Raw genomic sequence first — 137,401 nt, 5'->3', positions numbered from 1 at the left:
GGGACGGGGTGGTGGGCTGACCTGGACTGTGCTCTCTGCCTGCCCAAGGCCAGCGCTCCAAGGCTGCTATGATGGCAGTTGTAGCTCACCCCTGGATCCCTGAGGCCTCTCTGGTGAAGCAGTTCTAGAATTTCCTCAGTGATGGAGGTCCCTGATGGGTCCAGTGTGGGAGGCCCAGCATCCTCCAGGTCTTCCGGGGGGCCAGAAGCAGAGACTGGGGGCTGCGACTCAGGTGGGGGATGGAGTTCCCCATCACTGCCAGCATGCTGTGAGGAGGGGAGGGGTGGGAAGCCAGCCAGGAGGGCTCTGTCCCCTCAATTCCCAGCCCCTCCTCTTGCACATAGCGGAAGTCAAGGATCCCCACCCCCACCTTCTTATTCTTTTTTTGGAAAGGGCCTTATATAGCCCAGGCTGACCTTGAATTTCTAATCCTCCTGGCCTTCCTACCACAGGGAGCTTGGCTTCACCACCACCCCATTTTTAAAATGAGGTGTAGAGGATGGAACCCAGGGACTCATTGTACTGGACACTCAACCACTGTGTGTTATGCTCCCAAAACCACCCCCGACTTTTTTGAGAGAGAGGGTCTCACTATGTAGCCTGAGCTGGTCTAAAGTTCAGTATGTAGACCAGGCTGCCCTTGAACTCAGAGATCTGCCTGCTTCTGCCTCCCAGCTGGGATTAGAGGCGTGCGGACAGATGGCTGGCCGTGCTCCTTCAGACTTTTGATCCTCTTGCTTCAGTTTCCAGTGTGGCCTGAACTGCAGCCATCTGCCAGGACACCTGGCCTAATGCCCCGACTCTCTCACATAGTCCAGGCTAGACTAGAACTTGGTGGTAGTCAAGGATGACCTTGAACTCCTGACCCTCCTGCCTCCATCTCCCTTGTGCTGAGATTTCAGGCCTGTGCCATCACATCAAGTTTTATGTGCTGCGCAAAGGCTCAAACCTAGAGCATGCCGGGTAAGCACAGAACCAATTTAGCTATATCCCCGGGCATTTAATACGTGCTTATTCTGACCCAGGATTATGGAATTTAAATTTTCTTCTCCACTTGAGCTAGGAATTCAGGTCCCCAGTCTCTGACCCAGGGCATTTCTCATTTCTTACCTTGACTTGAGGTTTCTCTGAGGATGGAAAAGTGAAGGAGAACAGAAAAGAGTGAGACACAGGAGGAATTATTCTCTGTAACCAACCAGCCGCCCCTTCTCCCTCTCCATGTCCCCACCCTCACCCCCAGGCATCCCTGGAAAGAGACAAGGACAGACGGACAGACATGGACCAGTCACTAACCGTTCTGGGGAAAAATGACGTAAGATTCCTTTGCTGGCTCTGTGGGAAGGACACAGGGTATCAGGAGGCCAGGCCATTGGATCCCTGGGTCCCCCTGAAGTGGTGAATACTCACCAGATTGCCTGCGGCCTCGGCGACTGCCAGAGAGTCCTGGAGATGGAACTGTTGGAGAGATGTGTGAGCCCAGCCCTTCAGCCTTGAGGGAGTGCCTAAGGACTCGAACCCACACTCTGTCTGTTACCTGGGTTTCTTCTTCCAGGGGTGAAACTTCGAGCGTCTCGAGGGCGGGGAGAATCCAGTGGGGATGTGGGGGGCTCTGGGAATGTTTTGCTTTTTGGAGTACCTGTGGGGGAGAGTTGAGGGACTAACCGTCTACTTTCTTGAAAACATGGCCTCTTTCGGCACAGGACCACAGCCCAGACCCCTGGACTCACAGTGCAGACTGTTCTCCAAAAGAACTTGCTTTGCCTGAAAGACAGGAAGACAGATGTTGGAGGGATGGGGTTGGGACAGCAGACTGTGAGCACCAACCGTTCCCGGGAATGAATGCTTGCTTTTAATGCCAGGCTGGTAAGGTAATCCTCACCACTGCCCTACAATGTAGGCGCTAGTCCTCCAGGTGAGGAAATCCAAGGCCAGGGATCTTGTTGCCCAAGATCACTAAGCAAGGGTGTGCTGTATCCCAAAGCCAGGAAGCCTATTCTGCAGGTCTAGCCATCCAAGCAGCAAGGGTGCCCCACCCCCATCACTCGGGTCTGCCATGGAGACTGCCATGGTTCAGGGCCACTTGCTGTGGCAGGTCCATACCTTGGCAGGGATGGAAGCCGGATGGTTCTCAAAGAAAAGGCGCTGGAGACAGTGAATCCAGAGCCGTTTCTCTTCCTGGTTCTTGGCCTGGTGGTAAGGTTGGTGGAGGTCAGGGGTCTGGGTTCTGAGCTGCGGCAAGGCAGGGGTGGGATCACCCACCCCAGCTTCTGCGTACCTGGAACAGGTGTCTGTGCTTGGGGATGGTCAGATCCGACACCTTAAACCCTAAGGGGTCTCGAGGAGTCTCGCTGACACTCAGGTTACAGCACTGAGGGGAAAACAGAGAGGGTGGGTGCCGAGACCCTCCTGGCACTGGACGTCCTTCAAAAAATACGGGGTTCTGACCTCCTAGAAAGCAGCTCCTCATGGGCTGTTCTGCCTGACCCCACCAGGCCAGGCTCGGCTCACTTCCTTACCAGACTCCTCCCTGCCTTCCTGAACATGTACTCGTACTTCCTCATCTTCCTGACACCCGTGAGACACCCTCCATGCCCCTCTAGACTTACTCCCACATTTTCAAAAAGTCAGAGTCTCACTATGTAGCTCAGGCTGATCTCAAAGTCCTAATTTTTTTTTTGGCTTTTCGAGATAGTTTTTTTTATACAGCCCTGGCTGTCCTGGATCTCGCTCTGTAAAGCAGGCTGGCCTCGAACTCACAGATATCTGCCTGCCTCTGCCTCTGAGTGCTGGGAGTAAAGGCGTGCGCCACCACTGCCTGGCTAGCTCCCCCATTTTTTTAACTCAAGGAAAATGCTGGCTGGATAGGATGGCCTACACCTGTAATCATATCACTTGGGAGCCTGAGGCAGGAGAATGAGAGCAAGTGTGAAGTCAGTCTGGCATGCACAGCAAGTTCCAGGCAGCTAGACTATAAAGAGTGGAGAGAAGGCTTAATGGGGGCAGAAGTGCTTGTGTGCCAGCCTCAAGAGCCCAGCTCAATGCCCAGTTCCACAGGTGGCAGGACAGAACTGAACTGTGAGAGCCGTCCTCTTGTTCTCTCTCTCTCTCTCTCTCTCTCTCTCTCTCTCTCTCTCTCACACACACACACACACACACACACACACACACACACACACACACACACACGTGGGCCATTGCCAGCCGCATGGCTCAACCTGCCCTTCTTCGTTCTGGAGGTCGGACTCCCTGCTTTTTTTTTTTTTTTTTTTTGGTTTTTCAAGACAGGGTTTCTCTGTGTAGCTTTGCGCCTTTCCTGGGACTCACTTGGTAGCCCAGGCTGGCCTCGAACTCACAGAGATCCGCCTGGCTCTGCCTCCCGAGTGCTGGGATTAAAGGCGTGCGCCACCACCGCCCGGCCAGGACTCCCTGCTTTTGCTTTCTTTCAAACTAAAAATCCTTTCGCTGTGAATCCCAGCACTGGGGAGGCAGAGGCAGGCACGTTTCTGTGAGTTCAAGGCCAGCCTGGTTCACACAGTGAGTTTGAGGCCACCCACAGCTACTTGGTGATGTGAGACCATGTCTCAAATACAAACAAATTACATGTCTGGGCACTGTGCTATGTGCATGTGAGTTCATGTGCCCCTGGAAACCAGAGGTTTTGGATCCTCTGTAGCTGGAGTTCTGGTGGTTTTGAGTAGCCCAATGTAAATGCTGGGATCAAGTCTGGATCCTTTATAAGAGCTATATCTCCAACCCTTCCATTTTCATTTATTTTACATTTACTGGTGTATGTGCGTATGGTGGGTGTGCTTAGTGCACACACCACCAAGTGCCACACTGGAGGTCCATGGTATCTTTATTCCCTGGGCCATGAGCCATGTAGCTACCTGCCCATGTTCACTGCTGCTTTTTGGGTTGTGTTTTGTTTTGGGACAGGGTCTTGTTCACTCCATAGTCCTAGCTAGCCTCGAGCAGACACAGATCGGCGTGCCTGCACTGGGGTCTGTTTTTGAAACAGGATCTCACTATGTAGCCTACGCTGGCCTCGAGCCCACTTAATAGGTCTGGCTGGCCTCAAACTTGCTGTGACCTTGCTCCAGTCCCCTGAGTGCTCAGTTTCCAGGTGTGAGCCACCACACCCAGCTTCCAGGCTTTACTTTCTGATTCAGAGTGTCATCAAGTTGCCCAGATTGGCCTTGAGCCTTCTCTGCAGCCCAGGCTAGCCCTGAACTTTTGATCTTCCTGTCCCAGCCTTCTCAGTAACTGGAATCACGGGTCTAATGTCACTGGGCCCAGCTAAATACGGTCCTTGGAAGCCAGGCTGTCCTGTCCCCTAGAGCACCCTCTGGGTATTCAGGTGATGCTATATTGAAGGTTTTTCAGTTGTAACTATCCGGCCCAGACCCTACCCCATACTTACAAAGATGTGGCCCTTGTAGGTGTATTCAGGCCCCCGACGTTTGGCCACAAGCAGCATCCGGGAGAACAGGAAGAGCAGGCGCTCACCCCCTCTCAGCCGTGGGCCTCCCCCGCCGCCCCCACGGAAGGTGCCTTCCAGCACCAGCTCTCCAAAGGCACTGAGCTCTGGGCCAGTCCAGCCACCCAGCCGCCGCTGCACTTCCTGCCAGGGACCACACCAGGCACAGAGACAAGCCCGGTTGGTGGCACACACACACAAGGCCAAAACAGAGACGTTAGTGACAGGACGCTGCTGCTGAGCCCTGTCCCCCGGCTGAGTGTGTCGTGTCGTCCCCCCCCCCCCCCCACCGTCTAGCCAGCCCAGCCCACCCCGGGGCCACCTGCAGGCGAGCTGCATGCTCTTGCTTGCGCTTCATGTCATTGATGTACCAGGCCACTGCAGTCATGGACACAATAGCTTCCTCTACCACCTCTCGCCCTCCGGCGTCTGGGCCCTCCACCGCCCAGTGTTTGCCCAGTTCCTGACCGTCATCCAGCAGGGTGCACAGGGTGAGGGAGAAAAAGAGAAGGAAAACTGAGTGACAAGAGACAGAGCAACATGTAAGGAAGGGGCAGGGCAGACCACACTGTCCAGGGAACTAGGGGTGGCGTGGGGCCCAACCGTGCCCCTCCCAATGAGCCAGCCCAGGGGCCACAGCTGACCTGCAGCAGGAGATGGTACTTCAGGATGCGCTGGACAGGCTTCAGTAAGAAGCTCTCCAGAGGCAGGGAGTGACGGAGCTGGGCCTGACGTTCCTGCAGCCACAGAGTGGCTGGCGGGGACAGCGAGAGCTCTCGGAGCAGGGCCAGGGAGCTGGAGGCACAGCACACATCAGTGGGGGCTGGTGCTCCAGCAGGCCGGACTGGGAAGGGTTAGCTGGCGGCCAGGGTGCAGGGGTGATGAGGTCAGGGCAGTTAAGGAGGTCAGGTAAGGTGACTATCAAGGTATGGCAGGGTTGCACCCGGGCTCTGGGAGGGTTAGAAGGTAGAGGGTGGTGGCTGGCACGTCGGCTCATGGGCTTGGCCTGGGGCCAAGCAGGGACTCCCTCTGCCTCACCTTGGGTAGTTCATGCAGTACAATGTGTAGATGTCAAAATCCTCGCTCTGCGGGGACACGGGAGTCAGCGCCGCCTAGCTTTCCATGCCCCCCCCCCCCCCAGGAGACTAAGTTCAGGCCAGCCCACCTGTTCCCCAGCCTTGAGCTGTGCTCGGACCCTGCCTCACACTCACCCTCTGCACAAAGCACTCGGCGATGGCCCCTGCACTGTTGCTGCCTTCCAAGTCCTCCAGGAGCTCACTGTGGGGGAGGGGAGAGTAAAGGACCGCCTGCCTCCTTGTCCCATGACAAGACTCAGGAGTTCCACAGACAGGAAGAAGCCTAGATGGCTGCATGGCAGAGCCTACCCCACTCATTCTGTCTCTGCATGGCTTCATATTCTCCAGCCTGGTAACCCTGTCACAGCTGGCATATCATGACCTAGGGAGTGACCCCACACTGAGAAAAGAGGGTGCTGGGAATTCCCAAATAGATGGTCTTAAATTTAAAAAAGGACTCCGTTACAAGGCAGGCATGATCTGCACACCTGTAATCTCACCCCTCAGGAGGCTGAGGCAGGAAGATCTCAATTTCGAGGCCAGCTCGAACCACACCAGGAGACCCTATTTCAAAAAAAAAAACCAAGACTAGCTGGGTGTGGTGGTGCATGCCTGTGATTCCGGCACTTGGGAGGTAGGGGCAGGGGAAGGAGTTAATGTTGCCCTCAGGTACACAGCAAGTTCCAAGCCAGCCTAGTTACATGAGACCAATAAAACTAACCACAAAAGCTTCTCTTGTGATTCTGAGATGTCACTCTTGGGTCCCAGTGCCCCCCAGCTTCACCAGGGCGAGCCAGGGTTTGGCCAGAGCTGAAGGTGTCCCAGGCCCAGGGAACCTCAGTCTGGGGAAGTTCTAGGCGCCCAGGCCCCACATGATTCTTAGAGCCCAGGCTTGACTCAGGTCTAAGATCCATCTCTTTCCCACTTTGAGTCCTCACTGTCCCCACACCTCACACGCCAACCTACACAGGGCCACTATGAGGCACTCAGGTTAGCTTGTGTCAGGAGTGACACAGCCCCTCCCCGCCACAGCAGCCAGTTCCCCTGGGGTCCCCACCCCTGTCCCTGACCTGCTAAACTCATAGATGTCCTCGATGTTGGCGAACAGCGTGCCCACCTGCTCCGGGCTCAGCCCCAGGGCCCTGCCATCCATCAGAGGACCCAGGTAGTCCTGTGGGGATGACAGGGTTACAGAGGCCCAGGGTCTGGCCTGGGTCCCCAGTGTCTTCAGATGCCTGTCCACCTCACCTCCACAATACTGCGCAGGTCCCGGACATACGCCCGCTCTGTCTCCACGATCTCCTTGGCCACTCGCTCCAGCCTTGAGGGTTTCACCGAACCCTGGATTCCCACAGGCGACAGGTGCAGCCGTATGGGGGGTTCTGGCAGGGGCTCTGGCCTGGACGCTGAGCAGGCTGGTGATGGGTCCCCCTCAGAGCCCACAGTACTCAGAGAGGTGGAGCTGCCGGAACCCCTCGGGGAAGCCATGGCGGGGGCTGGAGGGGCTGCTAAGGTAGGGAGCAAGTGGTCAGGGCTTCCCAGACACATGTTCCTATGACCCCACACTCTCTCTCACTCAGCTGGCAGTTCCCACAGGTCTCTGCTCCACTACCCTAATTTGTCCAGTTCGGTCCTGTACCTATCAGAGTCCTTCCCCTCTGAGCCTTGGGCCTCCATTGCTTTAATTCACCTTCTCCATGAGAACCACAGCTATCATTATGAGTCTGTCCAACTGACCTTGTCACTCCCACAAGCATAGCCCTTTTAGTTCAAGTTCAAACTCCTCAGATCCATAGGGCCCGGTCCAATGCAGTCATGGCGGGTCCCTTCACCCAGTTCCCTTTCCTCGGCACAACTCTTAACTGCCCCCCCACCCCTTCACACTCAACTTTGTCCAATTACTTAAAGGTGCAGCTGTGGGCCTTTGCACACACTGTTCCCTGCATGCAGAAGAACACTTTTTTGTGTCCAACTCCTTTCTCCTGAATTCTCGGCTTATCGTCGGTCTCCTCCGTGGCGACAGGGCTGCGCTGCACCGTCCTGGCCACGGTGCTGGCAGCGCTGCTCAGCACTGGTTCAGCCACAAAGGGATGCTCAGTGTCCTGAAGGAAGGGACAAATGCCCACAGGCTCCACCTGTCTGGACTTCTCACCTGTCGGAGTATCACTCACAGCTGCGCAGTCGCAAGCTTCACCTTGGTGGCCACACCCCAGCCTAAGGCTGGGTTTGGACAGGCTGAGTTCCCGAGCTCCCTCGGGCATGGCTGAGTGGCACAACTCGGACCTGCAAAGACACCCAGTTCTTGGGAAACTGGACTTGAGCGGCTTCACTGCCGCTGCAACTCACAGACAGGGTGCTGAAAGTTGATATAAAACTCAAGGAGGGGCCCCACCGAGGGACTACTAGAAGAGATACAAAGTAACAGAGAGAAAGAGCCGAGAAGACAAGCTAAAGACGGAAAGGTTGAGACAAAGAGCGAAGACAGCAAAAGTGCCCGAGTCTGCAAGTCCCATCTGTCTGGGCGGCCCCCCTCCCCCGGGCTCAGGGATCCTGGGAACTCTCAGGCTCAGGCTGAAGCTGAGGGCGAGGGGCAGGGCTGGGAAAAACCGTGGGCGGGAGAGGCCGCGGGGTCCCAGGGGAGGGCGGAGGCCGGGGGACCGGATGCCAGGGTCCTGCAGACGGCTCCTTACCCCGCCCAGGACTGCGCGCTGGGCGCTGGCCCCGGGCCCTCCACCCAGCTCCAGCCGGTCCCTCGGCACCCCGACCGCGGTCCCCCACCGTCCGAGCGTCCCCAGTGCAGTCCCAGCCCCCGACTCCCGCCGGCGCCTCCGCTACCCCCCGCCGGCACGCCCCCTCATTGTTCCGCCTCGGCGCCGCCCCCCTCCCCCAGCCCCGGGCCCCTCGCCTCCCCTCACCTCCCGGGGAGCTGCGGGCCCCAGGGTCGGGAGTCCGGCGCGTCTGGACCGTAACGCGCGGTCCCCGGGGAGGCACACAGCCCGGACTCAGGGTCGTGAACTTGGGGCTCTCAGACTCCAGAATCCGGGGAGAGTTGGGATCCGGAGTCCGAAGTCTCGGTGTTCTAAGTGGAAGATGCTGCAACCCTCCACTCGAGTCTCAGACGGGTGCGCTGGGGACCCAAATTCCTGAGTCTTCTAGGTAGGGCTGTGTGTGGTCGGGGGGACCCCGCGGGATTCCAGAGTTTCCAGAACCCTAGGGGCAGGGATGAAGTCACCTCCGGGAGGGAGCGCAAGGACTCTCGCAAACTCCTCGGTGTCTTGGAAGTGATGGATGCTGCAACCCTAAGTCGAGGAGCGAGGTCCGGTCCCCAAGTGGCTCCAGGAGGGGGTCTTGGACCCAAGAGTTAGAACCCCGGGGGTGGCGGGGATGCGCGGCCACGGATCCTGCGGTCTTCGAAGCCGGGTGCAGGGACGGGCCTCCAGCTTTGGAGCTGCTGTCCCGCGCCCGCGGCTCCTCCAAGAGGGGGCGCTGGGCATCAGAGGTCCCGGCCGGGCGCGGGAGCCTGGACTTGCGGGTCTCTTAAGACGCGGGACCGAGATCCCGGACGCCCGGGTCCGACACTCTGAACGCCTCGGGCTCCGGGATGGGTGCCCCGGGGCTCTGGGGGCGGCGGCGGCGCCGCATCTGGGGCGGGGAGAATCAGGTCCCAGATGTGGGGCGGGGGGCGGCCGCCCGGGGCTTCCCCTCCCCCTGGCCGCCGCTCGGGCTCACATCCTGTTCCCGCCCGCTGGGGGGAGGGGCCGCCTTCCGGCACGCCCTCCCGCAAAGGGTTAACCCCCCGCCCCCTACTCTGAATATTCGCGAGCGGGCGGGCCCAACGGCAGGTCCCCGCCCACATTCCAGGCGCCGGGAGGACTTTTGCCTTTTACAGCCTGGGCCCGCGAGGCGTGAGAATCCGGAATGGTTTCACACTCCGGTTCTTACTGGCCGATCGGAGGGCTTCGCATTTGCATAGGCGATGCTGGGCGGGGCTGTCCGGCAAAGTCGCGCGACTACGACTGACTGAAGGCCGTAGTGGCGCGAGGGTGCGGCCGGAGCTCCAGTGGCGCAATCGGTTAGCGCGCGGTACTTATATGACAGTGCAGGCGGAGCGATGCCGAGGTTGTGAGTTCGATCCTCACCTGGAGCACTACTTTTTTTTCTTCCCTTTTAACCGGAGGTTGCTTTGTGTTCTCACATCCGTTTTAGAAGTCTTTACATTTTATAAATCAGCCGAACGGTTCGTTTGAAACAGGATCTCACCGTGTAACTCTCGCTGTCCTGGAACTCACTTGGTAGCCCAGGCTGGCCTCGAACTTACAAGAGATCCTCCTGCCTCTGCCTCCCGAGTTGTGGGATTAAAGGCGTGCGCCACCGCTCTCGGAACCTACAGCAGTTTTGAAGAATGAACATTATTTCCTTGTGAGTTTTTTTCAATGGTCGGTTGGAACAGCCTCGAAGGTGCAGTTTCCATTCTGGACGCCAGGGGGCAATATCGCCCCTCATTAGGTGGCCTGGGCGTCGAATGGACTCTAAGTCTCAGATCCTAGCGATGAACGGTTAGAACAGGCTCTGCCTCTTTTTGTATATTTCTCGTTTTCAGGTTTCTGAATCGATTTTTTGTTTGTTTTCCAACACATACTGAACACTCATTAGGTACCATTCTATCTGCCCCTGAGGACTTGACTTTCTGCCAAAGAGATTGCTACAAATCTATGAGTTAAGTACATATTTTGACTTTCACCATGTTGCCCAAACTGGGCTTAAACTCCCGCCTCCATCACCATCTGGGAGTGTAAGTATATCTTTACATTAGGTAGTGATAAATATGGAGCAAGTAGAGTAGGACGGGATGTGGGCTATCAGAGTAGTCAGGGATCCTTTCTTTGTTTTTGTTTTTTGAGACAGGGTTTCTTTGTGTAGCCCAGGCTGTCCTGGAACTTGAATTTAGAGATCCGCCTGCCTCTGCCTCCTGAGTGCTGAGATTAAAGGCGTGTGCCACCACTGCCCGGCTCCTAGCTTTATGTGTATGGGTGTTTTGTCTGCATGTGCTTGGTGCCCAAGGAGACTGGAGGAGGGTGTTGGATCCCCTGAACTTGAGTTACAGATTGTTGTGAGCTGTGTGGTGCAGGGAATCAAACCAGTCAGTATACTTAACTGTTGATCCATCTCTCCGGCCCCAGGGAAGATCTTTGAAGAACACCTGGAGGAGGGGAGATGTTCACCCTAGGGCTGAAGACCGGTGTGTTAGTGGGGCAAGTGAAAAGAGCAAGCAGCGAGGTGTGTGTGTGTGTGCAGGGACTCTGGGTGTTGGTAAGGATTTAGCACTTGACTTTTTGTGATCTGACTCTGGTGTTGGAACAAGCTTCCCTGGTCTCCTTGGGGAAAGGGACTGAGTGCGGGTGTGTGTGTGTGTGTATGTGAGAGAGAGAGCGCGCCAGCGAGCAGGTTCTTCTAGATCTGCGTAGGAGCAAGGTAGATTTTGATGAGGGGCTCTGGGAGCTGGAGTGAGTTACAGATTTGGGGGTGTGTCCAAGACAGCTCTGAGGGTCTAATAAATGGGCTTGTGTCATATTCTTTTTAAAAGTATTCGTTTTTGCCAGGCGGTGGGAGCCCGCGCCTTTAATCCCAACACTCATGAGGCAGAGGCAGGCGGATCTCTGAGTTCGAGGCCAGCCTGGTCTACAGAGTTCCAGGATAGCCAGAGCTACAGAGAAACGCTGTCTCAAAAAAAAAAAAAAAGTTTTTATTTCCTGCGGCTGAGTGCTTTCCCTCGCACATAAGTGCACTGCAAGCATGCGTAGTGCCCAAGGAGGCCAGGAGAGGGCGCTGGATCCTCCGGAGCCGGAGTTGTGGGCTGCGATGTGGGTCCTTTACAGGAGAAGCAAGTTCTCTTAATCTCTGAGCTATCTCTCGGGGTTTAGCGTCATAGTCTTAGACCAGGGCTTTGCAGGCACTAAGCATGCACTCTGCACTTAGCTACATCCTCAGCCCATGATGCGTGTGTATGTGTGTGTGTGTATGTGTGTGTGTGTTTGGAAAGAACAAGAGAATTGGGGGTGTGGGGGGACCATTGCCAAGGGTGGTAGCTGTGTGGTTCTCCCTTCCATCTCTCTCAAATGCCCGGCACTGCTTGCTCTCATTCCCTCCACCTTCCCAATGCAGAGCTCTGGGTTTGTTTCCCTCTCCCAACCTTGTTCCACATACCAGGGCCTGAGACTTCCCACAAGGGAGGCAGTTCCCTGGAAGAGGAGACCAAAGGTCAGTAGAACGGAGTGAAAGGCAGGCAGGGCTGGGGAGAGGAGAAGAGCGAGGTTAAGGTACATTTAGGGGAGGAAGGACAAAGGAAAGGAGAGAGGACCAATAAGAAGCAGAGGGCCTAGCAAGGAGGGATACAGCGTGAGGCCGTCTCAAAAACAAGTCCAACAAAAAGTCTAGGGGCTAAGAGACAGATAGGGAGGAGGAGCTGGGGAGAAGAAGAAAGAAAAGAGGAGTGAGGGGGTGGAGGCTGAGGGGGGAGGAAGCGGAGGAACAGGAGGAGGGGCGGGGCGCGGGCCCTGACGCGGGCAGCTTCCGGGCGCGGCGGGGCTGGCCGCCGCCGCGGTCTCTTGCCTTGTATGGTCGGAGGACGCGGCTGCCCTACCCAAGCGTCCTGCCACCCCAACCGATGTAGCTCCGGAAATGCCCGATCGCGACCGGGCCCAAGGTTCCAGGGTCTGCAGATGCTAGAAGGCCGCGACTCTTCCAGTGTTTGGACCCACGAGTTGTCAGGAACCTGAGATTCCTAGAGTCTCCTCACACCTATTTAAATCCCAACCCGGTAGGGCGCATGGCTATTACCGTAAACATTCATGAGATTGAGGCAGGAGGATTACCAAGAGTTACAGGCCGCTCGGGGTTCAGAGGGAAGACCCAGTGTCCCTTTCTCTCCTGGCAATAATAAATAAATAATTCCATAAAGAGGCGGGTGAGAGGGCTCAGCAAGTAAAGGCACTTGCTGCCAAGCCGGAAGATCTTTTTCTATCCCCGGGACCCGCTTTGTGGAAGAGACCGGATTCCTGCGGGCTTTCTTCTGACCTCCACACTAGTTCGCGAGCGAGCACCCTACGGGTTTTTTTAATTAAAAAAAAAAAAAAAAAAATGAAGCCGGGCATGCGCTTGATCCCCCAGCATTTCAGAGGATGAGGCAGGAGGCTGACGAGAGTTCCACTCCAGCTTGAGCTACAGTTTCAAAAAAAAAAGCAAAAAAAAAGCAAACTAAAAGTAAGTCTTTGCTGGGTGCAGAGTCCCCTAGGACCCGGCTTCGAGGTGACCCCTTGGCCCCGGCCGCCCGGGTTTGCGTTCCGGCACATTCCGTCCTCCGCGCCCCGCCCCGCCCTCTACCCTTGGCCCCGTGGGGACGGAAACATCCCGTCCCTGCCCGAGCTGGGTCAAGAGCCGGAGGGACAGGACTGGAGCGCCCCCAGCGCCTGGAGAACTAGTTCTCCTGGTTCCTGCTGGGTGACCTCATCTCACCACGCCCCCTCAGGTGAACAACCGGGCTGGTAACGTCACTTCCTGCCAGGTAAGCGCCACTAGGCAGCCCAGCTCCCTGGCAAGTCTGGAGGTCAGTTTACCCACCATCCCGTGGCTGTGGACCGAGGAAAAAAAAAAACAAAACCACACACAAATTTCATCTCAGTTCACACTCAAGACTTTATTTAAAAATTCCAAAACAACCACAAAAATAGACCTGTAAGGTAACAATATATTACTTAATATATTATAGTATATTTAATACAGTATCCATTTTAATATTACAAAAAGGAAAAGTAGACGACCCAATAGATATAAATACTATAAAATCTTATTACAATAAATAAAGTCGTCATAAATAAAGGGCCCACTGGTTGGGGCAGAAGGGATTTGGCAATGGCTTTGGCTATTTGCTTTCGGAGGGAAGTTTGAGCACCAGGATTCTCCCTCAGGGGAGGCTTCAACCACCAAACGCTGAACCTCGGGGTCTAGTAAAAACTGGGATAGGGTTGTGGGAGCCAGCTCTTCACAGCACTTAAGATTCCAGGAGACCAGAGGTGGGGAGGGGCTGGTGCATAGCTATACAACCCCAAAACTTGGGGAACGAAGGATTATCTCAAGTTTGAGGACAGCCTGGGCTACATAATGAGCCCCTATCTCAGAAACAACCCAAGAGTACGCGACATCTTAGGTACCCTAGGAACCTATCCACCTAAACACTGAATTTGCAGCTAGGGACCTGCCCCAGCACAGCACCAGGAGTGGGTTAATGCATTTTGGAATGTCAGGGAGAAGGCACTAACTTAAGAGTTCCCTTAGGTCCCCACAGCAATAAGCCCCGCCCTCTTGAGATCTAGCTGATCCATACTGGGTGGGCATTTGTCACTCAGAGACAGAGATGCGATTGAAGATGGGGAGACGCCTTGGGGGTGCAGGGGGCGCGGGAGGCACAAACACTCCGGCCTCAAAGACCGGTGAGTCTGACCCACCCAGGCTGCTACCGCTGCTGGCGTAATCATCAGGATCGGATCCCAGGGAGTGTGCAGATGGGCTCCGAGCCAGGCCACCCAAGGGCCCCCAGATGGTGTTGGTGGTAGACCTTCGGCAGGAGGGGCAACAGGCTGGAATAGGGTCTCTTCGAGTCACAGGGGTCCCGGGGGCAGCAGAGAAGGCAGAGGGAGAAAGTGGAAGGTCCCCAGGTGGTGGTGGGGAGCTGGAGGGCGAAAAGGAACATGAGGACAGGGAAGGGCCAGGAAAGCCTGGTGGAGGTGGTGACGTTCTGCGGCCCGAGGGCAAGCCTGAGAAGCTGATGCTTTGTCGAAGCACGTGGGGCTGGCCTGGAGCAGCCAGGTCCTCGTTGGGATTGTGGATGAAGTGGCATCGAGAACCATAGGGACAGCGGCCCTGGGTGTAGAACTTGTGGCAGAGTTCCGTTTTGTACTTGGGATGGCGATTGGGCTGGCGCAATTCACCCAGGCCGTGGGCAAACTGGCACTTAGCCCCGTAGCGACAGCGCCCGCTCTCCGAGTAGGTCCGACAGAGCTCAGTCTTGTATCGAGAGGAGGTGGTGGGAGTTGCAGTAGGCGAAGTAGGCGAGGGTGACAGCGCAGGCCCCGGGCGGGGAGCCAAGGGTGCGAAACCAGGGGGTGGCGGTACCCAACCACAGCTTCGACCCTCCACCAGGCTGGTGGAGCGGCCAGTCAGGCGAGAAGTGACCCCAGATGGGATGGAGTCAGACGAGTTTATGTTCCAAAGTCCCGACTCGGTTCCTCCGTGGTCGGACGACAGGTCAGGGTTTATTGACAGGAGGCTCTGAGGGAAACAGGGTTCGGTTAGGCCACCAGAAAGGGTAAGGTGACGACGCCCCGCCCCGATTGTGAAGAACTTCACAAGCTTGCCATTCCGGTTTGTGGGTTCTCGGCCTGGGCCCCACCCGGCTCACTCAAACTACAGGGAGAACCTGATCATGGAGATTTGAGTGTTTCAACACCACTGAAGCTAACTCAGAAGGACTTAGGAAACCCAGTATCCCCGACGGAACAAGAGACGGGACCCCCAAACCAGAGCACACCCCTGTTCCCCAATTTTGGGCCTTTAGACCTCCCCGGATATGACCGCCCATGGGCGCTCCAGTTTCACAACTTGGAGGAACCGGCCAAAGCCGACCCAGGCCAGATCTCTCTAGAACTCTGGCCGAGTCAGCTCCCCTCAACCCTGTACCCTCTAGGGCGCCAAACCGCTCCAGAGGCAGCCAAGGGGACCGCGCAGGTGTTGGGGCTGCTGCTGCCCCGCGCGAATGACAGCGGTGCGCCCGCTTTCTGTCCCCAAGGGCCCGCCGGCATCCGGGCCGAGGCCCTTTCTCACCTCCCGCCAGTTAGGGCTGGTCTGGGAAGGGAGGCAGGCGTCCACGGCCTAAGTTTGGGGCGTCAGGGCGTGCCGTCTAGCCAGTACTCACCTCGTAGATGGCAGAGAGATCCATGGTGGCGCGAATGGCCATGGAGTAGAGACCGACAGTCGGGTCGCAGAAGTCTGGCTGTGGCCCGCGGCGAAAGCGCTCGCCTTTTATAGCCCTTTCCGCCTGGGGGCGTGGCCGGGGCGTGGCCAAGGGAGCTTCCCGGACGCGCCCCCGCGGCGTAGCCGGGACCGCGGGGTACTAGGCCCCTTCCGCCCATCTGCTGGTTAGTTTGCTGAATGTGCCTGAACTTGGCTCGAGGGCAACCCCGGCCCCTCTCGGGAGGTAGTAGGGTGTTTGTGTGACTGACTGGTGGTGATGGTAGTGGGGCGTCACAGTAGTTTTCAAAGGTTGAAGACAGCCGGGAAGCGAACTGGGGCAGAAGTGGGGGCAGGGCTCCAGGGACAATTTGACAAGGGCAGAGACCGAGAGGGCGTGTGCGTGTGAGACAGACGGGGGCGGGGAGACACAAACTGGAAGAGACAGAGATGGCCAGAAGCCGAGAGAAAAACAAAGAGACAGAGTGAGAGACATACACATTCGGCCAGCTGTTTTAGGACTGTAGTTCCAGCCACTCAGGGAGGTTAAGGCCGGAGGCTAGTGAAATCCAAGGCCTGGCTGGACTACAGAGTGAGTTCTAGGTCACCCTGGGCAACTTAGTGAGACCCTTGTCTTAAAATAAAAAGGGTTAGCCAGGCGGTGGCGGTGCACGCCTTTAATCCTATCACTTGGGTGGCAGAGACAGGAGGATCTCTGAGCTCGAGGAGGCTAGCCTGGTCTACAGAGCGAGTTCCAGGACAGGCAGGGCTACACAGAGAAACCCTGTCTCAAAAAAACAAACACAAGCCGGGCGGTGGTGGCGCACGCCTTTAATCCCAGCACTCGGGAGGCAGAGCCAGGCGGATCTCTGTGAGTTCGAGGCCAGCCTGAGCTACCAAGTGAGTTCCAGATACACAGAGAAACCCTGTCTCGAAAAACCAAAAAAAAAAAAAAAAAAAAAAAGTAAAAAAGTAACAAAGTAAAAAGGGCCAGGCGGTGGTGGCACACGCCTTTAAAACCAGTTTAATTCCAACACTCCCTATGGCTGAGGCAGGTGGATCTCTTGAGTTCAAGGCCAGCCTGGTCTACAGAGTGAGTGAATTCCAGGCCAGCCAGGGCTACATAGAGAAACCCTGTTTCAAAACAAGCCCCCTCTCCCCGCAAAAAAAAAAAAAAAAAAAAAAAGTCAGTGGCATATGGCTGTGATCATGGTTCTTTGGAGGTGGAGGAAGCAAGATCAGGCGTTCAGTGACAGTCTCAGCTATTGAGCGAGTTCTAGGTCCTATTTCTAAAAAGAGAAACCACTAGGATGGGGGAGGGGTAAGAAGGCAGCTGAGTGCTAGAGTGGTTACTTGGCACTCCTCAGCTTTCAATCCCTACTACAGAAGGGGGGAAAGACATATATAGAGGAGAGAGACGGTAGGGTGCCGGGAAACACACGTAGATGACGAAGTGGGTTACAGAAACATAAGAAGCAAAGGTGAAATAAAAACTAAAACCTCCAGGCACAGAACCTGTAAGACAGAGTCGGTGATCAACGGGAGCCCAACCCCCTAGTCTAGTGAGGCTGGACAGGGCCCCTTTCCCCAGCTGCACTTTAAATTATTAAGCGGTTTCGCTTCCGAAAACTCAAGGTTGGAATAGCTTGAGTCTTTGATTAGGGAGGAAGCTCGTCTCTATTGAAAAACCTTCAACGTTGAATGGGTCTCTTGTAATGTAAGCAGGCCTTAACTAAAGTTTAAATTCTCTCCAGGATAGTTCTCCACCAGATCTGTTCAGGTTTTTGTTTTTTAGCAGGACCTCCTGGCTGGCCTGGAACTTGCGATCCTCCAATCCCCACCACCCAAGTAGTGTTAGGATTACAGGCATGCCCCGCCGCCACACCCAAGTGAAAAAAAAAGTGTTACTTCAAGGATATCTTCAGTGAAAAAGTGTGTTTGTGTATGGGGGTTATCATTGCTTAGGAGTGTAATTACAATGCTGGGAAGTTCTTGCACGGTGCGTTGCGCACTTGTATTGAGGTGGGGAGATTGTGCCAGGCTTCTCACTGGTTTGCCTCACCGGAGCCCGGGGTGCGGGGGGTGGGGTGGGGGGGAATCCCTGGTATATCGCTTTCAGGGGCCAAGGGGCCTTCCCGGGCTGGTCCCGTGAGCTGGGCGAGCCCGCAGGCTGCTGTGGCACGGTTGCGGCCTCCCGCTCGCCTGTGACTCACTGGCTTAGGGCGGGGGAGGGGGGGCTTCCTGGAAGCCGTGACGAGGACGCTCAGCCGGGACGCTCGGGTTCCTCTCTTGTAACCAGGGATCCAGTCTGTTGTAAACAGTCTCGAGGACAACGGGAAAAGAAGGGAAGGAGGGGCCCAAAAAACTTGCCTCCCGCCCAGTTTACAAATGCCTGAGCCAGCCGATTTTAGGACCAAACGCAAAAAAACGGGGGTTGGGGTGGGGCATGCTGGGGTTTTCGGAGGCCAGCTGGGTCTGGATCATGGAGGAGTAATTCCAGTTTCGATTCCCTGGAGACTGGGAGCTTTTGCCATCCCTGACTCAGCCTGGACCCCTCCTCTATCTGCTGAGTCATTGGGACGAAAGCCTGGCCAACTGGGTCTCAGCCACTCTCCAGAGGGTGCTGGGGGGAAGGGGGCAGAGGTGTGACGATCCTCAGAAAATCACGACTTTGAGCTGTAGGACTCACGAAGTCTTTATCCTAGAACACCGGGTCAGGTGCTCAGCTTCTTCCTACCCCCCGCCCCAACACGGGAGCCCTGGCCCCTATCTCCGGCCCCCTCAGCCTGTCCAGGGACCCAGACAGAGATCTTCAGCGGGACCTGGACTTCTTCAGATCCAGGCGTTCAGGCCTCACTTACTCTCCCTTAGACCCCTGGCCCTGCTCCCTCAGACCTAGGTGTCCGGGTCCCACTCCCCCCTCACACTCAGAGATCCAGGCCCCAGTCCCTATTCTCTAGACCTAGGAGTCGGAGGATCCTATCCAGCCCCGGCTTGCGTGCTCCCATCCCAGCAGGAAGTTCACGGCCTGACTCCTCCCTGCTCCCCACGTAGCCAGCGGGGAAAATCCGCGGCCCTGGCAGTGGCCGGGAATCCCCTCTGGAATGACGGTGGGGAAGGGGATGGCCAAGGTCCTGCGGGGCGCTCGGCCACGTCCTGTGCGCGCTGGGGTGGGGGCTGGGGGAGCGAAAGGGGCGGAAACCAGAGAGGCTAAAAATATAGCAAGCACTTCCGGCGGGGGGGGGGGGGGAGGAGGAGAACGCAGAGCTGAGTTTCCAGAAAAACAAGCGGCGACGGGAAACTTGGGGGTGTGAGAGCCGGTGGGCGGGCTAGAGGGCCCGTGTACTCGCGGCACGTGTGTGCCTGTCGTGATTGCCTGCGAGTGTGGTCCAGGCAGGGTGTTGCAGGGGAACAGCCAATATGCCAAAGTGTGCTTGCTGGTGTGTTGTGGGGAGTCCTAGGTATGCAGTTGGGGGCGTAGGTGCGAGGACAATTCTGTGGCCCGTGGTTAAGGTCCCCATAGAGCAGGACCCTGTAATAAATGTGAAGCCACCTGTCTGTACCACAGACTAGATCATGTGTGCTGTAAATGGCCTCTGGAGGATTGTCAACTGTAACTACTGCAGCTGTCTTTGAGGGGCTTCATGGGAACTGTCACTTCTATCCCCCCATCTGTGTGTAACTGAACTGCTGTGGGATCTGGGGTGACTTAGTGTGTCATTCCTCACAGGTGCGTGGGTGATGGGATTGTGCACACAGGACCTTGAAGTAGAGTGTGGCTTTCTGTGGCTCACCCAGCACTGTTGTAGCATGTGTTCGAATGGGATCTGTGGGTCTGTGCCCTTGTTTGTGGCTGTCTTGGATGTTACATGGTAGACCTGAGTCTGGACATAGTTCCTCTGTGGACCAGTCACAAGGCAGTGAAACCAGTGAACTTTGGTGCCTGATGTAGCAGCGGGCACATGACGGGGACGAGTTGCTGGTTGTGTTATGCTCCCGTGTCTGCCTCTGTGGGCAGAACAGACGTGCACACGCCCGCACCTTGATGCTGAGTGTCTGAGCCAATCTTATCTGTCCCCAGCGAATGAGGCTGCTCTGCCACAGAGCTGAGTCAGCTGTGATGGGCAAAGTCTTGATGGGGTGAGAGATAGTGGACTAAGTGGTGGTTACAGGGTTCGGTAGTCACGTGGTTAGATGGCTGCTTTAGTACTTGCTCATGGAGCAGGGTCCATGTGTGTGGGAGGATGGCCAGTGTGCTAATCCCTGCTGGGGGTGGGTCAGCCTGTAGATAGGAGAAATAGGCCTCCTATTTCTGCCTCTCAAGTGCTGAGATTACAAGCATGGGCCACTTTGGCTGGCTCTGTGGTTTTTCATCTCATACACATCCCTCCCTGGCGTGGGGTTTTGCACAGGCCTGTACAACTCCCTCTGTGCCCGTAAGACTGGGAAAAGGCCCTTCATGACCCATCCAAGCTTCCTCCTGTGTTCCCCGAACCTAGCCCAAACCTCTTCACTTCTGAGAGCACATTCCTGCCAGAGGTTGGCCGGTGCTCTGTGGTTCCCGACACTTTTGCTGGGGGTATCCATAAGACCCAATTTCTCTTCCTTCCAGTCTGCTGTCACCTGCTTAGCAAGGGTTTCTTTGACAGACTGGCTTATTTCTGCCCAGGCTGGTCTCAAGCCATCCTCCTGCCTCAGGCTCTCAAATGCTAGTATGAGTGTAGGCCACTAGCCCACTTCTTTTTAAATTAAGTGTGTGTGGAGGTCAGAAGACAACTTGTGTGAGTCAGTTCCCTCCTTCCAACAAGCAAGTTCCAGGGACTGAACTTAGGTCACCTGGCTTGGTAGCAAGTGTGGTTACCCATTGAGCTACCTCAGTGGCCCCCACACCCCTCTCTTCTCTTTAGAGACAGGCTCTCACCATGTAGCTCTGTCTGGACCTAAAACTTGTATTGGTTCTCCTGCATGCTGGAATTACAGGCTTATGTACCATGTTGCATTTTGTTAATCCCTTTGGAATATAGGAATCTTCACTCACATTGCCCAGAGCCCTACAAAAGCTGCCCTGCTTTTTGAATGAATATAGCTTGGTGCCCATCTTCCATGGTGGGGGTCTGGAACGCACACCTGTCAACCGGAGTGTGGTTTTAAGCAGGTGGGCCTTGCGTCTGAGTGCTGGATGCCACACCTACCTGCAGGTGCCATGCTGACATCACCCTGGAGGGCCAGTGGCACCTGTCTCCTTATACCAGACTGCCATATCCTAGCAAATAGATGGCATGAGTCCCTGGTTGGAAACTGATGGGTTTTGCCTTGTATTTTCAATTGTATATAACATCACTATATCCCCGAACCATTTCTAGAAACAAAGAATGGCCAAGGAGATGTGTGTTGGGTGCCCAAGAGATAAGAACCAGGTGATCGATCAGTTGCTGTGTCACTTTGGGAAATAGTTCCAATAACTATCTAGGTATGTTGAGGGCTTGGCTTTTTCTGTTGGTTGAGATGAGGGGAGGTTTTACTGTGTAGCCCAGGATGGCTTTGAACTTGCAATTTTCTTGCCTCCACATCAAGATATCAAGGCATTTTATAAGTGTAGTTAAAGCAAATGGTGGTGCAGCCCTGTAATCCTAGGAGTTGCGAGCCTGAAGCAGGAGGATCGATCCCAAGTTCAAGACTAGCTGGGGCTACATAATGAGACTCTATCTCAAAAAGAAAGTTGAACATGGTGCTCTGCATTGAATCTGTCATCGTCAACCCTTGTGTGGAGAAGAGGGAGGTGAAGACAGGACAATCAGCTGGGAGCTCCTAGGCCAGCTAGCCTGGAGTGTGGTGCAGGAGACACAACAGGATGACAAAGGACTATCCCTGCCTCAGACCAAGAGGAAAGGAGACCTGCTCCACCCAAGGCCTTCTCTTCCTCCACACATGGGTGCATCTTCCATGCATACACACACGCAGAGGATCTAATCACAACGCTTGGGAAGTTGAGGCAGTGGACAGCTGAGTTAGACGGCAGCCTGGACTAGTTTGTGAGGTTGGTCTAGGCTATGGAGTGAGACCCTGTCTCCAGGCTCAAGACCAATGACTTTAGGTAAGGACCTGGGGAATGGAGGGGATGATTTAACCAAACAAACAGGTAGAACTCAGGCTTCCGGGCACTGAAGGCAGGCAGGGAGAGGAATGCCCAGGTGGTGCGTACGCACTTGCACTTGGAGGACTTCCCAGCTTTCCCAGGGTGGGAACCTGAGCTCCTGCAGATCAGTTGGTGACACGGGAACCAGGGCACAGAAGGTATTGGGTGGGACAGTTCCTTGCACTGCTGGGCCTGGGTTGGTAGTTCCATCTACCACTTATCCAGGCTCACAGGCTCTAGCTGAGCTCCTCAGATCTTTGGGAAGTGGGGTGCTTGTGGGGTTCTCCCTCCCTCCGTCCCTGAAGCCCCCTCTCCAGGGCCTGCTTCCCGGAGAAGCTAGGTTCTTCCCCAGAACCCATGATTCATTCCTGCTGGGGCCTTTTCACTTCTGCTTTGGGGCTAAAAATATAGGGACCCAGGAGTCCCTTGGAGCAGGCCTCCCACACATTGCACAATGCTCCCCGCTAGAGCCCTGCTGACGCAGGGTAGAGTCGGGACCCAAAGCTCCTAGGTCGTGTGTGCTGAGGTCAGGACCTACATTCCTGCACTTCTCCTTTTCTGGGCCAGAAAGTCCCTTCCTGTAGCCCCAGGAACCCAGCATTTTGGTTCCCCTTATATTCATATTCCCACTTAGGAGTTGGGGGCAAAAGGCAACAACAGGGGACAGTAGACGGCGGCAGGACTGGAGAAGGCGGATTAGAAAGAATGCCTAGCCGGGCGGTGGTGGTGCACGCCTTTAATCCCAGCACTCAGAAGGCAGAGCCAGACGGATCTCTGTGAGTTCGAGGCCAGCCTGGTCTACAAAGTGAGTTCCAGGAAAGGCGTAAAGCTACAGAGAGACCCTGTCTCGAAAAACAAAAACAAACAAACAAAAAAGAAAAAAAAAGAAACAAAGAAAGAAAAGAATACCTACACGGGGACAGAACGAGGAAGGTCTAAAGGGCCCAGGCAGTGCCGCACCCAGGGCCAGGTGGGAGATGGAGGTAAGGGAGGAGGTAGAGTCTCTGGAACAGGTCATCCCAGCTCAGCTGGGAGGGCCACCCTAGGTCAGGGAGCAGAGGTGAGTCCTGGCCCATGCTGGCTGCAGGTCTCTGCTGCCCCCTGCTGGTTTCAGCTACATTGCTCTGGCATGACAAAGAAACCAGGAGCCACCTGTTTTGCCTCAGGCCATTCTTCATTCTCTCTGTCCCCGCCCTCACCAAGACCTCAGAGGCTGCCCCCAGGGCCAGCTGAGGCTGCAGTAGTCTTGCCTGTGACCTTGTTGGCACAGTCCAGCAGGGCAGTGTGAATGTCTTTGGCACAGGTAATCTGGGCTTTGATGACGGCCAGGTACTGAGGATAGGGCAAGCTGTCCGGCTGCACCGCATCTGGCTTGGTGGCCGTGGGTACCAGCGTTGGAGAGTGCTTGGCGCTGTCACAGCTCTGTGACAGGCACTCGTGGGCCAGGCGCTGTGAGAAGGCAGAGGAGAGAACAGAACAGCATCACTTCAGGCACCTGAAGCCACCCCCACCGCTCAATCCGGGGCTAACCTGGTGGGCTCTGCGTCTCCAAGGCCAGTGTCTGGTTCTGCCAGCCTCTTGCTGGCTCATCTAGGCCTTGGGGCTACTTCTCCCTGGGACTCAGTTATTAAGTGTTTGTGGTGTTGGTTGAGTCACAGACTTGCTCCGTAGACAAGGCTGGCCTCAAGCTTTTACCCTGCTCCTTTACCCTCCTGCGAGCTGGGCTCACGAGTGTACACAACCAGACTGCTGAGACAGACGGATCTGTTGGAAAGTCAACTGCTGCCAAGCCTGACAAGAACTGGGTTCTATTTCCCCAGGGCTCACACAGCAGGAGGAAGACATCCTCTGACCTCTGAATGTGCACACAATCAAATGTAATCATTTAAAAAAATCACCCAGTGTAACACCATGTTAGTTCCTTAAACAGCAACCTCTCTAGTCTGGTGTGAAACAGGATAGGTGCTACACTGCTTTCAAGTACTAACGGATGAACATTAGCTGCTGTTGGTGCTCCTGCCCTAAACCCCAGGCTGGGCTCCACCCCCTCGATGGCCCCTGCACCTGGTCCTCTCCCTTCCCCTGGGGGCAGTACTCTACCGTGGTCCCCTTCCAAGGCTGCCCCTCTCCCCACTGCTCAGATCCCTCCTCTGCACTGATGGGGCCTTCCCCTCTGCTCCCACACTGCCTCTCCTTGTGAGCCCTTGTCAGGGCTGACTCCCTTAGTAGGAGGAGTCCTCCTAATCCAGTGAAAGTAATCCCAGCTTGTAACAGAACTCCATGTAGCTGTTCTGTGTGCCAGACTGCAGTGTCCTTCCCATGGCTACACAGTGCTTGCTGAGGCCAGGAGAAACCCTGATAGGAGCCAGGCATAGGGCGCCATGCCTACACTCCCAGCAACTGGGAGGTGGGTCAGACCAGTTTGTCTGTCTGTCTGTCTGTCTGTCTGTCTGTCTGTCTCCGTCTCTCTCTCTCTGTCTCTCTCTCTCTGTCTCTGTCTCTCTCTCTCTCTCTCTCTCTCACACACACACACACACACACACACACACACACACACACAGCTGGGTGGCAACGGTTGGAATTTGCAGTGGTGCACCTGGGTCATGGTACTCACCCCACCATGTGACCAGTGAGCTCACATCACCATGCTGGGCTTTTGAACCTGGCTTCAGGTGCTCTCTTTAGGGGGTGAACAGCTCCAGAAATCATCTACACACTTCCTAATTCCAGTCCCAGCCCTGGCCCTCCCCCTGGAACCCCTCCCCCAACAGTCCACCAGTCTGATGGCCTGGCAAAACCTCCAAGCTTCCATCTGCCCCACTCCTGCCTCTAAGCTCAACTGTGACTGCCTCCCTGGGCTCCCTCCATGTTTGGTTTTCCAGATAGGCTTTCTCTGTATAGCCCTGGCTGTCCTGGATCTCACTCTGTAGACCAGGCTGGCCTTGATCAGAGATCCTCCTGCCTCACTTTCCAGTGCACTTGGTTATATCCAAAGTCTAGTGAGACCCAGCTTATACACCTCAGCCCAGTCTCCTGACGCCCCCAGGGGCTGACTGGAGTGTGGTGCTGGGGAGTCAATCTACAGCTTTACTTGTGTTACGGAAACGCTACCACTCAGCTAAATCACCAATCTTACTTTTCTTTTTTTTTTGAAAAAGGCTTTACTCTAGCCCAGGCTAGCCTGGACCTCATGGTAGTCCTCCTGCATCAGCTTCTTCTCAACTGTTAAGATTACAGACATGAGCCACCATGCCCAGCTCTTCTTTTTATGTTTTAAAGCAAGATCTCACCTACTCACCCAGACAGGTCTTGAATTCTGACCCTCCTGCTTCAGCCTCTTAAGCAGCTGGGAAAATAGGACTATACTAGCAGGCCTGGTCCCTGAGGGGAATTTTTGTGTGTATATGATTATTGTGTGAGTGTGTGGGTAAGGCTGCATGGCCAAGGGTCAACCTCATATGTTGTTCCTCAAGACCTGCCCCCTCCTTGGTGTTTTTTTTTTTGTTTTTTTTTTTGACAGGATCATTAACTGGGCCCTGGAGCTAGCCAATTAGGCTGGGCTGGCTAGCTAAAAGCCTCAAAGATCCAATTATCTCCACCTCCCGGCACTGGGATTATAGGCATATACTGCCGTGCCCAGCTTTTTATGTGGGTGTTAGGAATCAGACTTAGGTCCTTATTGCTTGCATAGCAAACACTTTCCAACTACAGTACCTCCTCAATGTTGCTCCCCATATCCCCCATGGAGCTGGCCTATGCTCCATGCCTGCTTCTCTGCCTGCCCACTCAAGTCTCCTGGGCTTTGCCCTAAACCAATCAGCCAGTTACAGCCTGAAGCTCCTGCTCACATCACAGGTCCCCATGCCCTCCCTTCAGGCCTTGTCCGTGCTGCCCTCCAGGCAGACTGTCAGGTAGAATTCCAAGTTCCACCAGCAGCCTTCTGAATCACTCTCTCCCTACTCCAGGCTTCCACATGCCCTGAGCTTCCTCATCCTGCATAGACAACCTGACCACTCTGGTCCAGACTCCTGTCGTCACAGCCTCCACCCCTCGGAGCTGCCCCTCTTTGGTCTTATATCTGTCACTCCACTGAACAAGGAGACCTGTGAGGGTAAGAATCAGGACAGACAGAGCCCTCACCCAGCTGAAGCACATGCCTATCCCAGAGGAACTGACCGAGGAGTGAGTGACTGACTGAGGGTTCAAAGCTAGGTGTGCACCTGTCATGTCGGCACACTCAAATGTGAAGGCAGGAGGATCTTTGCAAGTCTGAGGCCTGCCTGGTCTACAGACTAGTGTCAGGATAGCCTGTACTACTGAGTGATACCATCTCAAAACAGCTTTAAAAAATGTTCTTGCCGGGCGGTGGTGGCACACGCCTTTAATCCCAGCACTCGGGAGGCAGAGTCAGGTGGATCTCTGTGAGTTCAAGGCCAGCCTGGTCTACAGAGTGAGTTCCAGGAAAGGCGCAAAGCTACACAGAGAAACCCTGTCTTGAAAAACCAAAAAAAAAAAAGAAAAAAAAATGTTCTTAGTTGGGCGTTGGTGGCTCGAGCCTTTAATCCCAGCACTCGGGAGGCAAAGGCAGCTAGATCTCTGTGAGTTGGAGGCTAGCCGGGTCTACAGAGTGAGTTCCAGAACAGCCAGAGCAGTTACACAGAGAAACCCTGTCTTGGAAAACCAACCAAACAAACAAACAAAATGTTCTTGTGGGGAATTAAGCAGAGCTTGGTTACAAAGTATCTAGAAAGTTCCTTACCAAGCAGAGTTCCAGCTGATCACAGAGAGCGTAAAACTCCTCCAGACACTTGTCAAATCGCTGTATGGGTCCATCACTGCTCTTTCTACGGCCAAGGATAAAAGGCTGTTTAAGGAATGATTTCCAGTCTCTGGGACACCAGCATCAGTCTATAACTAATGAAGTGGCCACCAACAAATCAAGCCCAGGCCCAGGGGGTCCCCGCAAGGCTTGACAAGGAGAGGGCGGGGCGTGGGGGAGGAGTTTCTAACGCTGAGGAAGGGAAAGAGCCTTTACTCACTGTCCGTTGTCAATGTTAGTGTTCTGAATCAGGTTCTGGGCTGCAACCTTCATCAAAGTCTAGTTTTAAAAGAATAATGAGAGAGAAAAGTAAGATGCAAAAGATGAAGTCAAGGAGGATCCACACTTTTTTTTTTTTCAAGACAGGGTTTCTCTGTGTAGCTTTGGAGCCTGTCCTGGATCTCGCTCTGTAGACCAGGCTGGCCTCCAACTCACAGAGATCCGCCTGGCTCTGCCTCCCGAGTGCTGGGATTAAAGGCGTGCGCCACCACACCCGGCCAGATCTACGCTCTTGAGACCCTTGAGCCTTCTTTCAGCTGGCGCCTTCATCCTGATAATACAGACTACAGCTCATTGCCATCCCTATAGAACTCTCTCCCGGTATTTTCCTAGATGCTTACTCTCATTCGGAATTCTCACCAGCAGCTTCCTAGGCATACCCTTTACCCAGTCGGCACAGCCAGGAACGACGCGTAGGCCGGTCTTCTGCAGAGGACTTAACGACCACAACTGTTTCTCCCCCATAAACTCACTCACTCACTCACTCTTCCCCGCTCCTCCTTTGGTTTTCGAGACAGGGTTTCTCTGTGTGACAGCTCTGGCTGTCCTGGAACTCACTCTGTAGTCCAGGCTGGCCTCGAACTCACTGAGATCCTCCTGTCTCCGCCTCCCGAGCGCTGGCTGGGATTAAAGGCGTGCGCCACCACCGCCCGGCTAAAATTCTTCTTTCCCATTCATTCTCATTTTCTCTCTTTCCACCGATTCTCACTCTGTAGCCCTGGCTGGCCTGAAGGTCGAACTCACAGAGATCCGCCTGCCTCTGTTTCCCGAGTGCTGGGATTAGGAGCGTGCACCACTACGGCCGGTCAGACACAGACACACAGACAGACACAGCAAGTCTAACTTCTCTTCCCTGCCTACGACCTCTCCTTCAACACCTCGGCGCACCTCCTCGGAGCCAGCCCGCCAACCCGGCTCGCTCCCCGCAGCGTGCGGTCCATCACCTGGAGACTCTCCTTCAGCTGAGGGATGAGCATCTTATAGCGCTGCACGGGATCGAAGTCCTGCTGCTGCTGCTGTAGGAGCCCGCTCTGGCCAGGTCCCACCAGTTGCGTCGGTTGCGGCTGTTGCTGGGGACCCGGGCCACCGGCAGAGCCGGGACCTGAAACACCCGCTGCGGAGGAAACGGCCGAAGCCTGCTGCTGGGGCGCTGCCATTTTCCTCAGGCCGAACCCAGGATGTGCGTCACAAGCGCGTCGCTCCGCTCTCTCCAGCCTCTCCAGTGTGCTGCCTTCTTTTGCTGGTTAGCTCTGCCTCCCAGCCCGGTTAGCCAATGAAAGGAGAGGATGTGCGTTCGCCTCTCCCGTCCCCAAACCGAGGCCGTGACTGGGTATCGCTCCACCAATCATAAAAGCGGTCCTCCGCTAGCCCCGCCCCCTCACCCCCGCTTGCCAATCGCCGTGAGGGACTGACCGCACTCTATTTCCCCGAAGGCCTTGCGGCCCGAGGCTACCTGTCCGGTCGTCAGCGTCTGGGTGGCTGTTGGAGCGGGAGCCGTGAGGCCGCGTCCGGCGCTGCCCGCGCTTTTCCTGAGTCTCAGCCGAGCCCTGCTCGCGGCCCACCTCATCCCGCCTTTCCCCGCGGAGCCCAGCGCCTACCGGGGCCTGTCCTCAGCTCCGGCGTCTCTCGAAGTCGGCACGCCCCTCAGCGGCGGCCCGCGGCCAGCGAGGACACAGCCCGCGCCGCCGTCGCCTGGTCGCGATGGCGCCCACCATCCAGACCCAGGCCCAGCGAGAAGAAGGCCACAGGTAGGCCCCCCGCCACCTGCTGTTTCCTTCTGTGCTGTGAGCTGCAGGCCGGGGACCAGGCCGAGGGCCGCCGCTTACAACGTCACTGGTTCTCTCTGATCGGCCTGCGGGGCCGTGCAGTGCTCGCCCCTGACGAAGGGACGGCCCTTCCAGGCTGTGGTCACTCCCTGGTCCCCTGCCATTCAGTTCGGGATTCTCAGGAAGGGACCTACCTAACCCTCAGTGCCCTTCAGGGACGCATGTGGGGCTCCGTCCTCCGGGGACCAGCGTCTGCCTTCACTGACCAGAGCACCACTCCTTCGGAAACTGGGGGAAGCGTCTTTCCACACCCCTGTCAAACCCTTGACATCAGTCTCTCTTTCTCAACCCCCGCAGGCCCAATTCCCACCGGACCTTGCCTGAGAGGTGAGCCCTACTACGTTTTCCAGGAGGGTGGGACACGGACGCTGGCAGCGTTGGCGGGGCGGTGGGGGCCTTTTTTGTGCTTTTGGGCGTCTCATCAAGTGACCCAGAAGGACCTCAAACTCGCTGTCTTCGTCCCTGGGCCTTCTGGGTGCCGGGATCGCAGGCCTGTGGCTGTACCCAGCAGCAGAGGCCTAGTTGTTTTGTTGGTGGTGGTGGAGTTTTTTTGGTTTGTTTTAATCTTGTGTGTACACATCTCAGCTGTGTGTGGCAGTCAAAAGACTTGTTATAGTCACTTCTTTCCTTCCACCATATATAGGTCTAGGTCTGAGTGAGTAAACTCAGGTCCTCAGACCCTCAGGCATGCCAGCAGATGCCTTTACCTCCTGACCCATCTTGTCAGCCTGAGGCTATTTGTTTTAAAAGTGGTTATTATTCCTATTTTTAATTTTTTCCTCGAGACAGGGTTTCTTTATCCTGACTATCCTGGAATTCACTTTGTAGATAAGGCTGGCCTGGAGCTCAGAGACCCCCCAGCCTCTGCCTCCCGAATGCTGGGGTTAAAGGCAAGTGCCACCATCACCCAGCAAGTATTTCTTTTGGGACAGTTTCGCTCTGTGTCCCTGACTAGCCTGAAACTCCCTATGTAAACCATCACTAGCCTAAACTTCTTAGCGATCTGCCTGCCTCCTAAGTGCAGGGGTTAAAGGCCTGTGCCACCAACTTCAGCTATTTCTATTATTTTTTAATTAGGTGTATGTGTATGTGCATGTTTTGTGCAACTGCCTGCAGAGGCCACAGGTGTCAGATCTCCCTGGATCTGGAGTTACAGGTGGTTGTTAGCAGCCTGATGTGGGTGGGTGCTGGGAACCAAACTTGGGTCCTCTACAGGATAAGTACTTCCTCTTAACTGCTGAGTCGTCACCTCTGCAGGCTCGTGGTGCCTAATTCTGAGCCACTGTTTCTGTAGGTCTGGAGTGGTCTGCCGAGTCAAATACTGCAATAGCCTTCCTGACATCCCCTTTGACCCTAAGTTCATCACCTACCCCTTCGACCAGAACAGGTAAGATTGAGCTCAAGGATGGAAAAACTACTAAGAAATAGTTCACTGAAGGTAAGGACTGCTTATTTCATTGCATCTTTCTCCCTCGTGCCAGCACATAGGAGGTGCTCAATAAATACTAATAGAGAAAGCAGCATGCAATACCCTTCTGAGAAGCTGCCAATGCTGGGAACACATTCTGAGTTTCCTCTCCATAGAGGCTTAACTTCTAGGAAGGGAGGATGTGGGGGTTGAGGGTGGATCAGGAAATTACAACATGCACGTTTTCCCACCCAGGTTTGTTCAGTACAAAGCAACTTCCTTGGAGAAACAGCACAAACATGACCTCCTGACTGAGCCTGACCTGGGGGTCACCATTGATCTCATCAACCCTGACACCTACCGCATTGATCCCAATGGTGTGTGGGGAGACAGGGAGGGTCTGCTGTAGGTCAACAAAGGCCAGGCCTCGGCAACCCTCACAGTCCTACCCCTCACTCCCTAGTTCTTCTGGATCCAGCTGATGAGAAGCTTTTGGAAGAGGAGATTCAGGCACCCACTAGCTCAAAGAGGTGAGGTAGTGCCACATGGGTACTGGATGGGCTCTACCAAGCATGGGACCCTGAGGTGCCTGGTCTTCTACTCCAGATCCCAGCAGCATGCGAAGGTGGTGCCATGGATGCGGAAGACAGAGTATATCTCCACCGAGTTCAACAGATACGGTATCTCCAATGAGAAGCCTGAGGTCAAGTAAGTGCAAACAGGTAGGAAGGAAAGGGAGCAAGACCTTAGAGATGTCCAAAGGTCCCTAATGACTTTTTCTTCACTCCTAGGATTGGGGTTTCTGTGAAGCAGCAGTTCACAGAGGAAGAAATATACAAAGACAGGGACAGCCAGATCACAGCTATTGAGAAGACTTTTGAAGATGCCCAGAAATCGGTAATTGGGGAAATGGGATAAAAGCAAAAGTGTGGTTTAGGTTCTTCCTCTTTCTTACCCTTTTTGTTCTACCAGATCTCCCAGCATTACAGCAAGCCCCGAGTGACACCAGTGGAGGTCATGCCTGTCTTCCCAGACTTCAAGGTCAGGCTTGGGGTGGGAGGCAGGGGCAACCTCCTATGCCTATCCAGTCCAGACTGACTTTAGTGTCTTCCATTTCCCAGATGTGGATCAACCCATGTGCTCAGGTCATTTTTGACTCAGACCCAGCTCCTAAGGACACGAGTGGGGCAGCTGCACTAGAGATGATGTCTCAGGCCATGATCAGGTCAGCGGTTCTGCTTTCTACCTTAGCCTGCTTGTTGCCTGGCCCCCGTTTGGGTGTTCTTGAGATAGGGTATAGTCTTGTTGCCCGGGCTGACCTCCAACTCCTGGCATTCCTTTTGCCTCAACCTCAGGAATGCTGAATTCACAGGCATGTGTCACCAACCTTTACTCTCTTCTCCCCACAATCAGGGGCATGATGGATGAGGAAGGGAACCAGTTTGTGGCTTATTTCCTGCCTGTGGAAGAGACACTAAAGAAACGAAAACGGGACCAGGAGGAAGAGATGGACTATGCACCAGATGATGTGTAAGTGTAAGGGTTAGGGTTTGGGAATTCAGAAGTACGGCCCCTTTACTCCTCAGAACAAGTGGACTGACCTTGTATCTCCTCCTCAGGTATGACTATAAGATTGCTCGGGAATACAACTGGAATGTGAAGAACAAAGCCAGTAAGGGCTATGAGGAGAACTATTTCTTCATCTTCCGAGAGGGCGATGGGGTTTACTACAATGAGCTGGAGACCAGGTACTCAGTACTGTTTCACTAGTTTGGCTCTGTCCTTACTTTTAGTTTTTCAAGACAGGGTTTCTCTGTATAGCTCTGGCTGTCCTGGAACTCGCTCTGTAGCCCAGGCTGGACTCAAACTCAGAGATCCACCTGCCTCTGCCTCCCAAGTGCTGGGACTAAAGGCGTGCGCCACCGCTATTCTGTTGGCCCTATGTTTCTTGAGGCTACACAAGAACTACTCTGAGGGCATATGTACCTAAGGATTTGCTATATGTGTTTGTGAGAGCAGCAGGAGCCTGCTTATTAATGTGGCTTGACCTTGATCTGGGTCCGATATCATAAACCAGGAAGAGAATCTTCACACAATGCAGGATATAAACAGTCATTTTTCTCACACGTTAGGCAAGTGCCCTGCTATTAAGATACATCCCTAGTCTAACAGTTTATTAGTTTTTCTGTATGTAATGTGTTTGTTCAGGAGGTCAGAGGGTTGCTATCAGTTGTTTTCCTCTGTTGTTACTTTGTGTGCATGCATATGAAAGTCAGGATAACTTGGGGGAGAGTTATTCTCTCCTTCCACCATGGCACTTTACTGAGTCATCTCCCCCAGCCCTTCAGAACAGGTTTTAAACAAAATGCTTGACACAACTTCAGAAGTGTCTCTTCGGAGCTCTTCTCTGAGGGCTGAAAGCTAACTTGTCCTGTTGGCAGTGGCTTGAGTTTCTGTTCAGTACAGAGATGACAGGCTCTGATCCTGTAGTCTGGCTAAAGAAGTGATAACAGGCAGGGTGACAATATTTTAAGTGATTATTACAATCCAGCTTCAGTCTACTCTTGCTATGTTCTTCCTATTTAAAAGCCAGAAACCCAAAATTTGCCATTTCCATGTTTTTGAGAGTTGGGTAAGGGGCCTTAGGATATTGCTCAGCAGTGAAGAACACTGGCTGCTCTTTCGTATCCTAGTTCTCACATAGCAATTAACAACTGCCTGCTAACTCCAGTTGCCAGGAGAATCTGATGCCCTCTTCTGGCTTCTGAGGGCACTGCATACATGGTACACGTACACACATTCAGGCAAAACACCCATTCCCTTAAAAAATATATCTTAAAAGCAAACAACTTAAAAGTTGGGTAAATCAAACCACAGACATTAACTCCCCATAGTTCTAATGCATACTGTATGTATACTCTGTACTCTGTTATGCTCTGGGCCAACCACTGGTAAGGACCCAGGTGTCAAGTGAGAGTGGTCCCAGGAGAGTTTGTAACTGACTCTTCCACCTTCTGCAACTGTCCACTGCAGGGTCCGTCTTAGTAAGCGTCGGGCCAAGGCTGGGGTTCAGTCAGGTACCAATGCCCTGCTTGTGGTCAAACACCGTGACATGAATGAGAAGGAATTAGAAGCCCAGGTAACAAGCTCTGCTGGCCCAGGACACCCACAGGGAGGCTAGTGGTGGGTAAGGACAGGGTCAGAGGTCTGACAGAACACCTTCCATCTTTTTCCCAATTCACTGGTTCTAGGAGGCACGAAAGGCCCAGTTGGAAAACCACGAACCAGAGGAGGAGGAGGAGGAGGAGATGGAGGCTGAAGAGAAAGAAGCTGGGGGCTCAGGTAAGGGACTGGTCCCATCCTGGGAGCGAGCCCTGGGAGGGCGGCCAATGGAGTCTCACCTGTCCCTGCTTCCTCGCAGATGAGGAGCCCGAGAAGGGCAGCAGCAGTGAAAAGGAAGGCAGTGAGGATGAGCGCTCTGGCAGCGAGAGTGACCGAGAGGAGGGTGACAGGGATGAGGCAAGCGACAAGAGTGGCAGCGGCGAGGATGAGAGCAGTGAGGATGAAGCGCGTGCTGCCCGGGACAAAGAAGAAATTTTCGGTAGTGATGCTGATTCAGAAGATGATGCTGACTCTGATGATGAGGACAGAGGGCAGGCCCGTAGGGGCAGTGACAATGAATCGGACAGTGGCAGTGACGGGGGTGGCCAGCGGAGCCGCAGCCGCAGCCGGAGTCGGAGCCGCAGCCGCAGCCGGAGCGCCAGCCCTTTCCCCAGTGGCAGTGAGCACTCAGCTCAGGAGGACGGCAGTGAAGCTGCAGCTTCCGATTCCAGCGAGGCTGACAGTGACAGTGACTGAGCCTCACGGCCTCCCGAGGGGCCAGCACAGACACCCTTAGGGCAGGGAAGCACTTTTCTAGTTGTCTGTTTTGTGAGCCCTTTGTTCATCCCCACCCCGCAGTCTTTGCTGTTAATAAAACGAACTTCTCTTGACTTCACCTCCCAGAGCTTCTGTTCCCCTTCGCCCAGCCCAGCCCTACCCCCAGACGCTCAAGGATCTCCACTTAAAGCACAAAAGCAAGCCCCATGGATTTCCCAGGAGATGCATGGTAACAAAAATCAGAATCTTTTTGTTTTGTTTTTGTTTTTGTTTTTTTTTTTTTCCAAAATAAGCCCAGACCATTAACAATTGAAACTCCAACAAATAAGTCTTCTCCAACAGCGAGAAAATGTACAGTTACTCAAAGCTGATTCTGCCAGTGGGGCTGGGGACAGAAGTGGGTAGGGTAGGGCGAAACCATGGAGAGGGCTGGGGAGTCGGAGGGTCAGGGTCCTGCCTGTCAGAGTGGGGCCGCCTGCGTCCTGCACTCTGCTGTCAGGTGGGGGGCAAGCTCTCACCTCCTTCTGGGGGAGGATATCCCTCACCACCTTCCAGTGCCAAGCAGGGTCAGTCACCCTGATGGGAAGTGGACAAGACAAGACTAGACCAGCTTGTGGAGGTGAGGGTCCCATGAGAGGGAAACCTGCTTATTTCAAACAGGTGGCCTTTCACCCCACTTCCCACAGTTAGTGGGAGGGGCCGGAGAAGCCTGGGAGTTAGAGGGAATGAGCAAAGGCACAGAAACCTGGAGGGCCGGGAAGGGGACTTGCATAGGTTGATGAGTGTGCAAGAGGTACATAAATACACCTGGCACCCCGCCCAGCCCGGCACTGGGAGAGGTGGTGGGGACCAGAGGCAGGTCCCCGTTGCCACTCCACCCCCTGGCTTCTTCTCCCTCCCTGGGCTCAGAGCAGGGGAGGTCTACAGACCAGGAGGCAGGGGCAAGGTCTGGGGGATGGGCAGATAGTGCAGGGAAGGCTGTGGTTTTCAATTTTTTTTTTTTTTTTTTGGTTTTTTGTTTTTTCCCAACATTTTGTATCTTTAATAACATACACAATGGTTACCAGCCATATTCATAACAAAAGTTATTCATAAAATGTATCTAAAAATAACATTTTTTTTCCTTTTCGTGTGAAAAGCTTGAGAATGTCCCAATGAGGGTGTAGGTTGAGGGGGAAAGAGGAGTTTGGAGTAGGGGACCCTGGCTTCCCCACAGCCTGAACCCCCAAATTCCCTCCCTTCACCTGGGCCCCAGCACCAGCCCTCATCAGTAATAGGGAGCAGAGGGTTTGTGTGACTCAGGCTGGGCCGCACCTCTGAGTTATGATATAGTGTTCCACTTATATGAGGTCATGACATAATGGGGGTGGAGGAAGGTTGACAGAAAGAGGGGATAGGCAGGAAAACAGAAACCCAACAATCCCCTTTCCCTGATTCCTACCCACAAGTCTTTTGCCAAAGACCCGGGGAGCAGAGAAGGATTATGTTGGTGGGGGAAGGGGACATTAAGGCAACAGACTTCCTGACCTCACTGCGGGCCTGGGACTGCCCACCTTCAACCTCTGCATCTAGGAGCCAGGGCTGGGATGGGGAAGGGCGAGGGGTCTGGAGGAGGGGGCTCTGCCCTCTCCTCATAAAGTTCAGGCTCCCCCTGCCACTGTCCCGGCTCAGAGAGAGGCCTGGGGATTCTAAAAATGACAGGGAATGATCAGAGAAAAACCGTTAAGAACTATATAAATATGTATCTTAAATAGGCCTAAGAAATTAATTGTAAAGAACCTCTGATAAACAGGGCAAAAAGAGGGGGAGGGAGGTGGTGACTGTCCTGGGGAATGGTAGGAACCAGTGACATACTGGTGAGCAGGCTGTCCACACTCCTCCCCTCACTGTCATGTTTCTGAAGGGCAGGCTGCACAAGGTGGTGGTCAGTGTCTACGGAAGTCTGCTCTCTTGGGGAAGGACAGGTGTCAGCAGTCTAGAGGAGGCAGGGTGGGATGGGACCAGTACAGGATTTGGGAGGGAAGGGGTAGGCAGTCTCGCCAGTCCTTGCCCCTGGCTGCCTTCTCTGACCCCCGGCCTCAGCTGAGATCCCTCCATGGGCCTGGGAGTGAGCAAGGCGTGTGCCAATGTTAAACAAAAGTTAAGAGGATGAGTAGAAAAATATCAGAATGTATAGCTGCGCCAGCCCACCCTCTCGCTGCCGAGAAGAAGCCTGTTGGGGGATGGCCCCCGCCCGCCGCCCAGGGAGCCTATGGGTGCGCTGGGCTGTGGGTCCCGTCAGATGGTGGAGGTTTTGTCTGTCCCATCTGTGGTAAGAAAGGGAGGAAGGGAGGAAGGTCAGGAGCTGGTGGGGGGCCTAAGGAAAGGCACTCACATAGCCTGTCATCCCAGGCAGGCCCTCCCTGGAGACTGGCCTCCCCTTGGGACCCTCAGGATGGCTCCAAGTTGCTGGGTTCATAGCTGGAGATGCTGGGTAGGTGGGAGCTAGGTCAGGGGAAGAGAAAATGCTCACCACCCAAGGCGTGTTCTGTCATGCTCAGACACAGAGACTCCAGGGTGGGATTGATCTCCAGGTCAGGCCCAGGTACCGGGCAGTCTGAGTGGGAGAGAAGACAATGATGGTGGTGAGGAGAGGACCAACCAGAATGGGAAGAGGGAAGGAAGGGAGACAAGGACTGCTGGCATGGGGCTGGGGCCAAGACATAAAGAGCTCAGAAAGCATGCATACAAAGGGGTAGAAGACATGGCTGGGAAGGGACAAACACAGGTCTAGGGGTGTCACAAAGAAGGCAGAGAGACAGCCAAGGTAGGGGTTTGACAATGCAAAAAAAGCCAGACTTTTCAGACAGAGGAGGTGATGTGAAGCCGAGGGAGAGTTCCTGGAGGCCACACACAGGCTTTGACTATTATGGACACGGATTCCAAGTTGCCTTGGGCAGTCTGGGCACCTGCCCCAGACACTGGGCAGCTTCTTGCTGATTGATGGCCTATCCTCTATGCTTGGTTAAAAGCTAAGCTAAAGCCCTTCCTGTGTCCACTTGGACTTGTTCCTCCAGACAGGATGTAAGCCAGGCTGAACAGGTGTCCTGAACAGGACAGGAGCCATGGGGCTTATCCTCAAAGCACTTCTCAAAAGGACCTCCTATTTAGTACCTCCAAGAGAGCTCAGGTCCCACACTGCTAAGCACTTTGCCTCATCTCAGAACACCTGAGCTTTTGAGCTGTGCTCCTAGGGTCTAACTCCTATCTCAAGTCTCATCTTTCACCCCCAGCCATCTAAACCCTGAAGTTGGGTCCTAAGGAGACCCCGTCTCTCTTAAAAACAAGCTCTGAACTTGAACACTCTTTGTAGCCGATTGGTAACTGGTGAGGTGAGAACAGACTTGAGCACTCTTCCCATGAGCATCAAGGGAGGCTGCCTGACAGGCCAACACACTTGTTGGAACAATTCCCACCTTTTGCACCTATGGCACACCCATTCACTCAACACCATTGACACAATATATGCTCACAGTTTGCCAAGCCCTGCCCTAGGATGAACACAGACTCTCTGGCACCAGAGATAGAGGCCTACAGTATTTTATCAATTCAGAAACTCTACTGGCTACAAAAAGTTTCTGACTGCAAGAACTTAGGTCACCTGCAAGCCTAAGACCTGTCCAGAGCAGCCCACTGAAGCCAGCTTCCTGTCACAGACGCCATGCCTAGCCCAAGCACGCAGGAGTAGACCAGCCAGGAGCCACTCTCCCTCAACCAGTCAAGCAGGAACCCAGAGTTAGCATACCTTTGACCTGACACCTGTCACTTAACCCTCCTGACCTCTGACCTCCAGGCTGGTGTGAGCAGAGGAGAAAGAGCCCACCTTCACCACCCTTTACCACAGAACCTCATTATGAGGTAGAGTCACTGGATCCAGCAGTCACCAGCCTCTGACAGAACAGAGGTGGGCTGATAAATTACAATCTCCTCACTGACCTCTCAGACTCAACCCCTTCCGAGTATGAACTGAACCTATAAAGAGAGTGACCGTGGCATAGGAAAGAAAAGACATGTAAGCCGAGGGGAGATAAGGTATTCTGTGAAGGGGAGAGGGCCCCAATAGACTTAACGGACAGAGAAGGAAACCGCCTCCCTGAAGACACAGGGAGATGGGAGGTGGTGCATAGCCTGGAGAGACCTGCTACAAATCCAGATGGGAGAGTGGATGTGAGACCCAGCTGAGGAGACAAAAGTCAACTGAGGAGGATTCAGACCAGTCTGAATGCCAAAGGCAGGGCACCTCACCTGGAGGGAACATGAGAATAGCCTGGGGTGACGAGTGGACTGGGAGCGAGTGTGTGCGCTGCACAGAGCTGCGGCTCTGGCTGGGCATGCTGTTACTGCCTCCAGGGTTGGCAAACCACAGGTTCTGCACAGAACACGGAGAAAGTGTCAGGGTGAGTGGGAGAGACCCAAGCCCTTGTACAGACACACATCCCAGGTACTGCCACCCCAACCCCAGAAGTACTTGGACTTCCATACCAGCCAGCTCACCTGTCGGCCCTGACCCCCAAGACTGGGGCTGGTAAGGGCATGTCGAGGAGAGACACCCCCAATGCCTGAAGGGCTCAGGAGGCCCATCCTGCCAGGTGGGAGGGCCCGAGGAGGCATTGGGAACTGCCGCTGGGTCCGCCGGGCCACACCCATCCCCACAGAGCCAGCTATGGGGAGCGAGTTGGAGCCAAATGCCCAGCTGTCAGAGAGCAGAGGGCAGGGTGTTAGCTCAAGTAGAAGTGTCCATGTCTCTTGTCCCTCTCTCAACTCCAGTGGGTAAGACAAAACACCACTTTGCTCTGAGAAAGGATTCCCCGACCATGTCCTTGCACTCTACACTCCTGTCTCCTCCTGACCCAAGATGGATATGGGAAGCAGAGAGAGGTTTCCTGCTGTAGCCTCAAAGCAGTTCTCCAATGTCACTTCTAAGGGAGACATGTATGGTCTGGTGTGAGAAGGGACCTCAGAGCCTTCTGCATACAGGTAAGGAGACAAAGGTACAGGAGCAGGGTCTACTCCACAGACACGTGCTGGGGCTTGGCCACCTCGGCATCCTGCTCTTTTTCTGTGGTGCTGGGATGGAAGCCAGGGCCTCATGCATAGCAGGCAAGTTCTCTGTACACAATGGCCCAGCCCTTGCACACTTGTATTGTTAACTGTTGGATCAGACTCTAGCTGCCTTTCTTTACTCTCTCTTGCCCACAAGTCAGGGGCACCCTCCCTGTAGCTCTTTCTCTCTGGGACAGAGAGCTGATAACAAAGTATACAATGGGTCCATACGATGGCTCAGCAGGTAAAGGTGCTTGGCACCAAGACCACCGGACCTGAGTTTGAACCCTGGAACCCAGATGGTATAAGGAGAGAACTGACTCCGGGAGTTGTCCTCTGATCCTTACCAGGCATGTGTGCCCACACACACAAACATAAATAAGTACTGAAAAGGAGGACAGTGCTGTGTATGTCCTTGCAAGCCCTCCTCCCTCTAGCAGCTGCAAAGCAAGTCCAAGGTTCTACCTAGTATCTACTTCTATGTCCCATAGCATGTAAGCTAGATCATGTGGCAGAAAGCTGTCCATCTCCCTGAAAATCTGTTGAAGCCAGAACCCACTTTGTTTTCCAGATATGAAGGAAAGCTCCCTCTTCTTCCCTTCAAAGCCCCATTGTGGCTGCATACGGCCATGATGATACACCTCCCCTAATGAAGCCTCTCTGGACTGAAGAACCACTGTCCCTCCTCAGGGCCCCATCTCTTAAGAACATTTTATGAAGGATAATTAAATGTCAGCACCTTTCCACAAATCAGTCTCCTTCCACAAATTCCACCTCCCCATCCCCCATAGTTATAAAAATCTACTTGCCTCTGCCTCCTGAGTGCTGGGATTAAAGTCCTGTGCCATCCTTTTTCTCCCTCTCTCCCTCTCTTGGTTTTTTGAAACAGAGTTTCTCTATGCAGTTCTGGTATCCTTGAACTCAGAGATACAACTGCCTCTGCCTCTCAAGTGCTGGGATTAAAGGCATGCGCCACTACACCTGGCCTTTTTTCTCTTTTAAGTTGTACATTTTGATTTTCTAGAAACTCTGTACTGGATGATTTGAGTAAGTACAGCAGGGGCCCATTCCAAATCACAATCATCCTTTTAGGCACCCTCATGCCAACTCCATGGGCCTAGGAAGGTGCCCACCTACCCCTTCTGCTGCCGGTAGTTCTGCATGTCCAATGCAGCTTTGCGCGGAAATGTCCGGAGGAGTTTCAGCACTTGCTGCTTCCAGGACAGCAGCCGCTTCTTCTGTGTCTCTGTGAAAGCCTAGAATGGGAGAGAAGGGGAATGCTGGACATAGGACCATGCTTACTCGGTTAGCTGGGGGAGATAGGTACGCAGTAGTAACTGAGTGCTGTCATCTCTCCCTGTGAGCATGAAGAGCAAGGGGCAAGGAATCCTGAACCAGCAGGAGTGTTTTGTGAGGGGACTTGGGAAACCTGGACAAGTACTAGCCCCAAGAACAGGTGGGAGATGGCCACTTCCCACATAGTGTGTACAAAAGCTGAGAAGCCATCGAAGGCAACACTGGGGAGGATGGAGGATGGGCTGGAACCTGGGCCCCGGTGCACTGTGGGCTCGAGAGGGGTGGAGCAGTCTCTTTTCTTCTGGGGAGCCCTAGTGAAGGTCTTACCTCGTGAGTCAGGCACTTTTCGATGAGCTGGAGGTAACTGGTGATGTTCTCCTCGTCTGGTCGGGACACCAGCAGCTGGGTGCATACTGAGAAAAATGGGAAAGGGCAGAGCTTAGTCCCAACACAGCCTCTGCCACGCTGCAACCAGCTGGTGGGTGCAGAAGGACAAGAGACTTGGGCTGGTTAAGTCCCAACTCCTGGGCCTTGAAGGCGAGGGCTAGTACCATCATCAGCCCAGAGAGGCCTGCAGGAAGAGGTCTAGTCCCACTCAGTTTCAGCTATTCTGCAGGCTCACCTCTAGGGTCTTTAAAGACACATGGCTCCCCTTTCTCTAACTTGGCCTTGAACCATGGTGCCTGGGTTCACCTAGTATTGTTTCAGGATTCTGGGATAGGCACTGGTTGCTCTCACCTTTGCCCATCACCCGTGTAAACTGGCTGGGGATGTCTCCGTCGGCGACGGGAGCTGGGGCTGGCTCACTGCTATCAGAGGGAGCTGGAGCTGGTGGAGGAGGATAGTTCTCTGCAGCTGGAGGGTCCTTGACCTCAGTGCCCTTGTCTGTTCCAGGGTGGGTGAGGGGAGGCTCAGCACCTGGCAGTAGCGGCTCCCCCCGACCCCCATCCTTGGCAGTAGGGGTGGCCTGAAGGACACTGTAGGCCTTGATAGGGGTGATGATGATCTGCTGTAGCTCCTGCAGAGCGTTCCGCAGATTGCCACCTTCCAGCACATCCTGCAAGGGAGGATGTAGCCAGGTCAGGCACAGACTTCATGGTGGTATAAAAAAAATGACTACACAAGTGTGGTCAGATAAGGCTCAGAGAAGCCCACATGGTATGCAAGGTTCTAGCACAGAGGTCAGATAAGGGAAGCTCTGGCCCATCAGCCAGGTAAACTCTTTCTTCCCTCCAAGGAGAAAGCAGAGATTCAGATAAGATGTGAAGGAAGAGGGAAAACCAGAAGGAGGCAGCAGGGAGAGGAAAGGAGGAAGATAATGGAAGCAGACACAGGATCGACTGGAGGAGAAAGTCAAATAAAAAGATCTCTGTACAACTGCAACTCACCGACAAAAAAACCCCCTACCTATCAGGTCTAATGTTAAAAGACATTCTGGAATCACAAAGCAAACAGGGAAGGAAGAGAGGGCGGGAGGGAACCTCTCAGGCAGAACTAGGAGCTCTTTAATGACAACTTGCTCAAGGTCTCTGGAATCCAGCTGCTCATGCCTGAGGCCACCAGAGGTCAGACTGCAGGAATGAGGTGGTCCAGGCAGCTGCCAACAAGGCTGACCCAAAGCCTTCCACCTGCCTGTACCACTGGGCCTTGGAGATGAGGATACCAGGTCCTCACCTTCTCTAGGGACTTGAGGACACTCTGTCTCTCACGAAGCTTCTGGATGCTCAGGGCTATCTTGTGCCGGGCACCTTTGGTGACGTTCTGTGATGAGGACAGAAGGAGACAGGAAACTGGATATAGGTAAGGTACACAGGGGTGTCCCAACAGAGACCAGGGACAGACAAGGCTTGATAGCAGGAACAGCACCCAGTGGTGCTGGCCCAACACCTCCCCAGTGGTCCCTCGGGTTCACCTGCGACTCAAGGTGCTGCTCTGTTAGGGTCATCATCTCTTCATAGCTCATCTGTGAGAACAAAGCAGCATACTTGTGCAAGCGGAGGCTCTTGAGCCATGAGGGCACGTCTGTGTAAAAGGAGAGAGGTTAGTCAGGAGAAGAACACTGGTGACCGGGAGATGGGGGTGGGAAAGAGATCAGGCATGAGCCACCAGTAGCCTTAGAAACTGCAGTGAGCTGGGAGGGGTTGGGACCAGAAACTGCCTCTACCTTCCTAGTGAGGCCCTTTCAGTCTTCCCCAGCAGGACACCTGACCTACTGAGCTGCTTGGATGGCCTCTATGATTTAATCTCATCCATCAATTATCTTGAGCTCTGGCTGGCTGTGAGGGGAGGGGCTATCTATTGCCTTCAGACCTGTCCCCTCCTCCCTGAGGTGGCAGCTACAGGCAATTTTCTGTCCTTCCAGCCCGGCCCAAGCCCTGGAGAAGGGTTCTGGCATGTCCTCTGGATGCACCTTTCATCCCGCTTCCATCCTCTTGGAAAGTGTTCCGGCTGGAGCCCTGCTCCTCCGTCTGCTCACTGCCAGAGGAGGCCACACTGCTCTGTGGCGAAAGGGGTGCGTGGTCGGGCGTGGTGAAAGCAGCCCGGGCCCCAAGCTCCTCTGGACTCGGCCACTCACCAGGGGCCTGGGGGCTTGTAGGGATGAGTGACATGGAGCGCTTCAGTGGGCTAGGGTGGATTTGGCAGGGGAGACCTGGCCAGAGAAGGAAAATCAAGAGGTCAGGTTGGGGATCTGCGCATAAAAAAGACCATGGCCCGCTCAATCCTGTAATCTACCAAGGGGAAGGGAAGGAAGGAGCCAAGGGGCCCCAAGAGCAACTGTCGATAGATATTGTTCAACCTCCCATGCCAACACCCAACTTCCCAGCATGCTGCCAGATTCCTCTGAACTTGCCCTGCTCCTTTGCTCACACTCTTATCCAAACCCCAGTAGCTGTGGCTGGTATCACTGCCATGTCTAACTGGATTCTTCCCTTCACTCTTGCTACTTACAGCCCCCTTTCCTTACAGCAGCTATGCTGATTGTTTTTTAGGGGTGGCGGCTTCTTAAGAGATTGGTTCTCATTTTGTAGTCAGGCTGACCTCAAACTCAGTGATCTTCCTATGTGCTGGGATTACAGGCATGTGCAAATTTGGCCTGTTTAGATCCTAGTAGCTTCCTTCATGCTGACAACAAAATCCAAATTCTTCCACATACCTGAAAACCCTGGCCCCCCAGTCACCTCTGATCTCTCATCTCCTATAGCCCAGTCCTGGCTCAAGGTCTTTCTAGTCCTCACTTCTCTGGAACCAACCACCCCAGTCCTCTTTTGAGACAGGGCCTCTCAAAGCATCCTTGTGCTTCTTTCTGTCTCTTAAGTGCTGGGATTAGATATATGTGATCACCCTGGTTTCTGAACACCAAATGCTTGCTCCGGAACACTTTAAGGTCACACCAAAGGATTTTGACATTTGCTCTTTTTCTTTCTGTTCCCTTTTCTGTGATACTGAAGAAAGAACGAACCCAGGGCCTCCGGCAAACTAGACAAGTACTCTGCCACTGAACCCCACCACATTCTCAACTCCCCAAACTTAGCAGCTGGCAGTCTCAAGCCTCAGTTAACTGTTACCTCCTGAGTCCTACCCTAAGACTTCCATCTTGTCAATGCCTTCTAGTCCTCCATCCCAATTATTCTCTCGCCTTTAAACACCGATCACAAACCAGATTCTCTTACATAGTTGTCTGCTTATTAACTAATAAACCCCTTTGCTAGAGAGATAGTCCATGAAGCAGAGATCTGTACATGACATCAGCATCCTCAGCAATCACAGGGGGATGGATGGCCCAGGAAATTGCTTCCCTAGTACTTACAAATAAGCCAAGTGCGTTGAGTCCCTTTTTACTTTGGGGGGACGGGAAGCTCAAGAAAGAATATTGCTATAGTGGCCCAGAACCAACTATATAGCTCAGGCTGACCTCAAACTCACAATCCTCCTGCCTCAGTCTCTCACATATTGGGATTATAGGTGTGTACCTTCACGCCTAGCTAATGAACTGCTTCTCTAACATCTCTGTGACTGGACCCTTTGTCTCCATTTTTTCCTGGACTGAATCCAAACCGACCAGCTAAGAGGCCTGGTAACTCAGGGTGAAGTCAGTACCCTCTTCCCCAAGACATTTCACACTCTGTCCACTCCATTTCTGAGGTAAGCAAAAGGTTCCAAGTTGATTCCCTCGACAAGGCAGGAGCCTCTGAACATCCAGACCTTGTCACTGTCTTTTCCCTGTCCTAGCACTGCTTCACCATCCTTTTCTGTCATCTGCTTCTGCCTGCATCTTGCTCAAGCACCTCCTTTTGGCTACGGCAAGTCAAGCACTTGTTGCCCTTGTGCTAAGCCAGCTTCTTGTCCTGGACTGTGGACTTATGAAGGGGAGCAACCTGACCCAATCCTGTTTGTACCCCAGGCTCAGGGGCAGGATACAACACAGGAGCCTTCCAACTGAGTTTCATAAAGAACAAATGAGTGCTAAGAGGGCCTGTGAGCTCAGCACAGGGAATCCAGAAGTTCCCGTGGCAGCCTAGAGAGAAACAGAGAAAGCCAAAAAGCCTGGTTAGGTGAGGACAAGGCCTGGGAAGCTGAACTACTTTGCCCCAGTTCCCACAGGGGACTAAGAAGAGAAAGAGAAAGAGTACAGGATGGGGTTCCTCTAAGTGTCCCAGTGACAGCCCACCCAGGAGGAGGCCATCTTGGTACTACCTTCTGTTACAATATGTAACAATATTGACTCTCCTAGCCAGAAAGTTACCCAAGGGAGAAGTTACTGACTAGCCCACTGTACACAGATAGTGTCAGGCTCCGCTATTGCCCAGAATCCTGTTGGAGTCCTCTACGCAGGGCTCCTTCCAAGTTTCTGGACACTGTGGACTCTGGCTTCTGCCCTATTTGGGGCCTCTTGGAAGAAGATGGCACTCTGGGCCCCAGAGCTGGAAAACCCTCAATACAGGCCTTTGTGCCTGTCTTGGTGCCCCTGGCCACCTCCTTCCTCCCTTCTCAGCCAAGAAGTGGGCTGGTGAGGCTGAGAGGGCAGGAAATTACCCTGACTGGAGTGACCATGCAGTTCCTGAGGAGTCCTGCTTGGCCTGTGTTGGGGTGGAGGCTGGCCACTGCCTGACGATTATAAAAACAGGAATGCCGGCTACAGATCCACAGCCTCGCACTCTCCAAGAAATCCTGGTCTGTCCTTGGCAGTGCACCAAACTCACCCTGCCTGCCCTCCCAGGCCAATCTTTGCTTCCCACTCAAAAATATTTTAATGGTTTCCTGCTTCCTGCAACTGTCTGATGTCCAAAAGTTTCATTTTATCCTTCAAAGCCCCAAACAGTGGCCTGAAGATCTGACTTCAAATCCTAATTCTACTACCTCTGAAATCAGTGCTCTTGGACAGGATTTTGTCTCTTTGTCCATATGAAGTCCTCAATAGGTACAGGTTAGCCTAGCATGCACCAATATGATCACTGGAAGAATCTTTTCTTTTCTTTCTTTCTTTCTTTCTTTTTTTTTTTTTTAACATTTATTTATTTATTATGTATACAGTATGCCTGCATGTGTCCCTGCAGACCAGAAGAGGGCACCAGATCTCATTAGAAGTGGTTGTGAGCCACCATGTGGTTGCTGGGAATTGAACTCAGGACCTCTGGAAGAGCAGTCGGTGCTCTTAACCTCTGAGCCATCTCTCCAGCCCTACTGGAAGAATCTTAAGACCTGATGTACACTGATGCTCTACTGGGTACCACCATGCCTTTCAATCATGGTGTGCCCTCTACATGGAATGGCTCATTCCTTTCTCTTTTGGTCCATACACCTATCCAACAATGTAAAAGCTTGGTCCTTCAAAGTTGCTTGGAGTGCTGGGGCTGTAGCTCAGTGGGACAGCCTTGTCTGTATCGTCAAGATTCTGAGTTCTACCACAAGTGTTTCCAAAAGGAAAAGCAAAAACAAAGAGCCTACTAGGGTTCTGAACCAGGAAGCACACAGGGGGTGGGGTAGTCACTGCATGGGTCATTTTTAGGCAGAGGCTGTGCAGTACAGGTATTCAGACTCTGAGCTCCAGAGCCACACTACCTGGATTTAATTCTGACATTATCTTGGGCAGGGGACTTCTGAGCCTAAGCCAAGTTTTATAGTTTATAGTTATGAAGTCCTCAGAATAGCTCCTAGCAAAGTGCTCAATGTTTCCCGGTCAGAACAATCAATGCTAATATAGCCTCCAAACCTGGTACAGGAAGTGTGGTACTTCAAAGTAAATGGGGTTGCTAGAGTTCCCTGGAAATGCCCTGAGAACTCTATCTTGCCTGGCCTACTTTAACCAGTGCCTGCTGAAAGGGGCTGACCACCTAAGGCTAAATTATGAGCACTGGCCTTTAATTAGGTCATGCCACTCTTCATAACTTAGAGAAGCCACAGTGCCTTACACTGTTCATCTTAGCTAACATTTCAAAAAGGCACCTTAATAACAGCTCCTGTTTTACCCAACCTCTGGGCTTAGCTGGTTAGCAGAACAGCACTGGTCAGAGGCAGTTCTGGCCCAAACTGCTTAAGTCTGAACCTTGGCCAGTTCCACTACTTGTTCTACGTGTGATTTCAACTACATGATTTCCGATCTTTGAATCCTAAGACCTCATTTGTGTAATCATAGGCCTAATAGTGTGTGAGAAGGCTTAACTGAGACTGTATCTGTAATCGTGCTACTGAGAGCACCTGGCACCAATGCTCAACTATAAACAGCTGATACTCTGCAGTGTCAAATTTACACACACACTTCTCATGTTGGAAGACCAAAATCCTGAGTGAGCTAAAGAGACCTCAGGTGATGGTATCCATCCCTGCCAGGGGTCCTCAGAAGCCAGCCAGGAATCAGAAATGTTGATATGGAGGGCTGGAGAGATGTTCAGTGGTTAAAGAATGCTTGTTGCTCTTGCAGAGGACCAGAGTTCAGTTCCCAGAACCCACACGGTGGCTCACAACCATCTGCAACTCTTGCTCTATGGAACCCTCTTCTGGCCTCTTTGGACATGGTATGCACATGGTATACCGACAAGCTAGCAAAACACCCACCCACACATTTAAAAAAATAAAGAAAAAGGAAAGAAAAAAATGCTAAGAGGGTCACAGGGGCTCATGTATAGGCAGCTCAGCACTCTCTCAAGCTGCCACTAGGAATATAGTCTGTGAGGCTCCAGATCTTGAGACTTTTTCAGAAGCTAGAAATCTGATTTTTAAAATTTTATATATTAAAGTTATTTAAAACCAAATCAAATGTGAGTTCCTAAGACACATCTATAGGTCAGGTTCAGCTCTGAAGCCAGTTCACAACCTCTGCACTGCCTCCCTTATAAAGCCAAGGCCACCGAGCAGGAGAAGACAGCCCGTTCTGACTAGTTTCAAGCAGGTACAGCCACCTCGGAAGACAGGCCTCACCTGTGTTTGCACTGCTCCCAAGACTGCTGATGGCCGGCGGTGGCGGCGGCGGCACTGAGCTGGACGGGTGAAAGGGTACATGTCCATTTTCCCGGGGTGGCTTATCCTGCCAGCCTGGTCCTGCCTCTCCAGGGGCCAGCTCTGCAGGTCCCCCCCACTCATCTGAGCCCTGGCGTGAATGGTAGGAGGGCTCTGGCCGGGTGCGGAAACCACTAGCCAGCCGCTCTTCCAGGTGGCTCAGCCAGAGGGCGAGCGCATTGCGGTCCTCCAGCGTGGTGGCTGGGTGGATGAGGGCATAGGAGAGGAGTTGGCGGCTCTCCTCAATGAAGGCATTGCTCTCGATGGAGTAGGCCAGCACCTTCTGCAGCAGTCTCATGTACTCTGACTTGGCCTCTGTGTTGCCTGGCTGCAGCAGGGGCAGGTGGGATAGCAAGAGGGACACCACCTTCTCTTTGGACTCCTGCTGCCACTGGCTGACGATGGCTACAGAGGGAAGAAGAATGAGCATTAGGAACACGAGGAGACACGATCAAAAACGTACAAGCTCATGGTCTCTCCCTCAGTTCCAGTCTCCTCTACTTTTCCCATTTACTACCCTTGCCCTGCCCTCATAGAGCTGCTTCTAGAGCCATTTTTCTACTTCCGTCACTCCTGTCCTGAGTGACCTCCAATCCACTCAGGCATATGGAAGCTCCTTCTGCCACATAAAGGCTTATTCCTTGGCTGCACCTACTTGCCTGCTCACCAGTATTTCCCTTCCTCCTGCCTAAAGGGAAGTGTTAGAATAAAAGTTAAAAGCTTGTTCTCAGCCAGGTAATAGCGCACACCTTTAATCTAGCACTTGGGAGGCAGAGGCAGATGGATCTCTGAGTTCAAGGCCAGCCAGGACTACGTAAAGAAACCGCATCTCAACCCCAACCCCAACCCCCACCTCCTCAAAAAAAAAGGAAAAAAAAAGAAGAAGCTTGTTCTCTGGCATAAGAGAGTCTAGATTCTTCACTGGTTAGATTTTAGGTAAGTCATCTTAAATCTTATTAAACACTGATTTGTTTGCTTTTGGAGGTGGATTCTTGCTATGTAGCCCAGGCTATCCTTGAACCTCCTCCCAAAATACTACTACCTGCAAAACTTGAGAGAAGAGGGCTGGAGAGATGGCTTACTGGTTAAGAGCACTGACTGCTCTTCCAGAGGACCCTGGTTCAATTCCCAGCACCCACATGGCAGCTCACAACTGTCTGTAACTCCAGTTCCTGAGACCCAACACCCATGGCAAAACACCAATGTACGTGAAATAAAATTAATAAATAAATTTAAAATATTAAAAAAATCTTTAAAAAAAACTTGAGAGAAAATTATAGAACCTGATTCAAAGTGTTGGTTTGAGATTCAATAAGCTAATAAGAAAAGTAAAGTGGGAGCTGGTGGGATGGCTCAGTGGGTACAGAAAGGCACTGTTCCCAAGCCTGAGCCTGATGAACTGAGTTTTCCTGGGAGCCACACTGTGGAAGGAATCAGCTCCCTACCAATTGTCTTCTGACCTCCATACTGCCATGGGGTACACACTATATCCCACAAAATCAATCAATAAATAACTACATAAATAAATGTTAAAAAGAATGGAATGTGACCTCGAATCAAAGATGCAATGAATGGTTGCTGCAGTTTTTTTTACCTGGTCTCCCGGCCTCCCACTGATGACCTCTAAACTGTCCTGTCCATACAGGTGGGTTTATCTTCCTAAATCACACTCAAATCACATCAGTTTCTGTTTATATGTTTAGTATGGCAGCCCGCACCCAGATTCAACTCCAAGAACTCACAGCCTAACATCACCTTCATTTCTAGGTCACTCTCCACTTCTCATCAGACATAGACTCAGCACGAGTGGCCTATCCCATCTTCCTTGGGGCTCTCTACACAGTGAAGCTGAGATTCAAGGATTTGCTGCAATAACCTTTTCCCTAGCCAAATCCTACGACCTGTCTTCCTCTCCACCCTTGAACCTATGGACTGAGCATGAAGCCTTAAGTGTGCTAAAGCAGTAGTCTACCACTGAGCTACACCCTCAGCCTTCTTTTTACTTTGCACTTGAAGATAGGGCCTCACTAAGTGGCCCAGGCTAGCCTTGATCATTCTATAACTGAGAGAGGCAATGAAGTGGTGATCTTCCTGCCTCAGTATTCCAATTAGCTGCTATTTATAAGCCTAAATTACAAGGCCCAGATTGGTTAGGTTGTGTGTGCCTGTGTCCGCATGCCATAGTACACTCATGAAGGTCAGAAGACAACTTACAGGAGTCGAGTCTCCCCACATACCACATGGGTCCCAGGAACCCAACTTAAGGTGTCAGGCTCGCCTTTAAGTGCCTTTACCAATTCAGCCATCTGCCGGCCAGTTGGGTCACATCTGCCACCTCCATCTAGCACTGGGTCATATAACTCTTGAATATCCCCTTTTTAGATTTAGTTTCTGAACTTCTAGTTCTTGATAAGAAATATAGCATGAAGAAATACAGCAATATTAAGGACAAAGTCAAAGGTCTTGCATTCCAGCTGTTAGAGCACTATGCTTCCTCTTCTGTAAAAGGAGTATAGAGTTCGAGATCTGGGCTGCTCAGATTTAGGAAATGGTGTCGGTGAAGGATTAACAGTCTGCCTGTAGTAAATGTGCAGGATGTGGCTCAGTGATGGGTGTTTGTCTCCATGCTCCTCTTGTAGTCAGCCACCCCATTATCCCTACCCTGACTTCTCAATTGCTGTTGTTTAGGCCTTACAGTGTAGCCAGAGGCATCTAGGACAGAGGGAAGCCTTGTCTAAACCTTCCCCCACCCCCAGAGTACTGCCAGGACCCCAGGGCTATGGGATGCAGCTTCTCCTCTGGTACTGCCAGGGGACGTGACAGAACAGCCTCAAGGGTTGGGCTCAAAGAAGGACCTTGTTCTACTGCCCAGAAAGGAGAGTAGTTTTGGATCAATGAAGGCTGACCCTGGGGAAATGTGTGTTCATGTGTCTGAGTGGTGGTGGTGGGAAGGGCGGGCCTCCCAGGACTGGGAAGCATCAATGAGCACTGGAATGAGTCCAAGGAATGTGCACAGCCTCGGGCCCCTTGGGGTGAGCCCAGCTGGGGCTGCAGATGAAGGGTGGAGATGAACTTCTAGTTTCCTGCCCAGATCAGAAAACTCTGGCCCAGAGCTAAGGTACAGTAGGGGCCCAATGAATACCTGCACAATTGAACCCAGATGGTCTGTTGTTAGGTAGTAATGTCTATGTGTATAGTGTGCCTGCCCTCTCTGGAATCTCACAAACTCAGTCATTCTGCCTTAAGGCAGAGCATATTCTGCAAATTCAAAAGGAAAAACTTGTCTGGGTAAAGAATCTGAGCCGGGTGGTGGTGGCGCACGCCTTTAATCCTAGCACTTGGGAGGCAGAGGCAGGCGAATCTCTGTGAGTTCGAGGCCAGCCTGGTTTACAGAGTTCCAGGACAGGCTCCAAAGCTACACAGAGAGTATCTAAAAAAACAAAAAACAAAAACAAAACAACAACCACCAAAAAAACCAAAACAAAATAAAAATCTATTTCTGTTTCCATGACTTAGTATATTGAATCGTGGGCAGGTTATTTACATTCTCTAATTTTGCTCATCTGTCTCTGTAACGCTGGCTGTAAAAGCCCTGAGGTCCCAGGGTTGTAGAGAGTCAACAGAAGGATGCAAAACACCTTGCACTAAGCAAGTGCTCAGCACATTAAACCCTTACCTCCACTACTCCTGGGTAGAAATCTTCCTCCAGGCTGTCTTGAGGGTGCTGAGCCAGTGGTTCACTTAGCAGAGAATATCTGGGACACCCCCTTAAGATTCCCCACAGGGGTGGGGAATTTTACAAAATTATTTATCAAAAACAGACACATGTCTGGCCTTAAAGTCATAATTTGTAGTGATGAAATTCTGGAGATGGGTGGACTGGGGTTGGGGGACCAAGCAATGCTGGGGTACAAGCTGCAAATTTGAGGACATGGAGAGGGTAAAGGAGACTGTGTGAGTGCCCTCCTTAGCACAACGGCCGGTCACAGGGCAGGACTGACCAGACAACCTAAGCTAAGTAGGTCATGACCCTGGGTCCTGGCAAATCATAGGAGCCAAATATATCTTTGAGACTATCATAAGAGCAAACCCATTTTTATGTGCTTAGCTATTGCAACAATCATGTTGGCCTCTGGCACTAGTCAGAGGGGCTGGGGTTTGGCTCCAGACATACCCTTCTCTGTCTCACCCCAGCTCACACAGACATCAGGGAGGACCAGGGGTGCACATTTTTGTTTGATGAACTATGTCAAAAGGGCCAGAAAGGGAAGGGTGGGGGCATCAGAGGATGAGCTCTGATGAATCACTCAACATGGCCCCTTCTGACCTCAGTTTCCCCACCCAAATTCAGGGAGCCAGAGAGGGAGAAGCTCAAACCTGCTAGATAGGAGGACTGACTCAGAAAACTGGACATGGGAAGAAGTGCAGGAAATGTAGCCCAGGAAGCCGTAAGATGAGGGAGAAGTGATCTTAGCTGCCTAGGCTCAATCTCCTCCTACCATGGGAATCCATGGGAACACCTATGGTCCAAGGCACACTCGGTGAGAAAGAGGGCCATGATTGCGGTTAGAGCTCCTCCAAACAGCAGAGAAGAACTGGGACAAGTAGGGAACCCTAGCCCTCTCTGTCCTGGTTGGTTTTTGTTAACCTGATACAAACTAGAATGAATGTTTACAGAAAAGTGTCCTGTAGGCAAGCCTGTGAGACATTTTCTTGATTAATTTTCTGTGGGCAGGCCCAGACCACTATAGGCAAGTGGTCCTGAGTGGTACATGAAAGAAGATCAAGCAAGCCATGGACAAAAAGGCAGGAAGCAGTGTTCCTCAGTGGTATCTGCTTCAGTTCCTGTCTTGATGTCCCTTCAGGATGGAAGGGACATCCTTCCCTCCCCAAGCTGTTTTTGATCAATGTTTATCACAGCAATAGAAGGCAAACTAAGACACTCTTCTTCCCTGCTCAGGGACCTGGATTCCTGCTTTTCTTTTCTGGTCTTAGATGTCACCTCAGATTCTACTTCCGTAAAACTCATGTGGCTACCTGTGCTGGAGTCCCCTTCCACAGCGGTAAACCCATTTCCCTACTTCTGGAAATATGTGACTGCTCACTCACCACTTTCCTGGACACACCCAGAAGCAGAAGCAGCAGCACCAGCACCCAGCCTGGTGCTTCACCACTGGGTGAATATTAGCGCCAACCCTGAATATTAGATCTAAGAGAACACTAGGTTCATTATTTTTAGAAAGTCCCTAGGGGACTGGAAATATGAAGTCAAGACTAGGACATACTAAGGTCAATTTTTCTCAGCTCTCTGAATTATCTATGAAGATAGACAGCAAAGATTCAAACTGAGAGGTCACACTGGAGAACTGGAGGAGGAAGCAGAGCCTCTGCCTTACTGCTCAGGCATCCTGATCTGAGGAGAATCCTCCCCCACCCCCCACCCCCCCAAGACAGGGTTTCTCTATGTAACAGTCCTGGCTGTCCTGGAACTGCTCTGTAGACCAGGCTGGCCTTGAACTCAGAGAGATCCGCCTGTCTCTGCCTCCTGAGTGCTGGGATTAAGGGCGTGCGCACCACCGCCTAGCTGCTCTGAGGGGATCTTAAGCAGAGAAACTTCCACTGGAAGTTTCACTGGAACAGATGCCTCTTAATTGAGGACTAGTGGGTCAGCTGAACTCAAGACTTGGCCGGCTGGGTAAGTATGAATCTTTCTGGGGAGGGGACAAAAGGGGCAGATACCATGAGGAGGGCACCCATTATGTTTTGATTATTTTTGTTAGTACTGAGGATAGAACTCACATTTGCTAAGCACTATCTCTACACTCAACTACATCGACTATGCATTAGATACTAAGAGCTATTGCTCTAGAATGTGCTGGACCTCCTCCACAGAGAAAGTAGTATGCTCAGAACGGCTAAGGTCACACCTACTCATAGCCAAGAGGGCAGACCTGGATCTAGAACCCTCATGTGCCTGCCATCCCAAGACAAATAGATGGACTAGAAGGACATGGTTCATCTTAGTCCTTACAAGAACCTGGATCCCAGGCAGGTGGTAGTCGTGCATGCCAGATTCCAGTTCCAAGAGATAGAAATAAGCAGGAGAGTGGGGTGTCTACTAAGGGTGTGACAGAAGATGCCACCGCTTTAGTCTTAAGGCCCTCACATTCATTAGGAAGAAGCATTCAAGGCCCCACAGACTTACCCCACAGACACATGAACACTTCAAGTGATGCTTTGCTATACTCCTGGCAGGCACCCTTCCTGCTCACTATGAGATATGCGAAGGCCTCCCTCTCTTCCCTCACTTTGTTCTCCTTACCGCTCTACCCATCAAGTGCCAGCTTCATAGGAAACGTCTCAACACATGCCAGGGAGGTAAGACCTTGATTTATATAGTCACGCAGTAGTCCTCCAGCCTTGGCTGAGTCCTCCCCAACAAGCCAACGTAACTGTTAAGAAAGGGCCTCAGAGTTGGGGAGTTAGCTCAGTGGTGGAGCGCTTGCCTAGCAAGCGTAAGGCCCTGGGTTCAGTCCTCAGCTCTGGAAAAAAAAAAAAAGAAAGAAAGAAAGGGCCTCTCCAGCTGGGTGTGGTGCACATACCTTTAATCCCAGCACCGGGGAGGCAAAGGCAGATGGGTCTATATGAGTTTGAAGGCAACCTGGTCTATAAAGCGAGTTTCAAGACAGCTACGGCTACACAGAGAAACCCCATCTCCAAAAAAAAAAAAGAAAGAAAGAACAGAAAGAAAGAAAAGAAAGGGCCTCCACTGTTTTGTACAGCATATTGTTCACTGGCAATGTGGTAATGTGGTAAAAGCAAATACTTTAGAAATACATACTTCCAAACTAGGAGCTCCAGAGACACCTAGGGATTCATCTTAGAGCTGCTTAAAAGGTTCTTACTACAGCTTGGAGGAGCAAAACCAAGTGGTAGACAGAGTTAGTAGTCAACTATTCCCAAGTCAAATTTGATCCCTACCCTCTAGCCCTGCAATTCTCAACCTGTGGGTTGTGAATCCTTTGGGGGTCGCCGCATTATCAGATATCCTGCTTATCAGATATTTAATTTACATTGTGATTCATAACAGTAGCAAAATGACAGTTATGAAGTAGCAACAAAATAATTTCATGCTGGGGTGGGTCACCACAATATGAGGAACTGTATTAAAGGGTCACAGCATTAGGAAGTTGAGAAGCACTGCTCTAGCCTACTCTGTATCCCAAGGCTTCACCATCCATCAAACAGACTTTCCCTACAGGTGCTGTGAGGGTCAGACAACAGTGAAGACAAAGTCACTGGAAGTGTGACTGCGCCTGCCTGTAATCCCAGACTACACAGGCAGAGGCAGAGTCACTGCACTGCAAGTCTGAGACAAGCCTGGGCTATAGGCTGAGATCCTGTTTCAAAAAAATAACTATCAGTTGGATGTAGTGGTGGTAGTGATGGTGCACACCTTTAGTCCCAGTACTTCGGAAAGCAGAGGCAGGTGGATCTTTGAGATCGAGGCCAGTCTGGTCTACAAAGAGAGCTGCAGTACACCCAGGGCTGTCACACAGAGAAACCCTGTCTCAAAAACAAACAAACAAAAAACAAACCACCCCGCCAAACCCGTAACACGGCAAAGCTAGGAGAAAAATGTGTGTACTCATATTGTAAAAATCATCTCATAAAACACGAGAATTGGGAAAGGAGACCCTACCTTTAACCTTCTGTATCAATTGGTTTTACTCTGAAAACAACAAAAAAACCTCAAAGTGCTTTAATAAATCAACAGCAACAAAGCAACAAAGTGGGTGACCTGATAAACAGAGAAGGCTGGTGCTCAGGACAAGGTAGTAGGGTGTGATGAAGCTGTGTAAAACACAGGCTTACTCCAAAGGGACACCACCCCATCTCTCCAGTGTGGGTAGATCCCACACAGACCTCCATCCTGGGGTGCCAGAGCAGGGGAGCCTTTTTTCCTGGTAGGGAGGCTGGCAAGGGTGGGAGACGGCTGAGCTCTGAGCCTGCTACAGCTAAGCAGGCTCTGACTGCTCTGTCTGCCTGACTGAGCATTAGGCCAACGTGACTCCAAATCTATATAACTATCCTCTGTTGTGCTATGATGCTCCTGCAGCTTGTACATCCAATTCAGTAAGAAATAAGGGTGTTTCTATGATGATTGGGCCTGGGGAGTTAACAGAGGCCGGGTAGCTCTATGGTTCCCCAAACCCCAATCTTAGAAACCCATGTTGGAGTCCTGTAAAATAGGGATGAGAACAGTACTAATCTCCCAGGGTAGTTCTGAGGAGTGTAACTATGACTAACAATAAAAACAACTGACAGTTACTGAGTAGTTACTGCTTACCAGGCACTGTGGGAAGAACTCCACCTGTATGAACTCACTGGCTCCTCATAAGCACCCTAACATAGGTGGAATTATCATCTTTATTTTAAAGAGGAGGAAGCTGAGGCACAATTACAGCAAATAACAACTATGATTTCAGCCTAGGAAATGTGACTCAAGAGCCACCAAAGGACTTGACACAGGTTAGGGGAACTTGGCTTACAAGGGCTCCACAGGAACTGCTCTTAATCAAGCAGAAGGTAGAAAGAACAGGGTGACTCTGCAAGGGGTCCCTCAGCTCCCTTCCCAGCTAGTTTTTTTGGGTATCCACAACTCTCCCCATTCTCTGACCTCCATCTCGCACCTGTGTCAATGAGATCAGCAGCTCTGCACCCAGCTACATGTCAAGGCCCAGAAGGCCCTTATGTATTAGCCCCTGAGATGGTTCTCTGGACTGACTGTTCTTGAACTCTAGGGACAGGTTCTAAGGATATCTGGCTCACCCAGATATCCCAGTGCCAGCTTCAGTAGACAAAGCACCTCTACTGCGTACTTAGGGAACTGACATGGAGGACTACATCTACATTCCAAACTCTCTTGAAGCTCTCATGGCCGGCAACATATTTACTTTTGGAGGTGAAGACTTGTACAGACAATCTCTTCTACAAGTTCTGAGACCCTCTCCTAGCTCTGGTGTCCTAGAGCTAGGAAAACAAATCATCACTCACCTTCTACCATGCCACTTCATGACTTGCCGGTTCCTTTCAGCAGCTCACACAAGCTACCCAACACCATCCTTTCTCTATATGGGCAGTTTCCAGTTTGTATTGCCCTCCTGGGAATCCCCATTCCACACCTGAGGACAGCCCCAGGAGACCAGACAAGCACAGAACGTCCATTTCTCAGCACCACTGCTGGTTGGTCGCTGTGGCACCTGGCACCTGCTCTTGCTCTCCCCGCTGTGCTCCCATCTCTAGGGGCAGAGACTCACCAGCACTGTTGGCCTCTGACTCCAGCAGGTGGATATCATTGCAGTCCGCCAGCGAGTGCTCCAGACAGAGCTGCAGAAAGCGGGCTTGGGTACGGGTGACCCGCTTCAGAAGCGACAGCAGAGCCACTGTTTGCTCACACTCATTCCAGCCCTTGAACCAGCTAGCGAGGATGCCTACTTGGTCTCGGAACATCATGGTGCCAGGCCTGGGGCCAGGGTTGGGGGACGGCGGTGGCAAGGGCCAGCGCCGTCACATGGTCTCGGCTCTGGGCTCCTGTTACCTCTCCCCTAAGGGCCAGGGCTTGAGGATGTCCCCTGGCGTGGTGGCAACGGGTGGTGGGGGGAGGAGGGAGCCTGCTTACATCAGGGGAGGTCTTGGTCCAGCCACACCTCTCCAGGCTCCTGGAAAAGAAAGCAAAGGGATCAGAGGGAATGCAGGGGCTGAAACTGTCATGGTGAATATGGGCTGAGGGCCCCATTCATGTTTCATGGAGTTTGTTCTGAGTAGTTTCTGGGAGAAAGATGAAGCCAGCAGCAGACACTGAACGAGCTCCTATCCAACTGTAACTCATGGAACAGGCATGACTGGCACCCCAAGACCAGACCCTCAGACAATGAACCAGCTCCTCTCCAACTGTGGACTCAGGAAACAGGTATGACTAGTACTCCAAGACCAGACCCTAGTCTCAGAGACTAAGGGGAAGAACTGCCTCACAACTGGACAGCAAAGAGCCAAAGGAGGGTGACCCAAATCAAAGATCAAGTCAGAAGGGTTTTCAGAAACAGGAAGAGATGCTGTGCATTTGTGAAAAGATCTGAATGAAGAAAGGTTTGGCTCACGGTGACATGACAAAGCAGACATGTGACCTGAAACACATCTGCTGATCTTGCTAGTCTCAGGCTGCCTCCTCTCAGAGCTGAACAGTGACTGCTCACCAGCAGAAAAGAGCTCAAGAGTTCTTCAAACTAAACCCCACAATTCTGGCTCAAAGGTGGAAGGTGGGATGGTGACCCCAGGAGAGATCTCGGGTATGCAGATAGTACATGCTGACAGCAGGTAACTATCTGGTCACAAACCAGCCGGTAGATGTGAGTGAGCTCCAGGGCATGAACATGGACAGACCTGTTTAAAGATCACCACCATGAAGGGATCTCATGCCCTTCAACATAGCTCTTCTACTCTGGAACAGGCTTGGCTCTAAACTCTTTTTTTTTTTTTTTTTTTTTTTTTTTGGTTTTTTGAGACAGGGTTTCTCTGTGTAGCTTTGCGCCTCTCCTGGAACTCACTTGGTAGCCCAGGCTGGCCTCGAACTCACAGAGATCCGCCTGGCTCTGCCTCCCGAGTGCTGGGATTAAAGGCGTGCGCCACCACCGCCCGGCTTGGCTCTAAACTCTTAAGACTCCATCTTTCTACTACAGGCTAGAGCACCGTACCGCCCCCCCCCCGCCCCCCCTTCAGTCAACTTCAGCCCAAGACTCCGAGGTGGGAGTCCTCTTGACTTTCAGCACAGCAGATTGTTATCCAAGAGCCAATAGAGTGCCAACTTGAAGGAAATGGGCAGAATAAAAAGCAAAGACACTTGGTTGGGGCAGTGGTGGCAGAGGCAAGCAGATCCCTGTGAGTTCAAGGCCAGCCTGGTCTTAGAGTGAGTTCCAGGACAGCTAGGACTAGACAGAGAGATTCTGTCTACAACAACACAACAGAGAGAGAGAGAGAGAGAGAGAGAGAGAGAGAGAGAGAACACTCAAACAAGAAAATGTCCAAATTCCTCTTAAGCAAAGACTACACAGAAACTGTTTGAAGTGGGCAAACAGCAGGTCTAGTGTTTTGGCTGGCTCATTTTCAGACACTCCTCTGAGGCCTTTCTCAAGTATTTGGGGCTTAAAGTATCCATTCAACATTTCCCCACCCATCTCTTGCAACCAGTGCCCTCAGTTCCACTCCCCCAGGGCTGCCCAAGACCAAGAATTCTATACACAGACCTAGGGTGTACAGAACCTGCAGGGCCCAGGCTTTAGGGCATGGCCCCCATATTCTGACCTTACACAGCCCTGTTGGGGATAGCTGTATATGGCTGGGTTGCCTTGAAGAATCCCTATTGGATATCAAAGGAGAACAAATTAGTATAGCTGTCAGTTCTTTTTAATGGAAGCAGTGGGGAGAAAGATGAGAGAAAGTGAACTTTGCTCCAAGTTACACAGGTCTCCCACCAATTGTTTTAAAGGCAAAATCACAAGTCACCTCCTGGTTTAAAGTCTCCAATGACTTCCAATTGTACTTAAATAATCTAAATAAGTCCAAATTTACCTTGGCCAAAAGTACCCTGCATGACTCCTATTGTCTCTCCAACCTCATGACATATTAAGTTCCTTCTTGTTCACTGGTCTCCCCTTCCCTCAGAGGCTAGCTCCTGACTTGCTTGGGTCTCAGTACAGTACCACTTCCTCAGAAACAGTCTCCCTGACACTTTTCCACAGTCACTCAATTGTATTAGTGCTCTCATTTCTTTATAACACTATGAAATACTGCCTTATGTTGATTTTTCTTCTCACCAAAATGCAGGCTATGCAGTCAGCCTGAGCCTAAAACAGTATTTTATTCATTTTTTTAAAAAATCACTACATTTTATTTGTGTGTAAATGCCTGTATATGTACGTGCCAAGCGCACATGTGGAGGTCAGAGGACAATTTGTGGGAGTTGGTTCTCCCTTTTGATCATGTGGGTCCCAGGAAATTGAGCTTGGTGGCAAGTGCCTTTACCCACTGAGTCATCTTGCTGGTCCAGAGTGTACTTTAAAAACAAAACCAGACAGTTGTTGTAACATATGCCTTTAATTTCAGCACCAAGGAAGCAGAAACAGGTGGATCTCTAAGTTTGAAGCCAGCCTGTCTATATATCGAGTTCCAGGACATCCAGGACTAACTACATAGTGAGGCTCTGTCTCAAAGCAAAACAAGACAAAACCAAAAACACTGGGGTGGGGTGGGATCAAGACAGAATTTTTAAAAACAAATACAAAAGCCTGCCTTTAGACGGGCGGTTGTGGCGCAGGCCTTTAATCCCAGCACTTACTTGGGAGGCTGAGCCAGGCAGATCTCTGTGAGTTCAAGGCTAGCCTGAGCTACAGAGTGAGTTCCAGGAAAGGCGCAAAGCCACACAGAGAAACCTTGTCTCGAAAAAACCAAACCAAACAAACAAAAGCCTGCCTTGTTATCTTCTGCCTGATTGCTTTTAACTTGTGCATGCACATGTGTACGTGTGTGAACACATAGCAGTTGCTTGCATGCAAGCACTTGTGCACATGTGCACACTGCATACACATGTAGGTACCTGAAGTGGCCACAGGCTTCAGTTCTGAAGCCAGAGGCTGTATGCCACCTCAAGTTCTCTGAAAGTGTAGTATGCACTCTTACCCACTGAGCCATCTCTCCAGCCAAAGATAAAGGGTCTTGTTTATGTGGCCCAGGCAAGTCTGGACTCACAATCTTCCTTGCTTTAGACTCTTGAGTGCTGAGATTACAGGCATGTATCACCGTACCTGGTTAATGGGAATATCTATCAATAAAGTATAACTAATAAACTGAAGCAGATGTTATGCTCTCATAAGATGAGAGGTGCCTGGCTGTAACCCTAGCCTCCAGGAAGCTATGGCAGGAGAATGAAGCTATGCATTCCAGGTCAACTCGAGATACCAAGGGAGATCTTGTAGAGAAAGCTATACAGAACCACGTATAATGCACCACTAGTGTTTCACGTGTAAAAGGTCGAACTCTAGGCTATTGAGAAGGGTTACTTTGGAGGGACAGGGGAATTACTAATACTCTAAATTTTTTGTTGTTGTTTTGTTTTTTTCGAGACAAGGTTTCTCTGTGTAGCTTTGGAGCCTATCCTGGAACTCACTCTGTAGCCCAGGCTGGCCTTAATACTCTAAATTTTATACCATTTCATTAGATACAAATGAATACACACTATTTTTTGACATTTTAAAAAACAATTTTCAGCCTTTAATTCCAGTATTCCGGCGGCAAAGGCAGGTGGATTTCTGAATTCAAGGCCAGCCTGGTCTATACACCAAGTTCCATAACAGCTAGGAGGAGAATACCTATCTTGAAAGAAACCAAAAAAAAAATAAATAAAAATAAATTTCTTTCCCCCAGAATTGAGGCTTCTTTCTACTCACTCACAGCAAGAAAGCACTGTGCTGCCCTGGATGCAGGGTGAGTGAGTGGAAGCTCTGTGCCTAGAAGGAGTACTTGCCCTCCTTGCTCCAACATTGTGTGGCTTCAGGTCCCAAGAAGGCACCAGATGCTTCAACACAAGAAAGACTTTCTATATAATGGATCTGTTCAAGGATGGAGCTAGCCACCATGTGAGGAGGTCATAAGTGCCTGGCTGTTGGAAGTGGTCAAGCAGAGGCTGGGTGGACATCTCTCGGGAGTAGGAGCAAATCATTCCTCCACTGGTTGACAGCTCATGCGATACTAGACCATGTTACTGTTTCGGTGGAACATTTGTGATGGGAGGTTTGATATGCCAAAAGCATTTACAGCAAAAAAAGATGACCAAACTCTCAGGCAAAAACTGCACATTTCTACCCATCAAATTTTTTACTGGGCTGTCATTTTTCCTAAGCAACAAGGCTATATCCCCAATGGCTGCTGACTAAACATCAATCTAGGTTCTTCCAGCAAAGCTTTGGGACAGAATGAGGTCTCAAATGTGATGCTCACCAGGCTAAGCTTTGAACAGAGCTGGCCACTGGGGACTACAGTGAGCTACAAAGTACACAGCCTGTTTAAAGGCAGAATACACTACTCCACTCTAATCAATTGGTACCATGTGGGAATAGACTCATATTATCAGGTCTTCAGTTTTTTTTTTGTTGTTGTTGTTGTTTTTTTTTGTTTTTTTAACAGAACAGCAGGAAATCTGGCTTTCAAAAAAAAAATCCCTATTTTTAAATGTTGGAAACTAATTCACATTAAAACAGCAACTGTGAACTACTACACAGCACAACAAAACCACGAAACCCAGTGGCTGTGGTCCTTGAAACAAACTGGAAATAGACCAGAAGCTGACAAAACACACACCCCAACCCTGTGGCCTCTGTAATTTGTATCTTCAAGCCATCCAGATGTTCAAGGGACAGAACTGGTGGGGAGGACACAGTGATGGAATAGGGCCCTGATGGTCTGCAGTGGGCGCCAGGGCTTCCACAAGTCCACCTACAAGACCAAACTGGAAAATCATCCCTTAGCTAAACCCAAAGACCTGTGTTTTATCCTCAGAACCCACATGATGGAAACAAGTCCAAGTTTTCTTTCTGACCTACACACACACACACACACACACACACACACACACACACACACACACCATAGCACATGTGCTTGCACACACACAAACACACATGCTAAGTAACATATAACCCAAAAAAGTTTTGTTTTAAAATATCTCTGTGAATTAGAGACCAGCCTGATCTATGTAGCAAGATGTAGGTCAGCCAGGGCTACAGAGTCAGATTCTGCCTCAAAAATAAAACAAAATAAAAATAAATAAGTCATCTCTAATGGGGCTGAAGAGATTGCTCAGTGGTTAAGAGTACTTGCTGCTTTTGTAGAGGACTCAGGTTTGGTTCCCATCACCCACACAGTAGCTCACAACCATCTATAACTCCAGTTCCAGGGAATCCAATACCCCCTTTTGGTCTCTGCAAATACTTAAATACTTGTGCATGTGGTACACATGCATACAAGCAGGCAAAACACTCTTACACATGAATCTTTTAAAAAAATTGGAGCCCAGGGCTGGGCGGCGGTGGCACACACACCTTTAATCCCAGTACTCGGGAGGCAGAGCCAGGGGGATCTCTGAATTCGAGGCCAGCCTGGGCTACAGAGTGAGATCCAGGACAGGCACTAAAACTATACAGAGAAACCCTGTCTTGGAAAAAAAAAAATTGGAAAAGAATGACAAGAGGATTGCCATGAATTTATAGCCAACTAGGGCTACACACAAGTTTGAGGCCAGTCAGAGCTACATAGCAAGATTCTATCTCAAAAGAACAACCTACAAGTAGTGATCTTGGGCTAGGGAGATAGCTCAGGGGGTAAGGCACTTGCCATACAAGCTTGAGGATTTGAGTTCAGATTGCTAGAATCCAGGTAAAGTCAGAAGTAATAATCCCTGTCTGTAATCCTAGTGCTCTGAAAGTGGGGTGAGAAGTGGAGACAGGAGAATTCCCAGAAGCTCAAATGCCAGCTATATCCAATGATGAACAAGAGGCAACCCTTTCTAAACAAGGTAGAGAGCAAGGACCAATATTCAAGGTTGTTCTCAGATCTCTTAATTCCTGCCATGGCACACACAAACGCAGAGATAGAAGAAAAAAGACAAAAAGTGATCTATCTTCAGGGCAAAAGGATGCTGAATGTTCGATGCAGACAGTAACTTTCGAGAATAAATGGATGGCCCCCTTTAACTAAGGGCAGAGGGCCCTGGCCCCTCTAACCCAGCTGCTTCCTTGTAGTGAGACAGCACCTGGATAAGGCATCAGCATCAACTCTCCCATGGCACCTCATGGCAGTAGCATCCATCTTACTAGGATGGGTTCATCTGTCAAATAGCCATTCCATCTTCTGGTTCTAACAATGAGTTCCCCTTGAACAATCAACCATCTTTCTTGGCTGTAGAAGTAGACATGGGATAGAGCATGAATAAGTTCTCTTGGAAATTACAATGTAACTACTGAGGAAAGTAGCTCTAGGTTATTAGTTATTACCTCTGCTACCTTGCAGCTGACCCCCTTCTGAATGAAGCCAACATGGACAGAGCATCCTCAAGAGGTGAGGGGAGAAGACCTAGGTCCACAGAGCCTGAAGCCTCCTTACTGAATTAGATTTTTCAGTTCCAGATGCCAATAAATATACTTCTTAAGCCTGTTTAAACTGGATTTTTACCACTTAAAACAGTCTTGGCTACTTAAATACAAAACTGTGTTCAACTGCTGCTCTGGTCTCTCTGTGTTCACATGGCCAAACCTGACTCTCCCTACTTTTGAGGAAAGCCAGGAGAGAGGGCCTACTACATAGCAAGCCTCTAGATACCCAGCAACACTGCTGGCATCTGGCCAGATTTAGAACATGTAACTTTCTTGGGAAGCACCTACCGACCCCAGAGATGAAAACTGGAACCAAACAAACAGCTGAGAGGTTCCAGAGAAATTGTCCCCCAGGCTTCCTCCCTGGCCCCCAAAAGTGAGAAGAGGTCCTCAGGCAGGACAAGCAGTCAATCAGCTCTCTTCATTTAGAAACAGAACTGGGTAGTCAGGTGACCTGGCACAAATCCTAGTTCTCCCACTGATACTTGCTACTATGACTTTTGGCAAGTAATTCAGCTTCTTCCTCAGTGAAGCTGTGAGAAGACTGAGATGAAACAATGTATAGGAAGACAGCTTGCCCAACAACTTCCTCTCCGGCATCACACCCTGTGCCTCAGAGTTCCTATGCTAACAGTTCTTCACGGGTGAGTTCACCTGGATCCCCAGACATCTATTTTTGTTGTTTGTTTGAGACAGGGTCTCTCTATGGAGCTCAAGCTGGCCTTGAACTTGAGCTCCTCTTCCTTCAGCCTCTCAAGTGCTTGGGATCTAATTTAAAAATATATGTAAGGCTTGGGGGGGGGAGGAGAGGGTGCTTGCCCAGCATGTGAAAAGTCTGTGATTTAATCCTATCAACACACACAAACATAACACATAAATGGCACATATATTTATGAGCATGAATAGCCTCCTTTTACAAATGGGAAAAATTAGACAGAAGGGAAGATACTACTTACGACTGTGTAGGATCTGCAGAGCCCAAACACTATGCCTTCAGACCTCTTGCTTTTAATAAAGATGCTGAAGCTTCCCAAAGTCCCCACTGGTGCCCAGAAATTGGGCTTATGGGATATCCTTTAACAGCAGACCTCCAGGTCCCATCTGCCTCCCCATCCATTCCTAGCTCTTCTACAGTTCTTGACCTAGGCCTCTGAGGAACACACATTTTATAAACAAATAGGCTAGTTACCAAACCCAAGTGTGTCAAAAGACAAAAAAATCCAAAGTATCTATCGTAAGAACTACTGTTTTCAGAAACTTCAAAAACATGTACACACAAAAAGCATACCACAGTCTCAGCAAAAAAGAGAGCCTTTTCTGTTAATGAATTGTCCTGGGGAAACAAAGAGAAGTCAAGCAGGGCCACTGGACACTAAGTGCATCACAGGGACTCTGGAAAAACAGAGTAGAAAGGAAGTTGCTATTCCTCTTCCTATCCCCAAATCTCTTGACTCTGCCTCCCACAGAATGTTCCCTATTCCCTTGTCCTCCTGTAAGTAAATCGTCACCTCTGTGGACATCTCAGACTTCTGTCATCTCAGTTTCTTTACTCTCCTGAAGATGCAGTTGTTTTTCCCCAGAACCAAGGTCTTACTATGTAGCTGAGCTGGCTTAGAACTGGAGATCTTCCTGCCTTCTGAGTAGTGAGATGACAGGAATGTGCCCCCACAATTGGTTTTTTTCAGGGAGTGGGGTGGAATGGATATGGTCTTACTATTGGCCCTGGATAGCCTGGGACTGATGTAGGCCAATGCTGCCCCTGAACTCATGATGATGAACTTCCTGCCTCTGCCTCCCAAGCCCTGGAATGTTGGGATTTTAGGCATAAACCATTACACCCACCTGGCTTGTTGTTTTTTTTTTTTTTTTTTTTTTTTGGTTTTTCAAGACAGGGTTTCTCTGTGTAGCTTTGCGCCTTTCCTGGATCTCGCTCTCTAGACCAGGCTGGCCTCGAACTCACAAAGATCCGCCTGCCTCTGCCTCCCGAGTGCTGGGATTAAAGGTGTGCGCCACCACCGGCCGGCTTTGTGATTTATTTTAAAGGAAAAAAAAAACCCAAAAAACCCAAAAAACAAGTTCACTGAGCATACAAGGGCACAGCAGGCATGGCAGCAACAGAACTGTCTGCTTGATTCTATTTTTCTTAAAGATTTATTATTTTCATTTATGTGTGGGTGTTTTTGCCTGCATGTGTGCAATAGCTGAATAGGCCAGAAGAGGGTGTCAGATCCCCTGGAACCAGAATTATAGATGGTTGTGGCCTGTCATGTGGGTGCTAGGAACTGAAACCAGGTCCTCTGGAAGAACAGTCAGTGATCTTTAACTGCTGAGCCATCTCTCTCCAGCCCCTAGATCTTTTTTCTTAGTGGCGGCTGCATACGTCCTTATCTGTGCCAGCAAAATGGCTAAGCAGGTTAAGATGCTTGCTACCAAACCTGACAACCTGAGTTTGATCCCTAAAACACACATGGTAAAAGGGAAGAATTCCCACAAGTTGTCCTCTGACTTCCACATGAGTGCATTATCATTTGTATGCCCAGATATGTTCATAAACACATAAAATAAACGTTCCCAATCCTCTTCATCAGACCTCAGATCAGACCTGTCCCGATTTCCCTCACTTTCCCCAAAAGGAGTCTGATATCTTCACAGGCGGCACTTCTTCAAAGGCTTCAGCTCCTTCCATTCTCACAATGCCTAGACTGTAAGAGGCATGGGGAAGGGAAGGTGGTGGTTGAATCTACACCATAGGATCTGACCAAGAACAGGCTCTCAAGAAACAGCTGTGATACATTTCTCCACTGTGCAACGGTTCTTCCTCTGCATGCAGCAATGCTAGGTTTAGAATGTCTCACTTCCTGGTCTTCCCACAACCGGTGTCACTCATCTTTCCTGCTTATGAGGCTCAATTGTCACCTCTTCAACAAGGCCATTTCTGGCCACTCTGTCTACAGTGACCACCTTTACACTTGTTCATTTCCTTCACAGTACATATCACACTCATACTTTTCAAAATGTTGTTTTGTGTGTGTGTGAACACACGTGCCACAGCATGCAGGTGGAAGTCAGAAGACAACTTGTGGTGTCAGCACTCTCCTGCCACCTTTACATGGGTTCTGGGAATCAAACTCAGGTTGCCAGACTTGCACAGTAAGTGATTTTACCTAACGAGCTACCTCACTGGGGTTCGCATTTCTTTTAATGATGTATTTCCTCTCCCCCATCAGAATGTGAACTTCATGAGTTTCAGGTCTTTGTTTCACCCTTAGCTATATCTCCAATACCCAAAACATCTCCCTCCATGGATTACTTAATGATCACTTGCTGTTAGGGACATTTAAGACTGGCACAGTTCTGGTTTGCTGAGTGGTAGTTATATACACCTTTAGTCCCAGCACTTGGGAGGCAGGGGCAGGAAGATCTCTGAGTTTGAGGCCAGCCTGGTCTACAGAGTATGTTCCTGGGCTACACAGAGAAACCCTGTCTCCCGCGCCCCCCCCAAAAAAAACTCTTTGCATAGTTCATATACTGCTATTTTATGACCTACCTTCAATCACAATCTATTTGACAAGTATGCACTAAAACAAAATTTCTCCAAAGTTCTTGGCCCTAGAAATCCAAAGCCAAGTTGAAGGGACTGAATCCCAGGACTATTACATTCTATGTTCTAAAGCCAGCAAGCCAAGTCGCTCATCTCCTTCCTGCCTCTTCTAGTGATCCTGAAACAAAGTCTGTAGGATCATACTGGCCATTAGATTTCTTTGGATCCAAATGATCACAGAGCAGGCATTTACTGGTGGTGGGGACAGAGTAGAGATGAGTACACATAAAGCTCATGGGATGGAATCATAATCCTATTTGGTTCAGCAAGAGACCCAGTTGCCGAGTACAGAATCCCAAATACACCCAAGTATCTTCTACCATCAACTGTCTCATACCTACTAGGGAGAGAAACTGTTTCAAACTGGGACTCTCAAGAGCTCCCCCCCCCCCCCCCTGCAGCTGCTAAAGAGGTAGAGTTTAAAGCTGGGGTTGCTGAGGGCAGTATCTGTCACCACAAGCAGAAACCTGTTAAGGAAGAAGCTACTAACTCAGTGCAGAAATGTGAAGGTTGGGATTATTATCTGAACCTTTGGATGCAGCTATAAGCAGTCTGGATTTTTTCAGTAACAAGAGCCAATTAACCCTCACCCCACTCCCCTGCATACCTCCCTTCCATCCCTGCTAGAGCTCAAAATCTCCCTTTTAAACTACTTTGTGCTAAGATTCTACTACCTTTTAGGGCCTTGGCTAACATTAACTACTTTCTGCTCACAGCACTCAGTGTGTGCAAGGCATTGTTCTAAGTACTTTACACCCATTAACTTAGTCCATGAAATAAGATATCATTGTCTCCGTCATTTTTTTTCATTTCTGGAAACATAAGGGTTGCACCCAACCCCTATCTGAACAGAAAATCCAATTCTCTGGCCCAAGGCACTATCATTTTGGGACGGGCAGAGCCCACAGACCTTCTATTAGTCTCACCTGTCCTTCACTTCATCATTTGTAAAATGAAGATAATAGTAGTTTATCTACCTCAGGTTCCTGTGTATATGAGACTACACAGATAAAGCACTTAAGCAGTACCTAGCAAACAGTACGCATTCAGTAAACAGCAATCCCTGTTACATCTGTGGATGACTATAGTGCAGCTATAAAATACCATGCAAATGAAAGAGTGCTTCCTTCCTTTAACTCTGCTCACATACAGAAGATGACGCTTTCTTGAGGCTTCAGATGTAGCTCAGTCATTAAACACTTGTCTTTCATGCCCCAGGTCCTGAGTTCAATTCCCAGCACCATAAAAACAGACATATGAAGTGTTTAAAATGTGTCCCCTGCCTAGGAGCCCCTCATTGTGGTCCTGATTCCCATGGAACACTACCTCACCTAAATACCTTTTCCATGAAGTCCTTCCAAATAGCTGAATCCCCACAGCATATAATCTGTACTTCATGTCCTTCGTGGTGCACCTGCCCAAGCCCTCTACTAGGCAGTGAGCTCCCTAAAGACAGTGTTTATTTTGGGTTCTCTATTTCCTCTTCTTGGCCCTATAAGAGGAATGGATTCTCTTGGGAAAAGTTCGGAGTACTATAGAGATCTGAAACTTAGAGAATGAGAAGCTAACCAAGATGGGGAGAGGTAGGTCACCAGAATAGAACATAGGATAGCTCAGAATCAGTGCCAAGAAAAGTTCCATGAACAGAAGCGCCGGGCAGGGGGATAGGCAAGGTACTGAACATGAACAAAGTGATGAAAGGGAAAAAGGGGCAGGCAGGTAAGGTGTACCAGACATGGAGAGTGGGGTCTGAGAAACTTGGAGCTACCCATTCTCCAATAGTGCTCATTAATTCCCTGGGTCACCTGGCACATTCAGATAAAGCCTATGCTTCTAGCTTCCTGTCCGGTGAGGGTAAGTGGGTAAGTGAATTAAAAATTACAAGCAGGAAAGTGACTGGTGCTCTACGAAGTGCACGGAAGACCCTAGGCAGTTAAGACACAGAACAGAACACCTGAAGTTGCCCACTTGGAGAGAGAGAAATGAGATGAGAGGGACATGTATGTTCAAGGAGGTAGCAATTTAAAGCAAAAGCAGCAAAGACTCTAGGGTGGGCCAGAGGAACAGATAGAAGGAGAAAGTGCTGAGGAAGAGCTGAAAGGGAATCATTCAAAGGCAGAATCTGAAGTAATTACTCAGAGGGTGGGGTAACTTTGTAAAGAAGCCAAGATCTTTCAAAGTGGGTAAGAAGTCTTTCTGGAGGATAGGTACTTCACACAGGAGATCCCCAGGAAAATGGGGATGCATAGCAGGGCATAGAGGCACATCTTTGGGGCTCTTTCAGGACTTTTTAGAGAGAAAGAGAGAGCCTCTTAGCAGTGGTTCTCAAACTTGAACATACATCGCAATCAACAGGATTGTTTGTCAAAAACTCAGATTGCTGGGCTCTGCTCCGAAGTTTTCTGATTCAGTAAGTCTGAGTAAGACTCAAGAATTGGCATTTTCCAACCAATGCTGCTGCAGGTCTCACCATACTTTGAGAGCCACTGACAGAAGGGAAGGGAATGCTTCAGTAAGGGGTCTTCAAAAATGGAAGGGATGGGCCTTTAATCCCAGCACTCGGGAGGCAGAGCCAGGCGGATCTCTGTGAGTTCGAGGCCAGCCTGGGCTACCAAGTGAGTTCCAGGAAAGGCGCAAAGCTACACGGAGAAACCCTGTGTGTGTGTGTGGGGGGGGGGGGGGGGGGAGGAATGGAAGGGATGAAAGCAAAGAGTTCTCAAGAAGTCTCTAAGTGTGTGCTAAAAGTCCATGTCTGAAAGGAGAGACCTATGAGGATCAGGTCTAAAAAAAGAAGGAAGGAAGGAAGGAAGGAAGGAAAGAAGGAAGGCAATCTGAGAGCAGAGTCTCCAAGCACTGGGATTTCCAAAGTAGAGGAAGCTTGGGAAGGGGAGTCTGAAGGATGCTGGGGCCTCTGAAGAAATAGTAGGGGAAGTAGGCTGAGAATCCAGAAGGGTCTATGATTTCAAAGGAATAAGAATGGGAAGGTAAGAGAAAAAATGGGAAGGTAAGAGTCCTGAAATAAGACTGGGGATGTCAGGAAGGAAAACTGAGGGAGGGTTCCCAGAAAGTGCTAGAGATTACTGACACAGGGCTTGGGGAAAAAATTCTGTAAAGAGTGTCTTGTGGGGAAGGAGTGGTCTTCTGAGAAAGGTCACGACAAAGGGATCTCTAAACATACACATACACACCCCACATGGGGGAGGGGTTAATGAAAAACCTCAAGTAAAGTCAAAAAGAACATGGGGTGGGGGGAATGGGACCTCCTAGACCTAGTAGCATTAGATTAGGTTTTCCACAAAATATTCAGGGTGTTCAGTTATATTGAAGGATGATTGGGTAAGTGTGGAAGGCTTTCTAAAGATGGTTATGGAGAATGGGGGGTGGAGGTAGGCTCTGGGGAAGAGATAGCTAGAAAAGTCTTTTAGTAATACAGTCTGAGAAATAACTCCAAAGGTCCTAGGGATGTCAGGGTCTCTGAGAAGTATTTTAAGGGCCTTTTCAGGGTTATTGGGGTTTCTGATGCTAGGGGATCCTGAAAGCTGTATCTCAGAGGGGTGTTTCAGGGTTGTAAGGAGGAGCTTCAGAAAGTTATCTAAGGCTACAAGAGGGCAGTCTCAGATTTTCAGGTTCTAGAGAATACAGAGGCTGTGAGGGAACTTTCTGGAGTCTTTACACAATTTTTAAAATATGTGGTGTGTGTTATTGGGAAAGATTTGGGATATCTAAGAGGGGATTTGGAAGAGGTTTTTGGAATATGAGACAAGCGCTCTGGAGACTTTCAAGATTAGCAGGCATGGGGCCTCAGGAGAAAATGGTTGGGGTACATAGAGGTGATCTAGTCTAGAGCATTCCAAGGTGGGGAAGATTTGCAGAATATGAGGTCTCTGGGCCAGATTTTGGAAATCTACAGAAGGGTTCACGAAGTATGAGAAAGGAATGGAGTACATATGAGATGGAAGCAATGAGGGGAGGGGGTCCTCCAGGTGAGTTTTGGAATCTATGAGCATTCCAGTAGTATCTGAAGAAGACTGTTCTGGGATATGTAAGCTTTTCAAGGAAGATAGATGTAGGGTTCACCAGGGGCATCCTGAAGGATTTGGGGGATAAGAGTGAAAATCTCTAAGATGTCTAGAATGAGGAAGGGTGAGAGGGTAAATTCTTGGGGTATGTGAAGAGGAAGTCTGAGGGAGATGGATGGAATATGTGATGCGGATGGGGGGGGTCTAAATGCCGAGGGGGTGTCTGGGGGCGGTCTGGGGGCTTCAGGGTGGATTCTGAGGCAGATGCCTGAGATAAATACGCTGCGGAGACTGACGAGGAGCAGCCGCCAAGAAATGTGTTGCGACCCAGGAGGAAGATGGGGGGCGGGGGGGAACGGCACAACCAGGGGCCAGAGGGCGGGGATCCATGGGGAAGGTCCCCGGAGGAGGCAGTTGAAAGCTGAGGGTGGTCTCCTGGGAGGCCGCTGGAGGCCGTGCGGGAGGACCAGGCAGAGGTCCTTGGGCCCGGCCCCTCGAGGACTATCCCCAGGGCGTGAGCGTTTGGGAGGGAAGCTGAGGAAGGGGCCCGGGTGGGGAGAAGCGGGCTGACCGCGGGGACCGCGGGGTCCTCCCGGCTCTCCCGGCCTCCCGAGGCCCGAGTCCGCCGCCCGCCGCCCGCCGCGGCCAGCGGCGCGGGGTCCCGGAGGGGGCGGGGCCGGCCGCGCGGCCTGGGTCGCCCTGAGGGGAGCGCCGCGCGCCTCGACCGCCGCCGCCCCGCGCCCGCCGGCCCGGCCCTGCCCGAGACTCACCGCCTCGGCCTCCGCCGCCGCCGCCACCCGCGCCTCCTCAGGCAGCCGCCGCCCCCCGCGCCGCTGCCGCCGCCGCCGCCGCCGCCGCCGCCGCCGCCGCCGTCGCCCCCTCTCCGGCCCGACAGCTCCCCTCCCTCCTCCCGCACCGACCACCACCACCACCACCGCCGCCGCCGCCGCCGCCGTCGCGCTGCGTCACCGCGCCGTGCGTCACCGCCCCTGGCCCCGCCCCGGAGGGCCACTGCGCGCCAGCATTAGCTCACACCCGATTGACGGACGGCGAAGCCAGCCAACTGGCGGTGAGAGCAGCCTGAAGGGTGGGCGGGGTGCGGCAGGCAAGGCGGGGTCCTGGCCGGGAAGGGAGCGACGGGGCTGGAACGGGGCCTGAGAGCCCCGCCCCCTTCTCACTACGATTGGTCAGGCGTGGGGGTGACGGGCAGATGGCCGGGCCCCGGGCGGAGGGCAGAGGGCCGGGAAGGGGAGGGGCGCGCGCCGCGTTGCCCCGGGCAACAGGCCGGCGGAGCCCGCGATTGGGCCTCCGGGCCCGCAGGAGGCAGCCTCGCGCCGGTCTAACTCAGCGGCAGCGAACCGAGTCACAATTCCTCATTCTGGCGTTCAAGGCCCCCTCCTCCCCGCCCCTCGGTCACGCCCGGCGCAAGGTCTGTATCGTGTAGTGCCTTCGCCATTTGGGGTGACAATGCTGCATTCCGGTTCCTGGTGCCGATTGGCCGCGCTTAAAGTGACACAGATGAGCGAGGTCCACCCTTTAAGGGTGGAAAGAGATAAGACCCACCCTCCACTCCACCCCCGCGCACAAAAGAGGCTGTCAATAAATGGAGAGCGCTGTGGTTACTTTTGTCGTGATCTGAAGCCGACCACAAACTGTCCTGCGTCGGGGTGAACTGATTGGAAAGGGGCCGGCGCTCCAGAAGGATGACAGCAACGTGGCTTGTTCCGAGAACTCCAAGAAATACCGTCAGGGTGGAGTGTCTAGCTTACGACAGAGAGTAGTAGGAAATGAGCTGCGACCAGATGTTTGGCCACTGGAGGGAGTTTGCACTTGTGCTGAAGTGACTAGGGGGACGTGGCAGAGATTCAAAACCAGCGAGGTCTTGGGGAATTGGAAGTTTGGCAGCGACGCCTCTGGCTTACTCAAGAAGGAGGGATGGGAAAGAATGGGACGCGGAGGAGTCCAGGGAGCTACCTGGGGAGTTGGGGCGGGGTTGCATCTGGGAGGGACCCTGGGGAGGGGAGGAGATGGGAGGGACGCCTAGGTGGCTCTCTGAACTAGCCTTTTGCCACTGGCTGGCTACAGGGCGGAAGAGAAAAGTCCAGGACAAAGCCCTCTGGGAGACTGGGTCCAGAGGAGAAGCCCAGTGTGGGACGCCCAACAGCGAAGTCAAGAACATTTCCCCACCTCGGGGACAAACTGAGGCTGGAGACCAGGATTTAAGGATCATTTGAGATGGTAATTGAAGCTGTGGGAGTGGGTGACCGATCCCAGGGAGGTTATGACGGATGAATGGGACAAGGATCAGATGGAACTGAGAAATGAGGACACTTGGTTTGAGAAAAGAAATGAAGATTGTGAAGTGGAAGCAAGAAAGAGTAGAAGAACTGGGCGTTGTGGCGCGTGCCTTTAATCCCAACAAAGGCAGAGGCAGGGGCTTCTCTGTAAATTCGAAGCCAGCCTGGTCTATATAATGACACCCTGTCCCAAAAATAGGAGAGTGAGAAACCTGAAGAGGATGAGGAAAGGCCATTTCATGCCAGAGGACTTCACAAGCCCCATCTATTACTTGTTTTGGTTTGGATTTTTTGAATTAGGATCTCATTCTAGTCCTGACTGGCTTAGACCTTCTTTCTTAACGCCAGACTAGTTGCAATTCTCCTTGAAAGTGTGGACTAACCGCCCCCTCCCCCCTTTTACCTGGAACTTTGGTTTCTTTTAAGACAGTTATTTTTCTGGGGCTGGAGAGATGGCTCAACAATTAAGAGCATTGACTGCTTTGCCAGAGGACTTCAATTCCCAGCACCCATATGGAGACTAACAACTGAAATTTCAGTTCCAGGGGATCTGTCATCCTCTTGACTTCTGCAGGCCCAAGACATACAAGTGACGCACAGACATATGCAGGCAAAACACTCACACACATAAAAAATTTTTAAATATTTTAAGAGCCTGGTGTGGTGGTGCATGCTTTTAATCCCAGCATTCCCGAGGCAGAGGCAGGTGGATCTCTGAGTTTGAGGCTAGCCTGGTCTACAGTGGAGCTCCAGGACAGTCAGAGGGCTACTCAGAGAAACTCTGTCCAGAAAATAAATAAATGAGCAAATAAATAAATAAAAAGCTAGCATTGTGGCATGGAGTTTAAGAGAAAATTGGGAAACATCAAGTATAGATGATTGTTTTGGGCAAGTTTGGAAGGAAATAAGTAGCAGATGTGGTTGCCATGGCATACAAGTGGCAGTCAGAGAACAACTAACAAGAATCAGTTCTGCCTTACCATGCGGGTTCAAACTTACATGGTCAGGCTGGGCACCAAACACCTTAATCTGCTGGGCAAACTCCATGACCCTGTTTGTTTTGAGACAGGGTCTCAATGTGTAGTCCTGGCTGTCCTAGAACTCAGCTATGTAAACCAGGCTGGCCTCAAATTCATAGAGATCCGTCTGCCTTTGGCTCCTGGGTACTTAGATTAAAGGCATGCATCACCAAACCCAGCTATTTATTTTTGAGACAGGTCTCAGCCCAGATTGGCCTCTTAACTCTCCAGTTAGCTAAGAATGACCTTAAACTGTATATCCTCCTTCCTGCTCCTCTTGGGTGCTAGATGAGCTACTCCACAGAGTTTATACGGTGCTGGGGATGCCCAGAGCATGCATACTAGGCAAGCACTCTACCAACTGAGCTACAGCACCAGCCATATTACTTTTAATGTTTGTTTATAGACTAGTTTTTATTGTATGTGTGTGGGGTTTTTTGCCTGCATGTTTTTCTGTGTGCCACATGCATACCAGAAGAGGGCATTGGATCCCCTGGAACTGGAGTTACAGACAATTCTTAGACATCATGTGCATTCTGGAAATGGGACGTGGGTTCTCTGGAAGAGCAGCCAATGCTCTTGACCGTTGATCTTTCTCTCTCCCTTTATTTTTGGTCTTTGGAGACAGTGTCTTGTTATATACCCCTGACTGGCCAGCTAATATTCCGGCCTCAGCCTCCTGAGTGTTGGGATTATAGCTGTGTTCCATCACACATGGCTGGAGACTCAGTTGGTCCTTTTTAAAATGGAAGAACTAACATTTCATGAGGCTCAGGTGAAGAGCCATCGGGACAGGGGCAGATTATAGAAAGGGCTGGAGAAGAGCTATAGAGGTAGCCTGGCAGGGAGGTGGAGACCAGTGATTGTCCGTTATTGGAAAGGAGAGCCAGCACAGAAAGCCAAGTGCAGCAAGGATTTAGGAATTTTTTTTTTGCTTGCTTATATTTCTTCACTAAAATATATATGATTTTCTCATAAATTACTTTGTTTTTATTTCTTCTTTATGGGACAGTTGGGTTTATTGATTGATTTTTTTTTAAATTTATGCATGTAAGTAGGTCACATTACACAGGAATTTTATTTCAAGAAAGGAAAGGGAACAATATGAGTACTTTGTGTGTGTGTGTGTGTGTGTGTATGTGTGTGTATACAAGTGCTCGAGCATGAGAACAAAAAGCCAGGCCTTGTGCATGCTAACATATGCTTTCACTGAGCTACACTCAATGCTCCTTTGTTTTAGCAGAGTTTCTAGAGTTTCTGTTTGTTGTTCCTTTTTTTTTAAGATTTATTTTATTTTGTTGGTATGAGTGTTTTGCCTGCATATATGCATGTATACAACATGGTACCCACAGAGGTCTGAGAATGGTGTTGGATCCTCTGGAACTGGAGTTACAGAATGATCATGAACTATTGTGTAGATGCTGGGAATCAAACCCTGGTCCTCTCCAAGAGCAGCCAGTGCTCTTTCGTTTGTTTGGTTTTGGTTTTGGTTTTTCAAGACAGGGTTTCTCTGTGTAGCTTTGGAGCCTTTCCTGGAACTCTCTCTGTAGACCAGGCTGGCCTCAAACTCACAGAGACCTGCCTGCCTCTGCCTCCCGAGTGCTGGGATTAAAGGCGTGCGCCACCACCGCCCGGCTGCCAGTGTTCTTAGCTGGTCTTAGCCGGTGAGCCATCATCTCTGGTGACCCTTGTTTTCTAAATGTTTTGTTTTGTTTTCTCTTTTTCTTTCTTTCCTTTTTTTCTTTTTTGAGATAGGATCTCATGTAGGCCCAGGCTGGGTTCATTTTAGTCCAGGCTGGTCTCAAACTTGCTATCTAGCCAAGGATGGCCTTAACTCTTGACCTCCTGTCTCTATCTTCCAAATGCTAGAGTTAGAGGACTGGATCTGTTTGGTTGTTTTTGACAAGAAGCTGAACTGTGTAGCCCAGGCTGGCCTGCAAGCCTCCACCCTCCTGCTTCTGCCTCCCAGGTGCTGGGATTACAGGCGTGCACCACTGTGCCCTGCTAGTATCTACTCTTTCGTTTTTAAATGTATTTTTTAGAACACATTTTATTTGTTTATGTTTGTATAAATGTGAAAATACCACATCCCACTTGTGAAGGTCAGAGGATAATTTGTGGGAATCAGTTCTCTCCTTACCCTTGTGGGTCCCAGGGATTGAACCCAGTTCTTCAGGCTTTGTAGCAAGTGTCTTTACCTGCTGAGCCTTCTTCTCACAGGCCCTGTTTTGGTCTTTTGATATGCAGGATCTCTGTGTAACTCTGGCTAACCTGGAGTTCACTGTTGTCAACCAGGCTGGCCTCACACCCGCAGCAATCCTGAGCGCTACATTGTATATATGCCATGCATTATATGCCACCATGATTTATTTTTGAGACAGCGTCTCTCTGTGTAGCCTGTCACCACTGCTCTAAACGCTGTGAGACCTTGCGAGAGTGAAGCTGATTAAAAAAAAAAAAAAGAAAAGAAAAGAGGCAGACTTAGCCAGTCATGGTGGCAAATGCCTTCAATCCCAGCACTAGGGAGGCAGAGGAAGGAGGATCTCTGAGTTCAAGGCCAGCCTGGTCTACAAAGCAAGTTTCAGAACAGCCAGGACTACACAGAGAAACCCTATCTCAAAAAAAGCGGGGGGAGGCAGACTAAAGTCTTGTGCAACAGCCCACTTTATTCGGAGCCCCAGCCAATTTACACTCCGCAGGTTAAGATGGTCATGTGGGTATAGTTCTCAAGAGTTCAAGCTGTATATAATCACAAGGAAAGCCACAAGGACAAACCACATGTGGCCAAAACATATTTTTCCATAGAGGTAATAACTGAATAACATCAGCAAGCAATAATGAGTAATCTGAAATCAACTCACGCCATTCCCCTACACCTGGGAGGCACATGAAAACACTTTCTAAGAGCAATTCTGGCACACCTTTAATCCCAGCACTTGGGAGGCAGAAGCGGGTGGATCTCTGTGAGTTCAAGGCCAGCCTGGTCTACAGAGCGAACTCCAGGACAGCTAGGGCTACATAGAGAAACCTCGACTCAAAAAAACCAAAAACCAATCAACCAAACAAAACTATTTTGAAGAAACTGAGGCCACAAGATTCTTGTCTAGTTTTCCTGTAAGCACTTAGAATTCTCCTCCACAGCTCCATTCCTGGACTGTGTTCTAACTGTGCCCTGCTTTTCCTGGAACTCACAATATTGACCAGGCTGGCCTTGATCTCACAAAGATCCACCTGCTTCTGCCTGCAAAGTGCAGGAATTAAAGGTGTATCCCAGGATGCTGGGCTTGTTAACTCCTTTTTATTAGGCATATCTGTGAACCTGGGGGATCGCCGAAGCTGTTTTCTCTTCACAGCAGCCCCAGATCAGAGACATGGATTTACTCAGCTAGGGTCACACAGTGAGCAGTATTCGAACCTCTGTCTCAGTGACCACAAAGCCCTCACAGGTTCTGGCAGATGCAGAGAAGGAAGGAAGGGGAGGAGCCCTTTGTGACAGTTGTCCCAGACCAGGCATAAACAGGATGTGGTGTTAGATGAAGGCTTCCCCCTGCCGCAGCCCGCCCCTCTCAGCCCGGGTCCCCACCCCTAGAAGACAACGGAACTGTGAGGAGGCCTGAAGACAGAAAAGCCATGGTCAGAGGGCCTGGGTGGCAAGGAAGGGCAAGGGGCTGAGGTTTAGGGTGGACTGGGGCAAGGAGGGTACCTGGATGAAGATCAGCTGGAGGATGAAGGTCACAGGCAGGGAAGGAAGGGACCCAGTTGAGGCAAAGGGTCTAGCTAGGGCATAGAGGTGGTAGTTTTAAGTTTGGCCCCAAGTAAGCAGATCTTTGGTCTTCTGGAATAATTCATGAGTACCTACCAGGAAGGTGGAACCTGCCCTCTGTGTATACCCAGCGCTAAGCTGTGTGTCCCGGTGACTGGCACCCACTGAGGTGTTTGCCACAGTCCTCTCACGTGGGCTCGCTTCAGATTCTTCACTGGTTTATGGGGAAACTGAGTCAGGAAAGGAGCCAGGTTAGAGGCCAAGCCAGCTCAGCTCCTCCCTGTCCCATTGGCAGTCGGATTCCCTGGTGGTGTGTGAAGTGGACCCGGAGCTAAAGGAAAAGCTGAGGAAATTCCGTTTCCGAAAAGAGACCAACAATGCAGCCATCATAAGTCAGTGACCTCTGCCCTATGGAAGGGTGGGCCAGGGGACAGGGAAGGAGGCCTGGGCTAGTGTCCCCTGGGATGGGAGGGACCTGTAACCTGTGTTCTATCCCTCTCCAGTGAAAGTGGACAAAGACCGGCAGATGGTGGTGCTGGAGGAAGAATTCCAGGTGAGGGGCTGGGATGTGGGACCCCTAAATACAGTGAGAGGTCTGGGGACAAAATTGGTAGACTGCTCCCTGGGTCCCTCATAAACAAGGGACAGTGACACATGCTTGTAATGCTAGCACTCTAGAGGTGGAGACCGGAGGACAAAAGAGTCAAGGTCATCCTTGGCTGCAGTGTTAGCTGGAGGCTCCCCTGGGCTACAGGAGACCCTGTATCAAAAAGCCAGAAAAGGTTGGGAGCAGTGGCACCAGCTTTTAATCCCGGAACTCAAGAGGCAGAGACAGGCAGATCTCTCTTGTGTGTCTGAAGCCAGCCTGATCTACACAGTGAATTCAAGTTTTACCCCTGCTTTGAAAAAAAAAAAAAAAAAAAGCCAGGTGTTAGTTAGGGCCAACTATTGCTGTGATGAAACACCGTGACCAAAAATAAGTTGGGGAGAAAGGGGTTATTTATTTGGCTTATGTATCCTGAATTACAGTTTCACCGGGAAGTCAGGGCAGGAACTCAAACCTGACTGGAGGCAGGAGCTGATGTAGAGGCCGTGGAGGGGAGCTGCTTACTGGCTTGCTCCCCATGACTTGCTCAGCTTGCTTTCTCAAGAACCCAGGACCACCAGCCCAGGGATGGCCCCACCCACAGTGGGCTGAGTCTTCCCACTAACGAGAGTGCTCTACAGGCTTGCCTACAGCCAATCTAACTGAGGCAATTTCTCAATTGCGGTTTTCTCCCCTCAGATGTCTGTAGTTTGTGTCAAGGTGACATAAAAGTCGCCAGCAACTAGGGCTTTCGTTCTAGATAAGGTAGCCCAAAGCCACCAGCAACCCTGTATAACTGGATAAGACTCCCATTTTGTGGCCTCGCTGTCCGCGTCCGCCTGTCTTCCTTCCTCCTTTCTGGGGTTGAGGCTGCTTGGCAGGGAAGGGTATGGCCCAGGAGGAGCTGGGCTTCCTTAGGCCGCCCCTGAAAGGAAGTATAGTAGAGCGGTTACCATGGGAACACTGATTCAAATCGGAACTCTGGCATTTACTGTCTTGTGCAATGTGGGGCAAGTCCCTTGACATCTTTGTGCCTCAGTTTCTGTAGCTGTTGAGTGGGCATAATAAGACCTCTTCATAGGATCCTGAAAAAATGAGTCCACAGGCGCTTCTTAGAACTTCTTAGAACAATGTCTCCACACACTTCAAGTGTTCATTTAGTGAATGATGGTCATTTGTTCTCTTTCAGAACATTTCCCCAGAGGAACTTAGATCGGAGTTGCCAGAGAGACAGCCCAGGTATCCTGGGGGAAGGAATGGTATAGAGGATTATGGGTGGGGGTGATAAAAGACCTACAAATTGGCCAGGCAGTGGTGGCACACGCCTTTAGTCCCAGCACTGGGAGGCAGAGGCAAACAGATGTCTGTGAGTTCGAGGCCAGCCTAGGCTACAGAGTGAGTTCCAGAAAAGGCGCAAAGCTACACAGAGAAACCCTGTCTCGAAAAACAAACAAACAAACAAACAAAGACCTACAAATTGGGGGGCAGTTGGGCTCCAGTTCTGTCTATGGGCTCAGGATCTCTGCGTTTGAAGGCAAGAAGTCATAGTCCAGAAATTTTTGTTGATATTTTATTGCAGAATTTTACACGTTAAAGATCTATTTATTTTGTTTTATATACTTGAGTATTTTGTCTGCAGTTATGTCTATGTACCACATGCATGCCTGGTGCCTGAAGACATCATAGGATCTCCTGGAACTAGAGTTGTGAGCCGTCATGTGGGTGCTGGGAATGGACCCAGGTCCTCTGCAAGAGCAGCCCGTGCTCTTCACTGCTGAGCCAGCTCTCCAGTCCTTACACTAATAATTTTTAAAAGATAAACAAACCAGCAGGGCATTTTTAATATTAAAAAAATTAAGGTCAGGTCTGATGAAACATGCCTTTAATCTCAGTGCTTGGGAAGCAGAAGCAAGTGGATCTCTGTGAGTTCAGGGCCAGCCTGGTCCACATAGTGAGCTCCTGTTTCAGAAAAAAAGTTGTTTGTTTTTTTTAATTTATGTGTATGGGTGTTTTGCATGCATACTCTTAGAGGCCAGAAGAGGGCTTTGGATCCCCTGGAACTGGAGTTACAGAGCATTGTGAGCCACCTTGTGGGTGCTAGGAACTGAACCCACCCTCTGCAAGAGCAAATACTGTTCTTAACTGCTGAGACATGTCTCCAGTACTCCCCACTTTAAAAAAAGATTGAATTTATTTACGTGCATGTGTGTATGTGAGCCACCTGACATGGGTCCTGGGAACTCATCTTCCGTCTTGTGCAAGAACAAACAAAGGACTCCACCACAGAGCCATCTCTCCAGCCCATCTTGGTGTTCCTTTGAAACATGGTCTCATGTATCCCAGGTTGGCCTTGAACTCAGTATATAGCCAAGGACAGCTTTGAATTCCTGATCTTGCCTCTACCTCCCAAGTGCACCACGTCCTCTCTGATTTCCGTTTTCTGTTTCAGCCTTCTGAGTGCTGGTATCACAGGCCTGTGCCACTGTGCCTGACTCAAACTGGTCTGTCCGTATCTTTCATCTTGACTCAGTTCTTTTTTGGTCTCTCTAGTTTTGGACCTCATTCCCAGGCTCAGGGACTTTTGACAACTGCATAGACCCTGGGCCCAGAACAGGGCCTCGCCCCTGGGAGGTTCAATGCTGATGTTCTTTTGAGTTTTATCTTAGAGTTTGTCTTTTGTGTGAAATCTGACCCATTGGACAGTGGCGCTTAGCACCTTGGTTCACATCCTGTGCCACCCCTGTTTCAGGCACCAGCTCCCAGCATCTCCTTGTGACTGCTGTGCACTCAGGTCCCATTGCTGGGATAGGGAAGTGGGGCCCAGCACCAGCCTCACATCACATGCATGTTCCAGGGCACCTCTCTGGCGGTCTGCTCTCCAAGTGGATATCCCCATGGCTGAGAGAGCTCAATATTAAATTACGCTTTTTAAGTATTTGAGACAGGAGCTAATGGAGTCCAGGCTGGCCTCAGACCCTGTGTAGCTGAGGTTAACTGCACTTCTGATCCTCCTGTATCCCATACATACCACATGCTGGGATTACAGGTGTGTGCTGCCATGACCCGGCCCAGATTCCAGGACATGAACTCAAAGAACAGCGACTGGGCTGCTTCTTGGGTGCTGAGCGTGAATTCCCTTTCTCTGCTGTAGGTTTGTGGTCTACAGCTACAAGTACTCGCATGCTGATGGCAGGGTGTCCTACCCTCTGTGTTTCATCTTCTCCAGCCCTGTGGGTGAGATGCAGCTCTAACTGTCCTGAGGAGAGGGTCTTCGACTCTGAGAAGCAGTGTGGGTGGGGGTGGGGGGGGTCAGTGTGGGGGGTGGGTGTTCGCACGCGCGCGCGGCTATGGAGGTGTCTGTGAGTGGGTATAGGCACCTCTAAGTGTGGATATGGGAGCTGGTAGAGCCCAGCATGCTGCAAGCCCTGAGTTCTATTCCCAGCACCATCAAAACAAAACAAATGAATAAGAGGGTGTAATAGTAGCCGGGTATGTTGGTTCACGCCTTCACTGCCAGCATACAGGAGGCAGAGTCAGGTGGATTTCTGTGAATTTGAGACCAGCCTGGTTTGCATAGCAAGTTCCAGGACAGCCAGAGCTACGTAGAGAGAGAACCTGTTTCCAACAAACAAACGCACACAAAACAACCCCCTTCCAAAAAACAGTACGGAGCCAGGCATGGCTGTGTTCTGCCTGTAGTCTCAGCACTTGGGACGCTGAGGCTTGAAGGACTGTGCGTTCCTAGGCTACAGAGTGAGACCTTATCTGAACAACAAACAAGGCATGGTGACTCAAGCCCTTAGTCCCAGGACTCAGGAGGCAGGGGCAAGCAGATCTTTGTGAATTCAAGGCCAGTCTTGTCTACATAGTGAGTTCAACACCAGTCTGAGCTACACAGTGAGACCCTAAAAAAAAGTGTAATCATGTGACTGCATGTGTGTGTGGGGGTGCATTGTATGTGGGAGCTGTGAAGTAGAGTTAGGTACTTAGATTCATCAAGAGCTTACACATAGCCGGGTGTAGTGGCTCACGCCTTTAATCCCAGCACTCGGGAGGCAGAACCAGGCAGATCTCTGTGAGTTCGAGGCCAGCATGGTCTACAGAGCGAGATCCAGGACAGGCACCAAAACTACATAGAGAAACCCTGTCTCGAAAAAACAACAACAAAAAAAAAAACCAAAACCAAAAAAAACAAAAACAAAAACAAAAAACTCTCAAACATTCTTGTTCATGTTATCAGGAAATCCCCACCAGGGTCCTGAATCTTCTCCCAGACACCCTCACTGTAACCTGAAGCTCCTAAACAAATCTAGAAATCCCGGGTATAGCCAGCCTCAGGGTCCTGCTGTCACCCTCCCTAAACTACTGTGCCTTCAGGACTATTAGAGCCTTACCGACTGGGTGTTGTGCTCCCAACTTTTCCACACAGGCTGCAAGCCTGAGCAACAGATGATGTACGCCGGGAGTAAAAACAGGCTGGTGCAGACGGCGGAGCTTACTAAGGTCGTGAGGGGCCCCAGCTCTGGAGGGGCTGCGCAACTCTGGGGTCTGAGGGAGGGAGCCCAGGGCTGAACCCCTGGGGCTGGGGGGCAGGTGCTAGGTTCCAGATTCCTGGGTCTGAAGGAGCAAGGCTGGTCCTGGACTCCTGGGTTTGAAGGAGGAGGGCTGGGATCTGGACTTTTGAGTCTGAGGGGTCAGGAAGCCGCACTAGATCATAATGAGACCTCTCTCTACCCAGGTGTTTGAAATCCGCACCACGGAAGACCTCACCGAGGCCTGGCTTCAAGAAAAGTTAGCTTTCTTTCGTTGACCATTGAGCCAGGGATTTGAAGTCCTTATGTCTGAAGACCCAGACTCCTAGGATAATGAACATCCAAGATCTAAATAAAGGTTAAAAATTCAGGAACTTGGTGATCCTTAACTCGGTTCTGATGCGGGATCTGCACCTCTTTGTAGGTGCTGGCCGACAGTCCCCGCGGTTCCAACCTATGGCCAGCAGGGGGCGGACGTTTCTACTGAAACCAAGCTGGCCCCAGGAGGAAAAGACACCTGTTTCTCAGAAACCGCGGGAGGGGACTATGGGGCTTCCTGGGATGGAATGGGAAACGGGTGGCCTGGGTCCCTTTAAGGAATTTTGGGGAATGTTCGAATCCGTGAAGGGGTCACTCTTAAGGGGGAAAAGGCCCCTGAGAAGAGAGTTCGGTACCCCCTCTCCTCCCCTCTTCTCCCGCTCTGGGGCTAGAAGCTATCTTCTGGCACTAAATGCTACGTTTCTCAGCCGATCCCTCAGGTAGGAAGAAGTTAAAGACAAATAAATAAGTAACTAAATAAGTAAATAAATCAATAAATAAAAGATCTGGCACCAGGAGGATGCTGGGATGGATGGTTTAGAGGTTGGACAAGCCTGAAGACCCAGGACTATGGGAGGTGAAGAAGATTCAGGACTGTCAGTGAACCCCAGAGGACTTGAAGAGTCAGGGGAAGGGAGGCTCCCCCCACACTTGTCTTTTCTCTTTCTTTTTTTCCAGCACCTCTGGGCACTGGATTCTCTCGGACCTCTGTCTCTCTCTGAAGGACATTTATTGAGCACTCAGGGTATACAGGGCTCTGAGATGGGCAGTCATGACAGATGGCTCATACTTCCCAGTCCTTCTCCCACTGTCTCCCATGTTTTCTCAGTCCTCACACCCGGGGCCCCTGGAACTCCCTCCCTCCACCTCTTTCCAGGTTCCCTGTTGAGAGGTGGCCGTTGCCATGGTAACAATGACAGAGTGACCTTGGGCCTGGGCTGTCCCTCCCCCGAGCCCTGGTGCTCCTAGGGGCGGGCCTAAAAGGGAATTCATACCTTGCCTCTTCCTCCCAGCCGTCAGATTCTTCACCTCATTCTGCCCCTTCCATCCCTGTCCCCTTGTCTCCAGTCAAGACAAGCCCTTCACAGAGAAGTTCTGCATAGAATATCTCTAAGCTGGGCTGTGCAGAAATGCCTTTATCCATCCATGTTCTGGGGGCTTTGGATCAAGTTTGTCTCCTTCCTGCTGGAGACCCCACTCCACCTACATTACTTTTTTTTTTTTTTTCCCCTTGGAATTTTGAGACAGGGTTTCTCTGTGTAGCCCTGGCTGTCCTGAACTCACTCTGTAGACCAGGCTGGTCTCAAACTCAGAGATCCTTCCTCCCAGGTACTGGGATCAACAGTACCACATCACTTCTGATCATGGTGGGAAGGAGAGGTCTGGGGACAAGAGGGGGTATGCAGTGAAGGAACCCCTGGCTTGCCAGGATTAGAGAGGAAATGACACTTGTCCAAGGTCACACACTCACAACCTCTGATGCATTACAAGGATTTGTAGCAGCCATACAGGCATCGGCTTAATTCCTAAGAAACTGAGGCACAGAAGCCGAAGCCACAGACTATTCCATGTCCAAGGGTCATACCTCGCTGTTTTAGGCAAGAGTCTCAGCAGCCATCCTTCCCTTCTCCCTCCTCCCTACCCTATCCTTCAGAGTTTAACTTGCTTTTAGGTTGTCACTGTAAATAAATCCAGTCAGAAAAGGTCATGTATGGGACTTGCCCAATCAAGAGCAGATTTGGAAAGCAAGGACCAATCAGAGGGTCCAGAACAGATTATCTAATGAAGAGTCAGTATAATGGGGGTGGGTGTTTTATTGATGTATTTTATTTTTTATTTTTTATTTTTATTTATTTATTTATTTTTTTGGTTTTTCGAGACAGGGTTTCTCTGTGTAGCTTTGCGCCTTTCCTGGAACTCACTTGGTAGCCCAGGCTGGCCTCGAACTCACAGAGATCCGCCTGGCTCTGCCTCCCGAGTGCTGGGATTAAAGGCGTGCACCACCACCGCCCGGCTTGATCTATTTTATTAAGTTGTATACATTTGTGTGTGTGTGTGTGTGTGTATGTATGCGCATATGCGGGACAGCCATAGGACAACTTTCAGGAGTTGGCTCTTTCTTTCCATCTTGTGGGTTCCAGGGATCGAACTCAGATCTTCAGTCTTGGCCAGAGATGGGTACTGAGCCATCTCACCAGCCTAAGCTTTTTAAGTTTTAAATCTGCATTCTAGTTTTTCCCAGGGCAACTTCTTTCTCTTCTTGGACATGGGCAGGGCTTATGTTTGAGAAGCTCAGAAGGGATTTTAGCACAGAATGAAGACTCCAGGCCTAGGCTGAAAGTTAGGATTCTTTGGGTAGGAAGGCAAAGACAGAGGGCGTGGCTTAGGCAGAAGAGGTGGGACTTATATTTGTGGGCGGAGCCTATGATGAATATTATTTACTTCCGAGTCCATGCTAAGAATCTAGAGTCTCAGGCTGGACGTGGTAGCACAGGCCTTTAGCCCAAGCACTGAGAGGCAGAGGCAGGCGGATCTCTCTGAGTTTAAGGCCAGTTTGGTTTACATGGCAAATTCATATAGAGCTGGTATTTAGGCTTTGAGGCGGGACCTAAGAGGCAGCCGGTAGGACCAGAATTGGGGGTAGAGCCTAGGTGAAGAATTATGGGCTTGGTCATCAGTTGTATTGGAAGGTCTGTTCAGGAACTAGGGCTCCAGTTAGACAACTGCACTGTGTACTTTCGGTGTTCCACTACCTCTGCCTGCTTCGTAGGCTCTTCATTTGTCCATTGTGTGTCTCCATTACTTTCCCCTCTTCCCCCTCACCTCCAGCCCAGGCCTGACTTCACCTCTTTCCCCTTCATTTTTATGCTATGCTGCCACTTATTACCTACCTGTGTGACCCTGGGCAAGGGACTAAACCCCTCTCTGCCTCAATGATTCTCATCTGTAAAATGGGCATAGTCATGGGAGCACTTCCTTACCTGAAGGCCCCCAAACCGTTGCTACATCTATGTTCACATTTGCTGCCATTATTCTCCTACTTCCTTATTGTGGGGTGTGTGTGTGTGTGTGTGTGTGTGTGTGTGTGTGCGCCAGAGGTCAGCCTCAGGTGTTCTTTCTCAGGAGTGGTCCATCTTTTTTTTTTTTTAATTTTAAAAAATTATATGCATGGCAGTAGTGCACATCTTTAATCCCAGCCCAAATAAAATAAATGTTGTCTGTGTATGGGTGTAATGTCTGTGCGCCACTTGCACATCTGGTGCCTGCAGAGGTCAAAAGAGGGCGCTGGATCCCTGGGAAGTGGAGTTACAGAGAACATGAGCTGCCATGTAGGTGCTGGGAATTCTCTTTGGAAGAGAAGCCAGTGTTTTTAACAGATGAGCCATCTCTCCAGCACAGGTTTACTTTGTTTGTGAGACGGATTCTCTCACTGGAACCTAGGGCTGGCAGGTTAGGCTACACTGGGTGGCCCAAAAATCCTCCAGGGATCTGCCTCTCTCAGCCTCCACAGAGTTTGGGTTCCAGGAACCCCATCATCCCCCTGTACAGCACCCCAAAGGCTTCACAGACTGAATGATCTCCCTAGTCCCTCTTTCTGCTTCTGTCTCAACCCTGTACCCCCTTGCTCTAGCTAGAAGGTGGGGTGGGGATGGTGTCTGGAGGGTGTGGACAGGTGACTAGAGAGGGGAGATTAGGAGCATCCCTTGGGGCTCCTCTTGGTTTTGAGTTGGTCCATCCTTCACCAAAGAGGAGATCTGTGGTGGTGAGTTGGCTCTGGGGTTGTGCCTAGGGAGGATTTCCACATGGGGGGGTCCCTAGTGGGAAGTGTTTGAGACACAGGCTGCAATAAGATCTTGAGGAAGGCTTTGCTGAGTTTGGGGGTCCTGTGTGTATCTCAGAAAGAGATGCAACATGGCCTGAGGTACCCAGTGGGCTCTGAGGAAAGGACGGGCAGGCCAGCTCTGGGGTGGGAGTCAGACACTAAGGGTCCAAATAAGGAAGAAGCAAGGTATTCTGGGATCCACGGGAGTCACAGAGGCTACAGGAGCTGAAGGCAGCAGGACTGAATGCTGGGGGTGGGTGGGAAAGAATCTGTGGCAAATGGGGAAAGGTAAACCAAGGGGTGCCCTGAAGGGAACAGAAAGTTCCAAGGTCCCCAAGGGTGTTGGACGGTGACCTGAGGTATAGTTGGGGAAATGAGAAGCATTTAAGGGTCTTCGATGGGCAGAAGAGATGTTTGGGGTTAGACATGAGCCATGATCTGCAGTTCCTCCTGTGGGCGGGAAATGAAGCCCTTGATGGAGGAAAGGCATGGTTGGGGTTGGGCCCATTGCTCTGGATGGCTGTGAAACACGGTCTGCTTCCCCAGGCTTCCCCAATGGATCGAGCTATGGTGTGCTCTTTCTGGACATTGACAAATAGTCTGAGTCCTCCATGGATTCTGGGGTGTGGTCCGAGTGTTGGGTATGATTTCGGATGACTGGGTGTAGGGTGAGGTCTGGATCCCCCGGGATGCTGTGATATGATGATCTGAGGTCCCTCTGGAATTAGAGGTGTATGGTCTAGGTTTCCTGACAGGGTGGTGCCCACCTCCCACCCCCATCTGAAGTCACGAAACAGAGAACACGGTCTCTGGTCCCAGGTGGCTCACCAACATGCTTTGGGGTTTCAAAGGAGGTAAGACCTGTACTCTGAGGATGTGATGGAGAGAGCTGGTGTGTGTGTGTGTTGGGGTGGTGGTGGTGTCCAAGTAGCCGCTGGGGCGTGGTCTGGAGGGACGGGTGGGGCCGGGGCCCAGGCTGGACCCCGGCGCTCCGCAGTGGAGAGGGGGTCTGCAGCGACCTGGGCGTGCGTGTGGCCGCCCCACCTAGGGCCGGCGCCCCCTCCCCCCTTGCGGCGGCGACGCGGAGGGCGGAGCGCGGCGGCGCGCGGGAGGGCGGGCGGGAGGCGGGAGGCGGGCGGGAGGCGGCCCCGCGGCACCGCGCCCCCTCCCCCAGCCCTCCCCCCACCATGGCGCGGCGCGAGGCGGCGGCGGCGGCGGCGGCGGGGCCGGGCCCCGGGCCCCCTCCCCCGGGCTGGGTGAGCGCGGCCCGCGGCGGTCCCTGGGGCTCTTTGGAAGCGGCGGGCGGGGGCGCGGGGACGAGCGTGCCCGTGTGTCCGCGGCGCTGCGGTGGGGCCCGGCGTGCGCCCGCCCGCGGCCCTGTGTGTGCCCGGCGCCCCGCCGGTGTGGCCATCCGGGCGTGTGCGGGGCCGCGGTCAGCCGTGCGTGTGCATGTGTGCATGTGTGCGTGTGTGCGTGTGTGCGCGCGTGTGTCCCACACACTCCGGGGCGCCGGATCTGGGGGGCTGTGGCGCGCCCGTCCGAGGGGCTGTGTGCAGGTGTGTGCGGGGGCTGCGCGCCCAGGTGTGCGGGGCTCCCAGTGGGCCTGTGCGCGCGTGCGGCTGGCTGTGTTGGGGGTCTGTGTCCGGCGGGGTTGGAGATCCATCGGAAGGGCTGCGGAGCCGGGTGTGTTCACTCGGGTATCCGTGTGTGTGTGTGTGTGTGTGTGTGTGTGTGTGTGTGTGTGTGTGTGGTGTGTTGTATGCGGGTTGGATGTCTCCGAGGGCGTGTGTGTGTGTGTGTCTATGTGTGTGTCTGTGTCTGTGTGTCTGTGTCAGGTACCCTGCTGGGGTGGGGGCTGAGGCTCAGCGCATAGTGGGGCCAGGCCTCTGTATGGATGGGGGGGGTTGCTTGGCTGCTCCCTCTGTCCATGTCAGCTGGGGGGGGGGGGTCCCTCAGTGATCCTTGGGGGAGACGGCCATGTCTTCCTCCTCTTCTCCGTGGCTGGTTGGGGAGGGGGGATGGGAGGCCGGGAGGTGGACAGATGGAGGGATGAGAGGCCGAGGGATGGACAGATGGGCCCTGGGGTGGGGGGTGAGGGTTGGAGAGTGGAGGGTGGGGATGAAGACCTGGCCCTTCCCACTCCACGCCACCCTAACTCCCCCACCTGCCGGGTATCTGCAGATAGGGCCTCAGTTGCCTATATCTTAATAGCAAGGCTGGGGAAACTCTGGGGGTTGCTGATGGCAGAATCTTTTGGGAACCCGGCTTTGGGACTCAGCCCCTTCCCATCCCTACGAAGTCCCACCTGCTGAACTATGACCTTTGACCCGGGCTTGTACTTGGTTCTTTTTGGGGCGGGCTGTAAAAGGACTGGGAGGGATGTTAGAATGTGTTTGGCCTGGGAAGTAGGTGGGGCAGAGTGCAGGGCCATGAGGAACGGGTATCAGTGACAGTGTGAAGCTGGTCGGTCTGTTGACTGTGCTCTGTGCTTTGGTATGTTGTGTGCATTTACAAGTGTGCTAGTTCCTCCTGGGACTGTGGCGTGAGTGTGTCTGTGATGCGTGAGCCTCTCAGAGTGCCTACAAAGTGCCTGTGTGCTTGCTCCCAGCTCCCAGCTTTGTCAGTGTGTGTTCGTGCTAAGGGTTCTGTGTGCACGTGTGGAAGTGTGCTCCGGCTGTACCTGCATGTGTCTGTTGGTGTTCTGTCTGCTCTATGACTGCATGGTGGGAATATGTGAAGTTGCATGAATGTGTTTGGGTGTGAAAGAGTGTGCACCTATGTATCTTTCATTGTGCAGGTGAGTCTTGTTGTGTGTGAACCACTGTGTATTGACAAGGGTTATATAGATGCAAGTGTCTGGTTGTCTGATAAGGGGCACACAGGTCTCTCTGTATCTGTGCATCTGTGAATGTGCAAAGGAGAGCCTCTGTGTGTGTGTGTGTGTGTGTGTGTGTGTGTGTGCAGGTATGTCAACCTTGAGGGGTGTGTGTCTCTCTTGGAAGTCCTTTTCTACTTTAGTCTCTGGGGACCAGGTTCTGTATGTTTAGGCATATATCTACAAGATACATGCACCTGTGCCTTGGGCACAAGACTGACTCTACTTCTGGGTCTAGTGAGTGTGAACTGTATGTAGCATGCCAAGGCATAGTCTGTGGTCCTGGAACACAAATGGGACTATATCCTGGGCTCAGTACTCTGCAGGGCAGGGAGCACCCAGACTGGGGTGGTGTACCCCTGCAGAGTTTGGATTGAGACTCTCATGGATTGGCATGGGCTCATCAATGTTAATATGGATTGAGATGCGATGGCATGATAGGAACCCCCTGATGCTTCTGCACTCTGGATGCCACTCATGTCTTTGAAGTTGGGGAGCCCATTTGAGAACTCTTGAGTTCTAAAGGATAAAATGTCTGATCCAAGCTCTTGGGTCCCAAAAAGAGAAGCCTGGGAATTTAGAAATCTAGGGCTGCTAAGAGGGGTGGGTAGATTCCATACTCCAGGAAACTGATGCAGGTCGGGGAGGGGGTAAGGGTCAGCGCTCCTGAGACACCAGAGGGCAAAGCTCACATCCTGGACTCTTGGGGTTTGGAGGGTGAACAGTCCTGAGGCCCAGTCTCCTAAGGTTTGGATATGACTTTTGGGTCCCTCTGGGAGTCTGAAGATCCTGTAGCAGGGAGCCTGAGAAAGTGATCACTCTAGGGATTCCCTTGGCCCAGATGGTCTCCAAGGTAGGCCTTGATGCCTAGAAAGAAGCTGGAAGAGGCTAACTGTGGTTTTGTTCTTTTGCAGGTACCGGCCCAGGCCCTGACTCCTTGAAGAGAGGTGAGTATAGTGTCATGGACCGGATGAGGGATATGGGGTGTGCCTTGGGCTGGGGAAGAGCTTGGGGTGATAGCACACTGTCTGCCCAGGCCAGAGCTCTACCAGTGTACCCAGGTGCAGAAATCCAGTGTCCAGGGAGGCAGGTGCCCATTCCCACTGAAGAGTAGAGATAAGTCTGTGAGCATTGTCGTTGGGTAAGGGTTCATTTCTTGGTGGTCAGGAGGCTCAGAGGGGCCCCATATGTCAAGATATGACATCTCTCAAGATAGGTAAGGTGGTCACGAAAGTGGGGTCCCATTTTATCGGTAAGGATCCACAAGTGTTTCCAGGCATGGAATAACCCCTGCACAATGGTAATACAGGCCTGTCATCCAAGCAGTCAGTGGGCTGAGGCAGGAGAATTATGAGTTTGGTGCCAGCCTGGGCTACACAGTGAGACCCAGTTTCATAAAAAGGAGGAGGAGGAGAAGAAAAGAAGGAGGGGGCAATAGCTCACTTGTAGAGCACTTGCCTAGAGTCCATTAGTGAAGGAGTAGGGGGTGTGGCTTAGCCATAGCACATTTGCTTAGCATGCGCAAGGCCCTGGGTTCCATCCCCAGCATCTCACTCACACATACACACATACACAGTGTTAGTATCATCTAACATTTATGTAGCATTTATGTAGTCTGAAGCTAAGCTAAGCATGTTACAAAATATTCTTACTGAGCCCTCTCCAAAGCCCTGTGAGGTAGCTAGAGGTCATCATAGTCACAGATGAGCACAGGGAGGCACAGGGGGAGATGTTGTTTCCTCGAAGCCACACACAACGGGGACTTGGGGTGTGAATCCTCGCAGAGGGACGGGATTCTAACCCGAGGTGCTCCGGTGCCTTTGGGTAACTGGTAGCTGTTTTCATTGCACCTGTCTTACCTATGAGTCTGCCGCAGCTGTGCAAGGAGAGACCCCATGCTTGTTTCATAGAATAGGTTCCGGGCCCCAGAGACCCAAAGCAAGCAGGTGTCCTGCAGGGCTCCTGCTGGTAGAGGCCCACCTTCCAGACCTGGGTTTCTAGGCAGTGCAGAACTAGAGGGAGACGGAACGGAGATGGGGGTGTGCAGAGTTGTGCTACCCCGGCCCTGCTCAGTCTCTCTTCAGCCCATCTCCGTCTCCTTCTATCCCTGTTTCTCTCCTCCTCTATTTCGTCTCTCTAACTCTCTTTCCTCTCCCCCGCCTCTTCTATCCATCTCTCTGGCTCAGTCTGTTTGATGCATTTTCTTCTTCACTCAGGTTTTTGGGTTTTTTTTTCCCTTTGTTCCACTGTTACCTGACTTTTCATCTCCTCTTGGTTTCTTGAGACAGGGTCTTCATATGTAACCCAGGCTGGCCTACAACTTTGAACCTCTTGAATGCTGGGATTACAGGTGCCTGCCACCGTACCTGGCATGTTAGGCAAGCATGCCACCACTGAGCCACGCCCCCAGCCCCTCATGGCTGGATTCTAGGCAGGTGCTCTACTACCAAGCCCCGCCCCCAGGCCCTCATTGGGGGATTCCAGGCACATGTTCTGCTGGGCCAGACCAGAACCTACTTCACCGCCTTGGGAAGCGATTTTCTCTTTTTGCCCTGTTGTCTTTCAGTCCATCTCTCCCCACTTGCTTCCTTCTGGTTTTCTCTCTCAGCCTTTCTCCAGCTTTCTTGGTCCCAATCTTCTTCCCCTGGGCAGGAAGATCAAGGTCACATATGGCCACCACCCCACATAGATTAATTGGAGGTTGGTCAGCAGGGGCTGGGGCATAGGGCAGAGAGGGTGGAAATAGCTTCAAGGACGCCCCCTTCCCATCCTTTCCTCTTTACCCCCTCTACCGCCCACCCTGTGTTGTGATGGGAGCTGACATGTCGTGGGTTGCAGCTGCTGGAGGGGGAATCCCCGCCGGAAGGTTTTGCCTGGAGCAGAGGCATAGTGTGTGTGTGCACATGCAAGCGCCTGTAGGCATGTATGGGCCTCCTGTGTACCTACTGTTGGTACCCGTCACCCCCCGCTCAGGAGCGCAGCTGAACCTAGAAAGAAGCCATACTCAGAGGAGGACTTCCCCAGACTGGGATGGGAAACTCTGATGCTTTTTTCTTCCCACCTTTTCCGTTTTTTGTTTTGTTTTTTTGTTTGTTTGTTTTTGCCTTTTTTGTTTGTTTTCCACCAACTTAGGTGGAGGACTTAACATTCATTGAGTGCTTACTGTGTGTTAGGCTGCGTACTCAGTGGTTCCCATGCATAAACTCAGTGTGAAGATGTTATTGTCTTAGCATACGAAGTCAAGAAATTTTGGCCTGTCCGGGTGTGGTAGCACGCACCTGTGATCCCAGTACTTGGAAGGCTGAAGGAGGAGGATCAAGATTTCAAGGCTAGAGCCGGGCGGTGGTGGCGCACGCCTTTAATCCCAGCACTCGGGAGGCAGAGCCAGGCGGATCTCTGTGAGTTCGAGGCCAGCCTGGGCTACCAAGTGAGTTCCAGGAAAGGCGCAAAGCTACACAGAGAAACCTTGTCTCGAAAAACCAAAAAAAAAAAAAAAAAAAAAAAGATTTCAAGGCTAGCCTCAACTGTGTAGCATGTTCTAGAACAGTGCGCACTACATACTATCCTGTCTTAAAGAACAAGATAGATGTGGTGGACACACCCTTAATCCCAGGATTTGGGAGGCAGAGGCAGGTGGATCTCTGAATTCAAGGCCAGCCTGGTCTACTTAGTGAGACCTTGTCTCAATAACAACAACAAAACTTGCTATAGGGGAGATTTGTGACTTAAACAACCTGGGCGACATAATAACACCACCATGTCGCAAACAAACAAGTGAAAAATAACAACAAAAATTTTAAAAAGGGAGAAAAATAAAGAAATTATGGCTTAGATATGCGAATCATTACTGTGGTCTCCTAGAGTTGGTAAACGAGAGAACTGGAATTTGTACTCGAATGTGGTTGATTTTAAAGCACTTCTAGGCCAGCAAGATGGCTCATCGGGTGAAGGAGCTTGCTGCACAATTCTAGCAACCTGAGTTTGATTCCCGGAAGCCACATGAAAGTGGAATCAAGGAACCAGTTCCAGAAAGTTGTCCTCTGACCCTGCCGCACATACACAATAGTCATATTTAAAATGAAAGCTCCCAGTCTTAGCATGGCACACAGTTCTGTGCTTGTTATGCGTTAGGCACCCAGTGGTGCTGCAGCAATGGTTTTTAGTATGTGTTAGATTGTCCGTGCCGGGGGCTGTTCCAACAGCGGTGCTCATGAGTGTACATAACCCTCACCAAAATAAAGCCTGCTCCTCCTCTCCGTTTTACAGATGAAGAAACCGAGATTCAGAGAGGTTCAGACACGTGCCCGAGGTCTCACAGCTAGTAAGTGTCACAGCTGGGATTCGAACTAAGAGTGTGTGTTTGACATGCTTGTTCCTGAATTTCAGCCAACGGTGATTTCAGACTATCTGGTGGGCTGGGAGGTCATGGGCAGTTGGGGATCTCCTAGAGCCCTGACAGAGGCGGGGGGAAGAAGACTTCGGAGTAACACAAAGGTGATTTGTCAGTTACGATGGGAAATTTTGTAATCAGATCCGGGTGTTTTGGTCCAGATCTATAATCTTAGCACTTAGAAGTCAGACACAGGAGGATCATGAATTCAAAGCCAACCTGGGATACAGTGATACTTTGTCTAGGAAAAAGACAGGCCAGGTGGCAGCCCACACCTTTAATCCTAGCTCTTGAGAGGCAGAGGCAGGCTGATCTGTGTGAGTTTGAGGCCAGCCTGACCTACAAAGCGAGTTCAGAGGCTACCTAGTAAGACCCTGTCTAGAGGAGAAAGAAAGAAAGAAAGAAAGAGAGAGAGAGAGAGAGAGAGAGAGAGAGAGAGAGACAGAAAGAAAGAAAGGAAAGAGAGAGAGAGAAAGAAAGAAAGAAAGAAAGAAAGAAAGAAAGAAAGAAAGAAAGAAAAGATTGGCCATTTTACCAGCTGCTTTGAAGTCTGTTGTCCAGATCTCATTCATTGGGAGCTAAAGGATACAGTTTGACGTTCACCAGCACATCCCAGGGTTTAAGGGTGGTGACCAAGCCAGGTCCAGGTATCCTGCTTGACTATCTTTTTCCCCTCCAGGTCTCACCTCCTGCTTCTCCTGCCTCCCCCCTGCACCATGGCTCCAGGCCCCTTCTCCTCTGGGCTTCTCTCGCCACCACCTGCTGCTCTCCCCTTTCTGCTGCTGCTCTGGGCAGGGGCATCTCGCGGCCAGCCCTGCCCCGGTCGCTGCATCTGCCAGAACGTGGCACCTACACTGACCATGCTGTGTGCCAAGACCGGCCTGCTCTTTGTGCCGCCCGCCATTGACAGGCGCGTGGTAGAGCTGCGGCTCACCGACAACTTCATTGCGGCTGTGCGTCGTCGAGACTTCGCCAACATGACCAGCCTGGTCCACCTCACCCTGTCTCGCAACACCATTGGTCAGGTGGCAGCCGGCGCCTTTGCTGATCTGCGTGCTCTCCGGGCCCTGCACCTCGACAGTAACCGCCTGGCAGAGGTGCGCGGGGACCAGCTCCGGGGCTTGGGTAACCTCCGCCACCTGATCCTTGGCAACAATCAGATCCGTAAGGTGGAGTCGGCAGCTTTCGACGCCTTCCTGTCCACCGTGGAGGACCTGGATCTGTCCTACAACAACCTGGAGGCACTGCCGTGGGAGGCGGTGGGTCAGATGGTGAACTTGAACACCCTCACGCTGGACCACAATCTCATTGATCATATCGCGGAGGGCACCTTTGTGCAGCTGCACAAACTCGTGCGCTTGGACATGACCTCTAACCGTCTGCACAAACTGCCCCCCGATGGGCTCTTCCTGAGGTCCCAGGGCGGTGGGCCCAAGCCACCCACCCCACTGACCGTCAGCTTCGGTGGCAACCCGCTGCACTGCAACTGTGAACTGCTCTGGCTGCGGCGCCTGACCAGGGAGGACGACTTGGAGACGTGCGCCACGCCTGAGCATCTCACTGACCGCTACTTCTGGTCCATCCCCGAGGAGGAATTTCTATGTGAGCCGCCGCTCATCACGAGGCAGGCAGGAGGCAAGGCCCTGGTGGTGGAGGGCCAGGCTGTCAGTCTGCGCTGCCGGGCGGTGGGTGACCCTGAGCCCGTGGTGCATTGGGTGGCCCCTGATGGGCGACTGCTGGGGAACTCCAGCCGGACCCGGGTCCGTGGGGATGGAACGCTGGATGTGACCATCACCACCTTGAGGGACAGCGGTACCTTCACTTGCATAGCCTCCAATGCTGCGGGGGAAGCCACTGCCCCGGTGGAGGTATGTGTGGTACCTCTGCCACTGATGGCGCCCCCGCCTGCTGCCCCGCCGCCTCTCACCGAGCCTGGTTCTTCTGACATCGCCACACCAGGCAGACCTGGTGCCAACGACTCAGCCACTGAACGACGGCTCGTGGCTGCCGAACTCACGTCCAGCTCTGTGCTCATCCGCTGGCCGGCTCAGAGGCCAGTGCCTGGCATCCGCATGTACCAAGTGCAATACAACAGCTCTGCGGATGACTCTCTAGTCTACAGGTGAGTGTGGAGCTGCAGCCCCAGGACCTCCTCTCCAACTCCAGCATCTTTCCCTCCGACCGTCTGCTCCTCCATCCCCTTGACCTTGCTTAGATGGGTAGGCCTGGAGTTGGTTCCTTTTTTTCTGCTGTGCAGTCTTTGTGTTTCTCGAGCTTAGGAGATATTTGTGGAACACAACATGAGCCAGTGAAGGGCTGGGTAATGGAGTTATAAAAGTGAGTAGGGCCCGGTGCTTCAGGATGGTGATCCTTTCAGAAGCTGAGGCAGGAGGATTGCAAGGAAAAGGCTGGCCTGGACAACTTGGAGGCACGGTCTCAAAATCTAAAAAGTAGAAAAAAGAGTGTTGGAGATGGAGCTCAGTTATAGTGAGTTAGAGCACCTGCCTAGAACCCCCCAGTGAGGGGCTGGGGTGTGACTCAGTGGTAGATCCCCCCTGCCTAGAACCCCCTAGTGAGGGGCTGGGGGTGTGGCTCAGTGGTAGAGCCCCTGCCTAGAATCCCCCAGTGAGGGGCTGGAGTGTGGCTCAGTGGTAGAGCCCCTGCCTAGAATTCCCCAGTGAGGGGCTGGGGGCGTGGCTCAGTGGTAGAGCCCCTGCCTAGAACCCCCTAGTGAGGGGCTGGGGGTGTGGCTCCGTGGTAGAGCCCCTGCCTAGAATCCCCCAGTGAGGGGCTGGGGGTGTGGCTCAGTGGTAGAGCCCCTGCCTAGAATCCCGCAGTGAGGGGCTGGGGTGTGGCTCCGTGGTAGAGCCCCTGCCTAGAATCCCCCAGTGAGGGGCTGGGGGTGTGGCTCAGTGGTAGAGCCCCTGCCTAGAACCCCCTAGTGAGGAGCTGGGGGTGTGGCTCAGTGGTAGAGCCCCTGCCTAGAATCCCCCAGTGAGGGGCTGGGGTGTGGCTCCGTGGTAGAGCCCCTGCCTAGAATCCCCCAGTGAGGGGCTGGGGGTGTGGCTCAGTGGTAGAGTACTTGCTAAGCTGGGGAGGCACTAAGTTCCATTCCCATTACTGCCAAACAACAAATATCTCACAGGGTTCATGGTTAACATCACTTGCTCTCCAGAGGCTTCTGATCATGAATTCCATCAGTTAAACATTGTGGCACATAAAACACATGTGTTTATAGTTACATTTCTATTTATGTCAATACTACTATTCCAATTGGATATATTCTAGAAACAGAAAGGGAAAAGCATGAGAAAAATAGAAACAAATGTAATGAACCAGTTTGGTTTCTATTACTGTGACCAAGCCATTCGGTGGTGGTGAATGCCTTTTATCCCGCACTCGAGAGGCCCGTGAATCCCTGAGTTTGAAACCAGCTTAGTCTATGGAGTAAGTTCTAGGGCAGCCAGGGTTACATAGGGAAACCTTGTCCCAAAGCAACAACAACAAAACAAAATAAAAAACACTATGACCATCAAAAACAAAAACAAAACAAACAAACAAACAGAAAAACCACTCTGACCAAAAGCAACTTGGGGAGGGGAGGGTTTATTTTTCATCTTACAACTCAGGTCACACATAGTCCATCACTGAGGAAGTCAGGGCAGGAACTGGAGGCAGGAACTGACGCAGAGGCCATGGAGGAGTGCTGCTCACTGGCTTGCTCCCTTGGCTGTTCTGTCTACTTTCTTATACAACGCAGGAGGACCTGCCCATGGGTGGCGCCACCCATATTGAGCTGGGCCCCTCCATCCCATGTCAATCATTAATGTAGACAATGCCCCCACAGACTTCCCTGTGGGCCAGTCTGATGGAAGAAGCATTTTCTCAGTTGAGGTTCCCAGATGACAAAAAAACTAATCAGTAGCTATGAGCTATTTACACCATGGTCTTAGGGTGAACAGGCCTGCAGGGAGATAGCTATCAATCTGTTGTCTTTTCCTCTCCCATCTGTCTGTACTTTCTCTCTCTCTGTGTCCATCATTAGGCACTTAAACTGCACTGTACAGGGCCCTGACTTGGGTGTGGCTGTGGGTCATAGAGAAGAAAAGAGAAGGATAAGATGGAAATGCACTGAAATTTGTTTATTTATTATTATTTGAGACAGGGTTTCTCTGTGTAGCCCTGGCTGTCCTGGAACTCACTTGGTAGACCAGGCTGGCCTCGAACTCACAGAGATCCTCCCACCTCTGCCTCCCGAGTGCTGGGATTAAAGGTGTGCGCCACCACCGCCCAGCCCTGAAATGAGAATTTATAAAGAAATAATTACCTACCTCGCTTCCATCCTTACCTGGGAAACAGTAGGTATCCAATATGTGTGTTTCCTGAACACAAAGGACAGCTCTGAGGCAGATACTGTGGCACATGCCTGTGACCCAAGCACTTGAGGGGCTGAAGCAAGAGGGTCTTCAGTTCAAGGTCAGTCTGTGGTATGTAGTGGCTTTGAGGTCAGTCTGAGCTACATAGTGAGATCTTGTCTCAACAAACAAAACTATAAAAAAGGCAGCTTAGCTGCATCCAATGTGACCATGGGCACCTGGGACCCGAGGAGTCCAGTGGGTAGGAGCCCGAGTCCTGTGTCTTGATACTTTGTCACTGGGGCTCTCAGACCCTGGCACACAGCAGGGATGACACACAGTGGACACTGAAAAATGGCAGTTGGCTACATAGACACATCTCGCTTGCCTTCCTTGTGCATTGTAAAGTGGGTGCTGAGCGCCTAGCCCTGAGCTTCATTCCTTTGGGCGATCAGAGGGTCTGGAACCACTCCCCATCTGTGGTCGCCCCAACAACTTGAGTGTGCTCAGCCCTTCACAAAAAGCCTGTCTCTTGACCTGTGTCTCTGCTTGCCCGGGGCCTCGCTTTCCCCGTGGCTCTGCTTTTCTTTGGTTCCTGAGATAGGCTCTTGCCCTTGGAGCCTAGGCTACCCTTTGACTGGGTAGTCCCAGGTGGGCACGGAACTCTGAGATTTCAGGGACCACCCCAGGTACACATTTCCTCATTTTGCCTCTGGCTGTCAAACACTGAGGGCATTGTTGGCTTTCTCAGATGCTCTCCCTAGATTAGACTGACCCATTCTAACAAGCAGTCAGCAAACCAAGGCTCCAAACAGAAGCCTTCATAAACTATGTCCAAAGCTGCGGCTGTATTCTGCTTCCAGCTTTCCTATGGAGCAATTACCACACTCCCATTTACTTCATTCAAAAAATTTTAAATGACTTTTTCCTGTGTGTGTCACTTAACATTTTTTAAGTTACATTTATTTGTGTGTGTGGTGGGGAGCATTAGTTCCATGGTGTGCATGTAGCTGTCAGAGAACATCTTGTAGGAATCAGTTCTCTCTCTCTCTCTCTTTTTATTTATTTATTTATTTATTTATTTATTTATTTATTTATTTATTTATTTGGTTTTTCAAGACAGGGTTTCTCTGTGTAGCTTTGCGCCTTTCCTGGAACTCGCTTTGTAGCCCAGGCTGGCCTTGAACTCACAAAGATCCGCCTGCCTCTGCCTCCCAAGTGCTGGGACTAAAGGCGTGCGCCACGACCGCCTGGCCTCAGTTCTCTCTTTCCACCATGGGAATCTTGGGGATGGAACTCTGGTTGTCAGGTTTGGTGGCAAGCTCCCTTACCCACTGAGCCATCTTGCCAGCTTTTATTTTATTTAATTTAACTTATTTATTTATTTATTTATTTAGGTTTTTTGAGACAAGGTTTCTCTGTGTAGCTTTGGAGCCTGTCTCGGAACTCACTATGTAGACCAGGCTGGCCTTGAACTCACAGAGATTCACCTGCCTCTGCCTCCCGAGTGCTGGGATTAAAGGCGTGCGCCACCACTGCCCAACTCCTTTATTTTATTTTTATTCATTCATTTCTTTGTGGTACTGTTGATTGAACTGAGGGCCTCATGAATGCTAGGTACTCACTCTATAATGCTCCTAGCCCTTCACTGGGGGATTCTAGGCAGGGACTCTACCACTGAGTCACACCCCTAGCCCCTCATTGGGGGATTCTAGGCAGGGGTATCATTGAGCCACACCCCAGCCCCTCATTGGGGGATTCTAAGCAGGGGCTCTACCACTGAGCCACACCCCAGCCCCTTACTGGGAAATTCTAGGCAAGGACTCTACCACTGAGCCACACCTCCAGCCCCTCACTGGGGGATTCTAGGCAGGGGCTCTACCACTGAACCACACCTCCAGCCCCTCACTGGGGGATTCTAGGCAGAGGCTTTACCACTGAGCCACACCCCTAGCCCCTCACTGGGGGATTCTAGGCAGGGGCTCTACCACTGAGCCACACCCCAGCCCCTCACTGGGGGATTCTAGGCAGGGGCTCTACCACTGAGCCACACCCCAGCCCCTCACTGGGGGATTCTAGGCAGGGGCTCTACCGCTGAGCCACACCCCCAGCCCCTCACTGGGGGATTCTAGGCAGGGGCTCTACCACTGAGCCACACCCCAGCCCCTCACTGGGGCGTTCTAGGCAGGGGCTCTACCACTGAGCCACACCCCCAGCCCCTCACTGGGGGATTCTAGGCGGGTTCTCTACCACTGAGCCTGTTTTTTCTTTTAAGACACAGAACTTGAGGCTCTGTGGGAGAGACCATTTGCTCTTAGATGCAGAGAGCAGCAGAGCTTTTTTTCATATGCTTGAATGCACACTTATTGAATACCTAGTGTTTGCCAGGCAGGGATGGAGGGGAGATGGATGATGTATTTCTGTCAGTCATTCCGATTGTGTGATTTTTTTTTTTTTCCTCATCTCTCTTCACTGCTCCTGTCTGGGTGGGGGAAAGTTCCAGACCCAGCATGTAAGCAGATCTTGATGGCCCCCAGCTGGGCAAGTTCCCAGGACTCTTTCCTCCAGAGGGCCCACTTCTATCCTGCATCCTCCATTGCTGATGCTTGTACATAGGACAGCACTGCAGGGGTTAACTTCCTCTCTGCAGCCATGGGCTGAGGTGCCATCCAATGAGAAGCCTGCTCAGCTGCTTGCTCTGGCCTGGCAGCCAATGAGAGACTCATGGGCTCAGGCTTTCTTAAGGAGCCAGTGACTGTCCTTGAAAAGGGGGGGATCCCCTAGCAACTGGTTATTTGGGGAGAAGAACAATCCTCTAGCAGAGGAAAAGGGAAAGTTCATTCAAGAAGGGGGTCAGGGCAGCCGGAGGTGGGTGACCTATGGAAAACAAAGAGCCTAATGAGAAACTAAAGGGCCCTTTGAGACCTATGCTTGAAGTCGTGGGGTGAAGGGTGGTGCCTGGTGACAGGGTCTTTCTTGGTGGGGGTCTCAGGACCAGGGCTGGTGGGCCTGTGGAGCTCTGACAGGTAAGCATGGATGGGGATGAGGCATGGCTCTTTAGAAGGGGCTGAACTTGTTCTGTATGGTCTCAAGCAGAGGAAGAGGCGGTGCTCGTCCTGGTGAGCCACTAAAGTCCTCGGCCGGAGAGAAGAGTCTGTGAGGTTGGGTTCTGGGTGTGCCAGTCAGGGTGCACTCCACACTCCTGGGTTCTCTGAGGCTGGAAGTAACCAAAACAGACTGTGCCAAGAGATGCTCATCAAAAGAGAACAAAGTCTGGGAGGGAGTGTTCTTACGGTGGATCTTAGAGGAATATACAGGACGCAGCTGGGGGGTGGCTTAGTGGGTCAAGGCACTTTCTACCAAGCCTGACGACTTGAGTTCAATCCCTGGGACACATGGTGAAAGGAGATTCCTGTAAGTTGTCCTCTGACCTCTTCCGTACATACGCGCGCACGCACGCGCACGCGCATACACACACACACACACACACACACACACACACACACACATTAATAAATGTAATTTAGATGAGCAGGCCTGGTAAGGATGGTATTGCTGTAGACAAAAATAGAGAGAGATGTAGAAGAGGCAAGTAGCCTTAGAATGGGAGCCCGCAAGGGCTGCTGGGAACACTGGGTGGGATATTAGCTCATAGTGAGATCCTTTAGATAATTCAGGTTTTAGCTATGTTAATTCATTCATTCCTCATGCTGTCTCTAGGATGTAGGGATTCCTACTGTCCCCATTAGAGGGAAATGATGCACAGAGAAGTTAAGAAACTTGTGTATGGTCACAGAGGGCAGAGAAGAGGCCCTATCCCAGAGTTGTGGCTCCCCGGTGTTTAACAGAAGGACTTTGCTATACTGTGTACCTCATTTGAGGAGAATGGTCTACAGCAAATGAAACCCATGCTTATCTACATTTTAGCCGATTGTAGATGAGAGTTGGGGAGTATGGGTCAGTGGGTTGATTTCTGGAGTTCTGGTGGTACGGTGATCTGCATAACCTAGAACAGCTGGTTGCCTCCAGAGGAGCAGTCCCGAGGTGCCTCAAAGGGACATGGCTTCTAAGCCAGAGTGCAATTAGGAGGGGAATGAGTGGGAATGTGTAGCTGAGGTGCTTGGGAAACTGCGCCAGAAGCTAGAGATTTTACCCAAATATGGGGCGTGTCCTGCAGCAGGCCTCCTCCCCCAAAGGCAAGAATGTGTATCAAAGTGGAATTATGGCTGGGAATGTGGCTCAACTGGCAGAATGTTTGAAGGAAGACCTGGGTTTGATCCCTACTGCCACAAAAGCAAAACCAAACAAACCGATAGGACGCGGTGGGTGCATGTCTGTAAGCCTGAAATCCCAGCATTCAGGAGGTGGAGGCAGGATGGAAACCAGGGACTGGAAGTCCAGCCATTGCCTTCGCAGGGATAAAACAATTGTTGACTTCAGTATCCATCTGAATAAAGGAAAGATATGTAGACCAGGGGGAGTGGCCATAACATTGATCTCTTTAAATGGCATATGACAATTGTCCAAGGTATGAATTAGATAGTCCCAGTAGGTGATGCTCACGGTAGGTGGGTCTGAAGGCGGAGCATGTAGATAAGGGGGCGTGGTCTTGAGCCCCGATCCAGAAAGGCTGGTAATATATTTGAGGAGGAGCGGCTTAAATAGCTGCTGTAGTCTAGGTAGCCTGTGAGACACTAGTAGCATGGTTTCCCATAGGTGGGGAATAAAGTGAAAGGGTGTGGTTAAGAGTGGGGCTAACTCCGTCCTGATTCCACCCCTTTCCACAGGATGATCCCTTCTACCAGCCAGACCTTCCTGGTGAATGATCTGGCGGCTGGCCGCGCCTATGACTTGTGTGTGCTGGCAGTCTACGACGACGGGGCCACCGCTCTGCCGGCTACCAGAGTGGTGGGCTGTGTGCAATTCACCACGGCGGGAGATCCCGCACCATGCCGCCCCCTGAGGGCCCACTTCTTGGGCGGCACCATGATCATCGCCATCGGGGGCGTCATTGTAGCCTCGGTCCTCGTTTTCATCGTTCTGCTCATGATTCGTTACAAGGTGTACGGCGATGGGGACAGCCGTCGCATCAAAGGCACATCCAGGTCGCCCCCTCGGGTCAGCCACGTGTGCTCTCAGACCAACGGCGGCGGCTCAGGCGCACAACAGGCCTCCGCCCCACCAGCTCCAGACCGCTACGAGGCGCTGCGGGAGGTGGCGGTCCCTGCAGCCATCGAGGCAAAGGCGACCGAGGCCGAGGCGACTTCCACCGAGCTAGAGGTGGTGCTTGGACGCTCTCTGGGTGGCTCGGCCACCTCGTTATGCTTGCTGCCCTCCGAGGAAACTTCTGGGGAGGAACCTAGGGCCGTGACGGGTCCTCGAAGGAGCCGCTCGGGGGCCTTGGGGCCTCCAACTTCAGCGCCCCCAACGCTAGCTCTTGTTCCGGGGGGAGCCTCGGCCCGGCCGAGGCCACAACAACGCTATTCCTTTGACGGGGACTACGGAGCGCTGTTCCAGAGTCACAGTTACCCGCGCCGCGCCCGGCGGACAAAGCGCCACCGGTCCACGCCACACCTGGACGGGGCCGGAGGGGGCGCGGCCGGGGAAGACGGAGACCTGGGGCTGGGCTCCGCCCGGGCACGCCTGGCCTTCACCAGCACCGAATGGATGCTGGAGAGTACCGTGTGAGCGCCCGGCGCACGGGCACCGGGACGCCTGTGGGGCGGCACTTAGATGCCCAGCCCGGCCGGATGCGGGGAAGGCTGGAGAGAAGGGATGCGCGAGGGGCGGGGCCAGCCGCGGTCGGGCCGAGCCCACTCGCGCCCGGGATTGGAGGCGGGCCGCCGGCCTCTCCGACTCCACCCCTCCGCCCCGCCCTCTGCGCGCTCGCGGACCTTGCCGGAGCCGGTGCCTTACACAGCGAAGCGCGGGGAGGGGCGGGGCCCCCCCACACTGCAGCACTGAGACACGAGTCCCCTCCCCCACCCGGGACCCTGGGGCAGGGGCGAGGGGCCCATTCCTTGTATCTGGCTGGACTAGATCTCATTCTGCCCCGCGGCGGCCTCCAAAGCCTCCAGCCCCCTCAGCCCCAGTCCCCTCCCTGGTCCCACCTAGTCTGGTTTGGAGGGAGGGGCTCCTCCTTTCTCCTCTCTGTGTCCACGTCTTTCCTGCCCACTGTCGTCAGTCTTAAGTCTTTCCCTACTTGTCTCCCTTTTCTCTGTCCCGTGGTCGTCTCTTCTCCCTCTGACCGCCCTTGATTTTTTAGTTTATTTATTTATTTATTTTTGTTCTGTGTCCTTGTCTCTCCTGATTCCCTCTTCTCAGCATCTCCCGGGCAGGTCCCACTGAAGGACCAGACTCTCCCCTCTGCCTTCCTGTCCCCACAATGAATCCCCACACAGACAAAATCCAAAAACCAAATCCCTCTATCGGAGCCGGGACCCTCCGCCGCAGCAGAATTAAACTTTTTTCTGTGTCTGAGGCGGCTCTGCTGACGTGTGTGTGTGTGTGTGTGTGTGTGTGTGTGTGTGTGTGTGTGTGCGTGCCTGTGCCTGTCTTGGGGGAGGAGGACTCTGAATCAGACTGAAGAGAACATGACAGTGAGGATCAGGAAACTGGCAGGCAGACTCGGAGGTGGGAAGTAGCAAAAAAAAAAAAAAAAATGACAGGTGGCTGGTGTGTGGGGAACCCTTAAACCATCCACCCACTCATAATAACCCTAGGACTTGGGTGCTGTTAGCTCACTCTGCTGATGAGGACACTGAGGCCAGGTGGGTTAGATAACATGTCCTGGCATAACCATAAGGGTGGAAAATTGAGATTAGTTTATTTAATAGTAATTTCAGGAGGCATAGTATAGTGGCCCTCGCCTTTAATCCCAGAACTTGAGAGGCAGAGGCTGAGAGATCTTTGTGATCTTGAGGCCAGCCTGGTCTACATAATGAGTTCCAGACCAGCTAGGGTTACATAGTAAGACCATCTAAAAACAACAAAGTAATTCCATATAATATTTATTTACTTATTTGGTGTGAGTGTGTGTGGTGTAGACATGTATGCTGGTGCACTTATTCATATGTGTAAATGGGGAGGTCAGAGGTACATGTTGGCTTTTTTTCTCTGTCATTCTCCACCTTATTTTTTGAGGCAGTCTCATGGGAGCTCACCAATTTGGCTAGACTGGCTGGCTATTGAACTCCAGGGTTCTCCAAGATCCACTTCTGCCTCCAGCACTGGAGTTATAGATGTGTTATTTATGTGGGTGCTGGAGGGGGTCTAAACTCAGGTCCCCATGTCTGCATGACCAACACTTTACCCACTGAGACATCTCCTCAGACACATACACTACCTATGTATACATACATGAGTGTGTGTGTGTGTGTGTGTGTGTGTGTGTGTGTGTGTGTGTAGCTAAAGTTTTCCTGCCTTGCCCACAGTCAGGACAAATCTTTCTCACCTGCCAGTCCCACAGCCGCTCAGACCCAACCAAGTAAACACAGAGACTTATATTGCTTACAAACTGTATGGCTGTGGCAGGCTTCTTGCTAACTGTTCTTATATCTTAAATTAATCCATTTCTATAAATCTATACCTTGCCACATGGCTTGTGGCTTACCAGCGTCTTCACATGCTGCTTGTCATGGCGGCAGCTGGCAGTGTCTCCCTCACTCAGCTTCCTGTTCTCTCAATTCTCCTCTCTGTTAGTCCCACCTATACTTCCTGCCTGGCCACTGGCCAATCAGTGATTTATTTATTGACCAATCAGCAACACATTTGACATACAGACCATCCCACAGTGTGTGTGTGTGTGTGTGTGTGTGTGTGTGTGTGTGTGTGTGTGTGTAGTTGTTTTTCACAGGATTTCCCTGAAAACTCACTCTATAGGCTGGGCTAGCCTCCCAACTTTCTGTGATTTTCTTGCCTCTATCAGATGCTGGGATTGTTGGTCTGCATTACCATGCCCAATCTCAGACTGGCTTCACAATTGTGGCTCTCCTCCTGTCTCTGCCTCCTGCGTGCAGAGATTATGTGCAACACCACAACCAACACTTTTTCTTTTTTTGAGACAGGATCTTGATATATGTAGCCCAGGCTGGCCTTCAACTTTCAGTTATCTGGCCTTAGCCTCTGGAGTGCCAGATTTATGGGCATGTGTCCTGGGAAAACAGACTTAACAGCATGGGTAGAAATTGGGCACGGGGGATCATGCCTATAATCTTGGGCAGTAGAAGCAGGGGAATCAGAAGTTCAAGACTAGGCTGGCAAGTTGCCTCAGTGAGTAAAGACACTTGCCACCAAGTCTGACAATCTGAATTTGGTCCCAGGGATCCACATGGCATAGCACATTCGCACCCCCCACAAAATAAATAGATGAAATAAAAAATTTTTTAAGTTCAAAAAGAGATGGCTCAGTGGTTAAGAGCACTTGCTGACCTTGTAGAGGACCCAGGTTTGATTCCCAGCACCCACATGGCAGCTCCCCAGTTCCAGGGATTCCCATGTCCTCTTCTGGCTTCTGTGGGCAAGAGTGTGATGCACAGGCATACACACATAAATCAATATTTTTTTTTTCGAGACAGGGTTTCTCCATGTTGTTTTGGTGGCTGTCCTGGATCTCTCTCTATAGACCAGGGTTAGAACTCACAGAGATCCACCTGGCTCTGCCTCCTGAGTGCTGGGATTAAAGGCATGTGCCACCACTGCCTGGCCAAATCAATATATATATATATATATATATATATATATATATATATATATATTTCGTTTTTCAAGACAGAGTTTCTCTGTGTAGCTTTGGAGCCTGTCCTGGAACTCACTCTGTAGCCCAGGCTGGCCTCAAACTCACAGAGATCCGCCTTACTCTGCCTCCCGAGTGCTGGGATTACAGGCGTGCGCCACCACCACCCGGCCAATATTTTTTTAAAGAAAAAAAAAAAAGTTCAAGACTATCATCTTCTACATGTAGAGTTTGAGACCAGCATGGGCTACATGGGATCCCGAGTTTTTGTTTTGTTTTTGCCAGCAAAATAAGTAAAAAATAAAAAGGCACGTGGATTTGGGCAAGATGATACAGCTGGCCTCCCAGCTACTCAGGAGGCTAGGGCAGGGTGATTGCTTGAGCCCAGGGCTTTGAGGCCAGTCTGGGTAACACAGTCAGACACTCTCAAACCTGCAAATGTCAGTAATAGTAAAAGGCAGGTGGGCCAACTTCGGACCCACCCTCAACTGGAAGCCCTTTCAGCCGGGCAGCTTGTGCCCCTCTTGGCTGCCCACATTGTGTAGGACAGACATCCATGGTCCTATTTTACAGACAGAGGTCAGAGCCAGAGGGAAAGGAAGTCTCTTGTCAGAGGGCTCCACCCTGGCCTGCTTCCCATGAAGAGAAGAATAATTGGCAGTTGGCCTCTGGAGCTGTGTCTGGAGGCTGGGAAATGGCTCCAGTGACCCTAGCTGAGCTTGGGTCTCCAAAGCCAGATATTAAGGGAGTAGAACTCTGTGCTTACCTGTGTGAGCTTGCTGGATGGTAAGTGGAGCAGGGTCTGCTGGTAGCAGTGGAGGGGGACGGAGGAGGAGCTTCCTAAGAACTGAGGACTTGCCTGGGGAGGCAGTGGCCGTTTGGGATAGGGTAGGGGTTCTGGGCATCTCAGTCCTTGCAGATACCTTGCCATGAAAACTCCTTCCTGATCCTGGGGGAAAAGGAAGAAGGCTTCAAGCCAGCCAGGGGCCCCCTGAGGCCTGGGGAGGAGGAAAGCAAGACAGAAATAGAAACGGAGCCAGAGGGAGGAAGCTGGTCTGGGCAGAGAGGGTGGGAGGCAGCAAGGACAGCGGCTCCAGAGAATTCCAGGCCAGGTGGATCCCTCACCCAGTGGCCCAATATCCAGTCACTGACAATGTACTCACACATCCTGCCTAATACGTGAGTGAGTATAGCATCGAACCCAAGGCTCTACACACGACACTCGCGAAAGGTCATCACTCCTGTAAGAAGCAGGGTCACAATATGTAGCTCTGTACCCTGCAACTCATGGACTGATAAAGCTTTACTGAGCATGTGCCATATGCCTGGCCCAGTGTAGGGCTTTAGCAATGAATAAACTGCTAGGCATGGTGGCACAAGCCCAAAATCCAGCATTTGGGAGACAGAGGTGGGAGGATCTCAAATTCCAGGCCACCTGATGATGTAGTAAGACCCTGTCTCAGAAATAAAGGCTGGAAGCTGGGCAGTGGTGGCGCACGCCTTTAATCCCAGCACTCAGGAGGCAGAGGCAGGCGGATCTCTGTGAGTTTGAGGCCAGCATGGTTTACAGAGTGAGTTCCAGGACAACCAGGGCTGTTACACAGAGAAACCCTGTCTTGAAAACCTTCCTATCTATCTATCTATCTATCTATCTATCTATCTATCTATCTATCTATCCATCCATCCATCATCTATATCTATCCATCCATCCATCATCTATCCATCCATCCATCTATCATCTATCTATCTATCTATCTATCTATCTATCTATCTATCTATCTATCTATCTATCTATCTATCTATCTAATCTGTCCATCCATCTATCCATTCATCCATCCATCCATCTATTTTATTTCTCTTTGTTGTTTTTGTTTTTGAGATAGTCTTTCAACACAGCCCTGGCTGTCCTGGAACTCACTATGTAGACCAGGCTGGCCTAGAACTCACAGAGACTGACCTGCCTCTGCCTCCCAAGTGCTGGGATTAAAGGAGTGCACTACTACTACCTGGCTCCAGCTTTTTATTTTTAAGTGTGTGTGTGGGGGGGTGTGCACATGAGTGCAGTGCTCACTGAGGCCAGAGGTGTTGGATCCCCTGGAGATTCAGTTCCAGGCAGTTATGAGCTGCCTGATGTGAGTCCTGGAACTGAACCTGAGTCCTCTGCAAGAACAGCAAAGGCTCTTAACAGCTGGGTTATCTGTCCAGCTGTACCCCAACTTCTCAACTCTCCACATCACCACACCCCACAGTTCCACAGGACCATGGGGAAAATCAACTAGCACCAAAGCAAGTTCATGTCCACAGTTCTAGAGCCGAGCAATCTTGTGGAGCCTAATACACTGGTTTTGTTTTGGGGTTTATTTTTTGTTTGTTTGTTTGTTCGTTTTTTGAGACAGGGTTTCTCTGTGTAGCCTTGGCTGTCCTGGAACTCACTCTGTAGATCTTTAAACTCACAAAGACCTTCCTGCCTCTGCTTCCCAAGAGCTGGGATTAAAGGTGTGCGCCACCACTGCCTGGCAATACACTTGATCTTATATGTGATGACAAACTCCTTTTTATTTCTGCCATATGAGCTGGGTTTTCTTTCTTTAGATGCATGTGTGTCTGTGTTTTGCATGCGTGTGTATGAGCTTATATATGCATGTGGAGGCCAAAGGTCAACACCAGCTGACTTCTGAATTGATCTCCATATTTTTTTTTTTTTTTTTTTTTTTTTGGTTTTTCGAGACAGGGTTTCTCTGTGTAGCTTTGCGCCTTTTCATGGAACTCACTTGGTAGCCCAGACTGGCCTCGAACTCACAGAGATCCACCTGGCTCTGCCTCCCGAGTGCTGGGATTAAAGGCGTGCGCCACCACCGCCCGGCTCGATCTCCATATTTTTTTAAACATGTACTTATTTTTATATTATGTACACACATGAGTGCCAGCATGTATGTATGTACACCAAGGGTACCCATGGAAGCCAGAAGAGGGCATCACATCCCTGGGACTGGAATTATGTATGGGTGGTTGTGAGCCACCATGTGGCTTCTGGGATCCCAACTTAGGTCCTCTGCAAGAGCAGCCAGTGCTCTTAACTGCTGAGCAGTCTCTCCAGCCCCTAGTCTGAACGTTTTAATGTGTATGTACTTGCTTGTGTATATATACACGCACCTGTTCGTGGAGGCCTGGGGTGCATGTTGGGTTTCTTCTCAATTACTTTCCACCTTATTTTTTGAGCCAAGGTCTATAACTAAATCTGAAGCTTACCAATTGCTAGATTGGGTGAAAAGCTAGCCCTAGGGATCCTTGTCCTGTGTCCACTTCCAAAGCTCACTATATCTTTTCTTTTTCTTTTTACATGGGTACTGGGGATCAGAGCTAAAGTTCTCACTGGTGTATAACCTCTCCTGCCCATGTTGGGTTTTCTGCTTCCTTATTATAGGAGACAGCAACCTGAATGAGAGAGACCCCCATCTGTCTCAGAGACATTATTTAAAGGAGAGCTACACAGCACATATAGACCAGAGAAAGACTATAAGCATATTTATAAATACATGTGAATGTGGATAAGCCACCCAATGACACATCTTTGGTTAACTGCTCATTCAGAGAGGTGGTCCCTTGGATACATATCACAGAAGACAAACACATAAACGCACAGTCTTGAATATCCTCTGCACCACACAGACATCCACACTTAGTCACATGCCCACAACCCCACAGAAACACACCTTCAAGGATGACACATCACAGAAGAGTCCAACTCCTCACTGCTTATTTGCATATATTGTATAAAAGTATGAAAATAAACCCAACCTGGGTTGCAGCTTCATAAATAAAGGGTGAGAGGAAATAAGTTAAGGTAGGTATGGGGCCGAGTGTAGAGTGCAGAATCTTGGACACGCGGTTCCAGGCCTCTGTACTCAGGCACACTGATCTCCGCTCGCCACACACTTCAGGTCTGCGTTAAGCAGGCGGAAGAGGTTGAAAGTGACAGAGGCCTCCAGGCAGCCGGGGGTCTCCTGAAAGGACAGGGCTGGCTCAGGGGCTGCCGGGACTCAGGGCTCCCAGGCTCTGCAGACCCCAGTCCCCTCCCCAGACTCACCCTCCTCCGGGCCTCCTGGAGCCTGTGCAGCCAGTGTGAGAGGCGGCGGCTCAGAGGCCTGGGCTCTGCTGTGGGCTCAGGCTGCACCTGTGGACGGAGGAGGGGACTGTGAGCCTGCTGCTGGGACACAGGGGAAGCCCAGGGGGCTGGAGGGACCATGTGGAGAAGCCGGGGACCCAGGACTCACACAGGCCTGCAGCTGTGAGTGGATGTGGCGCAGGGTGTGAAGAGGCTGGTCCAGGATGGGGACCAGGGCTGAGTCAGTCATGTTCTCTAGGACCTTCAGTGTCAGGGCCAGCTCAGCCTGCAAGGCCTTGGGGCGCTCCTGGACCTGAGAATAGGTGAGAAATAACACAGAAGGGGGAGAAACAGGCAAGAGGGCTGAGGTAACGGCTGGGCGTGTGGCTCAGAGTGCTTGACCAGAAACTTCCACTGATGGGATGGGGTGTGGCTCAGTGGTAGAGCCCCTGCCTAGAATCCCCCCAGTGAGGGGCTGGGGTGTGGGTCAGTGGTAGAGCCCCTGCCTAGAATCCCCCCAGTGAGGGGCTGGGGTGTGGGTCAGTGGTAGAGCCCCTGCCTAGAATCCTTCAGTGAGGGGCTGGGGTGTGGCTCAGTGGTGGAGCCCCTGCCTAGAACCCCCAGTGAGGGGCTGGGGTGTGGCTCAGTGGTGGAGCCCCTGCCTAGAATCCCCCAGTGAGGGGCTGGGGAGTGGCTCAGTGGTGGAGCCCCTGCCTAGAATCCCCCAGTGAGGGACTGGGGAGTGGCTCAGTGGTGGAGCACGTACATAGCCTGTGTGAGACTTGAACTGAGTCCCTATACCACATACACACCTGTCTCAAATCCCAAAAAGCACAGGTAAGTTGGGTTGTGTAAGGAATACAATGCAGGGCGAAGGTGGTGCAGGGCACAGGTGATGGATGTGAGATCCAGAGGCCAGGAGTGCTCCAGGAGGAGTACAGATAAGGAAGATCCAGGTGAGGAGAAAAAGGACGGGAGGAGACAAGTGAGAAGGCAAACAAGATGGCAACAACAAGCGGGCTCTGGGCTCGTGGAGGTTTGACAGACAGGGAGCAGGAGGGAGGCGGAGGAGATGGAGGAGGAGGAGGCTGCAGGGGAGGATGGAGGATGGAGAGGAGCACAGGCTGGGAGAGGATCACTTTAAGAGATGAGGGACAGAGGGGAGAGGCTGTGAGAGGGGAAATGAGGTAAGTGAAGAGGAAGCAGACAGGGAGAAGCAGGGGGCGGGACAGGGGCATGGGTGGCAGGCAGGCTGGACGAGAAAGGACGAGAAGGATGAGCCAGGTGTGGTGTCATGGTCTATCCCAGCATGGTCAGGAGGCTGAGGCCGAGGGTCTCCAGGACCTCAAGACTGAGTCCAGCCTCAGTGAGACCCTCGTGTTCCCCTCCCCCCACAAAGAGATTGAACTAAAGGAGCTAGGTAAGCATAGAAGGGGCAGAGGCACTTGAGGGACACAGGGTTTGGGGACAGGCAAAGGAGCAACTTTAGGAAGGAAGGGATAAGGCAAGCGGGTAATCCTCTCCTGGCTTCCAACTCACCTGCAGCTGGATCAGTTTCCGGCTACTGGGAAAGGCATTGGTGCTACACTGGACATCCTTCTGTAGCAGCAATTCTTCCTGAAGAGAAAGGCACAGGTTAGCCCACACAGGACAGATGGGGCCTACTTCACCGCAGCAAGAGCGAAACTTGGCCTGGCTCAAGCCTAGCCTGCAGCAGAAGGTTAGAGGTTAGCCCACAGTGGCAGGCCACCATCTTCATCCCAGTAGGAAAGCTGTAGGGTAGCCCATTATGGTAACAGCGACACACCAAAGCATCCTTGGCTTTCTTGAAGATTCCTAGCTCCCGTCGTGACACAGACTGGAAAATGCCAATGTGACAGCCTGTTCTGGCTGGAGTGGGCTTGGAAGGAGGGTCAGGAGCAGCTGTGGCCAAGCCCAGCACCATGCTCACCAGACTCAGCAGCCACAATGCAGCCATGCTCAAGTCCCAAGTGTCTCCTGAGCTGCATGGCTCGGCTTTTTAAGCCAGGCTACATGCGCTATCCTTGATGATGTGTCCAAAGAAGGGGGTGGAGGGGGGGGAGAAGGGAAGCGAAAATGCACCCATAAGAGGCACCAGGAGGAGGAGCCAATTCCTGGGCCAGGTAGGTGAGCTGGTATGGGCGTGGCCAGGTGTGCGATGTTCCAGGAAGGAAAGAGAAACAGAATCCAGTGTCCGGAGTCTGCAAAACCATCTCTTTCCGGACACGGAAGGCCAGGGCTCCCCAATTTAGACTACACTGAAGGGAGGGAGCAGTAGCGGGAACGGGCAGAAGGTTCAAGGTCACAGTGGGACCGGGAGGTGGAGGGTGGGCGTGTGTGGAACAGACTCCCTGACTGAGAAGGGTGTCTCATTAAATTCCAACGAATGAGTAATTGCTGTTGTGATTGTGTAGATTATTTTTGGGTGTCGTCGTCCTCGTGCTTGAAGGTAGCCAGGTAGCTGGAAAGGCTTCGTTTCTGGGTATTTGAGGGTGTTTGGGGAAAAGGCAGGCCTGTGAGTCAGTGGGCTGTGTGAGGGAGGAGGAGCCTCCTGCAGAGGGAGGGCTTTGACAGGAGGAAGATTTGGAGTTGAGGCTCGTGGATGTCAGAACTCCACATTCTCAGGGGCTGCAGACGGCAGTGGGTAAGAGCACTTAATGGTGTATAGAGGACCTGGGTTATCCACGTGGCAGCTCACAAGTGTCTGTAATTTCAGTTCCAGGGTCCCCGATGCCTTCTTCTGGTCTCTGAGGCACAAATGTGGTACAAATGCACACATGCAGACAGACACTCATATACATAAAATAAAAAGAAATAAATCTTAAAAAACAAAAACAAAACCACGAAACCCTCCACGTTCTTTCACTGAGTACGGTGGTCCATGGCTGGCTGCATGTTGTTGAGGGGTACACGACTGTGTGGCCTGGGATTCTGCTTCTCGGAAGAACCCTGACCTGTATAACGGTTGCCCCTCTTTTCTAATGAATGCCTTGGGGTCCCTCCACTGGTCAGCAACAGCCTAGGGTGTGAACTAAACTCTGTTTCACCCCCCTGTGCGTGCTGCTGAGAGATAGGGTAAGAGCCTGGACAGAGCTGGAGCTGGGTGTGGTGGTAGATGCTTTTAACCCCAGCACTCTGGAGAGGGAAGCAAGAGGGTTGTTCGGAACCAGACTAGGCTGTATAGCAAGATGGCCGAGGAAATGGCTCAGTTGGTAAAATGGCTTGCGTCACAAGCATCGGGACCTGAGTTTGATCTCCAGGACACATGTTAAAAGCCATACAACACTGCATGCCTGCCATCACTGTGCTGGGGGAGGCAGGACCGAAGGCTCCCTGGGTTTGCTGGCTAGCCAGTCTAACCAATTGGTAAGCTCCAGGTTCAGTGAGAGACCCCCAAAATAAAACAATTTGAAGAGCGACTGAGGAAGACACCTGGTAACAGCTTACACACACACACACACACACACACACACACACACACACACACACATACGGCCTCAACACAGGTGTCTCCTTTCTGACTGTTGGGTAACATGGAACAGGAAGGGAGGTCCTGGCTTGCTGGGGACCAAGGCACTTTTTAGGGCGAGCTGGGGAAGGGTCTGGGGCTCTGCTGTTTCTGATCACCCCTGGAGTCATCAGAGCCGCATAACCAGTAAGCAATTGCTGTGGTACAACTGCAGTCTTGATTTCTTCATTTCTTCTCAGTCCTCAGTGCCTGAGGTTGTTAATCATACTTCTCAGATCACAACATAGAACCACAATTGGCCCATAAAAGACTCTCCCATCTCCACCCCCACCAGTCCGCCTCCCAGACACCCACTTCAGCGGGCCTGATATACAACTGCCAAGAGGCACCGTTTTAATTTGTGACTTGGTGTGTCTATGCGTTTCCAATTTACACAAATGAGATTGTGCTATAAATCCACTAACTTTGAAAAAAAATTAAAACTTAACGCTACGTCGCTGAGATCTCCCCACACAGCTGCGGACATCCAGTTCCGTCTGTAACTGACAGTGTGCCCACAGCGCCTGTACTTACCCACTCGCCCAGAGACGGGCATTTAGGTTGCCTCCAGCTCCCCGTTCCCGTAAGGCCCACACCTGTCCTCTGTGTGGGAGAGTTTTTAGAGTCTTCTGCGGCACACCAGCTGGTACCCTCCCACCACATCCCATGGGCACACTTTTGCACTCACTCGTGGAACGGATGGGCAGTCCCCACACAGTGACAGCTTCCCACCCATGTGCCCAGATCTCGCTGCTCCTCCAGGTCTCTCTACTGTGTGGATGCAGAGCAGACCGGAAGTGGAAGTACCATTAGTACTTTCTTCAGGAGCAATCCCTACCCAGGGACCGAGCTGGAAATGAAATGTTACAGCTTTCAGGTTGGCGGGCTGGCTCCGTGGCTGCAAGTGCTTGCAGCCAAGCCTGACCACTCAAGTTCAAAACCCAGAACCTACATGGTTGAAGGAAAGACTCCTGCAGTTTGTCTTCTGACATTCCACCTCCACCAAAAATGAACACAATAAATAAATGTAATTTAATAAAATATAAATGCAATTTAAACATACAGCTTCTCTGTCAGTTTCAAGATGGAGATGATTTCTGCATCATCCAAGGGCCCTAACTATCTCAGGGCTGGGAACGGGGTGAGAGAAGTGAATGCATAAGATGTAGAATTTAGGGTGCTCACTGGGGTGGGCAAGTAAGTTTCTCCCACTACTCCAGCCTGTGCCTGTTACACGACTTCCTGAGGAGTCTGTTTCTATTCACCCCAGATGGAGGGAACAATAACAGACCAATGAAGGATCCCATAAGTCCAGCTTGGGGAACCAGAGTTGTTTGGGAATTACTCACAGGATTCTGAGGGACTCCCCTCTCCCGCAGCTGCATCACAGAAAAACCCACCCCAGCATGGGTGAGGACTCACAAAAGCTGCGTCCGTGTACTACCTATGGCAGCTCCACCGAAGTGTCCCCCCCCACAAGCAACTGCTTACTGCTGATGTCATTCCTTAGAGGTCCCCTTGACTCTGGTAAGTCACTGGGTTTTTTTTTATGCTTCTGTGTTCCAGTTCTCCACCCACTTTTGGGGGCGGGGCATCCCCCACATCTCACACCTCTGTTCCTGTCTCCTAGGCTTTGGGGAGAACTCAAGCTCACACATGCAAATTCAGGTGTAGGACTATGATGTCATGGGGTCGCAGGTCACGCCTGTGTCTATATGGTCTACTTGGTGCCGTTCACTAGAACTTCCCTACATGATGGAGCGCTTGTGTCTCTGTCCCCTCCAGGACAGCACAGTTGCTCTCCATGTGGATAAACTCCACACCCACAGAGCCAACCCACTGAGGAGTGTTGTGGGTTTGTTTTGTTTTGTTTAACTGAGTCAGGGTCTCATTGTGCAGCCTGGCTGTCCTTGAACTCACTCTGTAGACCAGGCTGGCCTCAAACTCACAGAGATCTGTCTATCTCTGCCTCCCAAGTGCTGAGATTAAAAGCATGCACCACAGCTTCTGGGTTTTGCCTTTTTTTATTTTTGTCTCATGCTATACCCCAGACTACAGAACCATGCACCCCAGGCTAGCCTTAGCTTTGTGAGTAATCCTCTTGCCTCAGCCTTCTGAATGCTGGGATTATGGGCCTGTGCTACCACTGGATCCAGCTATGGACTAGAAAAATCAAATTGTATCTGTACTGAGGCTGTGCAATGGTTTTTTTTGAGACAGTGTCTTCTTACGTAGGCTGGACTAGCCTTGAGCCTTGAACTCAGAATTCTCTTGCCTTAGCTGCTCCAGTGCTGAGAATACAAGCATGTGGCCCCACACCTGGTCACATCCCTGCCCTCAGCTCTCACAACTGATCCAGGGGGCTTGAGAGATGGCTTAGTGGACAAGGTGCTTGCTGTGCAAGTGTGAGATCACGAATTAGGACCCCCGCACCCACCTAAGGAGCCTGGCACAGGGGCACGTACCTGTAATCTCATCACTGGGGAGGCAGAGACAGGAGGGTCCAGAAGCTTGCTGGGCAGCCAGCCTAGCCAGATCGGTGAGCTCCAGGCTTAGTGAGAGACCCTGCATCAAAAAACTAGGTGGAGGATCTGGAGAGAAGGCTCAGGGGTTTACAGCATGTACTGCTCTAGCAGAGGACCTGGGTTGGGTTCCCAGCACCCACGTGGTGGCTCACACTGTCTGTAACTCCAATTCTAGAGGATCTGATGCCCTCCTCAGGCTTCCTTGGGCTCCTGCACACAAGTGGTGCACATGAACTCAAGCAGGCATACAAAAATAAATCTTGGGGGAGGGGAGAGAGAAAGAGAGAACTTTGTAAAAAGTTAAGTGGAGACTGGGCATAGTGATGAACCCTTTAATCCCAGAGGCAGGTGGATCTCTGTGACTTCTAGGCCAGCCTGGTTTACAGAGTGGGTTCCAGGACAGACAGAGATATATATAGTGAGATCCTGTCTTGAAGAAAGAAAAAAAAAAAAAGTTAGGTGGAAAGTGATTGAGGGAGACACCCTATGTCAACCTCTGGCTTCTGCATGTAGTTGTACGTACACTTGAACACACATGTGCACACCACGCAACATGTACACACACAAGAATTAAAAAATGAAACAAAATAACCTGTTCTACAAGCTGAGCACATGCCTGTACCACCAGCTCGAGGGAAGCTGAAGAAAGAGGAAGATTGTGAGTTTGAGGTTAGCCTGGGCTACATAGCAAAACTTTGTATCAAAACAAAACTCATCCAAAAGAGCAACACGAAATGCCAGCAACAAGCAAGCCAATAGGAAATGGGTAGAAGACAAGAGCAGATAAACAGATAGTTAGTGGAGGAAGAGAAACACACAGAAGCTAACATGGAAACCATTAGCGAAAATGCAAATGAAAAGCTGTGTTGAGCTCCCACTAGGAGACCAGTGGGATAACTAATAATGACAGGAATAAACGCTGTTGAGGCTTGAAGGAAGATGCTCTCTCACACATGGAGGAAATAGGATGCTACAGACAAGTCAGATTTCAATACCTCTGTGTCTCTCTCTTTCTTTTTAAAATTACATGTGTGTGGCAAGCATAGGTCAATTTTCTCCTTCCACCATATGGTTCTCAGATTTGAACTCAGGTTGTCAGGCTTTGTGGCAGGATCCTGAACCATCTTGCCGGCTTTTTTTTTTTTTTTCCTTTCTCTTTATTTTGAGTTCTTGCTGTGTTGCCCAGCTGTCAGTTGTCATCAAACTCCTGGGCTCAAGTTATCCTTCTGCCCCACCTGAGTGGCTGGGGCTACAGATTCATGGCACTGTGCCCAACAAGAGACACTCCCGACACTCACCAGAGAATGGACCACTCTTTGGGGAGGAAGGCTTTTAATCTTTGGTAACGTTTTTTTAGTTAGTGCACAGAATAATGGGTTTGATTATGACATCATTACATGTGTCATTTTTTGTTTTATTTTATAATTAAAAAATGTTATTTTTGATTTTTTTTTAATTTTATGTATATGGGTGTTTTACCTGCTACATGTCTGTATAACATATACATTCAGTGTCCTGAGAGATCAGAAGACCTCCAAGCCTCTGGAACTGGAGTTACCAAGGGCTGTGAGCTGCCATGTGGGTGCTGGGCACTGAACCCAGGTCCTTGGAAGTGCAACAAGTGTTCTTAACTGCTACGTCATCTCTCCAGCCCCTTGCTTTTAATTTTAATTATGGGGGGGGGGGCATGTCTCTGCACATGTGTGCAGGTCCTCAGGCCTACCAGAAGAGGGCGTCGCTCCATTGGGGCTGGAGTTCCAGGCGGTTATGACTCTCTTGTGCCCCCTCACGCCCCCCACTGTTCTCTTTTCTGTTCCAAGTAATTCCCCTTGTGCATTTATGGCTTTCCTACATACACTGCTAAATGTAGATTCTGCATGAGGGAGAAATTCGTGATATTTGCCTTTCTGAGTCTGGTTTAATTCGCTTGACGCGAGTCCTATCCATTTTTCCTGCAAATGGCACTGGTTCATCCTTCCTTGCCAGGAGCATGAGTTTTAACCATTTCCTCTCGCCACCGCAGCAATTCTCACCGCATGGATCACCTGGGATCTTGTCCTGCATGCACGTTCTCTGAGCTTCTGAGTCAGTATTTCTGAGGCCGGGTCCGTGCTGCAGGCAGGCAGGCCTCCATCACTCTCTGGGTTTCAGAACAGTTAGACCTGGAGATGGGGTATGGCCACTGCACCAGTCACGCCCGTGGGACTGTCGCCCCGGTGTCCCCTGTCCCTCCCTGTCTTCAGAGTTTCCCAGGGAGCGGGCCGGGAGACCATTCTGCTGACGTAACCGCAGGGCGGGGTGAGTTAGGGAGGGAGTGGGGAGATGCCTGGTGGGCGGGGCTGGAGGATGACGGACAGAAGACCAGATCTGAAAGAGAAACCCAGGAGGAGACTGGAGCCAAGCTTGGAACCCTGACTGGAAAATCCTCAGAACCCAGAGGATGGTGGGAGGAGAGGAAGTTGCCCTGACTCACCCCGAATTTCTAGCGATGGCGAAGGTACATAGCAAGGAGGGAGATGTTTTTAAAGAAATTGGGGCACGGAGGAGGCCTTTCTTGGAATCTTAGGGGACACATGTAGGAGTTTTGGGGGGATGCCAGAAGAAAGATGATGGGTTTGGATGACTTGTGCCACACACCCGTAATAAATAATGATGACAATGACTATGTTTCATGAAATGTGCCAGAAAACGGTTTTTTTCTTTTTTCTTCCCTTAGTTTTTTTTTTTTTTTTTTTTTTTCCCCCCGGAGACAGGGTCTCACTACATAGCCCTGGAACTCTCTGTGTAGAACAGGCTGGCCTGGAATTTACAGAGATCCCCCTGCCTTTGTCTGAGGGCTGGAATTAAAAACTTGTGCCACCAGCAGCTCCGCATCCCCCTTTTATACAAAACCCCAGGTAGTCCAGGTTGGACTTGAACTGTCTGTGTCATCAGGGATGACCTTAAATTCTTGATCCTCCTGCCTCCACTTCTGGAGTGCTGGAATTGCAGGCATGAACAACCTCGTCCTGCTCAAACCCAAGGCTTTCTGCATGCTAGACAGACACTCTACCCCTTCTCGAATCTTCAGTCCCTATAAACATTTTACGTCTGTGGTTACATAGCCTCCCCAAGATAACCTTACTCAGCGCTGTCTGTATTGAAATTTCACTGTAAACGTCAAGTCATCTTTCCAGCTCCTACATACACACAAAGACACCTCCCCCACCCTCTGGTATTTTGAGACAGGGGCTCATATGACCTAGACTAGCCTCAAACTCACCATGTAGCCTGGGATGGCCTTGAACTCCTGATGTTCCGGCCACTAATTTCCAAATGCTTGGGAATTCAGGCACTCCCACATGCCCTGCTATTATAGTTTGTTTGAGACAGGGTTTTGCTCTATATGGAAAGCTGTCATAGAACTCTTTTTTTTTTTTTTTCCTGGAGCTGAGGACCGAACTCAGGGTCTTGCGCTTGCTAGGCAAGCGCTCTACCACTGAGCTAAATCCCCAACTCCTAAACATTCGACTAGATTATTATTATTATTATTTTTTTTTTTTTTTTTTTTTTTTTTTTTTGTTTTTCGAGACAGGGTTTCTCTGTGTAGCTTTGCGCCTTTCCTGGGACTCACTTGGTAGCCCAGGCTGGCCTCGAACTCACAGAGATCCGCCTGGCTCTGCCTCCCGAGTGCTGGGATTAAAGGCGTGCGCCACCACCGCCCGGCTTAGATTATTATTATTATTATCATTATCATTATTATTATTATTATTATTATTATTATTATTATTTTGGTTTTTGAGACAGGGTTTCTCTGTGTAGCTTTTGGTGCCTGTCCTGGATCTCGCTCTGTAGACCAGGCTGGCCTCGAACTCACAGAGATCCACCTGGCTCCCCTCCCGAGTGCTGATATTAAAGGCGTGCGCCACCACCTTGTCATAGAACTCTTGATCCTCCTGCCTCAGCCTCTTAAACTCTGGGATTACAGATTTGCAGCACCACCTCAGAGGCCCCCCCCCTTTTAAACCCAATCTGCCGTGGATGTACGTGATTGGTTGAGCCCAGGTCACGTGTCTGCAGAACTACTTCTCAGGTGCCAGGACTCTGGAAGTGGGAGAATTGAGGCTTCCGAGAGGGTCTCATCACAGTGCGACAGATTACCCCTGTAGGAGGGCTTGTGTGTGGGGTTTCAATGGCGTGCTTCTTGGCTCCAAATTCTTTTTTTCCTACTTATTTTTTTAAAAACGAACTCTGTGTGTGTGTGTGTGTGTGTGTGTGTGTGTGTGTGTGTGCGCACGCACACATATGTTACTAGAAACTTAACCTTGGGCATTGTCCATGTTAGGCAAGTGCTCTACCACTGAGCTGCAGTCTTTGTGCCCCTCTCTCTTGTTTTGAAAACAAAGTCTCCTGTAGTCCAGGCTGACTTTGAACTCAATATTTAGCCAAGAATGGCCTTGAACTTTTAATTCTTCTGACTCCACCTTCAGAGAGCTAGGATTACAGGTGTGCACCACCATGCCCAGCTCTCTTTTGCACACTCAAATAACTTTAAATTTCTGTGCAATACTCAGTACAGCTGAGTGCTATGTGATGCTATGTGAATAGTTATTACATTGTGTTGTTTTGAGAATAAAGACAAGAAAAAAGTGAGGAGCTGGTGTGTGGTTCAGTGGTAGAGCCCCTCCCTAGAACTCCCCAGTGAGGGCCTGGGGTGTGGCTCAGTGGTAGAGCCCCTGCCTAGAATCCCCCAGTGAGGGGCTGGGATGTGACTCAGTGGTAGAGCCCCTGCCTAGAACCCCCCAGTGAGGGGCTGGGGTGTGGCTCAGTGGTAGAGCCCCTGCCTAGAATCCCCCAGTGAGGGGCTGGGGGTGTGGCTCAGTGGTAGAGCCCCTGCCTAGAATCCCCCAGTGAGGGGCTGGAGGCTTATTGCTAGAGCATCTGCCTAGAATCCTTCAGAGAGGGGCTGGGGGTGTGGCTCAGTGGTAGAGCCCCTGCCCAAAATCCCCCAGTGAGGGGCTGGGGGTGTGGCTCAGTGGTAGAGCCCCTGCCTAGAATCCCCCAGTGAGGGGCTGGAGGCTTATTGCTAGAGCATCTGCCTAGAATCCTTCAGAGAGGGGCTGGGGGTGTGGCTCAGTGGTAGAGCACTAGCATAGGCAAAGTTGTTGATTCCAACCCAGAGTCCTACACACATGAGATGAGGTAGTGTACACCTGTAATCCCAGCACACAAGAGGCTGAGGCAAGTGAATCATGTTTTGAAATCAGCTTGGGAGAAAGGAAGGAAAATGAAATAAAAGGGAAAGGGAGTCTGTGCCTGTGCTGTGGTTTGAGTTGGATATTTCCCCTCAAGCTCGCATTGATGTGTTTGTTCCCCGGCTATTGAGCGGCTATGGAGTCTTTGTGAGATGGGGCCTCGCAGGCAGAAGCAGGTCACTAGGGGCTGGTCTTTGAAGGTTCTATTCTGGCTTTAGTTTCAGAAGCTCCCTGCTCCAGATCTCATGCTGTGTGAGCATCTGTTACTGCAGGCTCCCACCAACAGGTGGCTCACTCTGCCTTTCCATCATGTGGGGCTGAAACCCTATCAACCTGTGAGCACAAATAAATCTTTCTTTCCTGGGATGTTTCTGCTCAGTTTTTTGTCTTTTTTTTTTTTTTTTTTAAGATTTATTTATTTATTTATTATGTATACAGTGTTCTGTCTGCATATACAGCTGCAGGTCAGAAGAGGGCACCAGATCTCTTTATGGATGGTTGTGAGCCACCATGTGGTTGCTGGGAATTGAACTCAGGACCTCTGGAAGAACAGCCAGTACTCTTAACCTCTGAGCCATCTCTCCAGCCCCAGTTTTTTGTCTTTTTGAGACAGGGTGTCATGTATCCTAGGCTGGCTTTCAACTCACTATGTAGGCCCTGAAATGACCTTGCATCCTTCTGTCCCTCTCTACAGAGCCCTGGGATCACAGGTGTGTGCCAACACACCTGGTTTATAGTACCCTGAGGATGAAACCCAGGGCTTTATGCATACCAGGCAGGCATTCTACCAACTGAGCCAAACCCTAGCCCTCTGATAGGGCTTTTGTTACACAAAAGTAACATGCCACAAGGACACATGCTCAACTATGTTCATAGCTGCACTATTCGTAATAGCCAGAATCTGTAAACAACCTAGATGGCCGTCAACTGAAGAATGGATTAAGAAAATGTGGTACATATACACAATGGAGTACTACTCAGTAGAGAAAAACAATGACAACATGAAATTTGCAGGCAAATTGATGGAACTAGAAAATATCATCCTGAGTGAGGTAACCCAAACCCAGAAGGACAAACATGGTGTGTACTCACTCATAAGTGGATACTAGATATAAAGCAAAGGACAATCAGACTGCAACCCACAGAACCAGGGAGGCTACATAGCAGGGGGGACCCTAGGATGACTGTGGCTTATAATAAGTTATGGTTTTGCTCAATCACTGGGCAAGCCTCAATGAAACATTTTACTATTAGGATAAGACTTTGTACTGTACCAAGCTGATAATAGAAAAAGAAATAAATTAATAAAAAAAAAAAAAGAAAGCAGGCCGAGCAAGCCATAGAGAGCAAGCCAGTAAGAAACACTCCTCCATGGCCTCTGCATCAGCTCTCGCCTCCAGGTTCCTGCCCTGACGTCCTTGATGAACAGTGATATGCAAATGCAAGGCAAACAAAAAAAAAAAAGTAATGCAACATGTTCAGTATAGACACACCCATCACAAGCCCCTGTAACTTCAGTTTTGACGCCCTCTTCTGGCCTCCAGTGGTACTACACACCTTACCTCCTATCCCAACCGTCCATTCGCACAAGTACACATACAAACATTTTAATTGGCCAGGGGGTGGTGGTGCACACCTTTAAACCCAGCACTCGGGAGGCAGAGGCAGGCGGATCTTTGTGAGTTCGAGGCCAGCCTGGTCTACAGAGCGAGATCCAGGAAAGGTTCAAAGCTACTCAGAAAACCCTGTCTCAAAAAAAAAAAAATTAATTGTGTGTGTACATAATTACATGAAAACAATTTAATTGTGTATGTATTCGTGCATAATTTTATGCATGTGAGTGTATGTGAACCTTGGTGCACATGTAGAGGTCATAAGTGTGAAGTTGGTTCTCTCTTTCCAACTTTATGTGGGTTCTGGGAAGGGAACTCAGGTCAACAGGCTTCTGTGTTAGTTACTTTTATCTGCTGAGCCATCTTGTTGGCCCTGGATTTATTCTTACTTATTTATTTTTGGTGTGAGTGCACGTGCGCTCACACACTCAGAGACCAATCTTGGTTTCTGACTTTCTTTTCTTTTCCTTTTTTTGAGATAGGGCCTCTTGCTGGCCTGCTGCTAGACAAGTAGGCTGGCTGGCCAGCAAGCCCCAGGGAGCTGTCTGTCTCCTCCTCCCTGGCTTTTTATGTGGGGTGTTGATGGTCTAACTCAGGTCCTCACGCTTAAGCTGCAAGCAGTTCCCTGACTGAGCCGTCTCCCCAGGCCTCCCTCCACCTCTCTGGAGAAACGGTCTGGTTATGTAATTCAGAATCCTCCTTCCTCTCCCCTCTGAGTGCTGGAATTACAGACCCATGCTGCTAGGCGTGGCTCGGCATCCCTGCCCTTTTGCATTTTCTTCTTTTCTGTTTTCTGACCTTCCTTCCTCAAGACAAGGGTCCCTCTGTATAGCCCTGGCTGTCCTAGAACTCACTCTGTTAACCAGGCTGGCCTCGAACTCACAGAGATCTGCCTGCCTCTGTCTCCAAGTGCTGGGATTAAAGGCAAGCAGCACCACCGCCCGGCTCCCCTTGATATTTTCAATCCGTGGTTGGTTGAGTCCACCCCTGCCCTCAGGACACACACACATACACCACATTCCCTTGTCCCTCCCACCCCTCCCGCTGTATTGTCCTTTGTAGACTCGAAGTGTAGCCAGCCTGGGCAGTAGAGGGTGGTAGAGAGGGTGCTGGCAGTAAAGAGGATGATGGCCAGAGAGTAAGGATTCTGGCCTCTCCACTGCTGGGCTCTGTGGTTCCTTTGGGTGGGAGGAGAGAAGAGAGGAGGTGGAGAAGGGCCGCTGTCTGGGCCATGTCCCTGACCCCACATGTGTGTTTTCTCTCTAGACTGAGGTGGCCAGAGTGTGTCTAGACGTTTTTTTGCAGAAGCTAGACTAGTGAGTTTTTTCATGTCTTCTCTGCAGCTCCAAACACACACGCGTTGCTGTGTGTGTGTGTGTGTGTGTGTGTGTGTGTGTGTTGTGATCAGGAGACTAAGGAAGTCTTCATCCCATCCAACTGGCTCGAGTGGCACACGAAGTGCCTGAGGCCCCAGCAGATGCCCTCTAGATCTCCCAGATCCACCCACAGCCTCAGTGGCCCTGCTCCATGCCTCTCCCACTTGCCTTGGCCTGCCTGCATTGGGGATCTTTTTGGTTACCAGTTGACTCAGAGAGCTTTGCTCTGATGGTGGCACTCTAATAGCCCATCCTTCCTTCCTTTCTTTCTTTCTTTCTTTCTTTCTTTCTTTCTTTCTTTCTTTCTTTCCTTCTTTCTTTCCTTCTTTTTTGTTTGTTTTCCAAGACAAGGTTTCTCTGTGTGCCCCTTGGCATTTCTTAATAATCACTATATTACTATCTTCTGTTTAACAGGCTAGGTGGCCTCTGTGTCCCACATGTACTCAGCTCCATCCAGCTGTTTGTACATGCCATACAGACACAAATAAAACACTTGTCAGCCAGTCTTCTGTGGCTATAGCACAATACTGGAGGCTGGGTACTTGCTAAAGAAAAAAGGTTTATTTTGCCTGTAGTCCTAGAGGCTAAAAGGCGAAGGTTTGGACAATACCATCTATTTAATCTCTGCTAAGGCCCCCTTGGTGGTGTTACAGCATGGCAAAGAAATGGAAAGAGAAACAGCCTCATGTAAAAGGAGCTAAGTTGCTTCATACAGCGTGCTCTCAGGAGAACTGACTCATTCCAGGACAGCAGCGCTGTTTTCCATTAGACCCTACCTGACACACTTACTGTTCTTCTTGTGTATTCACCCTCCCTGGCTAGAAAGCAGGCTGTAAGAGACCCACTCCTGGGTCCATGCTGAATTTCTAGGCCTAAAGTCATGCCTAGCACATAACAATTGCTTAACATAGGTGCTTTTACTAGAAATTAAATTTTGATTGTGTCGAGCAGAGGCAGGCAGAACTCTCCATGTTCAAGGCCAGCCTGGTTTACAGATTGAGTTCCAGGACAGCCAGAGGAACATAGAGGAACCCTGTCTCAAAAAACAAACAAACAAACAAACAACAAACAAAACAGAAAACAAAAAATAGTTTGATTGTAATAGAAGCTGATATGGTTTCTTCCTTCTTGATTTCCTTGTTGTTGGTTTGTGTGTTTGTGTGTGTATTGTATGTGTGAGTGTGCAGGTGCCTGGCCCATGTACATGAGCATTCGAGTCCAAAGGAAGATACCAAGTGCCTCTTCTCTGTCTCCGCCTTCTTTCCTTGGTGCAGGGTCTCCCACTGAACCTGGAGTGTTGATACGCCAGGCGGCATTCAGCAAGCTACTGTCCTGTCTTTACTACCACATACCCAGCCCAGAACTGGCATTCTTTTCTCTCACATGGGTGCTGGGGATCTGAACTCAGGTCCTCACACTCACACAGAGAGCACTCTTACCCACTGAGTCACTTCCTTGTCCCTCCTTGCTTATTTATTTATTTATTTATTTACTTTTGAGACAGGGTCTCACTGTGTAGCCCTGACTGGTCTGGAACTCACTATGTAGACCAGGCTGGTTTCAAACTCAGAGACTCACCTGTCTCAGCCTCTCAAATGCTGGGACAAAAGGTGTGCCCATCATGCCTAACAATCCCCTGCTTCTTCTTCTTCTTCTTCTTTTTTTTTTTTTTAATAATTTATTTTTATTTTATGTTCATTGGTGCTTTGCCTGCATGTACTGTGTGAGGGTGTCAGAAGTCCTGGAGTTGGAGTTACAGACAATTGTGAACTGCCATATGGGTTTTAGGAATTGAACTTGGTCCTCTGGAAAAGCAGCTAGTGCTCTTAACCCCTGAATCATCTCTCCAGCTCACCACCTTGACCTTGACTCCCTCACCTTACTTTGATTTTTCGAAAAAGGGTTTCTCTGTGTAGTCTTGGCTGTCCTAGGACTAGCTCTGTAGACCAGGCTGGCCTCAAACTCACAGAGATATGATTGCCTCTGCCTCACGAGTGAGATTAAAGGTGTGTAACACTGCTGCCTGGCCAGCCCCCTTCCTTAGTTAAAAAAAAAATTAAATATTTATGGGTGGGCATGATTCGTCAGCATCAAAGCATCTGCCTCTAAGCCTGATGACCTGAGTTTGGTCCTCAGAACACACAGTAGAAGGAGAGAATTGATGCCACAGGTGGTTATTATTATTATTATTATTATTATTATTATTATTATTATAACCTCCATCTATGTGCATTTTGACACATGCACACACACTCATACAAAATAAATAAATGTAAAAAACTTTCAAAGATTTATTTTTATGTATGCGTTGGTGTGGGTGGATGCTACTTTTGTGGGTGTCAGAAGAGGGTATCAGATGCCCTGGAGCTGGGGTTTCCGGTGGTTGTGAGCACTTGACAGAGGTGCCAGGCTGCTGTGGGATGGTCTGTATGTCAAGTGTGTTGCTGATTGGTCAGTAAATAAATCACTGATTGGCCATTGGCTAGGCAGGAAGTATAGGCGGGACAAGGAAAAGAATTCTGGGAAGTGGAAGGCTGAGAGGGAGACACTGCCAGCCGCCATCAGGACAAGGAAGATGTAAGGTACCAGTAAGCCATGAGCCATGTGGCAAAGTAAAGATTAATAGAAATGGGCTAAATATAAGAGTAAGAGCTAGACAATGACAGGCCTGAGCTAATGGTCAAGCAGTTTAAATAATGTAAGAGTTTGTGTGTTTATTTTATAAGTGGGCTCTGGGACTGGCGGGACTTGGTGGCGGGAGCTGGAGAGAAATTCTCCAGCAACAAATGGCGTCCAACGTGGTGGCAAGAGTTTCCACCTAAAAACTTAGAAAAAAGATTCTAAAACAGAGCTAAAAACAGCTTCCTAATTGTCTCTCTCAAATAAGCGGCAGCTGCCGGTTTGAGCTACTGGCGGGTTCCTAGCGTGCACTCTCGACCTGCCGCCGTATGGCGGGAATGAGGCCTCTGCAAGTAGCACATTAAACTGTGTGGTGGATTTAGCCTTTGCTAGTACAAAACAAAAAAAAGAGGTTTCTGGGCTAAATGCTACTTTGGTAAAAGTGTAGACCCACTATTTCTGAGAGTTACGGCTCCCAGAGCTGGCGGAAAACGGACCACCGCCATGTTGGGAAGCTGAAGTGGGCGGAGCCAGCAGCCACTGCGCCGTTTCAGGCTTAGAAGGCTGCAGTTTAAAAGGAATAGGCTCATGCTAATATAAAAAAATAAGCCACGTAAAGATGACTACCACACAGAGAATCTGGATTATGTTCTCTTTGATATTCGTAACTGCAGAAAAACATTTGATTGTAAAAGCTGTTGAGTTATGTCAAAATGTATATTTTAAAGGTACCTTGACTTCAAAATTTGGATATAAGGATATGTTGCTTTGGAAAAGAGTCTCTGCTCTTGTTTCCACAGAAAGCCAGAGACTATGGATTTGTTCCAGATTAAGATACATCAGGTTTGACCAGCCAAGACCCCCTGAAAGGTCTCCAATGACACCATGGCCCAGATGATTCAACATCCAGAATGGTTTCAAGTCAACTGGCTCAGATATACAGCCTCACGGACTACTCCATGATCCTAAAATTTTCTTTCTGTCTCCAGAAGATACAGCACCCCCCTCCAGCAGGAAGTAGTAAGAGAAGCTACGCCCAAATTCCCAAATATACCAAGCTGGCTTTAGAGATGGAATTGGCTCACTCCCCCTCTAAACCCAGACATATTGCTCAAAAAAAAAAAAATGGTTAAGAGATTCTTGTGTCCCAAATCAGAAGAGCCCTCTGGTGTGGGACAGAGAAAAAACAATATTTTTATTTAAATCAGGTTGATTATAAATACAATCTCTTTCTAAAACAAAAAGGGGGATAGTTTAGATATGATAGGATGAAAGGGTAGATTAATGAACCTACTTTTAAAGAGTAACAACTTGTTTAAAATGTTTTACATTGCTATAGATTTTAGTTTATTGATACAAATTTAAACTTAATTTTGTTATACTGTATATATATTTCTATTCTTGTTTGAGGTATTATGTTTATGTAACTCATTTAAAATTGTAATGGATAATTAAAAAATAGATTAATAGTTAGTCATCTATGATAATATTTGTAGCCATGTTAGTTAAGTCTTCTAGGTATACATAGATATATTTCAGATAGATAGATAGTCTTCAAACACTTCAAAGACCTACAGAATATGGCATTTAAAATGTTTTAAAAATTTAGACTTTCTGGACAGTGAGACATGTCTGCTCCTGACAGCACCGATTTACTTCAGAGAGGAGGATGGGCATCGAAGACACTCCATACGGAGTTTATCTTCACCTTGACAAAAATAGCCATTTGGGCAAGAAACTGTTCTTGCCTGGACTGCTTGATCAACTGGACATGCAGGACCCATAGAAAGGTGACCACTGAACTTTGCTTGACAAAATGGTCCTTCAGGTTCCTGCTTTGCAGAGAAAACTGCCAGACATTCTACAAGACACAGAAAAAAGTGAATAAGAGACTCTAGGCCTGTGGGCTGAAGACAGATGCCCCAACTTTACAAGAAAACTTTGCATGACTGTCCAGGCTCAGCTGTCTCTGTCTACCCTGCAAGACTCCCAAAAGTTGCTTGCATCCTTCTCCCATTTCTCAGGCAGTGTTATATCCTTCTGAGGTCTTTGATGTGGTTAAAGACTAGATACTTACAATTTTCCTTAGTTATAATAAAAGATAAGTTAGATATAAAACCTTAAACTCACAAATATAAGATAGATAGGATCTCTTCTTTAATATTGTATCTGTAATTCTTGCTTGATAATTGTTTTGTTATATGTAATTTTACTATGTTAAAGTTAAAACCTTCCTTTTTAAGAAAAGAAAAGGGGAAGTGCTGTGGGATGGTCTGTATGTCAAGTGTGCTGCTGATTGGTCAGTAAATAAATCACTGATTGGCCATTGGCTAGGCAGGAAGTATAGGCGGGACAAGGAAAAGAATTGTGGGAAGTGGAAGGCTGAGTCGGAGAGACACTGCCAGCCGCCATCAGGACAAGGAAGATGTAAGGTACCAGTAAGCCATGAGCCATGTGGCAAAATAAAGATTAATAGAAATGGGCTAAATATAAGAGTAAGAGCTAGACAATAACAGGCCTGAGCTAATGGCCAAGCAGTTTAAATAATGTAAGAGTCTGTGTGTTTATTTTATAAGTGGGCTCTGGGACTGGCGGGACTTGGTGGCGGGAGCTGGAGAGAAATTCTCCAGCAACACCAGGCCCTGAGCTGTGGTTCCCTGGTTGAGGAACAAGCTCTGCCGGTGCTGGAGCATCTCCCCAGGCCCCTTCCTCGCTTTGTGAGATAGGGCCTTGCTTTGTAGCCCAGCCTGGCCTTGAACTTGAGATCTTTTATTCTTACCAAACTGCCAAGTGCTGATTACAGGCACGCACTGTCATACCTAGCTGCCTTGGGCAACTTACTGAGACCCTGCCCCCAAAGAGAAGGTAAAGCGGGGATGCACTGGTGCACACCTGTGATCCTAACACTTGGCAAGGGTGGGGGGAAGGATCAGGAATGGAAGGTCATCCTCAGCTACATAGCAAGTTCAAGGCCAGCCTGGGCCATGTGAGACCAGTCTCAAAAAAGTAAATAATAAATAAGTTAAATAAACGGAAGTAAAAAGTGGGCTTGCCTGTAGCTCAGTGATTAGTGCTTGCTCAGTCTGCGCAAGGCCCCGGGTCTGTCTTGGCAGCTACAGACAGAATTTTCCTACTTCAAGCAAACCTTGGCTTTGCTTTATGGCCTCTCAACTGATTGGGTAAAGTCCATCCAGAGGACGGAGGCTAATCTTTCTTTAGGTCACCAGATTGTGGGTTTAATGGCTCTCTAAAGCCTCTTACAGGAGCAGCCAGCTGCGTGTTTACTGGAATAACTGGGTCCCGTAGCCTATCTGAGCTGACACAGGAAAGGAGCCGCAGCATCAGCGTGTGATTTACATCACTGGACCGCACACATTCAACATGGATCATTGATGACTCCTGGCATCTTTATCCGCCCGTGCCCCTTCCTCCGGAAACAACAATCTACTTCCTGTCTTTATAGACCAGTTGGCATTTTCTAGGGTTTTATAATAGGTGCTGGATCCTGAGTGAAGAAAAAAAAAAAAGGAAAAGAAAAGAAGGTAAAAAAAAGAAAAAGAAAAGAAGAAAAAAAGAAGAAAAAGAAAAAGAAAAAAAAAGGAAGAGAGAGAGAAAGAACGAACCCAATGGCAAAGGCTAATCCTGAAACTGAATCCCACGTTTGCAGGCTCCTGAGGCGGTAACCACTCTCCAAGGCTGTTGGTCACCTCTGTCTTCTCTGTGATCAAATGCTTGACAAAAACAAACCAAGGACGAAGGGCTTCTTTCAGTTCACAGTTTCAGAGATTTCAGCCCCATAGTTCTTCGCTCTGCCGACTCTTAGCCAGTGGTAAGGCAGAACATTATAGCCAACCGGGAAGGGGAGGTGTTCACTTCATGCTGTAGACCATTCTAATACCGGGACCCTTTAACACCTCATGTTGTGGTGACCCTCAACCATAGAATTATTTTTGTTGCTACTTCATACCTTTAGTTTTGCTGTTGTTATGAATTGTAATGTAAATATCCAATATGCGATCCATAGGGGTAGTGACCCACAGGTTGAGAACCGATGCTATAAAGTAAGAATGGGAAGAGGAAAATGTTCACCTCAAGATGGACAAGTGGCACAGATCTGGGAAGGGTAAGGAGCTGGCATAACCTCATAGTCCCATCCTCAGCCTCTTACTTCCTCCAGGGAGGCTCACCGGAAGTTTCCTAATCCCACCTAAACAGCACCACTAATTGAGGCGCTAGTGTTCATCACATGAGCCTGTGGGGGACATTCATATTTAAGCTCATGAGATTGCATCTGCCCAGAGCCAAGAATGTCAGCACCTAACACTCAGATATTCTGATTTCATTCTCTCCCGCTCCGGCTCCCGCTGGGTCCTACAGTCCAGCAGGATTGCTGTGGATGTGCCTTCTTCAATTTCAGCCCTCGCCAGTATGATGCGACGAGGCCTCTGAGAGGCGATTAGACTGTCTGGGTCTATTCTTCATGAGTAGGCTTAGAGGTGTGGTCCATCTTCATTGTGGATCTGACTGGGGTGAGAACTACCCAGAGATTAGTCAAGCGCACCCTTGGCACATCTGTGAGGACATTTCCAGAGAGGACGGCCAAGGGGGGAAGACCCACACTGAAATCCTAATTAGGACAGCTTCCTAGCTGCAAGGGAGTCTGGTAAATCCAGCCAGGTACATGTTGTGTGGCAACCTCCTCTTACTTGAAACATTCCAATAAACTTACTGGTCACCAAATTTGTCTTCCATGGTATCATTTACTCTGGGCTATTGTCAGTTCTCTACCTGGGGTGAATATATATTTGTGTCATGTGTCTCCAGAAAAAGTGTCATGCAATGCACGCTGTAATTAAATGAGACCTTTACTACTAAAGAACATATAGAGATAGATACAGCCTAGTCAACTAGCATTCTTTGCTATCCACTTGCACCCTGGTGGTAAGGGCACAGAAGTGGAGAACAGAAGTGCCAGGTTGAAGAGCATTTTGCACTAGTGTGTGGGAGAACCCTGAGTACAAGGGTTTGTGTGTGTGTTCTATTTGCCCAGCATCTGTAACAATGCCTGGCATACAACAGTGTTCAGTAACTATTGAATGATGGTGGCCCTGGCTGATGCAGAACAAAGAAAACACTCTTCTCACTGTTCAAAGCATGGTAGATGTCTTAATAGAAAAGTGTTGTTGATGCTTTCCCAATTAATTACTTAGAAAATTATCACTTTTGCCTCTTCTGCTTCATCAGTAGGACAATGAATACCCTTGTCACCTTTTGTGGGGTTCATAGCCATAGTACCTCCTTCAACCCACTTAAGAATAAGTTACAGAATCAAAATGTTTCAGACCTAACATTTGATGTTTCTCCATCAAGAACATTCTGGTACATGAATATCTCTAATAGTTAAACACATTTGCTAATTCCGTTGACACTCTATTATCTAACACACTCCTTCTGCAGATTTACCCACTTAGAGTAATAATAGTTTTGTTCTTTAAAAAAATATATTGTATTTGATTCACAGACACTGAGAGTATCATGGTGGTTAGCAAGGTCTGGGTTGCAGGTGGGGACTGGAGAGTACTGTTCAGGGGTATATAAAATGTCTGAGGGGGTAAAAGAGGTGGCTTCAGGTGTTCTATTCTGCAACATGGGGTTGCAGTTAATATCACTGTACCCAGAAGAAGGCTCAGTGGGCAAAAGCACATGTTTTACAAGTCTGATGACTTGAGTTCAATCCCCAGAGCACTCAATTGAAGATAAGAACTGATCAAATGTCTCTGACCTCAGTTTGTGTCATGGCATGTGTGCCCTCCCTACAAAACACCACATACAACAATAATAACATTTTTAATTTAAAAAGGAAATGGTCAAGACAATAAATGTCAAATGTTCTTGTGGCAACAGAATATTTGATGAGGGTTGGGAATGTAGCTCAGGAGGCAGGATGCTTGCCCAGCATGACAAAGCCCTGGGTTCTATCCACAGCAAGAAGTAGCCCGGGTCTGGTGGCTCAAGCCTGTAATTTGAACACTTAGGAAGTGGTGGCAGGGGAATCAGAAGTTCAGGGTCATTCTTGGCTAGGTAATGAGTTTGAGACCAACCGGTGCTACACGAGACTTCGCCTCAAAAAATAATGTGGTAAGATGGGAATGGAGGTTAAGAGCACTTGCTGCTCTTATGGGGAGCTGAGTTTGGTTCCCAGAACCCATGTTCACAACCACCTGCAACTCCAGCTGCAGGGAATGCAAGGCCTCTGGCCTCTATGGGCAGTCCCCAAACACATGTACAGACAAACACAGACAAAACTGAAAAATAGAATCTCTTTAAAAGTAAGAAGTCATGCATATCTGAATTGGGTCAATTTAGCTATAACACAGTGTATCTATGTTCCAAAATTATATATATATATATATATATATATAATTTTTGGTTTAAATTTTTAAAATTACAATTTATTTTATATGTGTGAATGTTTTGTCTGCTTCCATATCTGTATAATGTATAATGTGTTCCTGCCTAGTGTTCTTGGGGGCTGGAAGGGAGCATTGGATCCTCTGGGCTTGCATCTACAGATGGTTGTGAGCCATCATGTCAGTTCTGGGAACTGAACCTGGATCCTCTGAGAAAGCAGCAAGTGCTCCTAACCACGGAGCCCTCTCTCCAGCCCCCTATTTTGTTTATTCTGTTTTTGTTTTGTTTCTTCTGAACAGGGCTCCACATAGCTATCTATGGCTAACCTTGAACTCACTACATATTGGAGGATGGTCCTGAACCCCTCATCCTCCTGCCTCCCCAGTGTGGGACACTACACCCGGCTTTGTAGATGTTCTCGTACATGTGTGTCATTGTGCTCTGCCCTTAGTTACTCCCATGACCATGTATCCAATTCTCCTGTACTACTCGGCCTGAACCAGCTCATCACAGCTGGGGCTCAATGTCACATCTCCTTCTCTCTGCTCTAGAACAGTCTACCGCCTTTCTGTTTTGTTTTATTCTTTTGTGACATTGACATTTAAGGAGAGTCCAAGGTAACGCTCTATCGACTATTTTCCTTGGATTCATCTGGTTCTTTCTTGTTGATTTAAGTTCAGGGTAAATATGAATTTCCCTAGAATAATTCAGAAGTGGTGCTGTGTCCTTGGTACGTCCCACGGGAGGGAACACTGCGTCTTTCCATCTTCTTATGGGTGATTAGGAGAAGCTGGAGCCTGCTTGGTGTCTTCATCACAGAGGTTTCTGTCCTTGGCTGCGGAGACAGCTCAGTGGGCCAAGTGTTTGCTGTACCTGCACGAGGCCTGAGTTCAGGTCTCCGGCATCCACATAAACGTCAGGCACTGATGAGGGGGTGGAGACAGGCAGGGAGGTGAGCTTAGGTGAAAGTGAGAGACCACCTCTCGGCCTTAGCGCCATCTTCCTTGGGACTCCTGCGCCACGAGAGTGAAGTGGAGAAAGAAGCGAATGCGCAGGCTGAAGCGTGAGAGGAGAAAGATGAGACAGAGGTCCAAGTAAACAGGGCTTGTGCACCCACGAGGCCGGAGGAGCCAGAAGCAAGGCATGCTGAAAGCTGGGACTTTGGTGCAAGTCGCTGGACTGTGTGCTACTATCGCAGAAGTCTGATGGACCTGGACCATCACCACCGGCTCGCAGAGACCGCCTGAGAGACTTTCATTACAACCAGACCAGCCCCCCCCCCCCCGGACCCATGACATTCCGGACTCGTTCTGTTCTCACTTGTGGCCAGGTGTAACTCGTGTACAATAATCCATCTTTCTCGCTGTCTCAGCTGAAGAAAAAAAGAAAGTGAGAGACCTTGTCTCAATAATAATTCTAACTCCATAGAGGTACCTGTTGTCGACATCTGGCCTCCACACATGCATACATAATTACATTCACCTGCACATGTATGCACGCTCGTGTGCATGTGAGTGCACACATGCAGACAGAAGCATGCGCGCGCGCGCGCGCGCGCACACACACACACACACACACACACACACACACACACACACCAAAGTTTCTATCTTTGAGGCAGGTGTGATTCATGCCTGTAATTCCCATACTGGGGAGGTAGACACAGGAGGAGGATGAGTCTGAGGCCAGCCTGGGCTACAC

At 50.8% G+C, this 137,401-nt stretch overlaps 8 protein-coding genes, 1 long non-coding RNA gene and 1 other non-coding gene across 17 annotated transcripts in view; 5 read left to right on the top strand and 5 right to left on the bottom strand.

Annotated features, from left to right (window-relative positions):
- Positions 1–9,320, bottom strand: part of Plekhg2 (pleckstrin homology and RhoGEF domain containing G2) — a 12,577-nt gene extending 3,257 nt beyond the window's left edge. Inside the window, exons 1-16 of the mRNA XM_059279200.1 lie at positions 8,469–9,320; positions 7,706–7,836; positions 6,802–7,061; positions 6,624–6,724; positions 5,689–5,755; positions 5,516–5,562; positions 5,122–5,272; positions 4,800–4,940; positions 4,421–4,621; positions 2,276–2,368; positions 2,101–2,187; positions 1,728–1,761; positions 1,535–1,636; positions 1,294–1,455; positions 1,111–1,127; positions 90–266 (exon numbers count right to left, since the gene is read on the bottom strand). Coding sequence (XP_059135183.1) covers positions 90–266; positions 1,111–1,127; positions 1,294–1,455; positions 1,535–1,636; positions 1,728–1,761; positions 2,101–2,187; positions 2,276–2,368; positions 4,421–4,621; positions 4,800–4,940; positions 5,122–5,272; positions 5,516–5,562; positions 5,689–5,755; positions 6,624–6,724; positions 6,802–7,061; positions 7,706–7,814 — 1,749 coding nt within the window. The 5' untranslated portion in view covers positions 7,815–7,836; positions 8,469–9,320. The remainder of the gene's footprint in view (positions 1–89; positions 267–1,110; positions 1,128–1,293; positions 1,456–1,534; positions 1,637–1,727; positions 1,762–2,100; positions 2,188–2,275; positions 2,369–4,420; positions 4,622–4,799; positions 4,941–5,121; positions 5,273–5,515; positions 5,563–5,688; positions 5,756–6,623; positions 6,725–6,801; positions 7,062–7,705; positions 7,837–8,468) is intronic.
- A 287-nt stretch (positions 9,321–9,607) lies between these two features.
- Positions 9,608–9,700, top strand: Trnai-uau (transfer RNA isoleucine (anticodon UAU)). The gene is given in 2 exon segments: positions 9,608–9,645; positions 9,665–9,700. It is a non-coding gene; the product is annotated as a tRNA-Ile (tRNA).
- Positions 9,701–13,766: 4,066 nt separating this feature from the next.
- On the bottom strand, positions 13,767–15,723 carry Zfp36 (ZFP36 ring finger protein). Its single transcript, XM_059253459.1, has 2 exons — positions 15,521–15,723; positions 13,767–14,877 (listed from the first exon to the last, which is right to left on the bottom strand). The coding sequence occupies exons 1-2, from the start codon at positions 15,560–15,562 to the stop codon at positions 13,948–13,950; spliced, it is 972 nt and encodes a 323-aa protein (XP_059109442.1). The 5' UTR covers positions 15,563–15,723; the 3' UTR covers positions 13,767–13,947.
- Positions 15,724–22,846: 7,123 nt separating this feature from the next.
- Positions 22,847–28,115, bottom strand: Med29 (mediator complex subunit 29). Its single transcript, XM_059279178.1, has 4 exons — positions 27,734–28,115; positions 26,731–26,789; positions 26,451–26,535; positions 22,847–23,140 (listed from the first exon to the last, which is right to left on the bottom strand). The coding sequence occupies exons 1-4, from the start codon at positions 27,944–27,946 to the stop codon at positions 22,898–22,900; spliced, it is 600 nt and encodes a 199-aa protein (XP_059135161.1). The 5' UTR covers positions 27,947–28,115; the 3' UTR covers positions 22,847–22,897.
- A 100-nt stretch (positions 28,116–28,215) lies between these two features.
- Paf1 (PAF1 homolog, Paf1/RNA polymerase II complex component) lies at positions 28,216–34,015 on the top strand. The gene is made up of 14 exons (XM_059279174.1): positions 28,216–28,537; positions 28,913–28,942; positions 29,910–30,002; positions 30,279–30,400; positions 30,487–30,553; positions 30,630–30,731; positions 30,815–30,920; positions 30,996–31,064; positions 31,145–31,248; positions 31,437–31,553; positions 31,643–31,771; positions 33,057–33,162; positions 33,275–33,365; positions 33,445–34,015. Exons 1-14 carry the CDS (start codon positions 28,491–28,493, stop codon positions 33,879–33,881), a joined length of 1,620 nt encoding a protein of 539 aa, XP_059135157.1. The 5' UTR covers positions 28,216–28,490; the 3' UTR covers positions 33,882–34,015.
- Positions 32,302–72,489, bottom strand: Samd4b (sterile alpha motif domain containing 4B). 2 transcript variants are annotated; one of them, XM_059279165.1, is made up of 14 exons: positions 72,367–72,488; positions 57,095–57,496; positions 47,697–48,179; positions 42,691–42,930; positions 42,193–42,302; positions 41,955–42,041; positions 41,019–41,337; positions 40,608–40,693; positions 40,122–40,240; positions 38,436–38,634; positions 38,187–38,310; positions 36,415–36,498; positions 33,425–36,208; positions 32,302–32,518 (listed from the first exon to the last, which is right to left on the bottom strand). In XM_059279165.1, the coding sequence occupies exons 2-13, from the start codon at positions 57,288–57,290 to the stop codon at positions 36,180–36,182; spliced, it is 2,076 nt and encodes a 691-aa protein (XP_059135148.1). In that variant the 5' UTR covers positions 57,291–57,496; positions 72,367–72,488; the 3' UTR covers positions 32,302–32,518; positions 33,425–36,179. The 2 variants fall into 2 exon arrangements, with proteins under 2 accessions (XP_059135148.1, XP_059135143.1); XM_059279160.1 differs by lacking the exon at positions 33,425–36,208 and having other exon boundaries at positions 72,367–72,489.
- LOC131924002 (uncharacterized) lies at positions 37,805–39,734 on the top strand. Its single transcript, XR_009382757.1, has 3 exons — positions 37,805–37,953; positions 38,709–38,918; positions 39,556–39,734. It is a non-coding gene; the product is annotated as an uncharacterized LOC131924002 (long non-coding RNA).
- A 41-nt stretch (positions 72,490–72,530) lies between the features above and the next one.
- On the top strand, positions 72,531–84,163 carry Gmfg (glia maturation factor gamma). 6 transcript variants are annotated; one of them, XM_059279180.1, is made up of 8 exons: positions 72,551–72,665; positions 73,682–73,834; positions 78,971–79,067; positions 79,179–79,228; positions 80,451–80,500; positions 82,413–82,495; positions 83,691–83,764; positions 84,000–84,163. In XM_059279180.1, the coding sequence occupies exons 2-8, from the start codon at positions 73,832–73,834 to the stop codon at positions 84,069–84,071; spliced, it is 429 nt and encodes a 142-aa protein (XP_059135163.1). In that variant the 5' UTR covers positions 72,551–72,665; positions 73,682–73,831; the 3' UTR covers positions 84,072–84,163. The 6 variants fall into 6 exon arrangements, with proteins under 6 accessions (XP_059135171.1, XP_059135163.1, XP_059135169.1 ...); XM_059279182.1 differs by lacking the exon at positions 72,551–72,665 and adding an exon at positions 72,872–73,025; XM_059279183.1 differs by lacking the exon at positions 72,551–72,665 and adding an exon at positions 73,032–73,475.
- Positions 84,164–84,439: 276 nt separating this feature from the next.
- Lrfn1 (leucine rich repeat and fibronectin type III domain containing 1) lies at positions 84,440–106,034 on the top strand. 2 transcript variants are annotated; one of them, XM_059253457.1, is made up of 5 exons: positions 84,440–84,551; positions 91,724–91,756; positions 95,076–95,130; positions 95,879–97,321; positions 104,342–106,034. In XM_059253457.1, exons 4-5 carry the CDS (start codon positions 95,916–95,918, stop codon positions 105,240–105,242), a joined length of 2,307 nt encoding a protein of 768 aa, XP_059109440.1. In that variant the 5' UTR covers positions 84,440–84,551; positions 91,724–91,756; positions 95,076–95,130; positions 95,879–95,915; the 3' UTR covers positions 105,243–106,034. The 2 variants fall into 2 exon arrangements, with proteins under 2 accessions (XP_059109440.1, XP_059109441.1); XM_059253458.1 differs by having other exon boundaries at positions 84,441–84,580.
- Positions 106,035–112,193: 6,159 nt separating this feature from the next.
- LOC131894036 (interferon lambda-2-like) lies at positions 112,194–114,371 on the bottom strand. Its single transcript, XM_059244212.1, has 5 exons — positions 114,201–114,371; positions 113,933–114,010; positions 112,563–112,706; positions 112,376–112,462; positions 112,194–112,292 (listed from the first exon to the last, which is right to left on the bottom strand). The coding sequence occupies exons 1-5, from the start codon at positions 114,369–114,371 to the stop codon at positions 112,194–112,196; spliced, it is 579 nt and encodes a 192-aa protein (XP_059100195.1).
- Between the last annotated feature and the right edge of the window lie 23,030 nt (positions 114,372–137,401).

Source organism: Peromyscus eremicus, chromosome 1, assembly GCF_949786415.1.
Source record: "Peromyscus eremicus chromosome 1, PerEre_H2_v1, whole genome shotgun sequence".
Classification (NCBI taxonomy): Eukaryota; Metazoa; Chordata; class Mammalia; order Rodentia; family Cricetidae; genus Peromyscus; species Peromyscus eremicus.
The sequence above is the reverse complement of the archived record's forward strand: the minus strand, read 5'-3'. Positions and strand labels throughout refer to the sequence as shown.

What these genes read in the sequence shown, in the direction of transcription:
- Zfp36 (XM_059253459.1), bottom strand. Translation starts at nt 15,562, where the DNA reads ATGGCCATTCGCGCCACCATGGATCTCTCTGCCATCTACGAG. An exon ending in ATCTCTCTGCCATCTACGAG is followed by an intron (nt 14,878 to 15,520) that starts GTGAGTACTGGC and finishes TGTTTCCCTCAG; the next exon opens with AGCCTCCTGTCAATAAACCC.
- Med29 (XM_059279178.1), bottom strand. Translation starts at nt 27,946, where the DNA reads ATGGCAGCGCCCCAGCAGCAGGCTTCGGCCGTTTCCTCCGCAGCGGGT. An exon ending in AGCTGAAGGAGAGTCTCCAG is followed by an intron (nt 26,790 to 27,733) that starts GTGATGGACCGC and finishes TTTTAAAACTAG; the next exon opens with ACTTTGATGAAGGTTGCAGC. An exon ending in ATCAGCTGGAACTCTGCTTG is followed by an intron (nt 23,141 to 26,450) that starts GTAAGGAACTTT and finishes GCCTTCTCACAG; the next exon opens with CGCCTGGCCCACGAGTGCCT.
- Paf1 (XM_059279174.1), top strand. Translation starts at nt 28,491, where the DNA reads ATGGCGCCCACCATCCAGACCCAGGCCCAGCGAGAAGAAGGCCACAG. An exon ending in GCACCCACTAGCTCAAAGAG is followed by an intron (nt 30,554 to 30,629) that starts GTGAGGTAGTGC and finishes CTTCTACTCCAG; the next exon opens with ATCCCAGCAGCATGCGAAGG. An exon ending in CTGTCTTCCCAGACTTCAAG is followed by an intron (nt 31,065 to 31,144) that starts GTCAGGCTTGGG and finishes TCCATTTCCCAG; the next exon opens with ATGTGGATCAACCCATGTGC.
- Samd4b (XM_059279160.1), bottom strand. Translation starts at nt 57,290, where the DNA reads ATGATGTTCCGAGACCAAGTAGGCATCCTCGCTAGCTGGTTCAAGGGC. An exon ending in TGGGAGCAGTGCAAACACAG is followed by an intron (nt 42,931 to 47,696) that starts GTGAGGCCTGTC and finishes TTCTCTGGCCAG; the next exon opens with GTCTCCCCTGCCAAATCCAC. An exon ending in GGATGGAAGCGGGATGAAAG is followed by an intron (nt 42,303 to 42,690) that starts GTGCATCCAGAG and finishes CCTTTTACACAG; the next exon opens with ACGTGCCCTCATGGCTCAAG.
- Gmfg (XM_059279180.1), top strand. An exon ending in TTGCCAGAGAGACAGCCCAG is followed by an intron (nt 80,501 to 82,412) that starts GTATCCTGGGGG and finishes TCTCTGCTGTAG; the next exon opens with GTTTGTGGTCTACAGCTACA. An exon ending in AGACGGCGGAGCTTACTAAG is followed by an intron (nt 83,765 to 83,999) that starts GTCGTGAGGGGC and finishes CTCTCTACCCAG; the next exon opens with GTGTTTGAAATCCGCACCAC.
- Lrfn1 (XM_059253457.1), top strand. Translation starts at nt 95,916, where the DNA reads ATGGCTCCAGGCCCCTTCTCCTCTGGGCTTCTCTCGCCACCACCTGCT. An exon ending in GATGACTCTCTAGTCTACAG is followed by an intron (nt 97,322 to 104,341) that starts GTGAGTGTGGAG and finishes CCCTTTCCACAG; the next exon opens with GATGATCCCTTCTACCAGCC.
- LOC131894036 (XM_059244212.1), bottom strand. Translation starts at nt 114,371, where the DNA reads ATGGCTGCATTGTGGCTGCTGAGTCTGGTGAGCATGGTGCTGGGCTTG. An exon ending in ACTCACAGCTGCAGGCCTGT is followed by an intron (nt 112,463 to 112,562) that starts GTGAGTCCTGGG and finishes CTCCGTCCACAG; the next exon opens with GTGCAGCCTGAGCCCACAGC. An exon ending in TCCAGGAGGCCCGGAGGAGG is followed by an intron (nt 112,293 to 112,375) that starts GTGAGTCTGGGG and finishes CTGTCCTTTCAG; the next exon opens with GAGACCCCCGGCTGCCTGGA.